This window comes from Petromyzon marinus, chromosome 17 (genome assembly GCF_048934315.1).
Source record: "Petromyzon marinus isolate PM22_M1 ecotype Great Lakes invasive population chromosome 17, UKy_Petmar_22M1.pri1.0, whole genome shotgun sequence".
Classification (NCBI taxonomy): Eukaryota; Metazoa; Chordata; class Hyperoartia; order Petromyzontiformes; family Petromyzontidae; genus Petromyzon; species Petromyzon marinus.
Window position 1 is genome coordinate 9570882 of NC_133683.1, and position 131375 is coordinate 9702256.

Sequence of the window (131375 nt, forward strand, 5' to 3'; positions counted from 1 at the left end):
AGGCGATCCGAAGTCTGAGACCAGGAAAGGCAGCGGGCATAGATGATCTCCCAAGCGAAATGCTGAGGGAGGGTGGCGTTTGTGCACAGACTGCCCTATATGACATCATAACAACAGTCTGGACCACTGGACGGGTTCCGCAGGATTGGAAGGATGCCCTGGTGGTCCCCCTCTTTAAGAAGGGGGACCGCACAGACTGTAACAACTACAGGGGCATCTCACTCCTCAGTGTGCCAGGAAAGGTCCTGGCAGGGATTATTCAACATCGCCTTGCCAGGCACGCTGAGGAGAGGCTTGTGGAACCCCATTGCGGTTTCAGGAAAGGGCGGTCCTGCACAGATGCCATATTCTTTGTCCGTCTGCTACAGCAGAGGTGTAGGGAATTCCAGCAAGACCTACATCTCTGCTTTATTGACCTTCTCAAGGCCTATGATACCATCAGTAGGCCTGGGCTCTGGGTTGTTTTTCGTGCTTTTGGAGTACCTGACCCTCTGCTCACGATCATTAAGGACCTTCATGATGGTGAGCGGGCCCGGGTGAAACTACGTGGCCGGGAGTCAGAGCCATTCCCTGTACACCTTGGGGTGCGACAGGGATGTCCTCTGGCTCCCTCATTATACATATATTTTGACCACGTAGTTCGTGATGCCTTCAATAGCTGTACCGGGGGAATCTCCATATGGTACAGATATAATGGGAGGCTGATGGATGCCCGGGTGCGGTCAAGGGATGGCTCCCTATTGCTCAACCACATTATGTATGCCGATGATTTGGTAATAGCTGCTCATTCAGAGGAGGAGTTGGAGACGCTGCTGCTGAGACTGGAGCGTGCAACTAAGAGATGGGGCCTTGCCATCAGCCCCACCAAAACTAAGCACCTGCCTGGGTATTTTGTAACATCGAACACTCCACCCCCACAACTCCCAATCGGTGATGGGGCAGTTGTGGAGAGAGTGGAGAGTTTCCCATACCTGGGCAGTGTGCTTATGACCGGCTCCAGTTTAACAGCAGAGGTATCACTCCGAATCAGTCGAGCGGCAATATCTTTTCATCGGTTGCGTAACGCTGTGTGGAAGCTACCTGGTCTGTCGCTTCGCACTAAGCTTCAGGTCTTCTCGGCCACGGTCATTCCCTCCCTTCTCTACGCTTGCGAAACGTGCACCCCCCTAATGGAACATCTTCGCCGGTTAGAAACATTTAGGCTGGCCTGCCTACGATCCATCCTGGGTTTAACCAGGCTGGATTGTGTGAGGAGCTCACGAATCCTTGAAAGATCTGGGCAAGGTCCCATCGGTGAGCTCCTCCGGCGGGCAAGGCTACGATGGCTGGGTCATGTAGCCCGCATGTCCAGCCACCGCATGCCGAAACAGCTTTTGTTCGGCCGGATTGAGGGGGCAAAGCGGGCGCGGCACGGGCTAGAGAGGAGATGGAGTGATGTGGTACAGGAGGACGTGGAGCTGAGTGGACTTGCCGATGACTGGTACCAGCGGTGTCAAGATCGGCCTCAGTGGAGGAGGCTCGTGAAGGATGCTACTGGGCAGTTGGAGGCAGTCGCCCTCCAACAACAACGGAGGGCGGAGGAGCGACGCTCACAACAACGAACGGAGCGCCGGGTGGCTAAAGCACAGCAGGTTGGCACAGTAGGGGGCACAGGTGGTGCATCAGCCAGTCATCTCAGTCAGTCGACCCGTGGCACCTGGGTCTGCCCCGTGACCTCCTGCCAGCGGGCGTTCGACACTTCACGTGGCTTCAAGGTGCACATGGCCTGGCACAAGCGTTGTGGTGACGTCACCGCCACTTAGTGGCGAATGGGCGGTTGTTGTTGATTGGATGAGTGGGTGAGTTGTTGTGACAGGTCACTCTGGCAGAGAAGACTCCGCCTTAGCCTCTCGAGGTCTCGCTGGTCGCAGCAACTCGCCTCGAACTCTCCTCGCTATCCTCCCCCTCTCGGTACTTTCAATGTCGCTGTTGAACTAAACAAGATGGCGACCCCCTCAAGGATTCTAACTAAACAAAATTGCGTCACTTAGACGCTAAACAAGATGGCGGCACGCGCCCATCGTTTGAACTAAGCAAGATGGCGATGCTCTTACACCGTTTGAACTAAGAAAGATGGCGGCGCTCGCACACCGTTTGAACTAAGCAAGATGGCGAAGCCCTCCACAGTTTTGTTTAAACTAAACAAGATGGCGACGACCTCAGGACCTCTCTTGCCCTCTACGTGCTTTGAAAAAGGGCCATTGTCCAAAACGTTGCCCAACATATTCCTTTTTTATATAGCCACAATTGTTGTTACTGACGAACGTGTTGCGTTGTTTTTGTTAATAGTGCTCATGTACCACCGCCAACTCGGTTTCGTGGTGTCAACACCAGATGCAACTCGTATCATGTCATGTCATCCGCCTGCGTGACGTCTTTAGTGTGGGGGTTGTTCATGTGACGTCACTCGCTGTTGACTGCTCGAGCCCAACGCCGTGGGGCTTGAACCCCAACAACAACAAGAACGCCGCAGCCGCCAGCCGTCACAAGCAGCATCGCGGAGGAGAGAACAGCGACTACGACGACGACAAAAACAACCACCACCGCGACGAGCAGGGCAGAGAACACGGCGGCCGCAAAGAGGCGAGGCTTGTGGGGAGAGCAGCCATGCCGTGGTACTTCCCGTGGCCGGATTCGATCAAAAAGCGCGCGTGCCGCTACCTCCTGCAGCTCTACGTGGGCCACCTCCTTGAGGAGAAGCTCACGCTGCAGCAGCTCAGCGTGGACCTCTACGGCGGCACGGGCGCCCTGCGCCACGTCGCGCTCGACGTGTGGGTACGTGACGCGCGCTGGGGACACCCGCGGTGACGGTGCGGTTGAGGGTGAGGATGGCGGTGAGGGTCAGGTGAAGGGTTACGGGGACTGTGAGGATGGGGTGAGGGTGAGGGTTGTGTGAGGATTAGGTGAGGGTTAGGTGAGGGTTAGAATGAGGATGACGTGAGGGTAGGGATGTGGTGAGTGTGGGTCGGGTGAGTATGAGGATGGGGTGAGAGTGAGGGTGGGAATGGGGTGAGGGTAGGGTGAGGGTAAATCTGTGGATGGATTGAGTGTGGGCGAGTTGAGTGTGAAAATGGATTGAGTGTGAGGTGAGAGTGGAGTATGTGGTGATGGGGAGAAGTGGCTTCCTGGTGGTCATCGTAGGTGGGGGTGAAAGTGGAGAAAGCAGAGATGAGGTGGTGAAGGAAAGACATTTAAGGCGGCTTTATTATTCAGAGTCGTAGAGGTTGGAGACGGTCGTGGTGGTAGTCTGGCCTGTGGGTGATTGAATCCTGATACACGAGATCCACGTTGTATCTTAGTGTCCATCATCAGAGGTGTCCATTACATGGACGTCACGACTCCCCCAATATCATAGGCAGGACACAGTTACATTCGAGCTGTGATGTTGTCACCCATTCTCACGACTACTGCTGACTCCATACAGCCTGATAGTCTCATGTCGCATCAAGGAATGGACCTCGGTGGAAATATAATTGAACAAATGTCAGTGTCTCTCCACGACTCCACCCCTTGTCTCTCGTAGTAACCACAAGGGGGCATTCCTTTGTGCTGGGCACTTTCGAGTATTTTTGTTGTTGTTTAAACTCGGAGCTCGCACATTAGTCGTGGTGAACAGAATGATTTGAATAATTCTTGAATTATTCATTGTACCCACTGCGACCCTATCATCCCCAAAATGCATTGCAGATGAGAGATAATTGCACTTCAGAATAGTATTTTACAGTCATTGTTGCATATATACATAGATACTTAGTGGTATCCCAAACTTTCACAGCTGCTTATATCTCTCCACTCACTCACTCCACTCACTCACTCTACTCAGTCCACTCACTCACTCCACTCACTCTACTCACTCCACTCACTCCACTCACTCACTCCACTCACTCCACTCACTCACTCCACTCACTCACTCCACTCACTGCACTCACTCACTCCACTCTACTCACTCACTCCACTCACTCACTCACTCCACTCACTCACTCTACTCCCCCCCCCCCGCTGCTGGTCCGTCATGGTCCCCACCCGCTCCTGGTCCATCATGGCCCATGCACCTCCTACGTACATCGTGCTCATTTTTATGCTAATTCCTTTGTCAAGCGTTTTGCTTCCTCCCACACAGCTTAAAGGACGCGACCTGGGCTTGGCTGTTTTCACTCCAACGCTGCCCTTCACCTGATGAAGGCCACTTGTGTTGTGGCCGAAACGTCGTGATTTTTGTTATTTTATTTTTTACCTACATGACTTTACCGAATAGAACCAAAGAGTACGTAGGGGAGTAGTTGCGGTGTTGCCTTGCAATTTCTTATTACCCAGGTTCAGCTCCTGGACATTTACATCAGTGACAAGTGGAATTGAAACCTAATCTGGCTCTCCCCTATATTGACTCGGCTTTAAGTAATAGTTTGTTTTATCGACAGCTCGTCTTTCATTGAAATATTACAAAGCGCTATGCATGTGAACATTTTGACGCCCGATTCCTGTTCGAGCTGTTTGAGTATTTGCACTGGGAGGGCAGGCTGACGGCAATCGGCGCGCTCTGCATGAGAACGTGAGACCCTGTTTTTTGTGGTTGGTTGTGCGCCTTTGATGCATCCGAGCAGGGTTCTTCACCTGGCGGGACTGCGAAGCCTGCGTGGAGTGGTCCGCCGGGCTGCGGCCATCTCGAGACCTAACGAGACGAGAGATGAATGAGATGAAAGATAAAACAAGGGACGGAGGAGATGAGAGAGCCGTAGACGAGAGTCGCATTTGTTGATGTGAAAGCGACATAGAAACAAGAGAACAAGACGAGAAACCTGGGGACGAGAGGCCCAGATTAGTGGCCGCATGTACAGGACATATCACAAACATGGGCGCTGACAAAATGCAACAAATGGTGAAAAGGGCGGCACGGAGCACGGAGACGTGTGTGCTTGTAATTACTCTTGAGAGACAGGAAGAGGCACATAGGTTGGAAACCATGTGCCTGTTAGGCGCATCACAGTGACTGTTAGGAAAGCTGAGCGGGCTTCGGCAGGACAACGTCGCTCGTGGGGATTGTGGCCGGTGGTCGAGACGAGTGGCGGAGTGACAGCTCGAGGAGGGAACTTGCCATCGTGAGGCCTTGAGGGATGTTGATGGCTTCGCGAGGCCTTTATCCAGCAGTGGACGGATAATGGCCAATGATGATGTCCAGGCGTATGATGTCATGACACTACGTGACGTCACAACAGCTGTATATGTGACATGATGCCGCGTAGCCTACTAGTTGTTTTTTGTCCCACCAGAAAATGCAGGGCAACCCATCTATTGATGCCTCAATGACCCCCCCTTCCCCACTGGTCATTGAATATTGTGAAAGCGATGGCTCCATATCATCAGGAGGAAGCTGCTAAATAGTTTCATACTTTTATTGAGAGTGGTAGGAATCATGTGGAGACTAAAATAAAATGTTGTTTTCCCATATTTATCCATAGTATTGTAAGTGGAGTGTTTATGAATAGATGTTGGCATCTGGTTAAAGAGGCTTGCCTTAGCAGTGCTGGCTTGGTGCCCTGACGGATGCCTGTCACCACACTGAGCCGCTCAGCCTCCTCTTTCGAAGATTTTCTTGTTTTAACACTGCACTCTGCTTATTGTTTAAACTACGTACAGTAATCCCTCGGTTAACCGTGACATCGGTTGACGTTTTTTCGGTTAAAGTTTTGCCTCCCATAGGACCCCCCCCAATGGTTTTTACTTACGTAAACATTCTGCCTCACGGTACCGTGTTACGTTATTGGACTCGGGGCGCCAGTTTCGGCCAATCCGAGCGCTCTTAAGTGGGGCTGAGCCATGCCCTCAGCCAATCAGCGACGTCCATTTGTGAGCGTTTAGACTTCGACTGCCTTTGTTTACATCACGATGTATTTTCTGGGCAGTGAAAACAGCCCTCTTGCCGACTCATGTTATTCCTGTATTCGATTAACAGCTATTTCGGTTCAACATGTTAATCGAGGGACCACTGCACTCTGCTTGTTTAAACTCTGTGCTCTTGCTTAATTTGGGCAGCGCTTTGCACCAGTGTCGTATTTTACTTTTCAGGGTTCGATCCCAGGAAGGATGACTCAAATGTTTTTATATCAGTGGCTTGAAACCTGACGGCCGGAGACAGACCAATATTTAGGCTGTCACAGGAATGTGGAATTTCCATCTCCAGGGATGATTACCACTCAGCACTCCATTGAATAGGGAGGTACTGACTGTAAAAATGGTGTCATTGGGCCGGATGGATGCAGTATACGGAAACAGCAATATTGGAGTTGATGTGGGAGTTGATTGGTAGCCAGTGAAGGGAGCTGAGTGTTGGAATTATCCGGGCTAGGGCTGAACGATTAATCTACAGTATTTCAAATCGAAATCGCAATTTAAAACAATGCGATTAGCAAATCGCAAAGGTTGCGATTTTTTCAGATTTGAAAAGTCCTATTGCTTATTGCAATTGGTAAAAATTTTATTGTTACAACTTCATTCATTTCTTTGTTTGATTGTTCTATTTCAATTTAGACATTTTAATAAATACATGTTTGGAAGAAATTAATCTCTTTTAAGTTCTCATCCTTGCATTAGAATAGAAAGAGCAGTTAATATTTTGATGGTATCAATCACATGTTTTAAATGTATTACACAATGAATATTGAACTAAAGCTTGACTTAAAAAAATGTAATCGTAAATCAAATCGCAATATCTGTCAGAAAAATCGCAATTAGATATTTTCCCCAAATCGTTCAGCCCTAATCCGGGCCTCCTTAAAGGCGCAGGGTCGAGAAGTCACCTCGATTACAAACAGATTCACTCGTGCACACACGCACGTTTAAGCACACAAAACATATAAACTCGTATATAACAACAACCGCCATTCGCCACTAAGTGGCGGTTACGTCACCACGGCGCTTTGTGCATAGGCATGAACCAAAAGTTATATGTAAACAATTAGTCACTCTTATGTATTCGCACGTACATACCCACACAAGGTGAACATGCCCATGCACATGCAGTCACTCGCTGGCAGGTCTCTGATTCCGTAGAGGCAGTGTGATGGTATGAATGCTCGCATCGCATGTGACGTGCGTTGCGAGTGAAGCGGCTGCTGACAGCCGCACGAATTAAACCCTGGGTGTGTATGTATGTAGAACTTCTTTTTCACCGTATGTAGCCAACCGTGCTAATCGGAGGTCCGTGGGAAGGATAACAAACGATGGGTCTCTCTCTGAGTCTATAGGTCTTTGTGTGAGTATGTATGTAGAACTTATTTTGCACCGTACGTAGCCAACTTTGCTAATCGGAGGTGCGGGGGGAAGACAACAAACTATGGGTCTGTCTGAGTCTACGGGTCTCTGTCTGAATCTATGGGTTTCTGTGTGAGTCTGGGCTTCTGTCTGAGTCTACGGGTCTCTGTCTGAATCTATGGGTTTCTGTGTGAGTCTGGGCTTCTGTGTGAGTCTGGGCTTCTGTGTGAGTCTACGGGTCTCTGTCTGAATCTACGGGTTTCTGTGTGAGTCTGGGCTTCTGTGTGAGTCTGGGCTTCTGTGTGAGTCTACGGGTCTCTGTCTGACTCTACGGGTTTCTGTGTGAGTCTGGGCTTCTGTGTGAGTCTGGGTTTCTGTGTGAGTCTACGGGTCTCTGTCTGAATCTACGGGTCTCTGTCTGAATCTATGGGTTTCTGTGTGAGTCTGGGCTTCTGTGTGAGTCTACGGGTCTCTGTCTGAATCTATGGGTTTCTGTGTGAGTCTGGGCTTCTGTGTGAGTCTGGGTTTCTGTGTGAGTCTACGGGTCTCTGTCTGAATCTACGGGTTTCTGTGTGAGTCTGGGCTTCTGTGTGAGTCTGGGCTTCTGTGTGAGTCTACGGGTCTCTGTCTGAATCTACGGGTTTCTGTGTGAGTCTGGGCTTCTGTGTGAGTCTGGGTTTCTCTGTGAGTCTACGGGTCTCTGTCTGAATCTATGGGCTTCTGTGTGAGTCTGGGCTTCTGTGTGAGTCTGGGTTTCTGTGTGAGTCTACGGGTCTCTGTCTGAATCTACGGGTTTCTGTGTGAGTCTGGGCTTCTGTGTGAGTCTGGGTTTCTGTGTGAGTCTATGGGTCACTGTGTGAGTCTATGTATGTATTTTGAACTTTTTAGCCAACCGTGCTAATCAAAGTGTGGGGTGTGGCGACATGCCTGAGGTCCGGCACGGTGGTGGCAAGGGTTGATGGATCACTCAGGCCCCCAACTTTACAACACAGCATATTCCAAAGCTCGAATACTTATTGAGCAAGAATTATACAGATTGCCTTGCTGCCTTATCTGTGCAGAAGTATTCATAGGGCTAATTACATTTCTAAATACCATATATAGATCCTCAAAGAAACTCCAAAACGAGATGCAGTTCAAGTTTGACCACCGCCCACCCATACTAAAGGGGAAGTGACTCAGTAAATATTTCCCACCGAACTTAAATAGTTGGGCTGCTTTCTTTCGAGAGCCACAATCTTGAGGTGATAAGGTGTGGTTGAGTTTACATGAAGCTTATGAAAACTCCAAAACCCTCTGGTTGTCATGACAGTGAGTGGATTCATGAACCCACGTTTGTTTGTGTCCCTATGGGTGTTATCCCCTAGCTAAAGTGCAGAAAGTTGGCACAGCAGGGGGCACAACTGGAAACCTGGGTCTGTCCCGTAACCTCCTGTCAGGGAGCCTTCAAAACATCACGCAGCTTCAAAGTGCTCCCGGCCTGGCATAGGCGCCGTTGTGACGTCATCGCCACTTAGGGGGCGAATGGCGGCTGTTGTTGATATCCCCTAATGTGTGTGAGGTTGTGTTGGGTATATTCCAGTTTCCTCCCACATGTAAAATTATCTTTAAAACGAAATTGGTCCAACCTCCCAATGCAGGACACTCCTGAAAAACAGTGTTGAAACCCTGCATATATAAACTCAAACTACAAACTCAACTATTTTAGTTACCAGGTCACGCACACTAAGCTATTAGCTATTTTTCAGAGGCAATCTGACCACACATGATAGCCAATGGAAGTGGCTTGTCATCATGCATGGGAATTTATAATAGCCATATAATCTAAACACGCGTTTCTAAACGTGGAGTGAAAAACCGGAGGCCCTGGAGAAAAATCCATGCGACCACTATGGGGATCTGGATCGAACCCAGATCGAACCCATGTTCTCCTGCATAGCAGGCAAGGGAGATAAGATCTCAACCACAGAGGTGATTGTGAAAGCGTGGTCTCGGTCTAGCATGGTAGGCACGTGCTTTTGAGTCCTTTCGATTCAAAAGTGTGTGACAGTGACACTCAGAAAAGGGAAGTGTGATTTTGCTAAGTGCTCAGAGGCCGTGGGTTAATGCTGACATCAGCACAGATGGCGGTGTGTGCCCGTGACATTGCGGTCTGCACACTGCACCAACATCTCAGCCACCCAAGTGTGATTTCTAGAAATGATAAACATCAACACTCAGTCAGTGTTTATATTAGTCCAGTGTGGATCTTTCCTAGGTTTGCTCAGCTTAAAGTGAGCACGTGGTGTTGTTGTGTATTCAACGGCAGCACTGGGAAAATGACAGTGGTCGGATGTTGTGCTATTATCCCTGCCCCTTTATATGCCTTTCCTGCCTACTGGACATCTATGAAAAAGAGCTTTATAGCTCATCTGATTCCTCCAGTATATTTAATATTTTGAATCTGATATTCTGATTCTAATAGGTGCTCACTCACTTCACTTACGCTGACAGTAAAGGGAAATCGAGGACTGTGTATTTCTGTCTTTGTGTGCTTGTGTATCAATTGTTCGTGTGTATATATGTGTGATACGAACCCGGCGACCTGAGTTCGATTTCTGCTTATGGCCAACACCTTTCACGATTATTTGAACCGGTTCTGGGCCTCCCGTAGGTCGACTTAACCGCAAATGAGTACCTGGTTGGTGTGTAAACATCTCCACTAGGGAGACAAAGGCAGCAGGTGTCTTTGTCTACCTATATGGGTGTATGTGTTAATTGTACCAGTGTGCAAATTTGTGTATGAGTGTCTTTACTTGTCCATGTGTTTGTGTGTTCCTGCATCTGCCCGTTTACATAGGTTCCCATATTAGTGTGCATCCCTGTAAGTGGGGAGCGGTATTGTAGTGGTTAGCGCACTGTGCTACGGACCCGGCCACCCGAGCTCGATTCCCGCTCACGGCCAACATGAGCGGCGATTATCTGAATCTGGGCCTGGTGTGCAGGCTGGCGTAGTGTTGGCTACCCCTTGTGTGCTGTGCCTCCCTTTATAGGTGTTCGCTAACAGCACTTGCTCCAACGGTCTGTTAAGTTTGTATAGGGGTCTTTTTCAGTGTTTGTGAGTGTATATATATACGTGTGTGTGCCTGTGTGGTGGGTGTGCTTGCGTCTTCATCTTGTGTGTGTGTGTGTTTGTATGGCGGTGACATTTTAAGTCGAGCGGAATTATCTTTTCATCAACTGTAACACTGTGAAAACTACCTGGCCTGTCGCTCCACAAAATCTTTGGGTCTTCTCAGCTACAGTCATGACCTACCTCCCTTCTCTTTGCTTGCATAAGGCAGAGAAGCGACGCTCAAAAAGAGTGAAGTGCAGGCGGCTAAAGCACAGCAGGTTGGCACAGTAGGGAGCTAGAATCTGCCAGTCATCTCAGTCAACCCGTGACACCTGGGTCTGTCCCGTGACCTTCTGTCAGTGAGCCTTTGACACTTCACATGACCTCGAAGCGCACCTAACCTGGCGCAAGCGCTGTGGTGATGTCACTGCCACTTAGTGGTCAATGCGGGCTGTTGTGTTTGTGCCCCCGTGTATTTCTCAGTCCCTTAATGAGATGCTGGACTCGGTGAATGCTCCCCTGGAGATCACCGATGGCTACATCGAATCCATCTCCGTGTCCATCCCCTGGTCGGCCCTGCTGCTTGAGAACTCCACAGTGGAGGTGCGGGGTCTGCGCCTCACACTCAGGCCCAAGGCACCCACCGGTAAGTTCTCCCACATGAGTGCATGTGTATTATGTGCGTGTGTACGTTAACGGTGGTGTCGTGGTTAACGCACGAAGCTGCAAACCCGGCAACGCGAGTTCCGTTCCCATTCACAGCCAAAAAACAACGGCGAATGTTTGAACCCTCTTGGTTGAATCGTCCTCGAATGACTGCCATGTGTAATGCGCAACCATTGCCTCTAGGGAGAAAAAGGTGGCCGGGCATAGGCCTATGTCCGGCCACCCCCTCGTGTGCCGTGATGGCTTGAATTGGTGCTCAGGAACCGCAATTCTCCCAATGTTTTATTTTAGTTTTAGGAGTGTTAGGAGTGTCAGGGAGCGGTGGTGTAGCGGTTAGCGCGCTGTGCTACGAACTTGGCATCCCTAGTATGATTCCTGCTCACGGCCAAGACCAGTGACGATTATCTGAACAAGCCCTTAGCCTCCCCTGGGTCGGATCAGCCTTAAATAAGTACCTGATACGATGTGTAAACATCCCCACTAGGGAGACAAAGGTGGCCGGGCATGGTGCTGGCCACCCATCCCCTTGTGTGCTGTGCCGGCCTTCATAGGTGCTCGCTAACAGCGCTTGCACCAACAGTCTGTTCAGGTTATATGGGGGGGCGGGGGATCATTGTTTTTGTTATGTGTGTGCTTGTAGTATCGGTGGTGGAGTCTCTCTACTGGTCCACGTGCATGACCAGCAGCATGCAGCTGGCGCAGGAGTGCCTGAAGCAGCAGCCGGGAGACGACCAGCCAGACTGCGCCACACAGCAGTTTGAGGGCCTTGAGGTCTTCGCTCAGACCATTGACACCGGTACAACAACATCCGCCATTTGCCAATTTAATTGGGATGACATCGCCAGGGTACTTATGCCAGGCTCGGTGCACATTGAGGCCACACACCTGTACACACCCACTAGCCATGACACCCTAGTTTCTGGTAGGGTTGTTAAACAGTAACTGGTAACCGATTCCCGGTGGGAATACCCACGCTTTGCCCCACCACACGTGGCCTGCCAATCAACTGACTGGTGAACCTATTTGCACTGCTGGGCGGGTGGACAGAGGCCGTGGGGGCGGATTTAAGAAACTTAACCCATTATGTCAGCTGCTGCGCTCAGAGGTGGAATGACACCGGCGACCTCTGAGTTGCAAGTCCAATGTGCTAACCGTTACACCACTGTGGCAGCTCGCTTTGATTCTCAATTTAAACGGTTAAACACACTGTGTTTTTTTCTCCACGTTTCTATTATGCGCGGCAAAGCAACGAACGGTTTTATTGCATCTACCGCCATTACACGAAAATGATTTTGGCAGCCCTGATAAATAGATTAAGTTAATTCCGCCCAAGCACGCACACTCGCACACTCACGTGGGTGAGTGCAGCTGTTGGAATACTTGCTTCTGGGATTCGTGACGCAGTCTGACAAACCACGCGTCTCCAGAAACCCGACCACGGGTAAACAGCACAGAGCCTTCACCCCCCCTCACCTCCAAAGAAGCAGCCGCCGCTGCGATAACGCGACGACCGGCATAAACACTGAGCTAGGCGGCCGCCACCACCACCTGCCTCTCAGAATTCTTTGCACGGTGCCAGTTACAAGGACCCTGCAAAAAACACTAGGAGCAACATAAATTCGTATTTTTTTTAAAGGAGCACATTAAAATGTCATGGCCAGAAAAATGTATGCAGTGCATAATACATTTAGAGAGGTAGTGAGAAAGCAAGATACTGAATATGATGTTTTGACTGGGAATATTGTGGGTACTAGAAACTGGGGAAGATGGAGAATTAAGTACTTAAGCAGTCTTGACAATTGGATGCAACTGAGAGTATCTAATGCAAAGTTGTTGAGTTATATCATGAACAGAGATAAATGCAAGACGGCCATGATCGCCGATGCATTTCAGAAGGAATGCCGGTGTACATAGCGAAAGAGATAGGGTGCCTCATTCTGGCTCTGTGATTCCCAAGTGTTTTATCGAAGCCCTAAGAATTGTAAATAAACCTTTGGCTGGCCAAGATGTTTAACCCACGATGCTTTAACCACAGCCCAGTTCTTAACCTCGTGGGAAATTCCCCCGACATGTTTAGGAGTCGGAAGAGTTGTAAATGTAGATCTTGGATGGTGGTCGACTCAGTCCATCATCCCTCTGGGGTCAATACAATGGGTTTTATTTTGTTTGTCGTCAACAGTGGTTGTACTCGGAATAGTTTACATTGGTTACCGAGGTGGGGACTGGTTTATAGATTAGTCTCTGCCAGAGAAGTGCGGAATTTCCACCAGTGGCTCAGAACTGCCAACGAAGATGAACACCACCTTTGGTGAGGTGCGAGGTGTGGTTCAGTGTGGGGACATGTGGAGCTGGTTGTGTGCTGTGTGTGTGGTGTAGCGTAGTGAGATTTGGTGTTGGTGACAAGGTGTGGTGTTGTTTGTGTGGTGTAGTGTGGTAAGATTTGGTGTTTGTAGCGAGATGTGTAGTTGGGTGTTGTAGTGTGGTGTGCAGTGTTATGTAAATGTCTACTGTGATTTTGATGGCGTGGTGTAGTGTGACGTGGAGTGAGTATGGGTGAGGTGTGGTGCTGGTGGCGTAGCGTGGTGAGATGTGGTGCGGTGAGTCGTGGTGGTTCTGATGCGGTCGCCCCGTGTCCCCGCGCCCCAGTGCTGCGACGAGTCAAGTTGGCCTTCCTCGACACGGTGGTGCGCGTGGAGCACGTGAGGGAGAACGCCAAGAGCGGCGTCGCGCTCGAACTGCGCATCAAACGGTGCGTAGGGCCGGTGTGTGAGATGTGTGTCTGTGATGTGTGCGTGATGTGCGCGAGATGTGTGTGTGAGATGTGTGTGTGTGTGAGACGTGTGTGTGTGTGTGTGAGACGTGTATGTGTGATGTATGTCCTTGTGTAAGATGTGTCCATGTATGTGAGATGTGTGTTTTTTGTGGGTTAGTGTACGGTGTGGAGCTTGGGTGCCTATGCGCTGTTTATGTTTCCGTTGCCCAACCCAAACTTTCCCTGGCGCCTCCACTCTGCCTCCGTGCTGCTCTATTTCCACGTTTTCCCCGACCTCGTTGGTTTTTGTTCACCACTGCATTACCTGGCTTAACCCCCCGTGCCATCTCACAACTCCCCGCCTGACCTCCGTGTCATCCGCACGCCTCTTCAACGCCAATGCCTCTCCCGACACCTGTCCCGCATCTTGTCTGCCACCGGGGACTCCCCCGGGACCACGTCGTTCATTGGACCCCCAGGTCCTCTGAGACTGCCGCTAACTTTTGCGGGTGCTGCCCCGGCCGTGCCTGGAACTCGTTTGTGATTGGTGGAGGTTGTTTCCTGGAGGTGACAGTGGGTGCCGGTGACCAGGCCCAGCGGTGTCGCTGTTCACAACTTATTGCTGACTTATATTCAGATTCATGGTTTTAATCCGGCAGGCCGCCCTAGTTATTACTGCGGTGTTAACCGTGAAACACTTATGCACCACCGGCTTCACTGTGTACGTTAAATATCCCCTGACGTCATTCTAATAGAGGAGGCAATTGTGTTCTGCCGTCATGGTCGAAAATTAACCAAAATAGAAAAATTACCTGCAATTTACTCAATCGGGATTACACATAGCAACATCACCTCCGGTTCTGAAACTGCTGTAGACTATGCCTGTGAAATATCATACCATTCTCTTTTTTTATGCCTTTGCCTGACAAGAATGATGGCGGTAATATCAAATGTGTGAATTGTTGATTTGTTGCTCTGAGCTTGGCCTTTCTAGGCTACAGGCTGTGCCTTGCCAAACGTCTTCTTGCACTCATCCCCTCAAACAAACCCCTGGTGTGTGCTTGTGATTTCTGCTCACGGCCAACACCAGTGACGATTGCTTGAACCAGTCCTGGTCCTCCCCTAGGTTTACTCAGCCTCAAATTAGTTCCTGGTGCGGTGTGTAAACATCGCCACTAGGGAGACAAAGGCGGCCAAGCGTGGTGTTCTCCACTCATCCCCTATTGTGCTGTCGGCCTTCGTAGGTGCTCACTAACAGCACTTGCTCCAACAGCCTTTGAAGGCTATACGGGGGATATTTTTCTTTGTATGTGTGTATATGATTAGATATTTAATTACTGCCATGTTTAGTGAATTACAATTGTGGAGATTACTCTTAAGGTGTCAGCCCAAGTTTGCGGGTGGATAACGGTGGGCAGCGTTGACTACTGTAGCGGGTCGGCTCGTGTGAAGTATATATTTGTCCATATTGTGACGTGTCTGTATGTGGGGGAGCCGTAGTGAAGTGGCTAGCGACACTACATTACGAACCCAGCAACTCGGGTTCAATACCCGCTCACTACTAACATGGGTGACGAATATCCCAAACCAGTCTTGAGCTTCCCCTAGGTCAAGTATCCCTTAAACCAGTACCTAGTGCGGTGCGTAAACATCATCACCTGGTAGACCGACGGGACCAGGCGTGGTACTAGCCACAGCAATCCCGCCTCGCACCACGCAGGCCTTCACAGAACAGCACTCGCCCCAACAGTCCGCTTGAAGGCTACTCGGCGGGCTCGTCGTGTTTGCGCGCGAGCAGCATGGATTACTGCGACGAGGCGGCATGCGAGGAGGTGGGGGACCTGGGCTCCGGCGGCGTGCTGGGCGAGCACATCGACCTGCACCACCCGGCCGCCTTCGCGCGCAAGACGCTGCGCCTCGTGGACGTCGACGTCTTCTGCCAGGAGATCCCGGCGGAAGCCCGGACGCCGCCCCGCACGCCGCCCTCGCACCAGGTGTGCAGCCACAACGCACGCTCGCCAGGCTCGTTACAAGGAGACGAAAGATCCCCCTCCCCCGTGCAGCCTGGAACAGACTGTTGTTGTGAGTGCTGTTACTGAGTAGCACCGCCTATGAAGGCTGGCACGGCTACACGAGGGGGTGGGTGGCCAGCACCAAGCCCGGCCGCCATTGTCTCCCAAGCGGCGATGTTTTACTACACACGGCACCGGGTACTCATTTGAGGCTAAGTCGATCTAGGGAGGTCCAGCACCGGTTCAGGTAATCGTCACTGGTGTTGGGCGTATGCCGGAATTGAACTCTGGTTGCCGGGTTCGTAGCGCAGCACGCAAACCGCCAATTCACCACCCATGCAACCTACCCAGCTCAATATAGATTGAAAACTAATTTCTTTGGAACTGCTTCTGGTGTTTAGTTTGTTGGCCTTCCCCCGCACCTCCGATGAGCACGGTTGGCTACGTATGGTGCGAGAGAAGTTCAACATACAGGCACAACCAGAAGCTCACTGTGGCTATTCTGATATGCCGGCTTGCCGCACGATACGTGCATCGGTATCCACGTTTGCTTGTCATGCCGACACTCGGTTCGACGTCGCCGTCGAGCGGATTTACGGTGTTAATCGCGCGACAGCGTCGCGAATAATCTCGTTCGCCGGCATGCGATCCGTCTCCCCTACCGCCAGGACACGGAGCCCAAGCTGTCGCCGTCGTGGAACCCGCGCATCGTGTCCGAGCCACACCCGCAGTTCTCGCTGTCTCCCACGGGGAGCGCGGCAGGGCTACGCAGCGAGCCCGTGGACGACGACGCCGCCGCCCCCCTCATCACGCCGCCGCCACCCCTGCAGGTGGCGAGCTGCGCCGGCGCGGTGGAGGTCAACGTTCAGCTGAAGCAGAACGAGGCTCTGCCTGGGCCGAAGGTGAGGGTCGCGAACCAACCCCTCGTCCCCCCCCCCCCCCCCCCCCGTCATACAAGCGGCCCACCCAAGTGGCGAAACTAATACTCCTCTGTTGTGGCCTCCCGATGCCGTAAAAACAATTGTGTGCATGTTACGCAAATGATTAACGGTTACGTGGAACTGGCAAGAAGGCCATGGCGGGATGGGAAAAGTGATTTGTGGTGGAAAATAATTCACCAATAATTAAGGTATGTTATCTTGTTACACTGTTTCTTACACTATTTACCTTGTTAAACTCCTTTATTTTGTTACACTATTTTATGTTGGTACACGAATCGATCTATCTAAATAGATTTACCTTGTTAACACTTTGGACCTTGTAAGTTACAACCAATCTAGCAGCAATCCATCAGCCAGTTCAAGGAGACAGTAGATAGACCCTGTCGCTGCGATCCACACAGCATTCAACTATCACACGTTTCAACACTGTTGCTTTGTCTCTGCAGCCAGACGAAAACATCTTCTGGCTCTTATTAAACCGGTTTGCCTGCATGGTTGCCTTGGTGACATCACAGCACCGAATTGAGAACCTGTATCAGGAAGAACATTCACGCAAACTCTTGTTTCCACCCGATGGTGCTGGTTGTAACCTCCATTCGTCGGCCAAAAATTGTTCTCCCTTTTCATTATAATCGATTTAGCTGAAAAACCAAATCAATTGCGATCTTTTCCCACGTGACAACTTGCTTTGTTTGGTCTTGTCAGGAGGTGGAGGGTTACAGCTCAAATTTGACCATTACAGCTACACGGTCGGACCTAAACAGAAACCAATTACGAATCTGAAACTAAAGTAATTCACCAAGGCTGGTCAGAGCGTCCTTGTCCTGCGGCATCGCGTCTTGCAGTGTGCATCCCTTCCTATTGGCGGCCGTGAGCCGGTGGTGGTGGAAATGACGCAGCGCTGAACTGTGTGGCCACTCTCCATACAGCAGTGGTTCTCAACCTTTGTTGGCTACTGCTGTACCCTCGTTAAATTTAGTTTCAACCGAGTAACCCCCCTTGCCTGACCCATCATGGTTCTGAGAAATAAATGCATGAATAATGAACATCGATTTTTTTAACCATTTGTCCTTTTGTGAGGTATCCTAACCAACTAAGCAACTGCAAACGAATAAAAAAATAGACGGACGCTCTGCACGCATGACGTAATGTTTTCGTGCTCGCTGGTTATTCTTGGAAACCAAATTGTTTATTTTCAGTGAGTTTTAAAAAGTATTTTATATCCTTCTAGGGTACCATTTGTATTTAAATTTTATAGTTATTTTCTCTTAGCATATTCATACATGATTATTCCCTAATGCCTCTCATGTACGATATAATCTCACACATTTATAAATCACCTCACGTACCCCCCAGTAGAGAACCACTGCTCCACACGGCACAACCACCAATGAGTTCCCACAAACCGGAGCTTGTTTGTGTCCCAGTCACGGGTTGATGCGGCCGCCATGCATGGCATGTTGATCAAATAAGTGTACATTGTGGTCAAGTCAACAGTGCCATATCTACATAACCTGGCCCCCACCATGCAAATGTGGAATTTCCACCACTGAGTCCAGGACTATCAATAGAGATGAGTGCCACTCTGTTGCTTGGTTTAGCCGAAAGACGCTTTGAATCCCACTTCACGAGTATAAACGTGCACACACGGACACACGGACGCACATTTTACAAACCTACATCATCCCCATGTCCCTGCGTGTCTTGCATGTGTCTGTGTCCCCGCATCCCCCGCGTCTCCACGTGTCTGGCAATACGTAGTTCTGGCCACATCGCCATCGCTACCTCATCCTGTGTTGCCGTGCCGGCCACGTTAATAGGCGGTCGTTGTCTGTGCTCGATGTTTGTCGCAGCTGGAGGTGAAGGCGAGCATGGGCTCGCTGAACGTGTTCGCGTCCCCAAGGCAAGGCCACCTGCTGCTCGACCTCTTCTACGTGCTCTGGGGCCCAGGTACCGGCAGTGTCGGGTGGCCACGTCATTTTGCAGCGGTGTTTGTCCATGCGCGCGCGGCTCGCAAACTAGAGGCCGGCCCGGCGGGAGCAGACGCTCCCTATCGGAGCTCTTGCTGCCCTGCTGCGGGAAGAGGAGGCTGAGGGGGGAGGCCGGGTCCTTCCCAGTGCCTACCCCTGGAGGTAGCTGATCGCTACCTCCAGGGGTAGGCACTGGGAAGGGAGCTGGCCTTGCACCTCGCAGCTGTGAGGGACCTGATGGACTGGAGACGGAGGGTGAATGCCACCATACGCTATATAGCCATGTATGTTGAATTTTATGCAGCTCAACACACATTTTTTTTTCCTTGGATGGCTCGGATCGGCCAGCTGATTTGATTGCCGTTATTCTCACGTCAGTGCAACCATGTTGTCGTTGTGTGCTCACCGCTGTAGCAGTGTCTCACCGGAGTACGCGGTTGTCAGTTCGTAGTAGCCTCGGACGGAGAACCCTTGCCGCTCCATCAGACAGAACAGTCATGCCAATGCCAACAGAGACTCGCTGTTCCTCTCCATTCACAGCCATTCGCCAGCATTGGAAATTCCACATTCTTGTACAGGGGACTTGCCTCCTTGTCGGACAAATTACTGCTGATGTCACACTAAGTATTGCCCTATGCATTGACCCCCCAGAAGAATAATGATAACATTGCCAAGCTGAGCCAACCCGTGACTGTGACGTTCTGATTGCTAGGCAGGCTTTCTGCCATTCGGCTCCTTGGTCGGATCACATGTGGTTCATCGGCAACACAGACCTCTTACATATGGGTTCCTCAGTTGGGGTTTGTTTAAACAAGGGAAACACTGAGCCAATTTTGCCGTTACCGATTCCCCATCACCAGGACCATGTGACCTCTGAACCCAGTGGTACTCGGTAGCTTATTGTTATAGGCGAGAACCATCCTCAAACACCGCTGTAGGTTCCCCTACATAAGGATTATGGGTAGCGCATGCATGTTTGTGCATGGGGCACTCGTGTCATGGCTAGCGCTGTGAACGCAAGTTCCAAGTTTATTTTTGTTGAACTAGTTGAGAAGGAAATGGTACCGATTGTCTAATTTTCAAGAGGGACCCTGGGACAATAGTCTGCCAGTAGGAGATTGATGATTCCCTTGTGTAATTCCAGTCGGGAAGTTTGCGAGTAAATTTGTAATTTAGCAAACTTGGACCGTGGTGCCGGCACACAGTGGCCTACTCTTGCGAATGACGTCATCAGTGTCCACTGCGAAGCAGACGGCGCGAGGTATTATATTTTTCTGGTTATTACACCCACATTATTAATCGGGCCCACCGCTGGAGTCGAACCCTGAACCTCAGCCATTGAGGCTGCTCTCTCTGGGAGCCAGGGGCTGTTGCTGCTGCTGCCGGCGCAGAGCACGGGGGTCCGTCGGCACCGCGCCTTGCCAGTCACGTGACCGGGCCGGTTCTCGCGGCTCTGGGCCCCGTGGATAACAGTTGAATTTATTTTGCGCCAACACAGATGGCGGCTGCCTGCGGGAGACGCTTGGCAGGAGCCGCCCCATGCAGTCGGTGGACATGCGCCGCATCGAGTCCCAGCTGCACCGGCAGTTGGCGGAGCGGCAAGGGGAGCACGTGGGGCGGCACGTGGGGCGCGGGGGTGCTCAGGACGACGCAGCCGGCCTCACTCACAGGATGGCGCCGGCGTGTAGGGGTGAGCCTCGACGTTGCGCACGTGCGCACGCTTACACGCGCAACAAAACGCACTCGAGTCATACGTGCGGTCGTCGCGGACGCTTCGGAGATAGTTATGTTGTAAGAGCCACCACCCGGCAAATCCAAATTATTATTTGGTTTCCATTCATCGGGAAGTTGGAGAACAGCTCTCGGCAATCAAATGTAGCAGCAGTTAGATTCGACGTGTCACTTGAAAACTGTGTCAAGCATCTTCAGGATGGAATGCGGGAAGTCAGAGTGACCGCATCACCTGACCAGACTTCTTAACCCTTTCCCATTCAGAGATGTCTGCAAGTTGCAGAGTGGGTGTCCTGTTTACTGCTGAGTCTCAGGCACCCTACCCACAGGATAACTGCTGTGAACTTTCTGCAAAATGCGAATACGAATGTGGTTGGGGATGGTGCCAGCCATACCGCCCCCTCGTGTGTCACACCATTCTTAATAGGTGCTCGCCAACGGTCCTACCCTGAGTGTTTACCATGCCCCTCGGGGGGGTGTCTGTGCGCAGAGGATGAGTTTTTCTCAATGGCGGACATGTCGGGCAGTGTGGGGTCCCTGCCTCCACTCGGGGAGCCCCCCGAGGTCGACCTGGACACGTCCTTCAGCAGCAGCACCAGCGTGAGAGTCGCGGGGACATGCACAGCGACATGTGGAGACACGCGGGGGACACGCGGGGACACGAACACCGACATGTGGATACACACGAGGACACGGGGACATGCACACCGAGAAGCGGGGACCCAGGTACACGTGGGGACATGGGCACATACGCATGGAGACATGCGGGGAGACGGGGACACGCACAGACACACATATTTGGATTACACAGAGCAGCATTCACTGCCCTCCTTCTGGCAGACTCGTGCTTTATTGCAGGCCAGGAGACGAGTCACCTTGTGCCGGACAGGGATAGTTGTCATTAGGGGGTGCACTTACAAATGTTTCGCATAGGATGAACAGCCCTTACATGGGGACAGATCTGGGTGTTGTGATGGAGGTTTAGATATGGCCTCTGTAATGTTGTTTGATTATATGTTGCACTATTGTATTGTACATCTGAATACTTTTTGCATTAAGTCCTCTGCATATGAGGCTGCCAGAGGCAGATGCCAACGGCGGACATTGACAACCGTATTGTACCAATGAGTCCTGATGAGGACAGAACCTGACTCCAGCTGTCTTTCTCTCACTGTTGCCTATTGTTAGGATGGCCACATTTTCCTCACTCTGTCATTGACAAATGACCACATTCAGTTATTTTAAGCTGGTAGCATGGATAAGACTGAGAGTGGTTGCACATACAATGCTCCACATCTGTGGGTACAATAATTCCCTGGGTTGCGGAATACCCGACTTACGTAAAATCCGACCTTTCGGAAATGCTCCCATAAATCATGTAAGAAAACAATTCAATATGCGGACATGTTTGCGTTAGTTACCTCAGCATAAGTAGTGCAGCGCGGTGAGGTTGTGGGTGAATTCTGCGGAGCGAGGCGTAAGGCGGGCAGCATATTCCCCAAGGCGGTGGTGTATAGCCGCTCTGCACTGTCAGTCACGCTGTTACATTGTTACCGTGCGTATACCCACCACATCGTCTTGTAACTTTCTAACTAGATTTAAAGCTTTCGTGACTGCAGGAATTCCTATTTGGCTATTTTGGTAAAGTCACATAGAAAGAAAATAAATGAAATACTAATAGAATACGACGTTTCGATTGCAACACAAGCAACCAACATCGGGTAAGAATGAATGAGAAAACAAACATAGTAAACTTAGAAATATAATACAATACAACACAGAGAGCCGGCTAACACAACAGTCAACACCCTACCTGGTTGATTACGTTCTTCCAAAGATTGCTAAATTTGAGAGAGAGACAAAACACAGACACGGCGGCACATAGACTGGCATACAAGCAGAGAGAGACACACACAGAGGCACAGAGAGGGACGCACACATCGACAAACAGAAAGACAACGCGTCTGTGTCGCCTTAAATGGAGAGGGAAGGGGAGGTTGGGGCAGAGAGAGAGGGGGGGGATTGGGGTAGTGAACAATGAGATAATCTTGATTTGAAGCTTTCGTGACTGCAGGAATCCATACTCATTGGTTCTTTCGGTAAAGTCACGTAGGTAAAAATAAAATAAAACAAATCACGACATTTTGATCGCAACACAAGCAAACTTTATCAGGTGGGACAATCGCAGCAAAAAAATGCTGTAGTCGGCGGGAGAGCTGCCGTGGCAAGAGGTAATATAGGTAAGAGAGGGGAGAGGAGGGAAGGGGGGAGAGAGAGAGAGAGGGGAGGGTGTGGGGTAGGGGGAGGGGCCGCGTGAGCGCTAGGGGAAGAGGACGTGAGGTTGGGGGGGCGGGAAGTGGGCAGCGCTAGAAGCGGGAAGGTGGTGGAAGAACAGAAAGAGGACGTGAGGCTGGGGGGGACATGGACGGGGCTAGAAGTGGGCGGGGCTTGCAGTAAATTGGCAGGTACGATGGAAACAACACCAAGTTAAGGCATTACCTGGTTGATAACATTCTTCCAATGATTGTTCAATTTGTATTTATCTTCTTTGTTGAAGTTTTGTCTGTCATATATCTGGATGGCTTCATGGACAAACCTTTGATAGTAGCCTGAAGGTTTGCAGAGTACCTTGGTCTCGGAAAAAAAAACATTTTAATGCGAGCCCACAGCATTATAACAATGATCAGCTACGGCAGAGGTATTGGTTCTGCCATGTTTCAGATCTGCCTTGTGTTCGCGAACACGGTCCGAGACATGTCGTTTCATTTCCCTAATGTAACTGCTACCGCAGGTACAACTCAGTTTGTAGACTCCAGGGTATTGCATGTCAGGAATGACCTCCTTCACAGATGGGATTAGATCACGGATTTTGTGTACTGTATTGAATCGGACCTGGATCTTGTGTTTGTTTAAGATTTTGGAAATCTTTTTGGTAACACCTGCTATGTATGGTAAAGTGATGGTTTTGATTGTTTCTCCATGGTTGGAGAAACAGCTTTGCGGATAATGCGGTCCAAGTACCCATTCATCTTGAAGGCTTGGTGTACGTGCTCCAGTTCACTGGCTAGGTGGTGTTGGTCGGAGATGCAGTGGCCCCTATGGTGTAGTGTATTGATGAGGGAATTCTTTTGTGCCGGATGGTGGTGGGAATTCAGGTTTTAGATAGGAATCTGTGTGGGTGGCTTTCCTGTAGACAGAGTGTCCCAACGAACCGTCAGGCCTCTTCTCAAACAGAACATCCAGGAATGGTAGCTTACCATTCTTCTCCACTTCCATTGTGAATTTGATGGATGGGTGTATGGAATTGATGTGGTTGAGAAATTAGTTCAATGCTGGCAGGCCATGTGGCCAAATGACGAAAGTGTCATCTACCTATCTCTTCCACAAGGAAGGACGTAGGGTGGATGTCTGGATGGCATCTGTTTCAAATTTCTCCATGAAAATATTCACTATCACTGGTGATAAGGGGGAACCCATGGGCGTACCTTCATTTTGTTTGTAGAAAGTACCATTCCAGGTGAAGTAAGTGTTGGTAAGGCAATGCTTAACCAAAGTTGGTACATCATGATTCAGTCCATGTTGGACTAAGTCTTCAATTATTGCTAAGGTGTCAGGTACAGGAACTTTGGTGAACAGAGAAACTACATCAAAGCTGACAAGCAAATCATCAGGAGACAGTGAGATGCCCTTGATTAGAGATACCAAGTCAACTGAGTTACGTACTGCTGAGGTAGTCTTACCCGTGAATGGAAGCAAGGTCTCGGACAGAAATCGGGCCAGTTTCTAGGTAGGTGAGTTGATAGTGGAAACGATGGGCCGAAGCAGAGTACCTTTGTAGAGTAGTAGTTAGTGACGTCATGTCACGCTCGCCCTCTGGTACGATGATGTCACGGATGGTGATGTCATGCACAGGGGGCGGGATGGTGACGTCATGTCCCCCTGGGGGATTTAAGCTGGAACTCGTCACGTGTTCAGGGTTGTCTGGAGAGTCCGGGAACGTGAAGGGTGGAAGTTGGGACCCAGGATAGGGGGAAATTGGCACCAGGCTAGGGTTGCCTGTGGGTGTGCTAGGGACCTCCCCCGTACCCTTCCCCCGGGGGAGCGATGGGACCCCGGGGTAGGGGGAAATTGGCACCAGGCTAGGGTAGCCTGCAGTTATGCTAGGGAATCCCCAGTACCTTTCCCCTGGGGTGTGGAGTGTAGGCAGTGAGTGTGCAAGTACACGGAGTCGTGTGTGAAGAAAGGTCTTGAATAAAAAAAACTGGCGCAAGCCCCTACATGAAGATCTGCCTCCAAGTCATCATTTACGCCTCAACACCTTTATGGATGTTTGGAAGACACTAGAATCTGGGTGGTCAAGCAGCAGAGGGTTTTAGGGAGAGCCGCTTGAATCGTTCGATTAGAGAAGTCGAATTGTTGATAGTGTTGGTTTTTGTAGCCAGGCAGTTGGTAGGATCCTTGTTCATTTTGGTGTAACTGCCATCATTAAGAAGGTCCTGGATTTTGTTGGTATGTGGTTTTATCCATGATGACAGTAGCATTGCCCTTGTCGGCTGAGAGGATGACTATCTCCTCTCTCTTTTTCAATTTGGCGAGTTCAGAGCGCTCGTCTTTGCTGATGTTACTAATGGGTTTCTTAGCTTTTTTAAGGATGGTGGCAATTTCAGATCTTGCTACATAGCTGGGATGTGTCCCAAGCCTTTGAGGGCTACATCTACCTGGGCAATTATATAATCTAATGGGATGTGTTTGGGGGTGACAGCAAAATTCAGCCTTCTCGCTAGTACCGATTTTAGGCTATCGGAGATTGTGCTGTTACTCTGATTGATAACAGTCTTGTTAACATCCAGCTTTCTGTGTGGCACTGGTTTCTTTTTTGACAAGTTGTTGAATTTAGCAATGAGGTTAACCTTGCATTTGGAGGACATTGTTGCGGCAGAAGAAGCAGTCATGTTATCTACAAGGTTCCAATCAGATGTGGACATTTTTCTGTTAATGTTAGGTGTGATTGCAGGAGACATTTGTCTAAATGGTCAAGTTCAAGACGGAGTAGTCTTATCCTCTCTGAGATTAGAGATAGGCTAGCTCTGAATAAGATCCGTTTAGAATTAGGAGAAGTGACAGAAGCAGATGTGAGTGTAAATGTGGTCGGTATTACCTTGTTGTCGTGGCATCGCTTGACTCGATCATGTGAGCCTTGTCCTGTAGTCTGTTAAAAGCTCTAACAGATGTGTGAAAACCCTCCCTGTAGAGGTGGTTCAATCTTGAACAATGACAGAGTTGTGTGGAATTCCTGCCCATAGCGGCCGGAGGAGAGACAATTGACTTATAAACAAACAAGCACAGAACAATAAGAGAGTTGTGTGAAATTCCTGCCCATAGCGGCTGGAGGAGAGACAATGGACTTATAAATAAACAAGCACGGCAACATTTAGTGAGAGAAATAGGACGTTTGAGAAAACAAATTTAGTCAAATTAGGAAGTGTAATGCAATGTAACACAGAGTGGGTTAACACAGAGTTAACGCATAGCCTGGCTGATTACGTTCTTCCAAAGATTGCTAAATTAGAAGTTAAGTGTGAAACAAACGAGCACGGCAAAATTGTAACTTTCTATTGCTAGTTTTCTTCGTTTTAAGTTTATTTCATGAGTGAGTTACTGTATGTACTTTATTTAACACAATTACATTTTTATTGCTTATGGTCTCAGCCAACAGCGATTGGAGAAGTCTAGACCTTGCATAATTCACAATAAACAAACAGTCGAAAGTGACTGCTTTCTGTTAACAATTCAAATGTTTCGTGGTGTTCATAAACAATTGGATACAGTATACAGTTAGGGAAAAAAGTATTTGATCCCCTGCTGATTTTGTACGTTTGCCCACTGACAACGAAATGATCAGTCTATAATTTTAATGGTAGGTTTATTTGAACAGTGAGAGACAGAATAACAATAAAAAAATCCAGAAAAACGCATGTCAAAAATGTTACAAATGGATTAGCATTTTAATGAGGGAAATAAGTATTTGACCCCTCTGCAAAACATGACTTAGTACTTTGTGGCAAAACCCTTGTTGGCAAGGGTCTTTGCAGATCTTCTCCAAGTCATTAAGGTTTCGAGGCTGACTTTTGGCAACTCGAACCTTCAGCTCCCTCCACAGATTTTCTATGGGATTAATGTCTGGAGACTGGCTAGGCCACTCCAGGACCTTAATGTGCTTCTTCTTGAGCCACTCCTTTGGTGCCTTGGCCGTGTGTTTTGGGTCATTGTCATGCTGGAATACCCATCCACGATCCATTTTCAATGCCCTGGCTGAGGGAAGGAGGTTCTCACCCAAGATTTGACGGTACATGGCCCCGTCCATCGTCCCTTTGATGCGGTGAAGTTGTCCTGTCCCCTTAGCAGAAAAACACCCCCAAAGCATAATGTTTCCACCTCCATGTTTGACGGTGGGGATGGTGTTCTTGGGGTCATAGGCAGCATTCCTCCTCCTCCAAACACGGCGAGTTGAATTGATGCCAAAGAGCTCCATTTTGGTCTCATCTGACCACAACACTTTCACCCAGTTGTCCTCTGAATCATTCAGATGTTAATTGGCAAACTTCAGACGGTCATGTATATGTGCTTTCTTGAGCAGGGGGACCTTGCGGGCACTGCAGGATTTCAGTCCTTCACGGCGTAGTGTGTTACCAATTGTTTTCTTGGTGACTATGGTCCCAGCTGCCTTGAGATCATTGACAAGATCCTCCCGTGTAGTTCTGGGCTGATTACTCACCGTTCTCATGATCATTTCAACTCCACGAGGTGAGATCTTGCATGGAGCCCCAGGCCGAGGGAGGTTGACAGTTCTTTTGTGTTTCTTCCATTTGCGAATAATCGCACCAACTGTTGTCACCTTCTCACCAAGCTGCTTGGCAATGGTCTTGTAGCCCATTCCAGCCTTGTGTAGGTCTACAATCTTGTCCCTGACATCCTTGGAGAGCTCTTTGGTCTTGGCCATGGTGGAGAGTTTGGAATCTGATTGATTGCTTCTGTGGACAGGTGTCTTTTATACAGGTAACAAGCTGAGATTAGGAGCACTTCCTTTAAGAGTGTGCTCCTAATTTCAGCTCGTTACCTGTATTAAAGACACCTGGGAGCCAGAAATCTTTCTGATTGAGAGGGGGTCAAATACTTATTTCCCTCATTAAAATGCAAATCAATTTATAACATTTTTTACATGCGTTTTTCTGGATTTTATTGTTGTTAGTCTGTCTCTCACTGTTCAAATAAACCTACCATTAAAATTATTGACTGATCATTTCTTTGTCAGTGGGCAAAACGTACAAAATTAGCAGGGGATCAAGTACTTTTTTCCCTCACTGTATGTTCCATTAGTTTAATAATGGGTAGTGTTAGGGCTGATATTCGATGAAATGAAAGAATCGGGAAGTGCAGAGCGTACGTACAGCGACACGATACAGTACAGGTAGCGATATAAAACTGAGGACAGCGCGATGCAGTACTGAGAGAAAACGAACTCGGAATTGGGTAGTAGGGAGGCACAACTATTTCTATATATGGGATTTTATTATTGATTTTGGGGGAAAATTGTTCTGTTTCCGACATACGGAAAATTCATGTTATGGATCATTCTCGGGAACCTAACCCTACCTTAACCCGAGGACTGCCTGTATTGTTAAGTCTGTAGGTCTATGAGGCTTGATGTCTCTGTGCTCTCTCTGCTCCCTGTGCTATCTGTGCTCCCTGTGTTCCGTCTTCTCTCTCTGTGCTCTCTGCACTCTGTGCTGTCTGTGTGCTTTGTGTGTCCTATCTCTCTGTGTGCTCTCTGTGTACTCTCTCTGTGCTCTCTGTGTGGTCTCTCTTTGCTCTCTCTCTGTGCTCTCTTTGCTCTCTTTCTGTGCTCTCTCCCTATGCTCTCTCTCTCTCTCTGTGCTCTATCTCTGTGCTCTGTGTGCGCAGGGAGGCCGGCAGTGGGGGGTGGCGCAGCAGCCGCTGAGGGTCCGCGACGGAGACACGAGGCACAGCACACGTACGGCACACACACAGCGCATGCACACACAGCACACACACAGCTCATGCACAGCACACACAGCGCACACACAACGCACACACAGCTCACACACGCAGCGTGCACACACACACACAGCTCACACACGTGTATGGCATCACAGGGACACAACACGAACTAGAGAGAACACCACAGAGACACAGCACGAACTAGGCAGGGTGACAATTACCACGTCTCCCACCAATATCAGAGAGCGTCCATGGAGGGACTGCAAATCAAAGCACCAACTATGGAGGCTGCCTCAGCTCCTTGCACGAGCCCCGAGTCCCCTATCAGGGGGCTGTAATACACCATGATAACCACACAAACACTGTGTCTCTGTCTGTCTGTGTCCCTGTGTATCTGTCTCTCTGCTGCATCAGTCTCGTCTACTTTTCTAAGCGTCTTTGTATTTTTTCTGTCTCTCTCTTGCCTGCCTTTCTCTGTGTCTCTCTCCTCCTGGGAGGCGACAATAAAGCATAGTACCCGCTCACACACACTTTCCGCGTCTCTGTGATTCGATCTCCGTGTATTTCTGTATCTGCTTCTGCGTAATACGTCTCTGTCCGTCTCTTTCCCAGCGTACCGCAGTCGCGCGTTGGTACACACACACACGCGCCATCTCTGTGTGTCTCTTCCTGTTGTCACCTCTGCCAGCGCACAGCAGCGTGCCCCTGACAGACGACCAGTCCCTCAAGCCTGAGCTGGTGCTGCACCTGGAGCTGAGCAGCGCCTCGGCCACGGTGCTGCACATTGACCCGCTGCCCAACACCGTGGGCGGGGACCAGGGCGCGGGGGGAGAGGGGTTGGGGGATGGTGCCCTCCAACCCCCCGAGGGCCCTCTCGCCGCCATGTCGCGCCAGTTCTTCCGGGAGATGGAGGAGTTCGGCGGGAAAGACTTTGCGCAGCTGAGAGAAAAGTTTGCAAAGGCGTGCCCGCATGACCACTTCAGGTACTGGCGGCTATGAGACCTTATGACAGGAGATGGCCGATGATGGTGCTCATTAGAAGGAACCATACCACACCTATGCTTTTGTCTCTCCGTTCGCTCCCAGTTCAAACCTGGGCATGTATGTGTGTTGAACTTCTTTAGCACCGTACGCAGCTAACCATGCTAATCGAAGGTGCGGGGGAAGAACAACAAACTAAACACAAAAAGCAGTTCTAAAGAAATGAGTTTTCAATTTAGAGTTAAAGTGCATAGCTCCAGTGGCTTCCTTAATATTGGAAGGAAGAGCGTTCTAGATGGCTGCAGAAGCGCATCTGAAAGTGCGATGCAGTGACTGTCTTTGTTCGATGGCCAGCCAAAAGCCGCTCTGAGGATGACCGATGTTCGTGTGATGATTTTCTTGGGCTTGCTTCACCCTACACCAACGAGTTGATTAAAAAAACGCAATCCTCTGAGCTCTAAAATCTACTGATTTTGCCCTACGCAATCCCCCAGGCTCCAGACTTTCATCCTGGGGTGATAGGACTTTTGTCTGCACAGCACCCAGCCTCTGGAATCCACTGCCCTTCTCTCTAGTTTTACAACTCGTCCCATTCCTTCTTTCTCTGCCCGGTTCCTTCTCACTTTTCTCTTCCACCTTTACATCCATTGAGCTCTGAGATCCATTGCCGATGTGCACCCTATAAATATAAATTGTTATTTTTACTTTTGTAACCTCAGGTGCTACCACTTCTTGCTGTGGCCCATGGGCATTGTTATTGATGACGGTGGTGGCGGTGGTGGTGGTGCTGGGGCATTGTTTATTAGGGATGGACTGATCTCACGATTGATATCAATCCTCTTTCATGTGGCATGTGAAAATTGAACAGACTGTAATTGTCATACTATATTAAAAAACAATGTTTGGCTGACTGGCTGGAGGCCATGGCCCACCTAGCATGTAGAGGGGGGGAGGGAGTGTGCAAGTGGTGGGCACACAGGTGGAGGCATGTGATGGGCGGGTGTGGGTACCTATGGGAATCACGAGTGGGCGGTGCGGAGGGGGTGGGGGTCTTGGGGGTGCCCTCATGTGGAGGGATGTACAAGGAGGGGCCCGCAGGTGGGATGGGGTGACTGGGGGGTATGCCGGTTTGGGAGTGTGAGATCCTGGGGGTTGTCACGTGAGAAGGGGGCACCCAAGGGTGGAGAGATGAGGACATTAGGGTTGGGGGAGGACCGTCGGAGGGAGGGAGGGGAGAGCTGCTCGTACTCGTATTATTTTGTAAACCATTCTAGGGTAGCTAAGTGGAGTCCAATTGTTCCACCAGAATACTGTGTTGTATTGGGCAGTCATCGGTGATATAACTCATGGTTTGCTGTTTCATGGGTTCCTTGATCTTCCATTTATGGATGAAACGTCCCCACCTTCCAAGCGTTATTGGGACACGGCTGAGAGTGGTCCCCCACTGTCGTTGGAACAAAGAGAAACCGGGCTGTTCCTGCGTCGGGTATTCGGTTAACCTTCTTTTTTGGGACGCCTGTCCCCACGCCTCGCATCACTGAGTGACGGGGTCATTTTCGGCCTACAGAGGAGTTGAGGCACGTGTCCAAAATGGATGACTTGATTTTAGATGGTAGGATGGTGTGATTTTATGTCATTGTGCAGAGGGAGATTTGGATTTTCCAAGATCTTGTAATACCTTGTACCGCACCTCCGATTGACATGTTTGGATATGTACGGTGCGAAACAAGTTCAACATACATACAAAAATACTCGCTAAGTGTTGTGGCATCGCGTCTGATGTTCGATAGCGGGATGTTCGCGAGTCACTGCAGCGTATATTTGAGAGAGCTGCTCACCACACGCGGCAGCGCAGCCAGCATTGATTTGCATCAACGAGCCCGACGTGAGAGCTGTTGTTCCAGACCTGAGTCTGCGTTTGTGTCCAAAAGGTCCCAGCGCAGCATGCCCTGGGAATTCCCTGCCACGTGAACACCGCGCGTCGTTCCAACCCCGTGCCCTGCCCCTCCCCGCTTCCAGGCTGGTGGGCACTTCGGTGCGCACGACGGTGAAGCAGCACGTGGGCGTGGCGGGGCGGCAGCAGGAGGCGAAGGTGTCGGTGGGCTCACTCGAGGTGCTGGAGTGTCTGTTTGAGACGCAGGACCCGGCCAGCCTACTGGTGAACATCAACGAGCCGCAGTACACTGAGGTACGCACACGAGCACGCACGCACGCACGCACGCGAACATGTGAGCACATGCCCGCACTCGTGTCTTTGTGTGTGTCTGCGAGCCTGGAGTACTGCACCGGGCCTGGCAGAAGCGCTGTGGTGACGTCACTGTCACTTATTGACGAATGGTGGCTGTTTTTGTTGGTGTTGGATGCATGTGCGAAAATATGTGAGTGTGTGAGTGACTGGTGGTATTGGTGAGTGTGAAATATGTGAGTGTGTGTGACTGGGTGCATGGGTAAGAGTAAGTATTTGTGAGTGAGTTACTGGGGGTATGGGTAAGTGTGAGTGAGTGTGTCTGGGGTATGTGTGACTGGAAGAATGGGTAAGAGTGAGTGACTGGGGCTATGGGTGAGTGTGAGTATTTGGAGTGTGTGTGTGAATGGGTGCAGGGGTGAGAGTGATTTTATGTATCTTCTGCCCATGTGTGTGCGTGTGCACAGGTGCTGGCGTTTGAGTATGGGGACGAGGGACTAGAGCAAGGGGGGTCTGAACCATCCCCTTGCCTGCGCGTGTTGTACAATAGCCTGCAGCAGACGTCCGTGCAGGTACACATAGCACACCTCCAGAGAGGTACACACATACCACTCCTCCACATACTCAACAATAATAAACCGCCATATGCCACGAAATTACGGTGATATCACCACGACACATGTGCAAGGATAGGTGCACTTTGAGGATACATGATTTGTAGAAGGCTCTCTGGCAGGGGGTCACGGGTCAGACCCAGGTGCCATGGGTTGACTGACTGGCAGATGCATCACCTGTACTCCCTACTGTGCCAACTTGCTGCTGCCCGACCCACTCGGGCATTAGTCATTCAAAAGGATGTCTCTCTTTCAATGGGCCACTTTTGTCAGTACTTGGGACAGGAGGTAATATAAGTCATCTGACTCATCAGCCTTACCTACATCCCTCCACTGATATTCATCTCCAGTGGGGGCTAAAGTCACCACCACCATTCCTCGCCTCCCGATGATGCGGAGGTTCAGTCTTATGGCTCTGCCAAATGGGGTTTGGCATTGAGACGTCATCGACGCCTTCCCCCCCCCCCCTCCTCCGGGGCCTCCGGCACAAGCGAAGTTTGATCTTTTGCATGTGGTTTTGTAGTAATTAGATGAAAGGTGTAGGAGTCACCAGCCCCTCGTTCCCGTCCAGAGGCCCCATAGGCCACTTTAACAGCTGTCCACGCCTTGAGGGTAACAGTTGATTAGTATCAGCCTTCACCCAGTGGCATTGCTCACAGCCACCACAGCGGGTGGTAGATGGCTTTTACAACACAAATATGGCTAAATCATTATATTGCCTTAACTCAAATCTATTTTGAAATCGCTTGTGCGTGTGCGCATATGTGCAGGGTGTGGGGAGCAGTAGCATAGCGGTTAGCACGCTGCGCTACGAGCATGATGATCCGAATTTGAGTCCCGCTCACGGCCAACACCAGTGACGATTATCTGACTTGGTTCTGGGCATCCCCTGCGTCGAATAAGCCTCAAATGAGTACCTGGTGCGGTGTGTAAACATCGCAACTGGGGAGACAAAGGGGGCCGAGCGTGGCTACACACCCCCTTGTGTGCCTTGCCGGTCTTCATGGGTGCTCACTAACAGCATTTGCCCCAACAGTCTGTTTAAGACTATACGGGAGATCTTTGTCCTTGTGTGTGTGTGTGTATATAGGGTGGGCGGGCCAGAGGCTCCACCCCAGCTCCTAAGGCGACCCTCACGGTCGACCTGGGCCGTGCGAAGTGTGAATTCGACATCAGTGTCGTCGACCGATTGAGCTCCGTGCTGCACCCGCAGCCCACACAGAGCGGGGAGACAATGAGCTCTCACATGTACATGTCCTACAACCCATTGACCAGCATGGTGAGAGCCCCCACACACACACGCGTTCTACAACTCATGTCCCACACACACATCCTACAACCCATTCACCAGCATAGTGAGGCCCCGTAGACAGCTGCACTGAGCACACCACCGTCATCTGTCCAATGCGTTCAGAGCAGGGGGGCTCCTAATAGTGGGTCCGTGGCCCTCATTATGGGCTCCGAACTTCATGAGGAGTGCCGCTCCAACTCTGAACGCTGCCTGCCTGTCCTGTCCGGTTCCCGTCTCGCCTCCCGCGCAGACGCGCGCCTTCACGCAGGTGCTGATGGACGACGAGGCCTCCGCGGCCGCCGAGCGGCGCACGACGCTGGTGGCTCGTGCCCCGTCTCTCCGTCTCGCCGTGCGCTTCCCCATCCCGGACCTACGGCCGCTGCAGGAGCGGGGGCCGTGGTTCCGCAAGTCGCTGCGGCCCGAGGTGCTGCGCATCGACCTCACCGAGCTGGACCTGCAAGCAGAGCTGGGCGGCGGCGCGGCCGTGGGGGTCGGCTCTGCCGACCGGCGGCACTATCACCTGCAGTTCCGCGAGCTGCACGGTGACGCTCGCACGAACGCGTGCGGTTCGCTCGGGTGTGGTCCCGGCCACCCACCCCCTCGTACGCCGTTCCAGGCTTCATAGGTGTTCACTAACCGTACTTGCCCCAACGGTCTGTGAAGGCTATAGGGGGATCTTTGTCTTTTGTGGGGCGTGGTGGTGGTGGCGCAGCGGTAAGTGTGCTGCGCTACAACCTGGCGACCCTGGATGGATTCCCACGATAATCGTAACACCAGGACGTGGTGCTGGCCACCCTCCGCTTCGTGTGCCGTGTTGGCCTTTGTAGGTGCTTGCTTCTTACAGCACTTACCCCACCAGTCTGTTGAGGCTATACGGGGGATCTTTGTCATTGTGCGTGTATATGGGTGTAGGTGTATTTGTTTAAGTGGAGAGCAGCACTGTAGTGTGTTTAACACGTAGGCTTTTGCGACCAATATCCGTAATAGAGGTTTTTGGGGTTCGATTGCATAAATATATAAATGTATTGTTATAACCCGCCACCACCCGACACAGCCAACTAGTAAGTAATTGATGAAGCTAGTTGTAGTTACTGGCGAAACGTCGTACTCAGTTTGTAAATGTTGTGGCTTGGCTCTCCAACACACCGGTGTGCTGTACTAGTGACGAATTGCCACGTTCTGTTTACGTGACAAACCTTACTAGTTGGCTGTGTCGGGTGGTGGCGGGTTTTAACGACACATTTATATATTTACACGATCTAACCCAAAAACCTCTATTTTGGAAGTAGTGTAGTGGTTAGCACACTGTGCAACAAACCGGGCAACCCCAGTTTGATTCCTGTTTGCGGCTAATGGATTAGCTAGGATTGGAATCTTTCCTCTCCTACCAATACCGAGGGGAAATCTGTCAAACGAGCTCCCTAGCTCATCGGATTACTCCAGTCGAAATGAAGATTCTGATAAATAGATTTTCTGATTCTGAAATGAGTGACGTTCAGTCCTGTGACTTGCAGATGCTATGGCTGCGTTGGTTTCCACTCCTGATCTTGCCAGAATCCTGTTCTCCCCAGATTGAGTGAGGAGCTCGCAGATCCTTGAAAAATCTGGACAGTCCAAATGAGCTTCTCTAGCAGGTGTGCATGCGTTAGCTGGGTCATGTTTTATTTGCAGCCACTGCATGCCCGACCAGCTACTGTTCAGCTGGGTAGAATGGACTAAACGTGCACTGCATCGGCTAGGGAGAAGACGGGCTGCTGTGGTTTAGGAGAATATGGAGCTGATTGGTTAGCCAACGACTGGTATCAGCGGTGTCAAGATGGGTATCTGTGGTGGAGGCTCGTGATAGACGCTACTGGGCAGTTGGATGCAGTTTCCATTGACTGGCAATTTCAGGGTCTTCATTTGCCTCTGCAGGAGGCTGGTGAAAGATGCTACTGAGCTATCAGCTGCAGCCACCCTCCAGCAACACCTTTGAGGAGCAGTGCTCACAACAATGAGCAGAGTATCATGTGACTACAACTTTAAATTCGCTCTGTGGAAGACAAAAAAATGCTTTCACATGGTGCCATAGAGACAATAACATTGATGCATGGAATCAACCTTGCACCGTTCAACTGCAAGGGTTTACTGATGGCGTTCATGCGGTTTGTCCGTTGTGTGCAGGCTTATTTGAGGAGGGTGGAATGCGCCCGCCGGTCCCGTTCCTACGCGTGTCCCCTCCAGAGGCCGACCTCAACTCAAGCTCGGAGCACGCGCGCTTTGACTGGCCACGGTACAGCTCGGGTTCATGGGGTCACGGGTCATGGGGTTTTGGGGTCGGGAGTGCAAAAAGAGGAAAAATTACACCATGAGATTAACACAGCAGTAAATGGACGTATTGGCGGTACACCGGTGCAGCCTAACAACACATTGGTTATCATAAAACAGTGACGATGCCGCTGTTGCCCTTGAGTGAGCTGCAGGACTCTCCATCATATGTTGTCTCAGATTCAGCAGCTGCTTTCCCATTTTAACATATGATGACACCACGAGTCGTAATCTTTTGATGCCACCGTCCACGAAGAAATGAATGCGGAAATGAACGAGGAACCGTCTGACCAAGTTCAGGGCACAAGGAGTCAAATCTGCCTTTGAACACGGAGCAGCCAATCATCATCAGGCTTGGTGCTGCTATACGGCAACAGACTCTTCGTGTTCAGCCGCTCACATAGCGTTCGTCTTCCGACTGCTTCGACATCACGAGAACTGATTTTAATTCGCACCATCACCACCCCACAACATTTTCTGACCGGGGTTGCGAATTGCGGGAAAATAAATCATTATTGCGCAAAAATTTGCTGCTTTTTTTCATACCACGCACCACCGGTGTGCCGCCAATACGTTCAAATGTCATTCTTGTCTAATTTTCTTTCTGTCCTTCCAGCAAACACTTCAGTCTGATATGGCTCAAACATATTAGTTGAACAATTTGATCCATGGTTGGTAATGGAGATATTGGCACATCTTTGCGAACAAATTGGATTAAAAAAAATATCATTAGTTGACACGTGAATCTGTCCCCAATGTCCTCTCCCTGTTCAAATGAACAATGGGGCAGCACTTATCTTTGTTATAGAGGCGTTGACCTAGTGGTGGAAAGTCTGCCTTGTATGATGAACTTCTTTCCCACGGTACGTCGCTAACCATGCTAATGATTTGAAAGTGCATAGCTCCAGTGACTTCCTAATATTGGAAGGAAGAGTGTTCCTGATAGCCGCAGAAGTGCATCTGAAAGCGTGCGATGTAGTAACCATCCTTCTCATGAGTTGACTCGGTAGATTTTTAAGGGAGTATTGTTCCAGTTGCAGGATAGGGGCAACTGCACTGCCATATAATCCATGACAATCTTGATTTGATGCTTTCGTGACTGCAGGAATCCATACTCTTTGGTTCATTCGGTAAAGTCACGTAGGTATAAAATGAAATAAATCACAACGTTATGATCGCAACACAAGCGGTCGTCCTCAGGTGGAATTTTTTTTGTATCCAGCAGTGGAACTGCTGAACCAGCAAGAGAGCTGTTACAACAAGGTTCAGCAGTTGTGTTAATGGGGGCATGATACTCTTATGCGGCGACGGAAGCTCATTCATGTTAATCTTCCTCCCTAATCCCGCTCTCCCTAATCTCCCCCATTAACACAACTGACGTGCTTGCGTCCGTGGATGGAATTCCTTTCCAGCTCAGACCCCGCTTGCTTGCCCATCGCCACATATATACAGTGAGGGAAAAAAGTATATGATCCCCTGCTGATTTTGTACGTTTGCCCACTGATAAAGAAATGATCAACCTACCATTAAATTATAGACTGATCATTTCTTTGTCAGTGGGCAAACGTACAAAATCAGCAGGGGATCATATACTTTTTTCCCCTTACTGTAACCTCCTTGTTGTAACAGCTCTCTCGCTGGTTCAGCAGTTCCACTGCTGGATTATATTTTTTCCGCCTGAGGACGACCGCTTGTGTTGCGATCGAAACGTCGTGATTTATTTTATTTATACCTACGTGACTTTCCCGAAAGAACTAAATACATGACAAGTACAACAGAAAATGTTTGCGTGTACAAAGAAGACGTGAATGTAACGATGAGAACCACTTTGTGGGCTGCCTTCCCGCACCTCAGGGGGTGTCACCCGTGATAAGCCACTTTCATCTCATCTCCAACATGTTTTAAAGTGTACCCCCAGTGGCAGCTGTTCCTGTACAGCACCAAGTGACTGGGATACGAGTCCAACAATAGGGGGAGATAATTTTTTTTTTGTGCACAGGTAAAACCCATTGGACAATAAATCCTCTTTTTCGATGGGGACCTGGTTACGGAAACCTGGTTAGCATTATAAAACAAAAACAACGGTACACGGTCAGGTTGTGAATGACAAGGTCGTGCATCAACTCGGTACAACCAGAACGAAGAATACAAGGCTGGTAGAATGCCTCACATGCACAAAATATTTGGTGCCAAACAGATTTCGGTGGGGTGATTTACAGGTCATATTTTTTCTTGGTAAATTTTGACCATGACACCGGCACACGATCATCTACTCATTTCAAATGAAGTCATGGGACCGTTGACGTCCACCATTAAGCAGAGTGAGTAGTGTATTTATGTTTAATACACACTGCATTAATAGCCTGGGCAGGCTGCCGGATTCAAACCGCGCTACAGCCGGGCCACAATTAGATGAAACTCGAGATGGGTGAGGCTGACCAGGGGGAGCAGTAGTGTAATGGTTAGCGCGCTCTACAACAAACCCAGAGACCTGAGTCCGATTCCTGCTCACGGTCAACAACAGTGACTATTATCTGAATTGGTCATAGGCCTCCCCTAGGTGAACTTAGACTCAAATTAGTACCTGGTGTGATGTATAAACATTGCCACGAGGGAGACAAAGGCGGCCGAACGTGGTGATGGCCACCCACCCCCATGCGTGTCGTTTCGGCCTTCGTAGGGTGCTACTTGCTAACAGCACTTGCCGCAACAGTCTGTCAAGGCTATGCGGGGGATCTTTGTACGTGTGTGAGTGTGTATGCAGGGATGCTACTGCGCAGTTTACAGGCAGCCGCCTTCCTCCACCACCAGCGGAGGAGGGCGGAGGAGCGGCACTCACAACGAGCAGAGCATCAGGCAGCTCGTGTCATAGATTAGGGTTAGGAATTAGGGGTGTGTGTTTATCATACGCCACAGTGCCGGCCTTCATCAGTGCTACTCACTACTAGCAGCACTTGCCTCCAACAGTCTGTGAAGTCTACTTGTGGGGATCTTTTTCTTTGGTGTGTGTCTCCCCCCCGCGCAGGGTGGTGCTGAGCGTGAACTCGCAGGCGGAGCGCTCCGTGCTGGAGCCGACTCTGGATATGGCCGACGAGCCCCCGCAGGGTTCCCTGGACGATGCCTGCACCCTCAACGGCTCCGCTGAGCCGTCACCGTTCTCCTCGCGCCGCGTCATGTTCGATAACGAGGAGGTGCGCCCTGCAGTGTGCCGTCGCCAGCACCTGCGAGACGCGCAGGGAGTGGCTGCCTCCGGTGCTGGCCAAAGACAAAGATCCCCCGTATAGCCTTAACAGACTGTAGGGGCAAATGCTGTTAACGGTACACGAGGGGGTGGGTGGCCAGCACCACGCCCGACCGCCTTTGTCTCCCCAGTGGCAATGTTTACACACTGCACCAGGTAATCATATCAGGCTGAGTCGACTTTGGGGAGGCCCAGGACCGGTTCAGATAATGGTCACTGGTGTTGGCCGTGAGTGGGAATCGAACCCGGGTCGCAGAGTTCAGAGCGCAGCGCGCTAACCGCTACACTACCGCTCCCCACACACACACACACATGAAGACAAAGATCCTCCATGTAGCCTTAACAGGCTATTGGGGCAAGTGCTGTTCGCGAGCACCTATGAAGGCCGGCACAGCACACGAGGGGGTGGGTGGCCAACAGTTTATGTTGGTGGTGCCATCTAATCAAAAAACCTTTATTATGAATTATTTGGACCCTTGTCTCAGTATGATTCCAAGTATGTATTTTTAGCTTCTTTCGCACCGTACGTAGCTAACCATGCTTTTTGGAGGTGCGGGGGGGGGACAACAAACTAAACACAAAAAAAGTAAAAAAAAAAAAATGAGTTTTCAATCTAGATGATGATTTAAAAGTGCACAGCTCCCAGTGGCTCCCTAATACTGGAAGGAAGAGCGTTCCAGACGACCGCAGAAGCGCATCCTAAAGCGCGCGATGCCGTGACCGTCTTTGTTCGATGGCCAGACAATATGTACTGCATGGCTCGAAGAGGAACATACTTGATCGGTGCATTCTGCCTGCTATGCCGTACGGTTCAGAAACGAGTGCTCATTATTAAAATAAATGGACAAAATATTGCAAAGTGCTCCAACAGTTAGGGAGCTATCCGTGCTTGAAATTGCGTGAAAGACAGAAAAAAAATTTGAACTGGGGAAATACATACGGGCTAAAATACACCATTCAATCTGTTGAGAAGTCTGTAAGTAGGCTTGAGCAGAACGCATCCGTGAGGACATCAGTCGAAGAGATGGAATGATGAAATCGTCTCTTGTGCACGTGCTTAGTGAATTATGACATCGCAGGATCATGAGAGATGGAGATGGCGGGAGCGAAGCCTTCATCCAGCAGTAGATTGATCACAGCTGATGTATTGTATGTGCGAGTTTACATGTCTTGGATCCGTGCTGATCGGTGTTCTCATGAGCCAAGAATGCTTGCTGCTGCTGCCATGTCTATCCCACAATGCACTCTTGAGATGCAGCAGTGATGTGACCTCAGCATTGCCCCCAGTAAAGGGGAGTTACAGTAGCGAGATGTTCAGTTTAACATGTAGGCTTTCGCGACTAATATTATTCATAATAAAGGTTTTTGGGTTGAATCGCGTTATTTATAAATGTGTCGTAACAATCCACCACCCGACACGGCCAATCAGCAAAAAAAGTGTCACGTTGACAAAAGACAAATAATTCATTACTTTAGCCCACAGGTGTGTTGAAGAGTCAATCCACAACATTTACAGTTTGAGTACGACGTTTTGCTGGTAAATACATCCAGCATCATCGGGCAGTTTGCCAGAATGGTAAAGCCCTCGCTTGCTCCCGGTTTTAAATAGAGCAGCAGGGTGACGTCATCATTTAACTCATATCAGGTGCAGTGATTTGAGGCGGAGGGGGGGGTATTGTAATTATATAATCGATTAGTAATCAGTCAATGGTTATGATTAGTAATGAGTTGTAGATTAGTAATTGTGTGTTAGTGATTATATGCTATGTTAGTAATCCGTTAATTAGTATGTGTTTCCCCTATAAGGAATTGTAATGTGCATTCATATTATTAGCTCCCTCGGCAAAGCCACGCTGAAGGGAAACAACAAAACAACAAATATATATTTTATTATTTTATTGCTTCCCTCCAACGCGACTCCACCGAAAGAGCCAAGAACATGAATTACTGCAGTCACGAAAGCTTTAAATCAAAATGTAATGTGTATTATTTAATAATACGCTTCCAGGCCGCACTAAGCCTGTAGCTGTCAGAGCGATTAAAGTTATTTTTATTCCTCTCAATTTCAATGGATTCTATAATTAGTCTTATTATGAGCGAGATGTTAACTACCTCGTCTGGTTTACAGGAGATTGTGGGTTCGACCCTGATGCCTGCTGTGTATTTGGAGTTTGCATGTTCTCCTCATGGTCATGTGGATTTTTTTCCAGGTCCTCCAAGTTTTTCCCTCCACATTTATAAACATGCATTTAGAGTATTTGGCTGCCTTACGTTTCCACGTGATAAGCCACTTTGTTGAGCAATCATTTGTGGCCAGGTTGCTTTGGAAAAAGACCTATATAGCTCGGTGGGCCTTACCTGGTAAAATAAAAAATAGTTTAGTTTAGTAAAGCCTTGGCCTGCGTGTCCTGCATGCGTAGATGGTGATGCCGGGGGATGCTGCGGAAATGCTGGAGTTCCAGGAGAAGGCGATGGGTGACTCTCACTTCGTGCTGGAGCTCACGCTGCCCAACCTCAACGTGATGCTGCCCAGCAAAGCATTCTACGAGCGCCTCTACAACCGGTAGAGACGACACAGCGCGTGGCTCAGCGGAGGATGCAATGCAACAAGACAGACACTCCCCCTATCGTAGATGTGCCCGTGTGCCCGCGTGTCAGTGTGTCCACATATCCATATGCACGTGTGTCCACGTGTCGGTGTGCACGTGTGTCCACGTATCGGTGTGCCCATGTGCCCACGTGTCGTGTGTCGGGGTGCCCGTGTGTCTATGTGTGGGGAGCGATAGTGTAGCGGTTAGCGCGCTGCGCTATGGACCTGCCGACCCGGGTTCGATTCCCGCTCACGGCCAACACCAGTGACGATTATCTGAACCGGTCCCGGGCCTCCCCTAGGTCAACTCAGCCTCAAATGAGTACCTGGTGCGGTGTGTAAACATTGCCACTAGGGAGACAAAGGCGGTCGGGCGTGGTGCTGGCCACCCACCCCCTCGTGTACCGTTCCGGCCTTCATAGGTGCTCGCTAACAGCACTTGCCCCTACAGTCTGTTAAGGCTATATGGGAGATCTTTGTTTTGTCTTTGTGTGTCTATGTGTCCCTGTGCCATGTGGCCACATGTCCGTGTTCCTCTTTCTCCCTGTGCACATGCACACATGTGCCCGGGTGTCGGTCATGGGCACAGGGCAGCAGGAAAGGCTTCGTTGGCTGGATCATGTAGCCTGCATGCCCAGCCACCCACCGCATGCTCTAATAGCTTTTGTTTGGTCAGATAGAGGAGGCTAAACGGGCGTGGCACGGGCTAGAGAAAAGATGGACTGATATGGAGGATATGGAGGATGTGGAGCTGAGTGGACTTGCCAATGACCGGTACCAATGGTGTCAAGATCAGCCTCTGGAGGAGGTTTGTGAAGGACGCTACTGGGCAGTTGGAGGCAGTCGCCCTCCAACAACAACTGAGGGGGCAGAGGAGCCACCCTCACAACAATGAGAGGAGCGCCAGGAGGTTAAAACACAGCATGTTGGTACAGTAAGGGGCACAGGTGGTGTATCTACTTTTAATCTCAGTCAACCCATAGCATCTTGGGTTTGTCCCGTGACCTCCGGCAAGCGAGCCTTCAACACGTCACGTGGCCTCAAAGTGCACGTAGCCCAGCACAAGCGCCGCGGTGATGTCACCGCCACTTAATGGCGAATGACAGCGGTTGTCGACGTCGTTTTTGTTGTTGTCTATCGCCAGCATCAACAACAACCTGCTGCTGTGGGAGCCGGCGGCGCCGCTGCCGTTGGAGACGGTGGAGAGCGCGGTGCTGGGCCCCGGCGGGGGTGGCCCGCCGGGCCTGTCAGTGGCGAGCCAGCTCATCAGCTCCTCCTTCAATCACGACGCGTTCCTGCTCTGCAAGTCGGGCATGCACGACGGTACCCGCCGCGGCCACGGCCCCAGCGCTGGGGTCACGTTAACACTGTGGCACTGCCCCCTAGCCCAGATCTAAACACTCGGGCGGCAGTAGCCCAACTTACGTCTCTCCCCCTTTTACGTCGTCTCGCAAATACGCGGTCGCTTTATTTGCTTATTTAAATGGTGTTATTGGCGACACAGTGCCAATAACTATACGCTGATCGCCATTGGACGGGAAACAGAAACTCCGCGAAAGGCAACTTTGAATTCGGTGCGGCGGGACCGTGCATAGGTAATTGGACTCGCTGCCCCAGCCAAGTGGGGGACCACGCGCAGGGACATGAGGATTATTTACATGGGGAGGGAGAAGGGGAACGGGGAAAGGTAACTAACATATTGAAAAAAATCCAAGGGTGCGCCGTCGTCACTTTATTTTTAACACCACTGCCTGATTTGCATCGTCCTCAACCCCACACTTCCATCGCTGACAGCATCATCATCCGTCCTTTCTCCTATCCGTCGCATCTCAGCCTTCGCCTCCAACCTACCCTATTACATGAACTAATTAGCATCGCGTATGTACTGTAGAGCTGACCTGGCAGAGTCCCCTCACGTGCCTTGCCCGCGTTCCTCACACAGGTGACTCGGAGTCGGGCTCCGAGGACGACGATGACCTGGGGGGGTTTATGGGGGGGGGCGATGCCACGTGGCGTCACCCGCGACGGAGGAGAGCGGGCGGCATGGGTGGCCTGGGCCTCGTGGATGCCGGCGGAGCAGTGGGACCAGGAGGAGGTGGAGGAGGCGGCGGCGGTGGTCGTCGCAAGCAGAGTTTATTCTCCATGCTCGTCAACATCGGCCGCGGGCGTGTCACGGCACACACCGCCACCAAGGCGAGCGTGCGTGTGTGTACGTGGATAGGTTCGTGTGTGTCTGCGTGCGAGGGTGTGCGCGTGTTTTTGTGTTCGAATGTGTGCGTGTTTGAGTCTGGATAAGCATGTGAGCCTTTGTGTGTGTGCTTATTTTTTGTGTCTTGTGTGCACCTGTTTGGCTGGCAAAAACAACCTCCCAACCTGCTCGGTGGTTGCCAGTTCACAACACTGGTGTGCTGTGAGCAATCCCTTAGGGGGGAAACCTGATACTAATTGGCTGTTACCATCATGGCATGCTTGCAGCAGCCACAGCGGCCAATGATAGCTCTGAACGGGTGTGAGAGGGGCAGGTAACTCTCTACCTTCAACTAAATCGCGATAAAAACACGAAGAGCTCAAACTCGGCTTGTTCTGCAGGTAGCATTAGGAAACCACTGCACCTGACTATGTGGAATGTTTGAAGAGGGGAGAGGCTGCCAATCCTTTGTCAGGAGCTGGACCAGTACCACCTAGACCTCTGGAATACAGGAGGTCCAGTGGGCTGGTTCTCACTCCAATCACCATGAAGGGTGGACTCTACTCCACTTGGGGTGGAAAACTGCTAAACAACAGGGAGTTGCTCTTCTTCTGAACAAAGTAATGAAGGGGGCGTGGGAGCGTGGCGGCGAGGTGTGGGAAGCTGTGAGTGCCAGGCTGCTGTGGGTTTGCCTCCCAATCAACGGGATACGAGCACCATATTGGTCACGATACCCATCAGTGGAGGGATGCAGACAAGGCTAATGAGTCTGATGCCTTCTATGTGTGTGTGTATATAGCAGTAGTGTAACTGTTATCGCGCTATGCTACAAACCCAGTGACCAGAGTTCAAGTCCCGCTCACGACCAACACCAGTGATGGTTATCTGAACTAGTCCTGGGCCTCCCCCTGGTCGACTCAGCCTCAAATGAGTACCTAGTGCGGCGTGAAACATCGCCACTCGGGAGATACAGGCGGCCGGGCGTGGCGCTGGCCACCCACCCCCTGGTGTGCCTTGCCGGTCTTCATAGGTGCTTACTTACAGCACTTGCCCCAACAGTCTGTTACAGGCTATATGGGGGATCTTTGTTTTTTTATTTGTGTTTGTGTTTATAGTGTGTATATATTGTGTTTGTATATATAGTATATATAATGTGTGTATTTAGTGTGTGTGCATATAGTATATATAGTGTTGACTTAAAGCGTTCGTGACTGCAGGAATTCATATTCTTTGGGTCTTTCGGTAAAGCCACGTAGATAGAAAAATAATAAAATTAATAATAAAATAACAATATCACGACGTTTCGATCGCAACACAAGCAATCGTCATCGGGTGAAAAATATAGCGGGAGAGCTGCTGAGGCATTCTTTCCTGCCTCAGCAGCTCTCCCACTATATTATTCACCTGATGACGATTGCTTGTGTTGCGATCGAAACGTCGTGATATTGTTATTATTTTTATTATTAATTTTATTATTTTTCTATCTACGTGGCTTTACCGAAAGACCCAAAGAATATATAGTGTTTGTGTGTATATATAGTATATATAGTGTGCGTATATAATGTGGTTGTATATTGTTTGTGTGCTGCGTCCTCCCCCAGGACGAGGAGGGCCGTGTGGCGTGTGGCCGGCACGGCGAGGTGAGCGTGGACGTGGAGGGCACCAGCGTGTTCAGCGTGGTGCAGCACGCCGGCCGGCCCGACTTGCGCTACGTGTGCATGCAGGCCAACCGCGTGGGCCTGCATCACCGTGGTACTTCCGCCCCCTCTCCTCGCCTCGCCCACCCGCCCCCTCGCTCACCCCCGGGGCTCGTGTCGGTCGTCGGAAGGAGCGCTAGACTCACGGTCGTAAGGTCACGAGGTCGGGGGGCGACTTTGTCCCGCAGACCTCTGCGGTTGTTAAAATGATGACCGTAAAATGAATCTTGACAGCTGTGAAGTGAGTGCGTGGGTTGACACGTGAACACGTGTCAATGATTCTTGTCCTACTCTCAATACCAGATGCTGAGAGAGACTGGTGCATGCTTTTATTTCATCGAGACTTGATTATTGCAATGCCCTGTTTAGTCGTGCTACTGGGAATGTTTTAAATCGGTTGCAGCTTGTCCAAAACTCTGCTGTCCGGGGTTTTGTATGGGGTGAGGAAATGTGGGCACATCACACCTACTCCTCGTTCCATGCCTTGGCTTCCAGTCAAATACAAAATTTTCTTTAAAGTTGTCCTGGCCTCCAAGGTCTTGAAAGAGTTAGGCTCCATTATATCTCGGTGATCTGCTGAAACCGTATACTCCTGTCCGGCAACTTTGATCCACCAAATCTGGGCACCTGAGTGTACCAAGGACAAATCTGCGTCCAATGGGTGATGCTCGAGCGTTCTGTAGTCAGTCACCTCGTTTGTGGAATGTCTGGCCCCAGTTCGTTAGGGATGCTCCGTCAGTCGAGGTTTTTAGGGCTCGTCTGAAAACACGTTTATTTTCTCTTGCGTACCCGTCTGTGTTAGGTGGTTTTCCTCGTCGTTTTAATGTTGAGGGTTTTTACTGGGATTGTGTAGTAAAGCGCTGTGAGTTCTTGTGTGAATGATGCTATACTGAACTGAGTTTTACCTACTATTCGAGCTTGGGGCACCTCTACAGCAAAGGGGCATTTGGAACCCTCAATTACAATTCCCTGACTTGTAGCCAACATCCAGAATTGGAGATAAATTTATATTTTATTTAAATAAGTATATGCTTCCAAATTGTACGGATAAAATATTACAGATGATTAAATATGACAGCGCCCTTTTTGGATTTGGCCACATAGTGATCTAGCCACGTGTTTTGTTGTAAGATCCTCCGCCATCCAGCATAGCCAAACACATTAAATTGTCAGTTTAACACGTAGGCTTTCGCGACCAATATTATTCATAATAAAGGTTTTTGGGTTAGATCGCGTTTATTTATAAATGTGTCGTAACCCTCCACCACCCGACACGGCCAATCAGCAAAAAAAGTGTCACGTTGACAAAAGACAAATAATTCGCTACTTCAGCCCACCGGTGTGTTGAAGAGTTAATCCACATTTACAGTTTGAGTACGACGTTTCGCTGGTAAATACATCCAGCATCATCAAGCAATTCGCCAGAATGGTAAAGCCCTCGCTTGCTCCCGGTTTTTATATAGAGCAGCAGGGTGACGTCATCACTTAACTCATATCAGGTGCATTGATTAGAGGCGGAGGGGGGGGTATTGTAATTATATAATCGATTAGTAATCAGTCTTTGGTTATGATTAGTAATGAGTTGTAGATTAGTAATTCTTTAAATGTAATGTGTATTAAAGACACACTACGACAGAATGGCTACAATAATGCTCAAATTAACAGAGCACTGAATGCCAAATCACGATCGCAAAGCAATACTACTGAAAGCGACCAGATTGTTAAAACAATAAAAATTCCATATATCTCCGGAGCAACTGACAAATTAGCCCGTGTTCTGCAAAAGCAAAACATTACAGTAAGATTTGGTACAGTACACAAAATTCAAAAACTAGTATCTTGCACTAAAGATGCATTACCTGAACTATCAACAGAAGGTGTATATCGGATTAATTGTTCATGTGGCAGCTGCTACATTGGGCAGACGGGACGTAACATCAGCTTAAGACTAAAAGAACATCAGAGAAATATTAAATTATCTCAAACACAACTGTCGGCAGTGGCAGAACATGCTTGTCAACAAGGACACTCAATTGATTTTGACAATGTTGCAGTGGTGTGTAAAACGAATTATTACTGGCAAAGACTAATTAGAGAATCCATTGAAATTGAGAGGAACAAGAATAACTTTAATTGCTCTGACAGCTACCGGCTTAGTGCGGCCTGGAAGCGTATTATTAAATAATACACATTACATTTAAAGAATTACTAATCTACAACTCATTACTAATCCTAACCAATGACTGATTACTAATCGATTATATAATTACAATACCCCCCCTCCGCCTCTAATCAATGCACCTGATATGAGTTAAGTGATGACGTCACCCTGCTGCTCTATATAAAAACCGGGAGCAAGTGAGGGCTTTACCATTCTGGCGAATTGCTTGATGATGCTGGATGTATTTACCAGCGAAACGTCGTACTCAAACTGTAAATGTGGATTAACTCTTCAACACACCGGTGGGCTGAAGTAGCTAATTATTTGTCTTTTGTCAACGTGACACTTTTTTTGCTGATTGGCCGTGTCGGGTGGTGGAGGGTTACGACACATTTATAAATAAACGCGATCTAACCCAAAAACCTTTATTATGGACATTAAATTGTCACGTCTATAAGCATGTAGCGAGCACATTATCATTGTTTCAGCTCACTGGTAAGTTGAGGAATAATTCTCACAACCAAATTGACAGATGGGGTACAAATTTTCACTTGAAACTGCGTCACGCGTCTTCAGGTAGAAAATAGGAAGTCAGTGTTGGCTGCGAATTACTTCCATATTTCCCGTACCCCCCCCCCTCCCAGCCAGCGTAGAGAATACCCAGAACCCCCCTCGCGGCAGAATGGAAGCCGCCCCACGCTCACCACCTCCAGGCATGGAGCAGACCATCTACCGCTCAGAGGAGGGGGTGTTGGGGCGTGCCACAGGACCAGTGGGCACTGGCGGTGACTCTCTGAACATGCTGGCCCTGGCCATCAAGATCAGCGCTGACCCCAATATGGAGAAGCTGAAGGTGCGAGTCGTGTGCACTTGCATGCGAGCACACACCTGTAGCACACTGATGCCGCAAACAAACACAGGTATCCATCCCCCTTAACAGACTTTTCGGGCAAGTGCTGTTAGCAGCGGCTTTTCGCTAGTCATCAAAAAAAGTTGGTCACCGTGTCACGTGCTTTCAGATGCGCTTCTGCGGCCTTCTGGAATGCTCTTCCCACCGAGAATAGGAAGCCACAGGAGCTATGCACTTTTAAATCATCTAGATTAAAAACAAATATTTTTAGAACTGCTTTTTGTGTTTTTTTTTCCCTTCCTCTGCACCTCCGATTAGCACGGTTGGCTACGTACAGTGCGAAAGAAGTTCAACATAAGTGCATATGAAGGCCGGCATTACCACGCCAGTGGCGATGTTTACACACCACACCAGGTAGTCACTTGAGGCTGAGTCGACCTAGGGAGAGGCCCAGGACTGGTTCAGTTAATTGTCACTTGTGGCCGGATGTTAAAACACCGAATAGATACCTATTGCAAGGCATCAAGTATGCATGTGTTCAACATCTTAACACCTGTTTTATTTCCAGAAAGGGTAAAGCATATACTTATTTTGTTCATCATTTTTTACACTTGCAGCACACACAGCACACACATACATTTGGCACACACATGCATACGTACATACTTACACACATGAACCATTTGGTTTGAGCACCTAATAAAAATGGCATGACACACTCATGATGATTGCTGGTTGTGATGATGACGATGATGGTTTTGATAATGATGAGATGAATCATATTAATGGTGGTCATGATGACGTTCATGATGATGGTGTTGATGATGTTAATGGTCGTGATGATGACGGTGTATGCAGGAGTTCTTGGTAGCCGTGGGGCTGCGTGGAGCCACTCTGCGCTACCGTCCGTCGCTCGCCGGGCAGAGCTGGCACGAGCAGGTGGAGTCACTCGCACGCAGAGGCCCAGACACAGAGATGGACGCAGACGGTGATAATGATTTACTGATGTTGATTTGTGTTTCTGATAGAGCGCCCTGCGACGTGCTAGGGTGGCTTAGAGTGCATTACATCTGACACCTCATCTCTAATGTTTTAAAGGGTTACCGCCAGCACCTGGCCTGCAAACGGGGCACAATCTGGCAGTAGGACGATGATCCCTGCTATGTGTAATCCCAATTGGGTAAATTCCGGACGATGTTTTAGTTAAAAAATTGGTCCCTGATGCTGGTCCAGAATACCTTGCGCTTGTGAATGCGTCAGGGGATCTTTAACGTCCACTGCGAAGCAGATGGCACATAGTATTATCATGGTTATTACACCCCTATTATTATTACACCCGTGATAACCACCTGAACTAACCATGGGCGTCCACTGGATTCGAACCGTGAACGTCTGCAGCAAGAGGGGTGGGTGGCCAGCACCACGGCCGACCGCCTTTGTCTCCCCAGTGACGATGTTTACACACCGCACCAGTCACTTATTTGTAACTGAGTCAACCTAGGGGAAGCCCAGGACCGGTTTAGATAATCGTCACTGGTGTTGGTCGTGAGCGAGAATCGAACTCGTGTCACCTGGTTTGCAGTGCAGCACGCTAACCGCTACACTACCGCTCCACTCTATACTGACACACAGACACGCATGCACAGACATGCACCCACACACCCATACACAGGCACAGGGCAGCGAGTCTCGCGCGTTGCCCAATGTCTCGACACCAACGTGGCAGTCGGTCACCGCGGCGAGGTTTTCGTGGCCGCTCGGTCCCCAACGCCCGCCGGGCCCGGGCGGAGCGAGCGGTTAGCGCCGCTGCCTCCGCGGCCCCCCGCTGCTCGCGTGCCGCTACCGACCGGGAGACTCGAGCAGGCGCTGTGCGTGCGGCGCTGTGTCACGCGCGGTGCAGGTGCTGGACTTCCTGGACGTGCGGGATGAGACGGTGCTGGGCTACTCGGCACCCGACGTCATCACGGTGCTGCACGCGCACCTGTGGAGTTGCGCCGTGGACTACAGGTGAAGATGCACCTAACCTTTGAGTGTGTGTGCATGTGTGCCTGAGCGTGTGTGCGTCTGCGTGTGTGCATGTAGAGAGCGGTAGTGTAGAGGGAAGCGCACTGCGCTATAAACCCGGCGACCCGAGTTCGATTCCCGCTCATGGCCAATACCAGCGACGATTATTTGAGCCAGTCCTGGCCCTGCTCTAAGTCGACACAAATTAGTACCTGGTGTTGTGCGTAAAATCATCGCCACTGAGGAGCAAAGATAGCCAGGAGTGGTGCTCGTCACCCACCCCCTCGTGTACAATGCCGGCCTTCATAGGTTCTCGCTAACAGCACTTGTCCCTACAGTCTGTTAAGGCTACACGGGGATCTTTGTTTTTGTATACAATTAATGCAAACAGTAGGGGGCGGATGTGGAGTGGTTGGCACATTCATCTATGAACCCGGCGACTTGGGTTTGATTTCTTATCATGGGGAAATATGAGTGGCAAGCGACATTTGAACTGAACTTGGGCCTAACCTAGGTCATCTCAGCCAAAATGAGTATCTGCTGCGGTGCTTGTCCCACTGTTTTATACAACAGTTTGAAGTCGAGTTGCATGTGGGTGCTGTCTGTAGACCCACATAGCCGTGTGGTTGCATTGTGTGTGTGTGTGTGTGTTTATTGATTTGTCTTTTCCTACACAGGCCCCAGTACCTTCCTCTCCGGGCGATGATCACGGCTGAGACGTTTAGCGTTTCCAGCAACATCATCGTCGACACATCTACCTCGTTACTACGGTAAACCTGTTGAGCTCCGTCTTCCCCTCCCCGCTCTGTCCTCCTGCTTCACGTGCCCTGTCACTACGTGTCACAATATGTCACAGCGCGTAACAACTTCCCGCTCGCTCACTTCGTTGCTCAACGCGACGTCAAGCGGCTCCCAGCGTGCACCACCGCATGTTGCAACGCATCCGGGGCCATGGCATGCCTTCCACATCAATGGAGGAGCGGTGGGGGGGACTCCAATGTGGTTAACATCTTGGAGGCGAGATGTTAGCTACCTCGCCTGGTATAGGGAGAGCATGGGTTTGATCCTGACCCTGATGCCTGTACAATTTGGAGTTTGTATGTTCTCTTCATGGTCGCTTGGATTTTTTCCAGGTCCTCTCGTTTTTTCCTTCCACGTTTAGAAACGTGCGTTTAGAGTATTTGGTCGCTATAAATTTCCACATGATAAGCCACTTCATTGAGCTTCCATTTGTGGCCAGGTCACTTCTCAAAAGAGGTATACAGCTCGGTGGGTGTTACCTTGTAAAATAAAATTGTGTTATAGTTTTAGTGTTTATCTTATCGTTAATAAAACTTGAAACTTGTGTTGGACATCTCACATACAAAAAATAATACCAGCTGTGCGATGGACAGTAGTGTCCTTTTAACCGAGTGAACGAAACCTAATGAGAGGTGTCTGGTACCGTGGGGCCCATATGGGCGTTGGTCTTGGCAGGTTCATCATCGACGACTCGGCGCTCTACCTCTCGGAAAAGATCAACGCCTCCTCTGTGGACCTCCGAAAAAGTAAGCGGAGAACCAGAGATGGCAACGGCAGCAGCACGCGGAACCAGGGGCTCGTAACGGTGGCCGTCGCAGCTCTCGTAGACTCTTAACACGGCGAGTGCTGCACACTGGCAATGTTACCGCTCTCTCTTGTGAGAAGATAGCCACAACGAAGTGGTCGGGTGGCTCCCTGAGCTCATAATGGCCCTGTTAGTGCCGCTGCTTTAACATTGCTTTTCGTGTTGGCTGCGTGCGGTGCGAAAGAAGTTCAACATACTTTTCTGAGCTCCCGGCTCTAAAATAAATTTATTGAAATTGTTCTCGCGGTGTCTGTTCGTCCGATGAAGGGTTGTTTTTGTTCGCAACTCTCAAGAGCGAGAGGCGTAACGTCACGCACCGTCAGTTCGCGGACTTTACCGTCCACTCGCTTTGGCAGTTCCGGCAGCGCTGGAGTGCGAGCGGCTTAACGAGCGGACGCCCCTTGTCTCGTGTCTCAGACTACGTGTGCGTGCTGGACATGGGCCTCCTGGAGCTCCAGATCACCACCAGGAGCCCCTCCAAGGACTCCGCCACCATGGTTTGTGCGTGCAGTCACGGGGATCCCCCGAGTTCCCCTGAGGTTTTGCAAGTTACGTCACCCAAGGACAGCTGTGGCATTTCCAAAGTGTCGTACTCTGATACCCAAATCTTTTTGCGATGGAATGTGTTTTATGTTTATTTTTGGGATGCTGCCACGGTACGATGGTTTGCACGCTGAACCTGCAATCCAGAGGTTGCCGGTTTCATCTGGATAAGTTTATTAAATTTACCTTGGCCTCTGTTCACCCGTCAGTGTAAATGGGTACACTCCAGTTAGTTGCAAGTTGCGTGTGCTGGAGTAAATTGTGTGCACTTTCGCCTTTTCCAAGAAATTTGGCCAGCATCGAAGAGTAGGCCAAAAATACCATCTCGAGGGTATTTGTATCTGTATATTATAGTATGTGCTTGCATGCATAGTGATTATCGCGCTGCGCTACGAACCCGGCGACCCGAGTTCAATTCTGCTCACGGTTAACATCACTGACAAGTAGTTCAACCGGTCCCCTAGGTTGACTCAGCCTTTAATATTAGGTACTTGGGTGCAGCGTCCAAACAATACCAATGGGAAGGCAAGGTGGCGGCCAGGCGTGGTTCTAGCCACACCTCCCCCATCGTGTGCCGTACCGGCCTCCATAGGTGCTCGTTGACGACAACACTTGCTCCTACAGTCTGTTAAGGCTACACGGGGGGGATCATTGTCATTGGCCATGGGTTTGTCCGGTCTTAATAGGTGCTCTTTAATAGCACTTCTATGACGGCTGTGTGTCTGTGTGTGCGGGGGCTGGTTTCTAAAACACCTGCGCTGGAATAAGACGTGATTGCTGGCCATCCTACAATCCGAAGTTGGGTTTAGCCAGGCTGTTGAGGCTACATGTGGTGTCATTGTCGTTGGTTCTGTACGTGCGTGTGCAGACGCAGCCCAAGTTCGAGCTGTGCTGCTCCAACGACATCATCCACGTGCGCACGTGCGCCGACTCGTGCGCCGCTCTCATGAGGCTCATCCAGTATTTCGCCGGCGACGGGGACCTCGCCCCCCCACAGCGGCTGGAAGACCCCTCCGACCGGGCCCCCTCAAGCGTGCGTGTGTGCGTGCGTGTTTGTGGGCACGGGTATACGGGGAGCGGTGGCGCAGCAGTTTAGCGCCACTGCGCCACGGGCCCGGCGGCCCGAGTTCGATTCCCGCTCACTACCAACACCAGTGACAAATTTCTGAACCGGTCCTGGGCTTCCCCGAGATTGACTCAGCCTGAAATGAGTACCTGGTGCAGTGTGTAAACATTAGCGCGGGGGGAGACGAAGGCGGTCAGGCGTGGTGTTGGCCACCCACCCCTCGTGTGCTGTGCCAGCTTTCATATGTGCTCGCTAACAGAACTTGCCCCAACAGTCTATTACAGGCTATATGGGGTGGGGGGGGGGGGTCTTTGTCATCAGGCATGGGTATTCCCGGTCTTAATAGGTGCTTGTTAATAGCACTTGTATGGCGACTATATGTCTGTGTGTGCAAGGGCTGATTTCTGGAACACCTTCGCTGGATTAAAACGCGATTGCTGGCTTGCCGACAATCCACCGTGGGTTTAGCCAGGCTGGATGCTCGAGAAACCTTAGTCAATGTACCATCTGAGGGATCCTCCAGCAGGCGAGGATGTGGTGGCTGGGTCATGTCGTTCGCATGTGTTCTTGTTTGAGGGGTTAAACACACCGAGGGTGCTCTAGAGGGAGCTACGCAAGCATGGCACGGCTCTGGTTAGACACTGCCTCACCAACACTTACTTTACCTGGAATGGAACATTCTTCAAACAAGTTGAAGGTACCCAAATGAGTTATCCCTTATCTCCAGTTGTAGCCACTGTTTTCATGGAAAAAATTGAGACAGATGCCATCCAGGCATCCACTCTACGTCCGTCCTTGTTTAAGATGTACGGAGATGACACGTTCGTCATCTGGCAATGGCCTACCAGCTCTGAACCAATTCCTTAACCACATCAATTTCATACACCCAGTCATAAAATTCACCATGGAGGTGGAAAAGGATGGCAAGTTACCATTCTTGGATGTTTTAATCGAAAAGAGACCAGATGGCTCAATGGGACACTGTCTACAGGAAAGCCACCCATACGGATACCTACCTAAAACCTGACTTCCACCACCATCCATCCCAGAAGAATTTCCTCATCAAAACTCTACACCATAGAGCTCGATGTATTTCTGACCATCACCACCTAGCCAGTGAACTGGAACACATACACCAAGCCCTCAAGATGAATGGATATTCAGACTACACAATCTGTAAAGCTATCACCCCAGCCGTTGGGAAAGAACCATCTGAGGACCCAATCAAAACTATCACCTTGCCATACATAGCAGGGGTCACCAAAAAGATTTCCAAAATCATGAGCAAACACAAGATCCAGGTTCGATTTAACACAGTACATAAAATTCGTGATCTGATCCCATCTGTGAAGGATGTGATCCCTGACATGCAATACCCCAGTGTCTACAAACTAAGCTGTTGCTGCGGCAGTAGTTATATTGGGGAAACTCGGCGACATGTCTCGGACTGTGTTCGTGAACATAAGGCAAATCTGAAACACGGTAGGACCAATACCTCAGCCGTGGCTAATCATTGTCTTAATGCGGTGAGCTCACACGAAATTGATTTCTCCAAGGCGAAGGTACTCTGCAAACCCACTGCCTATCAACAAGGAATCGTTCATGAAGCCATCCAGATATATAGACACAGACACAATTTCAACCAAGAAGATGGGTACAAATTGAGCAATCATTGGAAGGACGTTATTAACCAGTATGAGTCAACTGGCTGATATTTCCATCCTACCTTCTGATGTTAGCAGTTCACACTAACACAGCTGTCGTTGCTCGTGTCCTCGAGGTGGTGGCGGCTCTGCGATCTTACATTGACATGCTAATCTCTGATTTTACATTAACCTGTTAAATGTCTCACACTAACACAGCCGCCATTGCTCATGTCCTCGATGTGGCGGCTCTGCGATCTTACATTGACCTGCTAATCTCTGATTTTACATTAACAGGTTAAACGTCTCACACTAACACAGCCCCCATTGCTCGTGTCCTCGAGGTGGCGGCGGCTCTGCGATCTTACATTGACATGCTAATCTCTCACAATACAATGGCCACCTCCGCACCCTCGTCATGGAGGTAGCTCTCCGATCTTACATTGACATGCAAATTTTTTACTTTACCATCACTAGGCCCGCCCACTTCGTTTATGACCCTTGGGCTACACCCATTTCAAACCTTTAAAACAACCTGCCTCAACAGCTTTCCCCCTCTTTTTTCTCCTGATGACGATTGCTTGTGTTGTGATCGAAACGTGATATTTGTATTATTTTGTATTCACTTAATTTTTATTATTTTTCTATCTACGTGACTTTACCAACAGACCCAAAGAAAATGCTCACAACAGGCTGTCAGATCAGTCTGGTAGAAACCAAAGCCTGGTGTCTGCGTGTTTCCATGTCCACGTGTGCGTACCTGGCGCTTGTGTGTGCAGCTGGACAGCCAAAGCCCTGTCGCAGCTCCATGCGCCGCTGCGCCTGATTCTGATCGATCGTCTCTCAGTGACCTCATGGTCGATGCCATGGAGGAGTCAGAGCCAGCAGGGTCTCCCCCCAACGTCCACACAAACGGTGCGCAACCGTGTGTTTAACTTGTCACATTTGTCACTACCTTGTAACAGAATAATATAAAGTTGGCCAGCGCTTCTCAAACTCTGGGTCATGGGGTCATAAAACGTATTTGAAAGTCAAGGAAGGTTCGTTTCTCTCTCCATGTGATTTTCATGTCTCTTCATCTTTCCCCTCCTTGGATGTCTCGCTGCCCTAGTCTTTCCTTTGTCTCTCTTTGCTCAATTCTCCCCCCACGTCTCCTCACTTCTCTCTCTGTGTTTCACCTCTCACCCTGTGGCTTTCTCAGTGACTTCTGTCCTCTCACATCTCTTTCTTTGCGTGTCAACATGTCTTTACTCCTGTTTTTCTTTTGCCTCATGTCTCCTCCAGTGCCTTTCCTCTTGTCTCGTCAATGTCTCCTCTCGTCTCGCTGTGTCTGCTCTTGTCTCACTGCATCTCTCGCCTTCCTTGCATTTCTCCTCACTTGGTTCGCAGTTGCCTTGTTCTCCATTTATTGCTTTTCATCGCCTGCGTATGCCCTTCCCCCGCGCAGGCTTCGACGACTCGACGCAGCCGCAGTCGGGCGAGGAGCCGGTGTCCGACCTCTTCCTCTTCCCGGACGAGAATGGCTCGGCGGCATCGCGGGCCGCCGGCGGCGGTGCCGCCCCCCCCACAGCGGGGCGACCGTCGCACGCGCGGCCATCGCACAAGAAGACCCCGCTCGCTCGTCGCGCCGGCCCCGGCCTCGCCCCTCCCGCTCCCGCGCTCGGATTCGCATTTGGGTCCGGGTCGCCGACGCAGACCACTGGCGCTTCGGCGGCGGCGGCCACCCCCTCCTCCTCGTCATCCTCGTGCTGCTCCTCGTCATCCGCGTCACCCGTACCGCCCCCTCGCGTCAGGGCTCGGCCGCCCCCAGTGGTCGGCCTGACGGAAACGGGACGCGGCGGTGGCGGCGGTAGCAGCGGCGCCAGGAGGGACGAGGGCAGAGACGATGACGGAGCCGCGGCCGGTGGCGGCGATGGAGATGACGGCGGCGATGGAGACGGTGACGATGATGACGACCTCCCGGACGATGACGAGTTCTGCATCCTGGAGGCCCCAGGGATTGGGATTCCGGTACGGAGCGATGGGGGCTCATCATCTCGGTCGTGTGCAGCCATTGTGTGTGTGTGTCTGGGCACGGCGGTGCAAACCTGTCGGCCAGCGCTAGCGAGGTGGGGGTTGGTGGATCACAGAGGGAGATCGCTGAGTGCTGTGAGACGTCCAACCAGCTTGGTTGCAGCAAGTGGGCTTGTGATGCATCTGGGGAGAATCTTTAATGCAAGCCCCTTGTGTGCGTGGATTTCTCCAAGATCTCAGATTTCCTCCCACACTCAAAACACTCGAAACCCTCCTCAAGAGCCGATTGCAGAACCCTCCTGACAGGCGCTGCATGTGTGTACTTACATGCGTATGCATTGGTTTGTGTGTGTTTATGCCAGGGTATAAATTAAATTTTGCGAATATTTTATATGATGACCTTTTCCAAAAATAGAAAGTTTGCAATAGGGAAAAATAAATCAATATATTTTCTGCGATTGACTCAAGCATACTAAATATACACTGTAAAATCTAAATCAGTAGTTTGCTTAACGATGATGAATCTTTAGCGTTATTTCCACAACTTTTCCATGGCAACAGAATTGTAGCATAAATACGCAGGTGAATAAATTGGCAACATCAGGAAGGATATGTTTTACCCTTTCTTACAATAAAAAAGGTGTTAAGATGTTCAAACACCAAGTAGAAACCTTTGGCGAGGAATCATGTCTGCATTAATTAACCACGTACTTGTAGTGAACATGTAAACAAAAAACATGCTCTGATAATGTATGCATTGTCTTTGAATCTGATTGGTCTACACCAGAGACAGCCTTCTTTAGGACCTCGTCTCACCAGTGTCAGACCAGTGAATGCCAAAAGGCGAACAGTCGGCAAACATTTTCTTGGTTCTTTCGGTAAAGTCACGTAGAAGGGAAACAATAAAATAATACAAATATTTATTATTATGTATTATTATTTTATTGCTTCCCTTCTACGTGACTTTACCGAAAGAACCAAGAATATGAATCCCTGAGTCACGAAAGCTTTAAATCAAAATTTAGTCGGCAAACAGTCGGCATTCTCTGTGGTTAATGCAGACATGATTCCTTGAAAAAGGTTTATATTTGGTGTTCTTGGTTCTTTCGGTAAAGTCACATAGATAGAAAATAAAAATAAAGCAAACATAAATTGAAAATAATAAAAGCAAAAAATCCACGACGTTTTGATCGCAACACAAGCGGTCTTCATCAGGCGGAGAGAAAAGAGGGGGCAAGCCTCCAAATGCAACTGTTTATAAGGGCTTCCAAAGTAAGTGGGTGGGGGACTTTACCAAAAGAACCAAGAATATAAATTTTTTAAGTAAAAATTTGTATTTGGTGTTTAAACATCTTAACACCTCTTTATTGTGAGAATGGGTAAAACATTCTTATTTTTTCATACTTTGATACTGCCCAAAAAGGTTCCATGTTGGAAGGATATGTCTTGAGAAAATTGAAAATATTCACAGCAGTACTCTTCATGGGCCAGGAATCCAAATACATAGCTTCTCACTTTGTGCAAAAAACAGTCATTACGCTGTGATATTTGTGTTTGTACAATCCCAAATCAAAGAATAACACAATGATTTACGATGTCACCACAGGCAATGCGAGCTTGAACCATTGGCAAGTTAAAAATTGTATCCCTTACAGAGCAATGGGAACCACAGAGATTGATAACGATACCCGCAGAGACCTGCAGAGAGGAATTCTCTGTAGGTTAGTGGCCTGTGTAAAGCTACATTCGGGGATCTCTACAATGTAGAATTTGTAGTGCACAAAGTTTTCGGGTTACCCCCTTCGAGTGACAGAGCGAGAAGGATTAATGGGTGTGGATCACCGCTGACAAGCACTGGGAAGATGGCCAGACCCGGCGCCAACAACCATTACCCAGGCTTTGTGGTCAACCCCATTAACGGGTGTTTGTACATGTGGGATTGAAACTGGAGTTACCGTAGAAAACTTAAACGTGCAAGGGAGGTCACAATAAATCTAAAACAATTAAGCAAGCTCTGCGGTCCTATAATTGGGATGTGTGGCGCGCATGTGGGGCATGTGGCACGTGTGGTGCGTGTGTGTTGCACGTGTGGTGCGCGTGTGTTGCGCATGTCTTGCACGTATGGTGCATGTGGCAGGCACGCGACGGCGAGCCCGTGGTGAAGCGGCTCGTGGAGGACACCATCGAGCTGCGGGACGAACATTTCTCACGGCCGCTGGGCCGTGCGGACGTGCTGCGGCCGCCCGCGCGCTTCCCCGTCCCGCTGGCGCGCTACACGCTGCGCGAGGTCTCCGTCACGTGGCACCTCTACGGCGGGCGTGACTTCGGGCCCGCGCTCTCCTACTCCACGGCAGTGCACGCGTACGGGTGGGACGCACGCACTGTCGCCCACGCGGCCTCGTAGCGAACAATGTATCATCTTACCTATAAAAGGCATTTTTTGTCTGTGCGTTCGTCTGTCTGTTATGTCTCTGTGTGGACGCACACTTGCGAAGGATTTGGCTCGCGAACCATGGGGGGTACCACGCTGTAAGCCCCGTGGTGAGCCAGCGCTATTCCGTTTTCCCATCCGTCACCTTTAAAGTAGTTAAATTAACAATTTAGTGATATTTGTTATTATTTATTTTTTTCTTCATTCCGCTCCGAGCAACACAGCACGCATTTGCGCATGCGCGAAACGCTGCCCGGGGATTGCCCCTAGCAACGCACACACGATCGGCAAAAATTATCATTCGCCTTAAAAATGCTTAAAAAATACACAAAGCGCTGAGGTGAATTCTCCACAGTGTGATGTCCTCTTCTCCCCCCCCCCCACCCCAATGCGTGCAGTTACTACTACAAAGTCCGGAGATATTAATATTATAGCGCTTAGATAGTATTATTGTAGCGCGGGCGGGGGAGGCGGCCCAGCCTGCAAGGTGCCACCTCGGCCGGCTAGGCAATCTAGGCGACGCCGCGGGCTCTACGCGGGACTAGGCCTCACCACGGCAATTCTAAGTACTAATTTATTGCTTCGTTTGCTAAACTAAAAAATAAGTTTGCTAATCTTACAATAGTAATGTTTGTGTGTAGACAGCTAGTATTTCAATATTAAGTTGCTAAATATTAAATTATTTTCGTGTGTTTTTACGAAGCAGCGCCAGTGTACTGGCAGTCTATAATGTGGCCTGTTGCCTGCTTATTCATTTACGTCAGTTCACTGCCAGTCTATTGTCTACATTGTTACTATTGCTTTGGGCAGGATGAGTGTATGCCAGTCTATAATCTGTTGCCTGCTTCTTTACCTCGCTCACTGTGCTGCCAGTCTTTCATGTCGACTGTAGTATCCTGCTTATTAAGCTGCTAACCGTATTGCCAGCTTATTATGTCGACTGTAGCAATGCTTATGTAATTGAGTCAGCGTACTGGCAGTCTATAATCTAGACTGTAGCCTGCTTCTTAACTTACCTGTGCGTACTGCAGCTCTATAATGTAGACTTATTCTAGCTTCTTTCTTCAATGCGTTTCTATTGTTTGGTTTGCTCACGTCACGCTATTTACTGATATGTAGTACTGCGATGCTGATTACTATATTATACTGTTAAATACGTTGGACTTTCTTAGCTACAGCCGATTACATTTCGTCTATCATTTTGTTACATTGGTGCGAAAATCAACCATTTGAAATTTGTGTCCTGCACCTTTTCTTTCCACCCAAGCGGGCAGCACTCAGGGAGGTTCAATGCCCCAACTTTTGTTGAGCTTGCTGTTCTTACGGTGGGTGAGGAACATGGTAAGAGAGACATTGTGCTTCGATACCAAGACAACACCATCAAACGATTTCCTGAGACAAACAGAGCATATGATGCCCTACAATACCACATTTTACTGTCGCAAGGCTAAGATGGATACCACGTCTAGATTCCTCAAATTATCAAAGCTACAGGACAAAAACATCCTCACAAAACTCTCTCCTCTAAAGACTTTTATTCCTTCGTGATCATGGACAGAGAAGGAGGAAACCACGTATTACGGTGCGCCAACCTCTTTCACCAGTGTGTTGTCAATGAGTATGCCAAAATTGAGAGTGAGCGCCTTCTTTACATTCAACTGAATCAAAACCGCCTGCGTGTACACCAGTATGCTCATCTCAGGGACGCTATCAATGCCGACGGATATGCAAACACTCAGAATGTGGACAGATTAGTTATTTTGCCTTCATCCTTCACAGCTGGACCAATATACATGCATGAAAAGACTCAGGATGCCATGATGTACATCAGCCAAAATGGCAGGCCCGATTACTCTTTATAACCTTCACTTGCAATACGAGATGGAAGGAGATCCAGGTTGAGCTTTATCCAAACCAAAAGCCAATAGACAGACATGACATCTTAGCAAGGGTCTTTAAACTCAAAGTTGATGACCTCATTTGGTTTATTACGACTAACGAAGGCGCCGTCTTTGGAAAGACAAGCGGTAACTTGCACACCATTGAGTGCGAAAAATATCGTCTTCCTCATGCTTACATTTTGCTATGGCTGAGGGAAAAAATTCATGCAAGTGACATTGACACATTTATCAGTGCTGAGCTACCTGACCCCCATCAAGACCCTGCCCTATTTGATGTGGTCTGCATGCAAATGGTCCATGGCCCATGTGGGCAGTTCAATCCAAATTCACCATCTGTGCAAGACCGCAGGTGTACCAAGAAGTATCCACGAAACTTCTTGAGAGACTCATTCGGGCCATGATGCCTATCTATATCGTCGCAGAAATACTGAGCATGGTGGATTTTAAACAATGCTCAGACCTGGCACTAACTCTGAAATGAATGTTGACAACCAGTGGATCGTTCCCAACTGCCCTCTTCTGTGCAAGATCTTCGAGGCATACTTTATTGTGGAATTCTGCAATTATGTGAAAGCCATCAAATATGTTTGCCAATACATCAACAAAGGCTTTGAAATGGCTGTCTTTGCCTTATAAAACAGAGGGGCAAAGTGTGCATGAGCTCAAACTTTTTTTCCAAGGAATATACATCAGCAAAATTGAGGCCATTTGCTGAATTATTGGCTTCCCCATCCATGAGCATTCCTCCACAGTCGTCCATTTGGCACGTCACCTCAAAAAAGGTCAATGCATCTACTTCACCGAAGGAAATACCCAACAACAAGCCCTGGCTCCACAAGATACTACCCTGATGGCGTTCTTTGGTTTGTGCCAAAGTGACCCATTTGCTGACAATCTGCTCTACCATTCAGTTCCCTCCTACGATACATGGACTGCTAAAAAAAAATGGAAGTGACGTGCTGCTGACGGTGAATCTGATGCCTTACGAAGAGTCTACACAGTTCATCCCAATAATCAGGAGTGATACTTTCTCAGAATGCTTCTCAATGTTCTCAAAGGGCCCAAATCTTTCCGAGACCTCAAAACAGTGCAAGGAGTTGTCTGTCAAACATACAGGGAAGCTTGCAATCTTCGTGGGATTCTTGAGGATGATCAGCATCTTGATTAAGCTCTGACAGAAGCATCTGTTAGTCCCCTTCCCAACTGAGATTGCTCTTCTGCATACATCTTCAAGTTTGCAGCCGATCTAACCCCATGGGACTCTGGCAAAAATACAAAGAGGACATAAGTGAGGGCACCCTCCACAGAGTTCAACGAGAAAATCCAAATCTCGACGTCAACTTTTCTTATGTCATCTTCAACCAGGCCCTCATCCTCCTCGAGGACAAACTGCACTCCATTGGGGGGAAATACCTCACGTCTATGGGACTACCAACGCCCTACAGGGACAACCTGCATGCCCTTGCTCAAGAGATCCTATGTGAAATATCCTATGATGGTTTACGGCTTCTTGAATTTATTGAGGAAAATTAAGCAAAGCTAATGGATGCACAAAGAGAAGCCTACACAAAAATGTTAGAAGACATTGAGACTAAAAATGGAGGCATTTTTTTCCTTGATGCACCTGCCGGTATCTGGGAAGACCTTTGTTCTCAACCTGCTCCTCGCTAAGGTTCGCCAGAGGGAGAAAATTGCTCTAGCTGTGGCATCATCGGGGATTGCTGTGTAAGTCAATGTGTGTGAGTCAATGTATGTGTTTGAATTCATATGTGTGTGCGTGTAGGTCGATGTGTGTGTGGGTCGATGTGTGTGTGTCTTTTTCGCCCGAGCAACGCCGGGTACTTCCCGCCAGTAGGTAATATTCTTTGGGTCTTTCGGTAAAGTCACGTAGATGGTTCAAAGAAAATAACAAAAAACTACGATGTTTCGATCACAACACAAGCGATCGTCATCAGGATCGCTTGTGTTGTGATCGAAACGTCGTAGTTTTTGTTATTTTCTTTGAACCATCTACGTGACTTTACCAAAAGACCCAGAGAATATGAATTCCTGCAGTAACGAAACCTTTAAGTCAAGATTTATCATAGATAATGTTCGGGAAAATGGGGTGCTTCGTCATAGCGCATACTTAGACAAGCCAGAGCTTTACCCCATGGGGCCTGATAAGAATATATTTGATGACCAGTTTTCCATTCGTTTTGGAATAGTTCTAAAATATTATCTTGAGTAGCAGACCCCATGGTGTAAAATGCAGTCTCCAACTCTTATCCACTCTGTCTCTCCGCTCTTTCTGTTTATGTGCTATGTGAAAATGTCCACTGCCCTAAACGTCGCTTGCTAATATTTTTTTTTCTGTTAGGGCCGTTGTGTTGTTGATTAACGTGTTGACTTCATTGTTTAATTGTGCCTGTGCACCACTACCAACGCAGTGGTGTCACCAAGTACCGTGTTCCGGGTTCACGAGTCGATGCAGTGATATTACTCGTGCTTTAGCGGCATCCCTGACCATCAACCTTAAAGTATTTTTTTTTAACAAGGCTATGATACACAGCACAGGTCTAGGTCTGCAAGATGCAGGAGTCTTATTTGTATTGCATCTTCATTTAAATACGGGGAGGGAGCTTCTGTTTTATTGTTTTTGGTAACTCAGGTGACTCTCTTACATTCCCACCTGGTTACACAAAATGCATTTTAAAATCTTCTGGGTTCTTTCGGTAGAGTCACGTAGAATGGGAATAAAATAATAAAAATAATAATAGTAACAATAAAATTCTCACGACGTTTCGGCCACAACCAAGTAGCCTTCCTCAGGTGAAGAAACAGGACTGTCCGGAAGACGGCGCTTGAGTGAACACTGCCAAGCATGGACAGCGTCTTTTAAGCTGTGTGGGAGGAACAGAGCGCCTTGACAAAGGAGTTAACATATAAATTAGCATGTAACTGGGGGATTAGCATGATGTTGGTGTGACGGATTAGCACCACGGAGAGCGACGAGCTATGTTCAGACGGACGAGGGGAGGGGGGAGAGGAGTTTACATATAAATTAGCATGTAACTGGGGGACTAGCATAATGTTAGTGTGAGGGATTAGCAGCAGTTTACATATCAACAGTAAATTAGCATGTAACTGGGGGATTAGCATGATGTTAGTATGAGGGATTAACACCACGGAGAACGACGAGCTTGTGTTCAGACGGACGAGTCCATCTATGTTCGGAATGGAGGAGGGGGAGGGGAAGAGGAGGAAACAGCCACGGTGCGCTGCTCTGTCCTGTGTTGCGCCATAACTATGCTATAAACTGGACTACTATACAATACAATATTATACCTTCCAATCTAAACTACATTGTATAATATCATATCCATAGACAAATCCCACCCTTGAATTATACAATGCGTTACTATACACTACCCTATACTTTAGACTATAAAATATTAGACTTGTAGTATTACACTGTATTATTCTATTAACCCTACTGTATACCACACTGCTGTATATTCACTATACAATTACGGTACTATATATTGCCTTATGAATTATGTTAAGCATTACACTTATACTATTTATTATACAAATGCTATAAACTATACTATTGACCGTCGTGCGATAGGTACTAATAGGCAGTGCCAGCGAATGGACTGCGGTCTGAACGTCACCGTAAAATACAATCAATCAAGAACCGAAATGGTTGATAACCTCTTTCCAATGGTTACTAAGCCAGAATCCATCTTCTCGGTTGATATTGTCTCTGTGTATATGTGGATAGCCTCATGAACGAATCTCTCATGGTAGCCGGATGGCTTTTAGAGAACCTCCGTCTTGGAGAAGTCAATGTCATGTTGGCCCACTGAATTATCACAGTGATCTGCCACGGCTGAGGTGTTCATCCTACCGTGTTTCAAGTCTGCTTTATGTTCACGGATGCGGTCCGAGATATGTCGTTTGGTTTCTCCAATGTAGCTGCTACCACAGAGGCAACTTAGTTTGTAGATGCCCGGGTACTGTATGTCTGGAACCACATCTTTTACAGATGGAACCAGATCACGGATTTTATGTACTGTGTTGAATCGGACCTGGATCTTGTGTTTATTCAGGATTTTGGAGATCTTTTGTGTGACCCCTGCAATGTAGGGTAAGGTGATGGTTTTGAATGGCTCCTCAAGAGGATCCTTCTTCATGGTTGGAGTGATGGCTTTGCGGATTGTGTAGTCGGAGTAACCATTAGCCTTGAGAGCTTGGTGTATGTGCTTGAGTTCACTAGCAATGTGTTCCTGGTCGGAAATGCACTGGGCTCTATGGTATAGAGTCTTGATGAGGGAATTCTTCTGGGATGGATGGTGGTGGGAATCTGGTTTTAAGTAAGCATCCGTATGGGTAGCTTTTCTGTAGTCAGAGTGGGTCATTGAACCATCAGGTTTCCTTTTAATTAGGACATCCAAAAAGGGTAGCTTGCCATCTTTTTCGACTTCCATGGTAAATCTTATGGCTGGGTGTATGGAATTGATGTGGTTGAGGAATTGGTCTCGAGCAGGCCGGCCATGTGGCCAGATGACAAAAGTGTCATCCACATACCTCTTCCAAAAGGTCGGGCGTAGAGTGGCAGTCTGGATGGCGTCAGTCTCAAATTTTTCCATGAAAACGTTGGATACAACCGGCGATAGGGGGGAGCCCATTGGGGTGCCCTCGGTTTGTTTGTAGAACGTTCCATTCCAGGTGAAGTATGTGTTGGTTAAGCAGTGTCTCACCAGGGGGGGTACATCAGTATGCAGTCCTTGATGAACCAAGTCTTCAATGATTGCGATGGTGTCAGGTACAGGAACTTTGAATAGGGAAACCACATCAAAACTAACAAGCAGGTCGTCTGGGGACAGGGAAATACTCTTGATTGTCGAAACCAGGTGAGTAGAGTTTAGAACCGCAGAGGTGGTTTTTCCAGTAAAAGGTCGCAGAATTTCAGACAGAAAACGAGCCAGTTTGTAGGTGGGGGAGTTGATAGAGACGATGGGACGAAGAGATGTATCTTCTTTATGTATCTTTGGAAGGCCATATAATCTTGGTGGCCTGACCACAGAAGGTTTCAATGAGAACTGTTTGGTTTGATCAATTAATGCTGTTGAATCAGAAATGATTTTGTTGGTTTTAGTAACGAGGCTGTTGGTGGGGTCTCTTCTTATTTTAGTGTAGCTGCCATCGTTGAGTAGTTCCTGAATTTTGTTGTTATATTCTATTTTGTCCATGATGACAGTGGCATTGCCCTTGTCAGCTGAGAGAATGACAATGTCATCTCTCTTTTTTAATTGAGATAATTAAAAGCGTTCATCTTTGCTGATGTTGCTAGCTTTCAATTGAAACTTACATTTGAAAACTTAAGCGAGACAGTCTAGGAGCAGCAGCAGCAGAGAAGCGGGCGACCCCCCCATCGAGCAGAGCTCGACTTGGGGCCCCGACAGAAGCCCCGACAGAAATTGCTGGGTCAGGGGGCGTTGGTGGATGATGCCGGCCGTGCTCACTCCGCTCCTGCCCGTGCTCCCCCCACCCCCCACCCCTGTAGACACAAGACGGGGGGCGGCATTCCGAGCCCGCGGGGCTCTCCGCACCGCGCCCCCTCGGGGTCCAAGCCCCCCCGCTCATCGTGGCAGACCCACGGGGGCCCTGCACGCAACCACGACGTGCTCATGGAGGTGCAGCTCAACAAGGTAAGTAACCCCCCTCACCCCACGTGTTTCTCCCCCCTCCACTTTCCCTCCCACCCACCTCCCTACGTGCCCCCCCACTGCTTGCGTCCAATTCTCATGGACTCTGACATGGCCGTTATGAACCTCCAGAGTTGCCTCCAGGGTAGACCCACACCCTCCCCCTCGTGTCAATGCCACTGGCTCCGCCTGCTCTCGGTATCCTGCCACTCTGCCACTGGTCGTGATGTTGCATCACGTCCCTCTGCCCTCCCAGGTTCGGTTCCAGCACGAGGTGTACTCCGAGCCGCTGTCTGGCATCCAGCAGCTGGGTGGTGAAGGTGGTGGTGGCGGTGGTGGCAGAACTGCTGCTGCTGCTGCTGCTGTTGCAGGAGGCGGTAGCTGCCCCGTGTCGGCAGCGCCGGACCAGCCCGTGTCTCGCCAGGTGTTCATCGTGCAGGACCTGGAGGTCCGGGACCGCCTCGCCTCCTCGCAGATCAACAAGTTCCTTTACCTCTACACCAGCGAGAAGATGCCACGCAAGACACACGCCAACATGGTGCGCCCGTCCACTCGCCCGTCCACCCGCTAGTTCGCTCGCCCGTCCACTTAACCGTCCACTCGCCCGTCCATTCGCCCGTCCACTCGCCCGTCCACTTAACCATTCATTTGCCCATTCACTCACCCACCCACTTACCGTCCTCTCACTCAAGGCCAACAACAGTGGTGAATATATTAACCAGTCATGGGCCTCGACTAGGTCGACTCAGAAACAAATGAATACCTGGTTTTGTGTGTAAACATGAGCATTGGAGATACAAAGGCAGCTAGGCATGGTGCCGGCCACTCTCCCCATTGTGTACTGTGCCCACCTTAATAGGTGCTCACTAACTACACTTACCCCAGCATTGTGGTAAAGGCTACATGGGGGATCTTTGTTTTGTGTGCACAGCTGACTCTGAAAGCTCTTCACCTGCGCCCAGAGAGCGGCCTCGCTACGCAGGAGTGCTGCCTCAGGGTGTCCCTCATGCCCCTACGTCTCAACATCGACCAGGTGATGTGGACTTGTCCTTCCATCTCTTGGTTTGTCTGTCCGTTCATCTGACCATCCACGGTGGCAGGATGTTAACGACCTCACCAGGTATACAGGAGGTTATAGGTTCGATCCCGACTCTCACGTCTTTATACATTATTCCCTCGCTATTCACGAACATGCGATCTGCGATGTTGGCTGTCCGCGGATCGCATCTGGAACTTTACACGACTGCGTCGAGAGAGAGAGAGAGAAGGAAAGTGTTACGATAAAATGATGAGAGAGAATATGATGCGAGAAAAATGATGAGATAAAGTGATGAGGCAAAGTGATGATTTCAAGTGAGGAGACAAGGTGATGAGATCAAGTGCTACGTTCCTTCGCGGTGACGCCCAGAGCGCTGCTCCCTCCGTGTCCACGAACGAGTGCTCCCCCCCCCCCCACCCCGTGCAGGATGCTCTCTTCTTCCTCAAGGACTTCGCGTCGAGCGTTTCGGCCGCCGTGGAGCCGCCCACGCCCGACAACGCCGCCGACGGTGAGCGCATGAGTTCACCTCCTGACCCGGGGGGGTGACAACCCCGCCCCCCTCTGCATTTCCTCACACCCACCTCCACCTCCCTCACTTTCCTGCCACTTTTTTACTTGGCGAACGCTTTTACACGTAACTGTCACGCAGTTAGAGCGCCAGATACTTGAGAAAAATAAGTACATAAATTAGTTTATATATAATAATAGGCTTTTTCCCCTTTATTTCTGGCAACAAAACTGGAACCTTTTACAAGGAATCATGTGTGCATTAACCACAATACTTGTGGTCAAAATGCAAATAAAAAACACACTATGATAAAAACTTTTTTTGCATTTTGACCACCAGTATTGTGGTTAATGCACACATGATTCCTTGCAAAAGGTTCCAGTTTTGTTGCCAGAAAAAAGGAGAAAAACCCTATTATATTTTGGTACTGGCAAAGGAGGTCTAATGATATAGTTTATATATGTCAATGTTCTATGTGAGTGGATGTCAGCCCCACGTAGCCACATAGCCACATGACAGCCTCCTCCTTCAGCACGTACAGGGCAACTGGTCTGCCCGGCACGCCCTTACGCACTGCACAGCTAGAGACGATGAGGGCCACGATCTCCTGGCTCCCCGCATTTACACGGTGGCGGGGCTGTCATGGAATACGTGCCATCGACGTTCAGAAGCGGCATACACCCCCTGGTCACTTTGGAAGCGTTTCAACCGAACCGCTTCCTACCATTGCCCTCGCCTTATTTCCTGCCACTCCCTTAATCTCAGATGCATGATCAAAATATGTATTTATACTCGAGGAATCGGATGAGCTATAAAGCTGTTTTGCAGATGTCCAGTATGTCCAGGTTAGAACGTTACAACAACAAACATCTCATCGCACTGTCCCTCACCTCACCGTTTCCCTACCTCTCACCTCACCCATTGCTGCCCTCACCTCGCGCCGCCCCCCACGCTGTCCACACCTCCCCCCCCCCCCCGCCCCCCACAGGCCGCAGGTCCCCGGCGGCGGACGGAGGGACGAGCCCCGCGCGGCACCCGTCCCAGCCGGCGCCCGTCATGACGTACCCAGCGCAACCGTTCGCCCCCTCGACGCTCGGCCCCATGCCGCTCACGGACGCCCCGGCCTTCAGCGCCCCCGCTGGCGGGACTCCCTCGGAGGGCACTCCCGGTGATGGTGGGGGGGGCGCCCCTCCCGGAGAGCTTCCCATCTTCTTCAGGTTCGAGAGGGCTTGGTGCCGGCAGGGGGCGGGGCGGGGGTGAGAGGTTAAGGGTCAGGGTGGGTTGAGAACTGAGTGGCTGGAAAGGATTTTCCGTCAGCAACACTGAGTGGTTTACTTTAATGATGTCTGTGGGGAGTGGTAAGCGCGTGGCGCTACGAACCTAGCGACTCGGGTTTGATTCCCGCTCACGGCCAACACCGGTGATGATTATCTGAACTGGTAGCTGGGCCTCCACTAGGTCGACTGAGCCTCATATGAGTACTTAGTCGCATGTGTAAATATCACCACTAGGGAGACAAAGGCTGCGGCCGGGCGTGGTGTTGGCCACCCACCCCATCGTGTGCTGTGCCCGCCTACATCGGTACTCGCTTACAGCACTTGTCTCTACAGTCTCTTGAGGCTATATGTAGGATCTTTGTCTTTTGTGCTGCAGGGAGTTTCGCTTTACTTCAGAAGTGCTGATTCGCCTCGATTACCACGGCAAGCACGTGACTATGGAGCAGGTATGGGGCACGCGCCCACAAACATTGCCACCGTACGCACACTGCTGTGAGGAAGTGCCTGGTGAAGGAAATGGCTCTTTGGAGCAGAGAGAGGATAGCGCGAGTGCTCAGTGTGGTGCCATGGAACACCTGAGAAATATAGAACAAAAGTTTTCACGAATAGTTTTACACTCGTCGACATCGAGTAGCAAACAAACTCTTAAGCGCCCCACAAAATTGTCTTGATTTAAATTCACAGTGTTTCACTTTGGTACCCCCTGATGGCTGTGGTTTTCTAAAATCTTCTCATGGCCCGTTCCTGTCTCTGAAGGCAGTTTCCCCAGTCACTCTCAACCCTGCACCTCTCACCAACACGGGGCACAACGGTGACGAGATGTTAACTACCTCGCCAGGTGTACAGGCGATTGTGGGTTCAATCTTGACCCTGACACCTGCTGTATATTTGGAGCTTGCATGTTCTTCCCGTGGTTGCGTGGATTTTTCTCCGGGTTCTCTGGTTTTTCCCTCCACATTCAGAAACGTGATTTTAGAGTATTTGACTGCTATACATTTCCACATGATAAGCCACTTCGTTGAGCTATCATTTGTGGCCAGGTCGCTATCTTAAAAGAGCTGTACAGTTCAGCGGGCCTTACCTGGTAACATAAAAAAGTTGATCAGACTAGACCAGTTTTACTAGTTTAACTCTTGCATTACAGTCTCCCGTTGTTATGATGCATTGTGTGTTTCCATAATTTAGAAAGCGTTTGATCTGCTGCTGCTCCACCTGATGGCTTGTTGTTGTTGGAGATTTACATTACCTTGAACGTGTAGAGTGATTACATGCTTGCAGGTTTGAAGTCCAGGTGACGTTGTTGAAGCCCAGGTGATGTTGCTCTTGAATGCCAGGTGACTTTGTTGTTGTTGAAGGCCACGTGACTTTGTTAAAGGCCACATGATGTTGTTGTTGTTGAAGGCCAGGTGATGTTGTTGTTGAAGTCCAGGTGACGTTTTTGGCTTCAACAGCATTGGCCATCATGGTCTCTTTATGTTGAGCTGATTGCATTTGTGTGTGGACAGGCAATTCAGATTGTAGGTATGTTATTTAAAATTGCACTGTGCGTGCATGGCTGTGTGTGCTTGTGTGCGTGATTGCATGTGCGTAATTGTGTGTGCGCGCGTACCTGTGTATGCGTGCGTGACTGTGTGTGCATGACTGTGTGTGTGTGTGCGTACATCCGTGACTGTGTGTGCGTGACTGTGTGTGTGTGTGTGTGCGTACATCCGTGACTGGGTGTGCATGACTGTGTGTGTGTGTGTGTGTGCGTACATCCGTGATTGGGTGTGCATGACTGTGTGTGTGTGTGCGTACATCCGTGATTGGGTGTGCATGACTGCTTATGGGAAGTGGTTGTGTAGCGGTTAGCGTGCTGCGATACGAGCCTGGCGACCGGGTTCCATTCCCGCTCACAGCCGACACCAGTGCCGATTAGCTGAAACGGTTTTGGGCCTCCCCTAGGTCGACTCAGCCTCAAATGAGTACCTGGTGCAGTGTGTAAACATCATCACTGGGGAGACAAAGGCGGCCGGGCGTGGTGTTGGCCACGCACCCCCTTGTGTGCCGTGCCGGCCTTCATAGGTGCTCGCTAACAGCACTTGCCCCAACAGTCTGTTAAGGCTACACGAGGGATCTTTGTCTTTTTTTTATGCGTGCGTGTATGCATGCATGCGATATGCAGGGAACATTTGCGGGAATCCTCATCGGGCTCGCTCAGCTCAACAACTCGGAGCTGAAACTGAAACAGCTCTGCTACCGGCACGGGTAAAGCACTGGCCCAGCTCCACTTGCCGATGTTTTAATGGACCCTTGAGTGTGTGTACAGGAATGATATTGTTTAGCCATCTGAGGAAGCCTCGCTTAGATTTGGTACTCAGGGTTCAGGACGGTGCTACATTGAGTAATGCATTGACAATGTGTGTGTGAGGGTGATAAGTGGCATGTTGGTCAGCATGCTTCGCTAGGAACCTAGGGGGATTGAGTTCAATGCCCAGCCAACGCTAAGAGCGGTGGCGAGTGTGATTAGACTCTGTTTTGGTCGAGTTGGTCTTCGATGAGTGCTGCCCTATGTACACATCAACACTCGCAGATACAACGGTGGCTAGGCATGGTGCTGACCACACACATGCATACAAAATAACTAATTCTCCTCGTAGCTTACTTGGGCCGTTGGGGCAAGTGCTGTTAGTGAGCACCTTATAAGGCCGGCATAGCATACTAGGGGGTAGGTGGCCGACACCACGCCCGGCCGCCTTTGTCTCCCCAGTATTTATGTTTGCACACCACACCAGGTACTAATTTAAGGATGAGTCAACCTAGGGGAGGCCCAGGACCAGTCTGAATTTTACCCACTGTCATTGGTCATGAGCTGTAAAAAGACTGGTCTCCAGATGTAAGACACACCACCTCCTTGCCTCAGCAGTCCATATGTCTGTACGATTAGGTTGCTGGGTGTGGAGCGTCTTGTGGCCTACGCAGCGAGCGAATGGGTCAACGACATCCGCAAGAATCAGCTGCCCGGCATCCTCGGAGGCGTGGGGCCCATGCACTCACTCGTGCAGCTGGGTGAGACGCGCGCTTGCACATGCACACGCACGCACGCGTGCATACACACTGCAGGCTTTCATATATGGTAAGTCCTCGCTTAACGTGTGGTGTTTACACAATGCGTTTTCGCTACAACGCGGTTCTTCCGTTTGTGAGCACTTTTCGCACAACGCGGAACACGTGCCGTTATAACGCGGTTTCTAGCGGTCGACCACGAACTACTTCCTTGAGCTGCGCGGCTGAGCGGTCCAGTGATACAGTCCACGGAATGATACTGCGTTTCCGTACATCGTATCTCACCAAAATTTATCGTTACATTATTTACGGGGAAATAGTTTTCACTTAATGCTTTTTTCACTTAACATGGCGCGTTTCAGGAATGCATCTACCGCGTTAAACGAGGACTTACTGTACTGGCCAACACCACATCCAGTCGCCTTTGTCTCCCTCGTGGCGATGTTTACTGCACACAGCCCCAGGTACTAATTTGAGGCTGAGTCGATCTATGGGAGGCCCAGGACCAGTGTGTGTTGTGGCACCCTGCTGCCCTGTGCGTGTTACAGCGGTGTGTGTGTGTGGCGGTGTGTGGTGTGCGCGGCGGGGCGACGGCAGTGCAAGGCATGAAGGACCTCGTGTGGCTGCCCATCGAGCAGTACCGCAAGGACGGCCGCATCGTGCGCGGCATCCAGCGCGGAGCCGCCTCCTTCGGCACCTCCACCGCCATGGCCGCCCTGGAGCTCACCAACCGCCTCGTGCAGACCGTACAGGCATGCACGCACGTGCACTTCGAGGCACAAAAGACAAAGATCCCCCTATAGCCTAAACAGACTGTTGGGGTTGTTAGCGAGCAGCTATGAAGCGAGCATGGGACGCGAAGGGATGGGTGGCCAACACCATGCCCGGCCTCATTTATCTCCTGAGTGGCGATGTTTATGCACTGCACCAGGTACTCATTTTAAGGCTGGGTTGACCTAAGGGCGGCCCAGAACCGGTTCAGATAATCGTCACTGGTGTTGGCTGTGAGCGGGAATCGAACTCGGGTCGCCGGGTTTGTAGCACAGCGCGCTAACCGCTACACTACTGCTCCCCCCAGGACATACGCAGACACGTGTAGACACACAGTCACGCGCAAAGACATACATACACGCAATCCTGTCATTGTTTTAGTTATTTTCTCGTGTTGTTGGTGATGACGGTGTCTCCATGTACTTCTGCCCATGGCCGACGCGTGCGTTGCAGGCGGCTGCCGAGACGGCCTACGACATGCTGTCCCCGGGGCCCAGCGTAGCCCGCAGGCCCATCGCGGGGGCCCCCACATTCCCCCAGCATCGCGTCGCTCAGCCGCCCGCCGACCTGCGCGAGGGCGTCGCTAAGGCCTACGACGTCGTCAGGGAGGTACGTGCGCATGCGAGTACGTGCGTGTGAGTGCATGAGTGGTGTGACGGTTCACGCTGTCGATTCCTAGCCAGCGATGGCAGCGGTAGCAAGTTGTATCTGTGTTTGTGTGTATTGTATAGCTGTATTTGTGTGTGTTTGTGTGTATTGTATTTCTGGCCTGGCACAAGCGTCATGGTGACGTCACCGCCACTTAGTGGCGAATGGCGGTTGTTGTTGTATTGCTGTATTTGTGTGTGTTTAGCTCCATGTGTGCACATGGCTTCTTGCATGTGTATGCGTTTGACTTCTGGGTGTGGGTGGTGGTGTGTGTTTGTGTGCGGGGCTCTGTCTATGCTTGGTCGCTACTGTGTGTGGGCGCGGCTCCGTGCAAGTGTTTGTGTGTGGCTCTCGTGGCTGTGCACGTGTCTGTGTGTGCGTGGTTCCGTCTGTGTGTGGCTCTGTCTGTGCACGGGCATGACCGATTGCGCGTGTGTGTGTGTGTGTGACGAGGGCAGGGGGTGACGGACACCGCGCAGACGCTCTACATGGTATGCGCGCGGGAGCACGAGCAGAAGGGCGTAACGGGCGCCGTGGGTGGCGTCCTGCGGCAGATCCCGCCCACCGTGGTGAAGCCGCTAATCGTGGCGAGCGAGGCCACCGCCAATGTGCTTGGCGGCATGCGCAACCAGATCCAGCCCGACGCGCGGCGCGAGCACTCGCAGAAGTGGCGGCATGGGGATGACTAGCGGCGGCGGCGGGCGCGGGACGGCCTTGCGGGTGGGGGGGGTGGCGAGGGGGGGTGGCGACTCGCGGGGCAGGGACCAGCAGGCGCAACCAGTGGTGAATACGGAGGGACGAGTAGTTGGGATGCCGCCAGGCACGACCGGTGGGATGACGAGGAGAGGCGCAGGAACGACTGGGGGTGACCTGCTCAATCTCCATCGGCTCGCCGCAACCGTCTACGAGGCAACCTCTTGGCCTCTCGGCTGGGCCCTTCCCCATGGGGGCCGATCGGCGCGGAGTGTTCGCCTCCACTTTTACGGCCGCACAAGTGGGAGACCCCTCGACAGCGTCGCCGGAAGTTGGCCGTTACGTGCCCGCTGTCTTCGTCCAGGTTTTCCTGTGGCATCACCAACGGTTGAAATCTGTCGCGTGCCCGTGTTTTACTAAATGATGGGCCGGTGCCAAATTCACCGGCTCTTTTAGTGTGAATCGAACCTTGGCCCTCCGTGCTCACCGGGTTCGGTGGTAATGGCACCGATCTATAGGCTAAAACCTGACTGCCCACAACCCGAGGTTGCTGAGAATGAGGACTGCCAGTCGGCGGTCAGTAGGTGTCCCTCAGTAATTATTCACTGCTGCGGAGAATCGTGGGCAACGCAAAATAAGCGTGATCTGTGTATATTGCAACTGACTCTGAAAATAGGTGCTCGCTAACAGGCACCCATCCTGACGGCAGTATCAGGCTGAATGGGTGAAGGAATTGGCATCTGGCGCTGCCAACCCCGATGTAGCACTCACATTCAGACTGGGGCCATGTTCGCTGATTTCGAGGCTTGCTGGGGTCAATGAACGAAACATATTTCCTCTGCCCAAATACTGAATAATATTATTAGACTAATTAAAGACAGGTGGTCAGGTTGTTTGGGTTATAGCCAGAGTGAATTGACGTTTGCTTAATCAACCAATTTGCATTCCCATTCAACGTGCACATTGACCGTTCATTGATGTCAGAGTTTTTTGTTTTGATTGCCAAGCAATTGCCAAAATTATTACAATTCATGATTTTGGGCCATTGCATTAGCATGAAGTAGGCTACCATGAGAGTTGTGGTGATGATGATTACGACTGCGTTGGTGGTTTTGGTGATGTCACAGGGTCTTCGGTGTTTGTACTCGCGGCAGATAAGACACTGTTGTTGACACCGGTGGTGATGATGACTCAAGGGTTTGGGTTACCCTACAAGGCCTTGCTTTATGGTGTTTTGCGTGACTTCACAAAGATGCGTTAAACTGTCAAGTGTTAGTTACAGACACTTGAAATTATATTCAAGCACTATATAAATATAATTTAGTTTAAATCTGTTACCCGGAACAGCCTCCCTGAGTCTCGTAATGACATTTGTTTCGGGATTTGGGGGGAGGGGGGGGTGTCTGCTTCTGGGTGCTTTGCCAATTTTTTTTCTGCAAGTTTGTGTGTGGGAAGAGGCCGGAGTTCCTGGAGAAAACCCCCGCACACACACACACACGAGGAAAGAACACGCAAACATCGGCGCACTCGTGGTGAAATCAGGGACCTGCTGGGTGATGTGCCCCAATAACTCACGCTTACGGTCACAGTACTGCTCACGCTGCTCCTGTATAAGCTATATAGACGTAGCAATTAACACGCTCGTTTGTGGAGACGCTATCCGTCGCTAAGAAACGCTGCAGCGTTAACTTCTGTATGTTGCTACAACGTCTAGGCCCCTACCCCTGTTGGTGCTCGGCCCTGTGTAACGTTTATAATAAAGACTGTAACCTGGGCATGGCTCACTGTCAAGCCCCAATAGAGGCAAAGTACATACACGTCCGCCATTCTGCAGGCTTCCTTAATATAAGGTTGCGATATATTTCTTGGACGTGATACCGTGGTCATATTCCTGATCAGCTTGGCACGCGGCTTGCTATTGAATGGTTCCAGTGAGTCGACTTGGTGGATACCAGAATAAGTTAAACATTAAAACTGCAATTTTTTCTGTCGTTCAATGAAAAATAAGATGTTGCCTGTTGGTCTTCTCTCGGAAAGATAGGTTTTAGGAATGCTGACACAATAACCACGTCTTCACGAAGGTCGTTCGTTCGGACATTGATGATTCGGTCTGTCACTGAGAGCAGAAAATCACGTTTCAGTTGTGATTGGTGTTGAAGCAACATTGAGCAGGTGAAAATAATAAAGTGAAATTACTTTTTGGCATTATGATATTTATGCCATTGAAATCACAAATGTTCACATTTAAGTCTGTGTACAATACATTGTATATTTGAAAAAAGCTTAAAGGAGTTAAAGTAGCATGTGTAGAGTTCCCAAGATGTCTATGCAGTAGTAGAGGGGGTGTGCTCGCGTGGGCCCGGACACGTGGCTATCGTTGAAATAAAATGTTACACAAAACAATATACACACTTCAAAATAAATAAAAAGAGATTATAAAATACATCTTCATCCTGGTTTTAAAAACCGCAACGGCTTCCTCATCGAATGGTAGCTGCGGTGCGTTCCCCTCAGCAAGACATCTAAAAGCACGTGACAGCATAAACACCCTACACGCAGAGACACGTGACCCACAAAACTGGACTGAGTCCTCAAATTTGGACCTGGAACCCAAAACCCAGACTACGAACCCATGAACCTGGACTAGGAACCCACAACCCAGACTACGGGAGCTGATACCAAATAATGGCCTGACATTGCTAACCCTGTACTTGATATACACTCTGTCAGATGACCACGGGGTTACAATAAGGATGTGTCCACAGACACAAGTGGCCATGTTGACGAGCTGTGTGCAAAGCCCAGACTTGCAATTACCGAATTTAAGTTGACTGCTGTAGGCAATAGGTGATGGTCAACACGAATGAAGTTCATTGACTAAAACGAAGGACAACCTGGGCGTTTATAAACCGTTAGAATTAAACCCGGAGAGAGGGGAGGCTGACTTTACTCAATGAGATGTTCAAATGTAGGATAGCTCGGGTTGTGGTGAGAACTTGCCACATTTAGTTGTCCATGATAAGCGCTCCACCAACACCGCCACAAACGCGTGCTTGATAACAGAAGTCGTCGCTGTCTGGGGTTGCAAGGACGGGTTGTGGGGTGTAGGTCACCAGCATCGTGTACTACGTCTCGGGTTAAGCATAACAGACTATGCTCCTTGCCCTACAGTAGCTCCCGGATTAGCAAGAACTTAAACAAAAAATGTACCTAACATTTAAGTGAGCCAATCTTTATTGATTCTATAGATATTTCGTTTTTTGGGGGGCTTATAGGCGTAGAGAATTTCACACTGGTGTAGTTTCAGTAAACGGACCGTTTCTCTTTTTTGTGTAGGCGGTGTATAGGGGCGCCTCATAACAGTGATTGGGTTTGGGCGGCCTGGTTGTCCACAGCACGCAGCTTGACCATGTCCTGGTAGAACGGGCCCCGTTCACGAGCTCGCTAGCTTTTTCAGCTGCTGCACACTGGAGCAGATCCTTGACATGCGAGGATGGTCGGTTCTGACCACCAAAGGTGTAATCTTGACTAAATTTGAAGAAAAATTATTATTTACCGAGCACTGAAACGTAGAACGACCGGTTCGCCGACGGCGAATGACGGATTGGAAACCGTGAGGATCGGAATGGGAAGATGTCTACTCCTCTGCAATGCGCGGTGCGGGAATGCGCGAGTGAGCGAGTTCCGTGAGCTGTGAGGGACGTCGTGGTGCAGCGCGTCGGAAAGTTTGAGGATGCCCTCGCGACTCTGACTGTGGCCCTGGTCGCACCAGACGATGGCTCCCTCCGGCGCTCGGGCCGGCTTGCGTAAAGCCCTGGCTGGCTCACCACTCGTGCCGGCTCGTGTACTGCTCGGGGCGGCTCGCTTATGCGTACCACTCGGTGGCCCAAGACCTCCTCCGTGACCCTCGGGTGACAGCGACATGATGAGAGGCGTGCCGTCCGGTGTCCGAAGGCTGGCATGCAGGAGGTCGTGGGTTCGATTCCAACCCTGACGCCTGCTGTATATTCGGAGTTTGCGTGTCTCCCCTTCGTCGCGTGGATTTTTCTCCGTGGTCCTCCGGTTTTTCCCTCCACATTTAGAATCGTGCGCTTAGAGTATTTGGCGGCTCTAAATGTCCACATGAGAAGCCGCTTTGGTCAGCTGTCGTTTGTGGCCAGGTCGCTTCTGAAACAGAGCTACATGGCTCAGTGGGCCTTACCTGGTACAATTCAAAAAAGCTGTTTAGTTGAAGCTGTGGCTACCAGTGCTGCATCTGGGAACTGCTGCTGTTGTTGCTGCTGCTGCATATCCTGGTGCTGTCATTGCTGCTGCATCAGTTGCTGCTGACTGCAATCCACCTCAGCCCTGGGAGATGCCACCGCTTGCGATCTTGAGACCTACATGCTGGCCTACACGCTTCTGACCAAGCTTCGCCCGCTCGCTCGTAGTGCGCTCGTCCTTCCTTCGTGCGTGATTTTTTTTGTTTTTCTCTCCGACTCTCAGTTTGCGTTTGACACGGAACAGTTCATCCATAATAGAGGTTTTTGGGTGAGATCGCGTACATATAAATGCGTCGTATAAACCCGCCACCACTCGACGCAGCCAATTAGTAAGGTTTGTCACGTAAATAAAACATGCCAATTCGTTACTAGTTCAGCACACCGGCGTGTTGGAGAGTAAATGTTGTGGATGGTGGTGGGTGTAAAGACATTTATATTTACGCGATCTAACCTAACAACCTCTATAATAGATATTGATCGTGAAAGCTTACGTGTGGAACGGTTTATGTTTGCCCAACAAGCTTTTTGAATTGGGGCGTTTTTCTTCCTGTACAAATCTGCCACCACCACCACCCAATCGTCCACCAGACGAAGTGGGTCGGAGCACGCTTCACCATTGTCGCACAGCCACAACGCGCACCCCGAGAATACCCAGGGCGTGCGTGCGTGGGTTCGGTCGTCGGCTGCTGCTGAGATGTATTCTGCCTTTAAGGTGCATCCGAACGAGGACGCACCTTTTCTGCACTGTTACCTACCGAAATGTTGGTTGACAAAGAGTTTTGTAAGTTAACCCGCGTGGAACTGCAGTCCTAGCACTTTGCTTCCACTCAACAATAATAGCTTGAATAAATAAATAATCGCCTCTTTAAAACGAAGCATCAAACCGACTCCGGAATTCTTTCGGTGACATGAAGAGTGCAGTGAGGCTCATTGTATCCCGTTGGGGTGCGACTCTTTTTGCGACATTAAGAGCGGTTGTGAACCGTCGCTCGTTTGTTTGTTTGCCGGTGAGAGCATCCTCACCGAGTCTCGGTCGAGTCTCACGTTCAGAAGGGTCCCTGACAACTTTTCGAAGCAGCAGTCGACCCCACCAATCCTCCAAGCAGGATCTGGCCTGCCGAGGAAGATCCTGGGTCCTCCTTGAACCGGGATCCGGACACTCCATGGAAGATGTGGGGACAGTTTCTCCATAAATGGAACATTTACGAGAGTCCAGTGTGTGACTGTGGTGGTGGTGCGACATTTCAGACCGTGAACGACCGCCCAATCGGATCATTCAGCGGCGATCTGAAACAAATCCACGCGCGGCTACTCCTGAAGCAGTCGGATGGATATCAAATCTCGACATCAATTTGTAACCTGTTCCAATCCCCGACAATGCCACACGAAAGAAGGGAAGATTGGGGAGTTGTTTTTCTTCTACCAATACCCGTCGCATCGTGCGTGTTACACAAGCGATAAAACTACGTTACGACTGGCTCCAGTGGGGTCACGCGATAAGCCTGCCGTCAGCAAGGGCAATCTTTAAATGCAGTGAAAATTGGCAGCCGGTTGCAATGTGGTAAAGGCTTTATTGTGATTAACTCCCCCCCCCCGTAAACAACAAAAACAACCGTGCCTGAGTGGGCTCCATTTCGTCACCTCGAGGCCGTCGTGAATGATCTTGAGTGAACTGTCTGTGGGCTGGAGCTTCTCTCTCGGCAGTGGAGTGGGCAGAGCACACGGCCCGTAGGCTGAGTGGACCAGCCTTAGGATGTTTGCACCACATCCTTTAATAGGAACATTCGAGTGATAACCTCGGGTTATGTTGGGGGTAGTCGCCTGGCGTGTGTGTTGCGTCATTGAGTTGTGGCATGACGTCATTGTCTCTGAACATGGCTGCTGATCTCAGAGACGAGTCTGCTGTCCTTATTCCTTGAATCTAGAACAGATTACACCACAACACGGCGATACGACGATATATGTCGGTGTGAAGTGACATCCCTGAGAAATTGTAGCGACCATTACCCAAAAATCTCACCGTGTTTATTGCGGCTTTCTTTGGTTTGTTGACAAATATTTTCGTGGCAAAACACGAAATTAAAGAAGCACAATTTATTGACGGCATGAAAATGTACGTAATTTGTTGCGGTTTATTTTCATAATTTGGTATGGGTAACTCACGGCACGACACGTTGGAGGTGTTGGAGGTTTAAAATTATGAAGACTACGTCAGGCCTGTGTCGAGAACCGCGGCTGAATAACGTTCAAAGTGATATTTATTTATGCCGGAAAGACAGCAAAGCACAAAAATCGGAAATTAAAACTCGAGCACAAGGCGATAGTCGTGGGGAAACTAATGTTGCGATGATTATCAAATACATATGTTCACATCGTATCGTGAGAAATTAAATCACAGCAACCTCAGTGATGTGCAGACGACAGGCGCATCAACGTTCTGACAGAATTGCAACAATTAATCATAAAGATTTATTTAGCTTATATCGCGTAAGTATAAATGTGTCGTTAACCCGCCACCACCCGACACAGCCCACTAGCATCATCATGGTAGGGTTTGTCACGTAAACAAAATGTGACAATTAGTTACTACTACGGCTCACCGGTTGTGTGTTGGAGAGTAAATCCACGACATTTACAATTTGAGTACTGTGACGTTTCGCTGGTAATTACAGCCAGCATCTTTATATTTACGCGATCTAACCCCCAAAAAATGCCCCTTTATTATGAATAATATTGGTCGCGAAAGGCTACGTATAAAACTGCAATAATTAACATGAGGCGTAAAATACGAGGGAATGCATTGTCGATGTTTTAAAGTAATGTGAAAAAATACATGTACAGTGTGTGAAAAGAAAGATTCACACCCGCCACGTATTTGTCTGCCACTTGAGGCACTGGCGTTTTCCCCATTGTCAAGACGCGTGCGTTGCCTTTGCCAATGCAGCTGTGAAGCGCCATCGTGTTGATCACATTGCAACCATCACTTGGTGATGCTGCGAGGATAGCGTCGAGAGCAGTGGTTCTTAACCTGGGGTGCACGCACCCCCTGGGGCTAACGAGACATGGCCAGATTTATTTAGAAGGTAAATAATCGACATGCAAATTAATCACGGGCACGCAAGTACAACTACTTTCTTTCATCAATCCCTATGTTGTTAGTAACATACATTACATTACGATTGGGAACCAAAGGGGTGCAAGGCTACAGTAAAGGTTAAGAAGCACTGGTCCAGAGAGAATGGATTCTTGCCATCATTGTTGCGTGGATTTATTGACTTGGGGTATTCCAGCGTCGGCAGGCCCGTGGTTTAATCAGCAACGAGTGCGTTGGTCCTGGCAAAATATTTCAGAAAAGTTGCTCCATATAACCCCGTAATCCCGAGGCTACGCGTGCGGAGACCCGACACAGGTGCATGGAAAATGCTGCAACATGATTTGGCTTTAAAGTTTGCAGCTACTTGGAACCAATCGCACCTCTGAAGCACTGCGTGCAATTGGGCGCCGCGGTGGCTAGGAGATGTTGACTACCTCGCTTGGCATGCAGAAGGTCGTGGGTTCGACCCCGACCCTGAGAATGCCTGTATATTTGGAGTTTGCGTGTTCTCCCCGTGGTCGCGTGGATTTTTCTCCACGTCCTCCGTGTTTTCCCTCGACATTTTGAATCAACATCACGCGTTTAGATTATTTGTCTGCTAGACGTGATAAGCCACTTCGTTGAGCTATCAATTGTGGCCAAGTCGCTTTTGAAAAAGAGCAACGGAGGTCAGTGGGGCCTTACCTGGTAAAATTAAAACAAAACAGCTTAGTTGATGCACCCAGAAGCATGTGGCTCTTGGGCCGTGTGGGCACAGCCTCGCCCCAAACTCGAGATGAGACACAGACGTGCTCACCCCTCCTCGTGCCGCAAATATAATATTATTTTCTGTTATTATGGTCGCTTCTCTTTCTATACGCTGTGTATTCTGTAATTTAATGAAAAGATCACGTGCGGCTGTATAAACCTTCATCCCAACCACTGTGGCTGCAAGGGTTTTGTGTCGGCTTGTGTGAGCACTCGCACACGCACCTCCAATTAACACGGTTGGCTAGGTACGGTGGGAAAGTAGATCAACATACAACTCCACCTGTAATGATAGCTTGGTGCACTGTGTAAACATCAGCACTGGGGAGACAAAGGTGGCCGGGCATCGTGCTGCCCACCCACCCCCTCGTGTGCCGTGTCAGCCTTCATAGGTGCCCGGGCACAGCACTTGGACCAAAAGTTTGTTAAAAGGCTACACGGGGCATCTGTCTTTTGTTCGCGAGTGGTAGCGTTGGGGCAGTAAGTCTCGGGTTATGGAGCGGGGGATCGATAACCTTGTTCAGAATCGATAACTGGTTTTCCGAAAACCAGGAACAGGTAACCATTCCCAGTGGCATATATATAAATATTGAATTGTGACGGTGCTCGTGCCGAGCCTTGAGGGGAGGTCATTGTTCATAATTCTCTTGGCGGCTGTGCTCACCAGCGAGGTGTAACCACGAGAGTTGGGTTGCATTCTGGTAGCTTTGGGCATCTTCAGCAGCCAGCCATGACCCCAAACGGTACCACCACAGGCAGCAGCAGCAGAGCGCTCGGCCATTGCCACGCCGGTTTTCTGTTGACGATGGAAAGCAACTTCGATGAGGGTGGTGAACAATTTGTTCGTGGCAGCTACGGCCATTTCGAAATCCGGATTATTCGCGAGGCAGTTGGGCGCCATTAATTTCGTCGTTCATTTCAGGTGCACTTCTGCGGCCGTCTGGAACGCTCTTCCTTCCGATATTAGGAAGCCAATTGAGATTCTGGACGTTTAAATCTTCATCCTCTATATTGAAAACTCGTGTTTTTATAGAGCTGCTTGTTGTGTTTAGTTTGTTGTCCTTCCCTCGCACCTCCCGATTAGCGCACGGTTGGCTACGTACGGTGCGAAAGAGGTTCAACGTACTTACGAACGTGTGGTAAGCGTGGACCCGTCGTGGACACGACGGGTTGTTAGCTGGTTGAGGCGAACGTGGGTGAGCTCCGGTTTGATAGCAGAGGTCTCACTCCGAATCAGTCGGGCGGCATTATCTTTTCACGGGCTGCGTAACGCTGTGTGGAAGCTTCCTGGTCTGTCGCTCCGCACGAAGCTTTGGGCCTTCTCGGCCACAGTGCAACGTGGACCCCTCTAATGGAACATCTGCGCCGGTTAGAAACATTCAGAACATCCTCCTGGTTTTAACTAGACTGGATTGTGCGAGGAGTTCACAAATCCTCGAAAGGTCTGGACACAATCTCCTCTGGCAGGCAAGGCTGCGTTGGCGGGGGCATGTAGCCACCGTATAGGCGTGGGCTGGAGAAGAGACAGATTGATGCGGTACGGGAGGGTGTGGAGCTGAGTGGACTTGCCGAAGACTGATACCAGCAGTGTCAAGATGGGCATCTGTGGAGGAGGAGCCTCGTGAAGGATGCTGCTGCTGGGCAGTTGAAGGCAGTCGCCCTCCAGCAACAACGGAGGGCAGAAGAGCGACGCTCACAACAACGAGCGGAGCGCCAGGTGGCTAACATACAGCAAGTTGGCAAAGTAGGGGATATAGCTGGTTCATCTACTGGTCATCTCAGTCGGCCAACCCATGGCACCTGGGGTCCCGAGACCTGTCAGCGAGCCTTCAACACTTCACGTGGCCTCAAAGTGCACCTGGCCTGGCACAGGCGCTGTGGTGACGTCACCGTCACTTAGTGGCGAATGGCGGGGATTGGTATTGAGTTTGTAGGTGAGCTGTGTAGGTGAGCTGCGTGGGTGAGCTGTGTGGGTGAGTTGTGTGGGTGAGTTGTGTGGGTGAGATGCGTGGGTGAGATGCGTGGGTGAGTTGCGTAGGTGAGTTGCGTGGGTGAGATGCGTGGGTGAGTTGCGTGGGTGAGTTGCGTGGGTGAGATGCGTGGGTGAGATGCGTGGGTGAGATGCGTGGGTGAGTTGCGTGGGTGAGTTGCGTGGGTGAGCTGCGTGGGTGAGTTGTGTGGGTGAGCTGTGTAGGTGAGCTGTGTGGGTGAGTTGCGTGGGTGAGTTGCGTGGGTGAGTTGCGTGGGTGAGATGCGTGGGTGAGTTGCGTGGGTGAGTTGCGTGGGTGAGTTGCGTGGGTGAGATGCGTGGGTGAGTTGCGTGGGTGAGTTGCGTGGGTGAATTGCGTGGGTGAATTGCGTGGGTGAGTTGCGTGGGTGAGTTGCGTGGGTGAGATGCGTGGGTGAGTTGCGTGGGTGAGTTGCGTGGGTGAGATGCGTGGGTGAGTTGCGTGGGTGAGTTGCGTGGGTGAGCTGCGTGGGTGAGTTGTGTGGGTGAGATGCGTGGGTGAGCTGTGTGGGTGAGCTGTGTGGGTGAGTTGTGTGGGTGAGTTGTGTGGGTGAGATGCGTGGGTGAGCTGTGTGGGTGAGTTGTGTGGGTAAGTTGTGTGGGTTAGTTGCGTGGGTGAGATGCGTGGGTGAGCTGTGTGGGTGAGCTGTGTGGGTGAGCTGTGTGGGTAAGTTGTGTGGGTGAGTTGCGTGGGTGAGATGCGTGGGTAAGTTGTGTGGGTGAGCTGTGTGGGTAAGTTGTGTGGGTGAGCTGTGTGGGTGAGATGTTGAGGCTGATGCGCGCATGCTGACACGGAGCGTTGCGGGGCACGTGGAGACTTGTTTGCAGCACGCGGACAGCTTGCCAAGACACAGCGCGAAACATTCAGAGACTCTTCTCGACATTCGCATTCACTTGCATAGCCCCTCTGCTACAGACTAACAAAGACCCCTTAGCCACCTACACACACGTTGACAGCTAATCTCACACACAAAGACTATCCAAAGATAAAGATCCCCCGTATAGCCTTAACAGACTATTAGGACAAGTGCAGTACACGAGAGGGTGGGTGGCCAGCACCACGCCCGACCGCCTTTGTCTCCCTAGTGGCGATGTTTACGCACCGCACCAGGTACTCATTTGAGGCTGAGTCGACCTAGGGGAGGCCCAGGACCGGCTCAAATAATCGTCACTGGTGTTGGCCGTGAACGGGAATCGACCTCGGGCCGCCGGGTTTAACGCAGCGCAGCGCTAACCACGACACTACCGACTCTGCCACACACAGACTAACATACAGAGATACTTAGCCACTTACACACACACAGTTAGCTTGTCTAACACACAAACTTTACATAAAATGCTACGTTGTTGCTACGATACATAGTTTATGTCATGTACACACACTCCCATACACAGACATGCACATTGCTCATCGTACACAGACACACACACCTTGCATGTGCACATTCTTACTCTCGCAATACCATGTTCACACACACAGCCTTTCTCCCACAGACACACAGACACATGATCTCACTTTCACACACTGACACACACGCGGACTGACTCACACGCACAACTCTCTCGCTGCCACGCACAAATTAGACTCGCTAATCGACACGCGCGCCAACACACTCGCACTCCCGTCCAACACACGTGCACACTCTCCTCACGCTGACACCCTACATACATCGACTTAACTCACACTTACACATACACACGCACGCACATTCTGTCACGAATTATAACAGACTCTGCCACGCAATATCACTCTTACTCACCAAACTCACATCACCCACATCACTGTGCTCTCTGTTAGCTTCTTCTCTCTTTTCACGCACACGTTCACTCACATCACTCAGAGCTATCCGGACTCTCACTGACACTCTCTGCTGTCTCTCACTGACACTCTCTGCTGTCTCTCACTGCCACTCTCTGCTGTCTCTCACTGACACTCTCTGCTGTCTCTCACTGCCACTCTCTGCTGTCTCTCACTGCCACTCTCTGCTGTCTCTCACTGCCACTCTCTGCTGCCTCTCACTGCCACTCTCTGCTGTCTCTCCCTGCCACTCTCTGCTGCCTCTCACTGCCACTCTCTGCTGTCTCTCACTGCCACTCTCTGCTGTCTCTCACTGCCACTCTCTGCTGCCTCTCACTGCCACTCTGCTGTCTCTCACTGCCACTCTCTGCTGTCTCTCATTGCCACTCTCTGCTGTCTCTCACTGCCACTCTCTGCTGTCTCTCACTGCCACTCTCTGCTGTCTCTCACTGCCACTCTCTGCTGTCTTTCACAGTGTCGCATCACTCACGCTCACAATCCGCTCACCACCCTGTCTCCCACACACACACAAACACACAATCTCCACCGAGCTCCAGAAGCCCGATGGATCGCTCCCTCGGCCCCAAACCGAGCCCCCCCGCCCCGCGCCACCGTCCCACTCGCGCGGTCTCCCCGGGGCCGCTCCGGGGCCGGGAGGCCGGCGCCTGGGACCGCGCTCCCCAGCGGGGCCGCTCGCGCTCCCCGTCCCACAGCGGCGACTCCGCGCCCCTCAGCCCCGCCAACCGCCTGCGCAGGAGGAGCGTCAGCCTCGGCGAGCTGAGCCGCTCGCCCGCCCTGGGCCGCCGCGTCGACTCCCTCGCCAGGGAGGTGGTGGGGTCCAGGCCAGGCCGGTCCCAGGTCAGTGCTGCGTCACGAGGGACGCCGCAGTGGCGCGGTCGACGGCCCAGGGGTGGCTCGCGCCCTGTCGGCCGCGTCGCCCTGGTCGGCTGCGGATCTGCTAGCCTCGTGTCTCCTCCGCCAGTGCCGCGGTGGCGAGATGTTCACTACCTCGCCCGGTATACAGAAGGTCGTGGGTTCAATCCCGACCCTGTATATTTGGAGTTTGCGTGTCTCTCTCCCTCCCCGTGGTCGCGTGGATTTTTCTCTAGGTCCTCTGGGTTTTCCCTCCACATATCGGCTGCGGATCTGCTAGCCTCGTGTCTCCTCCGCCAGTGCCGTGGTGGCGAGATGTTCACTACCTCGCCCGGTATACAGAAGGTCGTGGGTTCAATCCCGACCCTGTATATTTGGAGTTTGCGTGTCTCTCTCCCTCCCCGTGGTCGCGTGGATTTTTCTCTAGGTCCTCTGGGTTTTCCCTCCACATATCGGATCACGCGTTTAGAGTATTTGGCTGCGATACATTTCCACGTGATGAGCCCACTTCGTTGGGCTGTCATTTGTTCTGAAAAAGAGATACACAGCTCAGTGGGCCTTTACCTGGTAAAATAATTAAAAACTGTTTAGTGTAACCAGGCTGTGACATGCTTGGCTTGCGAAATCTGAACTGGGACAGATGGCTCGTAGGCAGTAAGTAGCAGGGCGTTGTGCAGAGGACGTGAGCAGCGACATCATTTGTGGACTCTTGCAGTTGTACAGTGAGGAAAAACAGTATTTGATCCCCTGCTGATTTTGTACGTTTGCCCACTGACAAAGAAATTACGTCTATAATTTTAATGGTAGGTTTATTTGAACAGTGAGAGACAGAATAACAACAAAAAAATCCTGAAAAACGCATGTCAAAAATGATATAAATTGATTTGCATTTTAATGAGGGAAATAAGTATTTGACCCCTCTGCAAAACATGACTTAGTACTTGGTGACAAAACCCTTGTTGGCAATCACAGAGGTCAGATGTTTCTTGTAGTTAGCCACCAGGTTTGCACACATCTCAGGAGAGATTTTGTCCCACTCCTCTTTGCAGATCATCTCCAAGTCATTAAGGTTTCGAGGCTGACGTTTGGCAACTCAAACCTTCAGCTCCCTCCACAGATTTTCTATGGGATTAAGGTCTGGAGACTGACTAGGCCACTCCAGGACCTTAATGGGCTTCTTCTTGAGCCACTCCTTTGTTGCCTTGGCCGTGTGTTTTGGGTCATTGTCATGCTGGAATACCCATCCACGACCCATTTTCAATGCCCTGGCTGAGGGAAGGAGGTTCTCACCCAAGATTTGACGGTACATGGCCCCGTCCATCGTCCCTTTGATGCGGTGAAGTTGTCCTGTCCCTTTAGCAGAAAAACACCCCCAAAGCATAATGTTTCCACCTCCATGTTTGACGGTGGGGATGGTGTTCTTGGGGTCATAGGCAGCATTCCTCCTCCAAACACGGCGAGTTGAGTTGATGCCAAAGAGCTCCATTTTGGTCTCATCTGACCACAACACTTTCACCAAGTTATCCTCTGAATCATTCAGATGTTCATTGGCAAACTTCAGACGGGCATGAATATGTGCTTTCTTGAGCAGGGGGACATTGCGGGCGCTGCAGGATTTCAGCCCTTCACGGCGTAGTGTGTTACCAATTGTTTTCTTGGTGACTATGGTCCCAGCTGCCTTGAGATCATTGACAAGATCCTCCCCTGTAGTTCTGGGCTGATTCCTCACCGTTGTCATGATCATTGCAACTCCACGAGGTGAGATCTTGCATGGAGTCCCAGGCGGAGTGAGATTGACAGTTCTTTTGTGTTTCTTCCATTTGCGAATAATCGCACCAACTGTTGTCACCTTAAATTAAGATTTAAAGCTTTCGTGACTGCAGGGATTCATATTCTTGGTTCTTTCGGTAAAGTCACGTAGAAGGGAAACAATAAAATAATAATGTTTTTTATTATTTCATTGTTTCCCTTCTACGTGACATTACCGAAAGAACCCAGAATTTGCTGTCACCTTCTCATCAAGCTGCTTGGCAATGGTCTTGTAGCCCATTCCAGCCTTGTGTAGCTCTACAATCTTGTCCCTGACATCCTTGGAGAGCTCTTTGGTCTTGGCCATGGTGGAGAGTTTGGAATCTGATTGATTGATTGCTTCTGTGGACAGGTGTCTTTTATACAGGTAACAAACTGAGATTAGGAGCACTCCCTTTAAGAGTGTGCTCCTAATCTCAGCTCGTTACCTGTATAAAAGACACCTGGGTGCCAGAATTTTATTGTTGTTATTCTGTCTCTCACTGGGGATCAAATACTTTTTTCCCTCTGTACGCCCTCATAGATGTGTCCGTCTCTCTCTCTCTGTCACAGCAAGGAGTGTAGAAATGTGGGGTGGATATTGTTTTTTGAGTGGCAGATGTGGCGAGGATATCGTGTCGCGTGTTGAAATGACCTCGATGTTTTCTGGCGATGCTTCCACGCGGTGTGTGTGATGGGGGGGTCCTCAATGTGTGCACCGTTCAGCGGGCTTCGACGTTGATTCGATGTTTTGTACTGTTTGTTGTAACGTTCCTCATATATGTCCCCTGGCGCTTGGCCGCCGGGTCAGAGCAAGGGACAGGCCAAGGGCCCTGCCACCGGCGTCAAGGGCGACCCGGCGATGCTGATCAGCGAAAAGGACCGCAAGATTGCCACCCTCATGCTGGCCAAGCATGCCGAGCGGGAGATCGAGGGAGACATCCGAGCCAGAGCCCAGCTGCAGTGGGACTCGGAGCGCACGGAGCGTGAGAAGAGGCGGAGAGCGCAGCGTGCCGAGGAGCGGGCCCGTGGCAGCGCGTCCTGGCTGCCGCCCGCGTCGCCGCCGTCGCTGCTCGGCGGCTCCTTCCCGCCGAGCTCCTCGGCCTCCCCCGGGATCCCGCGGCGAGCACGGAGGGAGCCGAGGAGCCCCGTCTCGTCCCTGGGCAGGGAGCTCGGCGAACGCCTCAAGCTGCTGCAGATCGCCGAGACGGCGGCGGCGGCGGCATCGCGCGGAGGCTCCGTCTCGTCGTCGCGCTCGCACTCGTCCCCGCCGGAGGTTCTGGAGATCGTCAGGGAGGAGGACGAGGAGGAGGCCGTGGGGGAGTCCGAGAGCGAGCCGGAGCTGGAGGCCGTGGGGCGGCAGGCGAGCTTCTGGCTCAGCAACGGCAACGGCAGCTGGGAGTGCCCCGCGTGGGGGACGGGGAGCCCCGGGCTCTACCCGCGGGCGATGTCGCCCACGGAGCGCGCCTTTGAGCAGGCGTGGCGCATTCAGAGGGCGCGCATCGCGGCCCGGCAGCAGGCGGCACAGACCATGGAGCGCCACAGGTACAGGTATTTCCTGGGCTCTCGCGGAATTTATTAAAACATTTTATTGAACCAATATCAGCGGTCACATCAGAAGGCACACACGTACTATATCTTTGTTTACACGGGTAACTAAACTAATCTATAACTTTTTATTTTACCAGGTAAGCCCCACCGAGCGATGTAGCTCTTTTTCAGAATTGACCTGGCCATCACAAATGATAGCTCAACCAAGTGGCTTATCATGTGGAAATGTATAACAGCCAAATACTCTAAACGTGTGACGTTGATTCTAAACTTGGTATGGAAAAAACATGGGAGCCGGAGGAAAATCTACGTGACCACGGGGAGAGAGAGAGACACGCAAACTCCAAATATACAGCAGGCATCAGGGTTGGGATCGAACCCACGACCTCATGCATACCAGGCGAGGCAGATAACATCTCGTCACAGTGGCGCCCCGAACGTAACATGCACACACGGGTAACATCAGCATGTCAGGTAGGGGTTGTGCCCTCTGGGTAGGCTTTCTTCCTTGAGCAGGAGCTGCATAAAGTGGCCAGCTTCATCTTCTAACCCAGGGATGTGATTTTGGGGACCGGGGCAGAAAGGGGGGATGGGGAGGGAGACATTATGAAAAACTGTCATGGATTCTTAAAACTTTCCAACGAAGGTTTAAAGCGTTAAAAATATCGCTATCTTCTTGATAAAGCGCCGTTCAGTTTCTCAAAGCGCTGGACGTAAAAATTAAACTTATGCTCACAAACATTTTATACCTACGTGACTTTACCGAAAGAACCAAAGAGTATAAATATAGATACAATCTAAGCGAAATAGAAAGCTGATAGTAACAATACAATATCATTGACGACTCTCGATATTCCAGTAAAATTGAGAACTATGATAACAGCGAATAATAATAGGTTCGTCAGTTTAACACGTAGACTTTCGCGACCAATAATATTCATAAGTTGTTTTTGGGTTAGATCGCGTAAATATAACCTGCTAGCAAAACGTCACAGTACTCGAATGGTAAATGTTGTGGGTTCACTCTCCATCACACCGGTGTGCTGAACTAGTAACTATTTATCATGTTTTGTTTACGTGACAAACCTTACCAATTGGCTGTGTCGGGTGGTGGCGGGTTTAACGACACATTTATATTTATGCGATCTAACCCAAAAACCTTGATTATGGGTCACGAAGGTCGTTGACTCTCTACACCTCGAGTTGTCTTCATTTCGTTCAAATCGTCGCTCTCCACCGATTTGAATGACGATTTGAATATATTTATGCGATCTAAGCCAAAAAAAATCCTGTTATGGACAATAATAATAGCAGAGCAATCCAATCAGGCAACAGAATTGGTTTTAACATCTTAAGTTACAGGGAACGCCAGCAGTATAAATTTGTGAGTTTTAAGACAGTGATTTAAAAAAGTGATGGACTCCGAATCCCTCGTGGGCCGAGGAAGGGAATTCCACAATGAATGGGACAAACTCCGTCTGCCAGTCGACAAAGGCAGGTCAGGATCATTCTCACGAAGGTAACCTCACGTGAATTCTATTTGATCGTAACGTTGTGTTGCCGTCAGGGGGCCTTGCTCTCGAAAGATTGACCACACTTGGGAGAGTTACAATTTGAAGACTTTCGCCCTCACCCCCATCCCATTGCGATGGCATCAAGCGTCGTGCGACACGCACCCGATGATATCGTCACACGATGCCACCTACAAGCTGATGCCATCTCATCCCCCTTGAATGCTGTTGATCGTGTTGATCGTCGTCAGCCATGATCCATCCACTGTTGGATGAACGCCTCCCCCACACCGCCGCCGTCTCTCATGCTGCAATACACGCCGAGCTGCATTGGCTTCCGGTTGCCGAACAAATTAACGTTTTAACGTTGCGCTCATTACACACACGAAGTGCTCGCCACAAATCAACCACAATCCCTCGCTGATCTCGTCAAGGAGCATAAACCACCACGCGAACTGCGGTCACCCTCACAGTGGCTTCTGGCTGCTGGCCATCGATAAAAGACGTTCACCGCATCGCGCGCTTTCAGGTGCCCTTCTGCGGCCGTCTGGAACGCTCTTCCCTCCGATATTAGGAAGCCACTGGAGCTATGCACTTTAAATCATCTAGATTGAAAAACATTTCTTTAGAACTGTTTTTTATGTATAGTTTGTTGTTCTTCCCGCAGCACCTCCGACTAACAGGGTTGGCTACGCACGGTGCGGAAGAAGTTCAACATACATAGAAATCCATCCAGACACCTGCACGCGAGCCAATACCATCACTTCGTCGCCTTCTTAGACGTCCTCTGGGATGCATTCTTAACCTTGGTTGCCACTCCATCATTATTCGAGACCGTTTGATTTGCCGTCAACCCTGCCCGAGCTCACTCTTCTCAATTGTTAGAAATGTAGATTTAACATGCGTACATTCTTTTAAAACATAAACGGATAGGTCAATACATCCAAGGATATTTTCTTTAAGGAAGCGTTACAGACGACATACATACGCATTACTTTTTGGCCCCGTTTAAATCAATCATAAAGCTTCAAGCTCCTGTAGGATAATCCTGTAAAATGTCTATCACGCGTCTGCAAAAGACTACAGACACATCAGAAACGCGGGTTTTGCACAGAAACAGAACGGCGAGTGATGGAAACGGTGGCAGGAGACGTCCAGAAGTGGCTAGACAAAGGATGATGACGACGATTATGACGACGATGATGATGACGACGATGCTGACGATTATGATGACGATAATGACGACGATGACGATGATGACGACGATGACAGTTCCCACCAATGTGTACGCTCGTCTACTCCAGAGGCCACCACACAATGCGCCCGGCTGTGTTTGTTGAACTTCCGCTTGGAGGTCCCGAGATTGTCGCGTTCGTGACCACGGGTTGCATGAGATGTCCACCACAAACGCTCACTGATTTTGTCGTTGTTTAGTGATGTGTTTGTTGTGTGATTTTCGCGACTCATCACTGTGATGATGTTGTTGTTGGAGGAGCATCGCCCATTTTCCACGGTGGATAGGGGATGTTAACTACCTCGCCTGGTATACAGGAGGACGTGCGTTCGGTCCCTACCCTGATACCTGCTGTATAGTTGGAGTTTGCGGTGTCTCTCTCTCCCCGTGGTCGCGTGGATTTTTCTCCAGGTCCTCCGTTTTTCCCCTCCACATTTAGAAACAACATCACGCGTTTAGAGTATTCGGCTGCTATACATTTCCACGCAATAAATCACTTAGTTACGCTAACATTTGTGATAATCAGGTCGCTTCTGAAACAGAGCTACATACTAGCTCAGTGGGCCTTACTTACCGGGTAAAATAAAACATCTTTCTAGTTTTCCAGGCTGCTCACTCTGGAGGTTGCTCACTGGTCAAGGGGTCTCACTGCAGGCACGGAAGAGGTCTCTACGCCATTCAGAGACACTAACTCAAGACTCAAATTATTCACGTCGATTTAGAGAATGTATATAAAACTAAATAAACAAGACGCCTTTGTCTCCCTCGTGGCGATGTCTACACACCGCACCGGGTACTCATTTGAGGCTGAGTCAACCTAGGGGAGGAGGCACAGCACCGGTTCATGTAATCGTCACCGGCGTTCGCCGTGAGCGGGAATCGAACTCGGTTCGCCGGGTTCGTCAGCGCAGCGTAGCGCTGAATCGCTGCGCCACACACACAGCGACATCTGCGGGTGTGCGGTGTCTCAGGTTCCTGTTGCAGGACACAGAGGAGCGGACCCAGAGAGCGGCGCGCATCGCCCAAGAGCAGCTGCAGCTCCGCGCGGAGCTCGCAGAGCAACGGCGCAGGGAGCGCGAGGCGCAGCACAGGTGAGAATCTGCTCACCCTGGGGTCTGGGTATAGAGAATCGGCACACTCCCTGTTCACCTTGGAGTCTGGGTATAGAGAATCGGCACATTCCCTACTCACCCTGGAGTCTAAGTATAGAGAATCAGCACATTCCCTACTCACCCTGGGGTCTGGGTATAGAGAATCGGCACACTCCCTGTTCACCCTGGGGTCTGGGTATAGAGAATCGGCACGCTCCCTGTTCACCCTGGGGTCTGGGTATAGAGAATCGGCACACTCCCTGTTCACCCTGGGGTCTGGGTATAGAGAATCAGCACATTCCCTACTCACCCTGGGGTCTGGGTATAGAGAATCGGCACACTCCCTGTTCACCCTGGGGTCTGGGTATAGAGAATCGGCACGCTCCCTACTCACCCTGGGGTCTGGGTATAAAGAATCGGCACACTCCCTGCTCACCCTGGGGTCTGAGTATAGAGAATAAGCACATTCCCTACTCACCCTGGGGTCTGGGTATAGAGAATCGGCACACTCCCTGCTCACTTTGGGGTCTGGGTATAAAGAATCGGCACGCTCCCTACTCACCCTGGGGTCTGAGTATAGAGAATCAGCACATTCCCTACTCACCCTGGGGTCTGGGTATAGAGAATCAGCACATTCCCTGCTCACCCTGGGGTCTGGGTATAAAGAATCGGCACGCTCCCTACTCACCCTGGGGTCTGGGTATAAAGAATCGGCATGCTCCCTACTCACCCTGGGGTCTGAGTATAGAGAATCAGCACATTCCCTACTCACCCTGGGGTCTGGGTATAGAGAATCGGCACACTCCCTGCTCACTTTGGGGTCTGGGTATAAAGAATCGGCACGCTCCCTACTCACCCTGGGGTCTGGGTATAGAGAATCGGCACATTCCCTGCTCACCCTGGGGTCTGGGTATAAAGAATCGGCACGCTCCCTGCTCACCCAGAGACCAGAGCACCTAGATTGCCGATGGCTGCCAAGGCTTCACCAGCACCAGGCGAGGCGCAGTGTAGTGGAACTTTTTCCTTGCATCCATTTGGTTTTCTCTTCATAACCGCGCGCAAGTTCTTTTTTTATTTGTTTGATTCGATTGTACCACTCTCGTTCACTCCATCGGCCCCCAAACAATAGCAGGATGCAGGAAGTAAATATTAGTCTCTCTCACGTTGTTCGGTGCATCATCACGACAGGTGCGGTTGATGTCGGTTAATGCGTATTAAGCGGTAACCGAATGGGGAAAAAATTCAAACCCAACAAAACCATTTAACAGTTTTCCGCACGTATATAAATGTCTCGAGCAACAAACGCAACATCTTCATCGTTTTAATAGAGCAAGGGAGGTACGGTGGTGTAGGGGTCAGCACGATGGACTTCGATGGGCATCAGTAAGACCTCCCCGTGCGGTACTTATGTAGTGGGGCCGAGTTGCAGACATTGTTCCTTTTAGAGGCAACACATTTATTGTAACACGTAACACAAAGGGTAACTGCCCCTTCACCAGATACAGCCTAGGGTACTGACCACCTACTAACTACACTATACATGGGAGTTACTGCTACGAAGGGTCGGACCGTCACTCGGGTCCGCGACCACGTGTTTGCCTCGTAAGACAAAGAGCTTCCAGCTTGAGACGTAGAGCTACCAGCTTGTAGAATGCAGCGACCCCGGTCCCTCCCAGGGACCCGCCTTATATCCCCCCACGGGTCGGGGCTGCTCCACCCTTGGCCCCGCCCCCTTCTGGAGCCTTCCAGCTCCCTCTCGATCCCTCTCGAGAGCTCTCCCCGGACACGTGATCACCCCCTAGTCCCCCCCCCCCACCTGGGGGCCTCTCTGTGGACACTCCAGATCACGTGTCTGCGGAGTCAACCAGAGTGCCATGGCCCAGGGCAACCCTGCCCCTGGGCTGACACTCTCTCACTCCCCCCTGTGGGGGCTCGCAGCACACGCTGTGCGTGGTGCTCGCGCTATCCCAGCGCACACCAAGCCCCGCTAGGGCTGGTACAACACCCGCCCAAGGGGTGTGTGCGATGACAGTGCATCGCGTGCTGTGGCCCTCTCAGGCCGGCACCATACAGTGACATCCCCGATGTCACTACACTTACAGCTCTGCCCATTCAGCGGTATAAATGTGAAGTGTCAACAATTCGGAGCCAAGGGTTTCCAGGAGGCACCTCATGTTCTCCCTAGTCGTCTAGCCTCGCCTAAACACAACGCTGACCATGTAACACTGAAGGCGCTGACCGAGACAGCCAACAACTATCCGGCCGCGCAATATCGAGCGAAGACGGCAGTGACGAAGGCGGCGAAGACAATAGCATCGAAGAGACGAGTCCACTCCCAAAACCGGTAGCCCTGAGCTCCTGCTCTCAGCTGCTTTTATGCTACCCAGGATGGCCTGGCTCCGCCCTGGCCACGCCTCCCTTCTCAAACCCACTTTCAGGTTCCAGGGGCTTCCCGATGAGGTCTTCCATGACCCTTGCCCCAGTTCCTCTGCCCTGCCGGCACACCCGTGAATATATTCACCGGCGTGTGTACTGTTTGTGTGTACTGTTTGTGTGTACTGTTTGTCCACCGCAGTTGCCGCCGCTGGACAGCAGCGATTACACTACAAATGTTTACACCACAGTTAAGTTGCATGTGGTGGGCTAAAATGTGGGGACGTCCACCTCTTCCAAGACATTGGCAAGGACAAATACCCCTTGAAAGCAAGTGCTTTGGAACCGGTGTGCGTGCGGCAAGGTCCCAGTTGCGCCGCGGTCTTTTCTGAAATCACGGGAAAGTACAGCTCCTTAAACAGCCCCCCCCACTCCCCACACCTCCCACTCTTCCATTGGTCAACGGTGCAATGCGGCAGACAGCCGTCGGCCCCCTCCCCCGGCCCTCTAAACAACTCTTCTCAGCCGTGTGCTCAGGTAAAAAAAACCAGCCACTACGAGATGGGGGACGTAGTGTAAAAAAAATTTTATAAATTGATTTGCATTTTAATGAGGGAAATAAGTATTTGACCCCCTCTCAATCAGAAAGATTTCTGGCTCCCAGGTGTCTTTTATACAGGTAACGAGCTGAGTTTAGGAGCACACTCTAAAAGGGAGTGCTCCTAATCTCACCTTGTTATCTGTATAAAATACACCTGTCCACAGAAGCAATCAATCAATCAGATTCAAAACTCTCCTTCATGGCCAAGACCAAAGAGCTCTCCAAGGATGTCTGGGACAAGATTGTAGATCTACACAAGGCTGGAATGGGCTACAAGACCATTGCCAAGCAGCTTGGTGAGAAGGTGACAACAGTTGGTGCGATTATTCGCAAATGGAAGAAACACAAAAGATCTGTCAATCTCGCTCGGCCTGGGGCTCCATACAAGATCTCACCTCGTGGAGTTGCAATGATTATGAGAACGGTGAGGAATCAGCCCAGAACGACACGGGAGGATCTTGTCAATGATCTCAAGGCCAGCTGGGACCATAGTCACCAAGAAAGCAATTGGTAACACACTACGCCGTGAAGGACTGAAATCCTGCAGCGCCCGCAAGGTCCCCCTGCTCAAGAAAGCACATATACATGCCCGTCTGAAGTTTGCCAATGAACATCTGAATGATTCAGAGGAAACTGGGTGAAAGTGTTGTGGTTAGATGAGACCAAAATGGAGCTTTTTGGCATCAACTCCACTCACCGTGTTTGGAGGAGGAATGCTGCCTATGACCCCAAGAACACCATCCCCACCGTCAAACATGCAGGTGGAAACATTATGCTTTGGGGGTGTTTTTTTGCTAAGGGGACAGGACAACTTCACCGCATCAAAGGGACGATGGACGGGGCCATATACCGTCAAATCTTGGGTGAGAACCTCCTTGCCTCAGCCAGGGCATTGAAAATGGGTCGTGGATGGGTATTCCAGCATGACAATGACCCAAAACACACGGCCAAGGCAACAAAGGAGTGGCTCAAGAAGAAGCGCATTAAGGTCCTGGAGTGGCCTAGTCAGTCTCCAGACCTTAATCCCATAGAAAATCTGTGGAGGGAGCTGAAGTTTCGAGTTGCCAAAAGTCAGCCTCGAAACCTTAATGACTTGGAGAAGATCTGCAAAGAGGAGTGGGACAAAATCCCTCCTGAGATGTGTGCAAACCTGGTGGCCAACTATAAGAAACGTCTGACTTCTGTGATTGCCAACAAGGGTTTTGCCACAAAGTACTAAGTCATGTTTTGCATAGGGGTCAAATACTTATTTCCCTCATTAAAATGAAAATCAATTTATAACATTTTTGACATGCGTTTTTCTGGATTTTTTTGTTGTTATTCTCTCTCACTGTTCAAATAAACCTACCATTAAAATTATAGACTGATCATTTCTTCGTCAGTGGGCAAACGTACAAAATCAGCAGGGGATCAAATACTTTTTTCCCTCACTGTACTTCTGCATGGTGGACCCTTCCAAACGTCAGACTGGCAATAATGCACCTGCTATCACGTATCTGGACCTTCCTTCATCCATCGCCCCGGTGCCACACTGCCATGAGCTCCCCATACCCACTCCTCCGGAGAGCAGCAAGCCAGAGAACAAGGAAGACGTAGATCCAGATGAAAATTTCAGAGGTGTAGCTGAGAAGAGAAACCCATACTACCCCAACCAAAAAGGCCTCAACGACTTGATCAGAGATCTTGGACTCACCAAGTCCAATGCCGAGCTTTTGACGTTTAGGCTCATGCAGCTGAACTTATAGGATGAAAGTGTGCAAGTCCCAGATCAGAGGAGGCATCACAAACCTTTTTGCAGCTTCACCTATCAAGATGGTCTCTGCTTCTGCCACAATGTGACCAGTCTGTTCGAGGCAATCGGAATCGCCTGTAACCAGAATGAGTGGCGCCTTTTCATTGACAGCTCATCCAGGAGCCCCAAAGCCATGCTGCTCCATAATGGTAACAAGTACCCGTCTCTTCCCCTGGCTCACTTTGTGCACTTCAAAGAGGATTCCAACAGCATCAAGACCTTGCTGGACACCTTGAAGTATGATGAGTATGGCTGGGAGGTCATCGGAGACTTCAAAATGGTGGCATTCTTGATGGGTCTCCAAGGCGGTTTTACCAAGTTTCCCTGCTATCTTTGCCTTTGGGACAGCAGGAACACCAAGGCACACTGCCACAGGCGGAACTGGCCACAGCGGACCGAGTTCTCTGTGGGGAGGAACAACGTCAAGTGGGAGCCACTGGTGGACCCCCGGAAGGTGCTGATGCCACCACTGCACATCAAATTGAGCCTTATGAAACAATTTGTCAGAGCTGTAGATAAGGAGTCAGCAGCCTTCAAGTACCTTCAAGACTTCTTCCCTAAGCTGTCTGAGGCAAAGGTCAAAGCCGGTGTCTTCGTTGGACCACAGATAAAGAAGATCCTGAAGTGCAATGAATTCCCCAAGAAGCTCACTAGTGATTGCCCAGGAAGCCACGAACCACTGCTTTGTCGCAGTGGTTCGTGGCTTCCTGGGCAATTACAAGGTCGAAAACTATGTGGAGCTGGTTGAGACTCTGGTGAAGAACTACGACACAATGGGCTGTAGTATGTCCCTCAAAGTCCATATCCTTGATGCTCATCTTGATAAATTCAAGGAGAACATGGGAGCATACTCGGAGGAGCAAGGTGAGCGCTTCCACCAGGATATACTGGGACTTTGAACGCCGCTACCAAGGACAATATAATGAGAACATGTTGGGAGGCTACATTCGGTGGCTGATTCGTGGAAGTGATTTACAGTCTAATTGTACATATCGAAAAACTACTCACTTCTAAATCTTTTGTCGTCATTTTTGCATTACTTTAGTATAGATACACGTTAATTTTGATTCATGTTGTTTTGTTCTGACTTTATGTGAACGAAAAGACAGAAATTCGCTCGTTTCCTCATTGAAAATATGGAAATTTAAAAATATCACTGTCCTGGTCACAAAAGCAAGAGAAGCTGTATCCATTGCCATAACAGAAACCGTAATATCAAAAAATCTAGTCGAGGTTTAAATACTCACGAATGGACGTCGCTGATTGGCTGAGGTGTGGGTCAGCCCCACTTACGAGTACTCGGATTGGCCGAAATTGGCGCTCCGCGTGCATAACGTGAACATGGTACCGTTAGTCAGAATGTTAGCGTCAGTTGAAACCATGGGATCCCTATGGGAAGTGAAACGTTCACCGAAAAAGCGTCAACCGATGTCACCGTCAACCGAGGCACTAAAGTAGTGCGTTATAGGAGAACTGAGTATACTTACAATGGAGCTGTCGCATGCGTCCCCGTCTCCCCACCTACCCCTCCCCCCAGGTCGACGCTGCTGCGCCTGGCCGAGCTGGAGGAGCAGCGGCGGCGCGGGCACGAGGAGGCGGCGGCGCGATCCCGCGACGCGGGGCTGCGCGCAGCGCGCGAGCGCGACGTGGCGCGTGACGCCGCGCGGGCCCTGGCGCGCGCGGCGTGCCGCGTGCGGGAGCGCGTGCGCGATGCCGTCAACTCGCGCTCCTTCCACCACGTGGCGCGCGAGGCCGAGGTGAGCGCGCGCACGCTGCGCCATGCGCCGCCCTGGTAGTTGCACGGAGGGGTGTGGGGAATATTGGCGGGAGGTATTGTGTGGCTTTTCGGTGATACGGGCACGACGTTTGGGGTTTGGTGATATGGGTACGGAGTTTGGCACGTGGCGAGGGAACAACGTCCGATTAAAGATATTCGGCTCTTAAGGCTGTCGCGGAAATGGCAGCCATTTTAAAAAAAATTGCCATCGTCTATTATTTAAACGTTACCCTCCAGGTTCTGGTTAAACAAGTCATAACACCGGGCCAGCAGATTGCCAGCGCTGAAAACAACAGAGACTGTGATCCCAGTTCAACAAGTGGACGTGACTCCTTTTACAGAATTGGAATATCAATTGTTTCAGCATCCAAGCAAGGAGTGCAATGGGCTGTGAGCGCCGTTGGTGACCACACAACTAAGTTGCTGCCTAGAAGACTGTGGCTCACATACCACAGGCACACAGCCATGTGCCATCACTTTCCTGATGTGTAGAAAAGATCCACTTGTGCCAAAGCTATTAGGTCTGAACAAAGCGGACTGTCAACTCATCTTTCAGGCCATGCAGAAGGAATACTACTGTTACTATTTTTATTTCTCCAGGTAAGGCCCCCACTGAGCTACGCAGCTCTTTTTCAGAAGCAACCTGGCCACAAATGATAGCTCAACGAAGTGGCTTGTCACGTGGAAATCCATCACAGACAAATACTCTTAAATGCATGTTGATTCTAAATGTGGAGGGAGAAAAAATCCACGCGACGACGGGGAGAGAGACACCAAATCTCAAATAGACAACAGACATCAGGGTCGTGATCGAACTCACGACCTCCTGTATACCAGGTGAGGTAGTTAACATCTCGCCATCGCGGCGCAGACGGCTGGACCACGTGACGGCAGGTGGTGGCTGCTGAAGTAAATACTCCAGGAGGATGAGACAGCCTCCCGGGCTGCAAATTGTGGCAGTGGGTGACCAGTGAATGCAGCAACGGACAAATGTTGGCGCTCACTTCTCTGCTTCCTCTCTTATACGACCAGGTCAAGTCTGTGCCCACGATTCGTCTCCAGCTGAATGTAGGGAAGAATGCAGTGGAGAGACATGAACCCTGGACACGTTCCCTCCACCGTGGATCAGCCCCTTGTGACACATTTCCGCAAGCAATTCAAAGCGGAGCTGACCAGCAAGCCACGGCCAAGAACACGTGTTTTCTTTGTCATGTTCGACAGGCTTCAAACTGAGATGGCAGCTCTCAAGACATTTGGAAACCTTTCGGAGGGCAGTGTGCGTGAACCAGTGCTAGCATTGCCACATCCGGAACAGCACACTCCTCAGAGAGCTTCCCGTGTGACACTCGATGCACTCTGTGGGGGCTACCGTCCCCCGCCATCACCGAATTGTCGGGGCCGTTGGCCCCCGACTCCCCCGTTAAATTCATACCACTACCACAACTGCAACACCCGGTGTATGATTATGCCCGTGGGTACCCGTGTACCTCACGGCGCAGCTCTACTCACGCGGTAACCACCGCCAGCAGCATTGCTTGCTTGAATTGTGTAATCTTATTTCATTTACCGTCGCAGCCGGTCGGAAGCAACTAATTAGGCTGCGCTGCGGAATACCCGCTCACCAATTTATCTCTACGCGCTACACGCGCGGCGCGTGCCGTGAGCGCCGCTGCTCCTGCACGCCCCCGTACTGGCGCGGGCGAAGTGCAACCAGTACCACACGATGCAGAGGCTAACCACACCACACACTAGTGGATTTAATGATCGAAGGACCCGTACTTTAATTCCCAGGGTGATAGCACATTACTGCTGCCCCGGCATGCGCGTCAAGCCCCGAGTGGACCCACCCGTGTGAACGTAAACACGTAGGTAAAATTACTCACTCACGCGCAAACAAAAGAATCACTACGGGCAGGCTCGCCACACCACGCACCGCCCCTCCGTACTCACAGAGACAACACGACGCGGTTTATACCCTACGGACGGTTTATTCCCCACGAATAAACGAACTAGACTGTGCGTGTCAGTACGGACCAGTAGGACAGGTCTAAACTATCTCGCTACTGCCTGATACTTAATCGACCTGTCTGCCCTCTATTTTCTCTCCGAATTTCGTCCATTTGTCTTACCTCTCTCCCTCTTACTTACGGTCTGACCTCGCAGCGATGGAGGTCGCGGATAGATGATGCTGTAAACAGAATCTGGCTGTTCTCTGCCCCATCTCACGGACGTGCGAGTAACAGTCAGGTGACAGCTCCTCGATCCCTCCCTCCTGCTGATCTCCAGTCAAATAATAAAAATGGCCCCGTGCTTCCCCAAAGCGTCCCTTTTTATGCTCCTTTCAAAGCCCTCGCACCGCCCATCCGCGGTGTATCACGGGTCAGGCCGTTAATCCGCGGTGCATCATGGGTAGGGCCGTTAATCCGCGGTGCATCATGGGTAGAGACGCTAACCCGCGGTGCACCATGGGCAGAGACGCTTAACCCGCGCTGCCCCGCTCCCCACCTGTCTGCTGGTCCGCGTGTGTCTCCTCAATGCGGTTCTCAGTGAGTTCTCCGTGGTCATTTAAGTTAAGCCACGGCGCCGCAGTGCCATTTGGCCTGGGGGTGGGGGGGTGCCTGCCAATTCCCTGACCCTGAGAAACCGTGGAGTACCCCCACGAGGGGGCCTCTCGGGTAAAAACTCAGGGCAGGTGCCCCCCCCCCTCCCCATGAGGCCCTACTTGAGTGTATGTGTGTTTAGGTGGGGGGGGGGGGGGGGGTGGCGGGGGAAGTGCTGTGATTGGAGCCGGGTGGCTTCTAGGTCGCAGCTGCACAGTGACGGCCCCGGTTTCGACGGAGCGGCTTCACTGTTGTGGCACCACACAGCCCCCCGAGGTGCCAGTCCCCGTCCTGGGTTGACTGGAGCACCTCGCCTGGGTTGCTCCCACGAGGTAGCGCCGCGGGGTCCGTGGGACTCGTCCAGTCCTCGTGGCCGGCCTCGGGGGTGGTGGCTCCTTCTCCCGGAGTTCGGGCGGAGGTCTCCTCCTCCACTCCAGCGGTTTTCCTTGGTCCTTGGCACCTGCAGGCTAGGAGACAAACTCGGGGGCGGTAGGGTTCAGGGACCGTCGTCCCCGTCCTCCCTGGCCCGGGTCAGGACCCCCCGGGGCCCGGGGCTCCGTGGGGCCCATATACCGTGCGAGGCCCCCGGGTATGGGGGGTGTGGGGACCCCGGGGTTTCGGGGTACTCGAGCGGCGGGGTTCTCCTTCGCTAGGGCCGCCCTCCATGGTTTTAGTCGCCGGACGTTGACCACCATCTCCCGGCCTCTCTCCCCCCCCTGAATCAGTACAGTCCAGGGGGAGATCTGTCGTCCCACGGTCCAGGGTCCCCGCCAGTAGGTGGTTGGCTTCCCCGCCTGCCCGGCCCTGACGCGAGGGGTGTGTAGCCATACCTTAGAGCCCGCCGAGTAGAAAGGGGGCTCCATTCTGGGTCGGGCCCCCTGCTCCTGCCGCTGGTGTGCGGCCTCGCGTTGCGGGTAGGCCCGGCCCCTAGCTCCTCGTAGGGTCTCCATCAGGTGCTCCACGGGGCGGCTCCCTTCCTCCCATTGCGGCGGAGGGACACCGAACAGCAGATCTGTGGGCAGGCGAGACTCACGGCCAAACATCATTAGGAACGGGGTCTGTCCCATAGATGTGTGTACCGTGGTGGCGTAGGCGAACAGAGCATAGGGGAGGTGTTCGTCCCAGTCCCGTTGATTCACGGCCGCCATGCGTTTAAGCTTCCCAGCTAGAGTCTGGTTCATCCTCTCTACCATCCCATTTGCCTGGGGGTGGTACGCCGTAGTTCGGTCCTTCTGGATCCCGAACTCCCGGCACAGCGCCTGGAATAGCTCTGCCTCGAACTCACTACCCTGGTCGGTAATGACTCGTTCGGGGATCCCGTGCTTCAGTACGTAGTGTTCCACGAACGCTCAGGCCACTACGAGGGCTGTCTTATCGGGGATGGCCACCGCTACGGGATAGCGTGTGAAGTACTCCACCGCTACGAGAATATATCGGTTGCCCCGGTGGGATCGCGGGAATGGCCGTTGCAGGTCGATCCCAACCAGCTGATTCGTTCGACTGACGCGGAACGGTCTCAGGGGTACCTGGTATCGTGCTGGTTTCGGCCCGCACTGCTGGCACGCGCGGCAGCCCTGTACCCAGGCGGCCACGTCTTGTGCTAACTTGGGCCAGAGATACTGGCGACGCAGGGTTTCCCGAGTGCGCCGTTCCCCGTCATGGCCCCCGAGCGGGTGGTCGTGCACGAGTCTTAGCAGCTGGGGTCGCACCTGGGCGGGAACACAGATGCACCCAGGCTGGCCGGCTTCGGTCAGCTCTCGTACTACCCCGTTCTGCACGCACAACTGGGCGTACAAAGCACTCCAGGGTCCTGGTAGGGCATCCTTCTCCCGTAGGGCCGCTTCCACCGCCGCCAGATCCGGATCCCGCAGCTGGGTCCGTCTCAGCTGCTCGTCGTCCAGGCCCGGAAAGGCGCAGCCGACGTCCTCCTGGATCCGATCGGATGGGGTTGCGCGACCCGTCGGGCCCCGGGGTGTGGGCCCCGTGCCCGCCGAGTAGTCCCCCGGGTCCCTGGTTTCTCCTACCGGGGTCTCTGTGGCACATACTGCACTGCCTCTCACCGGGGGAGGGTTAGTCTCGGTGCGCTCCTGGGGGCCTGCCATCTGCCGGCAACGGCCCCCTGTGAAGCACGGGCAGACTTCCTCCACCCTTGTCTCGGCGCACACTGCGGGCTGCCTCGACAAGGCGTCCGCGTTTGCGTGCGTACGCCCAGCTCGGTACTCTATTTGCAGGTTGTACTCCTGCAGCTGCGCCAGCCATCGGGCCATCTGCCCCCGCGGTTCCTTGAATGTAAGGAGAAACTGCAGGGCATAATGGTCGGTGTGCACCCGACATTTCCTGCCGTACAAATACGGTCGGAACTGTTTACACGCGAAGATCACGGCATACAGTTCTTGACGGGTCACGCAATAATTCAGCTCGGCCCCACTCAGGGTCCGACTGGCGTATGCGATGACCCGCTCCGTCCCACCCTGTACCTGTGACAGCACCGCGCCCAGCCCACTGCTGCAGGCGTCGGTGTCCAAGATAAAATCCGTGGTGAAATCGGGGAAAGCTAGGGTGGGGGTGTGGGTGAGGTGGTCTTTGAGGGTGGTGAAGGCCGTTTGGCAGGCCTCCGTCCATCGATAGGGGTTCTTAGGGGAGGTGAGTTGGGTGAGGGGGCATGCAATCTCGATGAATCCCTTTACAAATCGACGATAATAGGTGGCGAGTCCCAAGAATGACCTGAGCTCCGTCAGGTTCCTTGGCCGTGGCCATTCCACCACGGCGCGCACCTTTTCCGGATCAGTGCATACCCCCGCCTCGCTGACTCGGTGTCCGAGGTACCCTACCTCGCGCTGCGCAATGTAACACTTATGCGGCTTGAGCTTGAGATGGGCTGCTCGCAGTCGTTGGAACACCTCTCGCAACCTGGGCCAGTGCTCGGACAGAGATCTGCTGAACACTATCACGTCGTCCAGGTAAATCAGGTACTGTTCCCACTGTAAGCCCCGCATTACCAACTCCATCAACCGCTGGAACGTCGCGGGCGCGTTAGTGAGTCCGAACGGAAGCACTCGAAACTCGAACAGCCCCATCGGGGTGGTAAATGCGGTTTTCGGCCGATCCTCCTCCGCCATCTCCACCTGCCAGTACCCGGAAGCCAGATCGAGGGTGGAAAAATACCGTGCTCCTGCGAGGCTGTCAAAGGTGTCGTCGATGCGTGGTATGGGGAAGGCGTCGCCGAGGGTGACTGTGTTCAACTTTCGGTAATCAACGCAGAACCGGGTCGACCCGTCCTTTTTCGTCACTAGCACCACCGGGGCAGACCAGGGGCTCGCCGAGGGCTGAATTACGTTATCACGTAGCATATGCGTGACTGCCTCCTTGATCTGGGTGCGTTCGGGCGCGCCCACCCAATATGCGGGGAGTTTAATCGGTCGGGCTGCACCTGTGTCAATTTGGTGCTTAACAAGGTCTGTTCAGCCTACATTTGAATCGTGCTCACTGAACACGTCGGCGTACTCCCGTAACAACCCGCACAGCCGATCGACCTCCCCCTTAGGTAAATCTGCCCAAGGCACATGTAACGCATCATGCACGGGGATGATCTCGGCCCGGGGGGTCGGGCCGACCCGCCAGGTCAGATCCTGGTTGTCCTCGGGGCGGCCAGGGTCTTCCACCCAGAGTACAAACACCGAATCGTTAGAGTGGTGCACGTGCAGGGGGTGTATGGTAGCTACTGTGGTGCGTCGTCGTAGCATTGCCGGGGTACTGTGTGGGTTAAACATCCGCATGAATAGTCAGCCCCCATCTGCGTTTACCAGCGTGGCTGACCCTACAACTCCGTACCGTGCTGCCAACTCCGGGTGAGGAGTTAGCATTACCTCGCTCGATGGTCGGTGTGGGGGGTCGGTGGAGGGGGTTGCCACTGGCACCAGCATCTCGGCGAGCGGCCCGATGGTGACGGCCGATACCAGGGTAGCGGCCACGGGTGTGAAGCGAGGGCGATTCGGTCCGGGTCCCAGGAACGGAATCCGCTCCCCGCTGCCCTCCACGGTGGTGCACCGCTGGCGGGGCTGCACGTTGAGCCCCAGCTTTTCCAGGAGGTCCGTACCTGCAATACACTCGTGGCACAACACACTCGAGACGTAAAATTCCTGTGTGCATACCTGGTTTCCGAGACGGACCTCAAGGGAGATCCTTCCTAGCAACCCCATCCCGGCTCCGCTCGCTGTGTGCAGTGCGCGATCCGGGGCCTGCAGGCGGCTCACGTCAACCCCGAGCACGCTGCAGTGCGCGGCGGTCACGAGTGAGGCTACGGCCCCCGTGTCCAGAAGGATCCGGGTGCGCTGCCCGTTCACCTGTCCTTCCACCAGCGACGTGGCCCCCGTGATTCCTGCCACAAGCTCCCGTAGCCAGTCGCCCGTCCTCACCGCATCCTTGGGTGTTGTGGTCGGAACCTGTGTGGGGGTCACTTGCTCACCATTATTATTATCGCCGTTTTGTTTCGGGACCTCATTGATTGCACCCCTAGGTGGTCCACTCTCTAGGGGGCGTTGGCGTTTTAACCCTGGCGCCTTTCTAGCGCGGGCGATCTGGGGACAGTCCCTCACGAGATGCCCTCACTGGTCGCACAGGTAGCATGCCCGGGGGGTGGTCCCATAGGAGGTCCCCTGCCCATCCCTTCTCCCCCTTCCTGTACGCAGTTGCCCAAGGTCGGATTTTAACTGGGACACCCGCCCGGCCAGCTCCCCTACTATGGAGCATAGCTCCCCCATCTCGGACTGGATGGTTTTCATATTTTTATTCGCTTCCTCGCGTACATGGGTCACCCTGTCACCTACTTGGGTCACCTGGCCGGCTACATCCTTTATGCCCATCTGTATCCCCGCTACCCAGCTCGGGGTTGTCTCGCGGGGCCCCGGAGACTCTCTTGCTCGACCCCTTACCGTGCGGGCGAGTCCCTCCTCCTCCTCTTCCTCCTCCCCTGGGCCCAGGCTCGCGATGGCGTGCTCTCGTCCTAGTCCTCGAAGCTGTGTGCGCTCGCTGGCCAGCTCCTCGCACTCGAGTGCGCGCTCGACGAGGGCATTAAAGGGGAGGCTCGCACCACCTACTTTAGGCTGCCACCACGCGGTGCGGGCTAAATATCGGAGGATTTTGTCGGCGGCCAGCTCGTCAATCACCTCTGTTGTGAACTCTGGGCGGGCGATCCGTGTTAGCGATCGCACGTCTTCAGCGTAATCGCGAAAATCCTCGCCGGGTTGGCGGCGGCGCTCCTCTAAGGCCGTCTTTGCCTGTCTCACATTACGCGTGCCGAAGCGTAGGTCGAGTTGGTGCATCAACTCTTCCAACTGGGTTTGGGTGCTTGCGGGTAGTGCCTCCACAAAATCCGCCGCCCGCCCGTCTAGATTAATAGTGAGTTGTCGTAACGCCTGTGCGTCCATCCAACCATTAAGCTCTTTAGCCCCCGTGATGTTGCCCCTGTGCCTGTAAACACATATCTTATTTTCGTGTGGAGTACCGCGGGGGTTCGTACCGCTCCTGACACCATACTGTGGGGGCTACCGTCACTGAATTGTCGGGGCCGTTGGCCCTCGACTCCCCCGTTAAATTCATACCACTACCACAACTGCAACACCCTGTGTATCATTATGCCCGTGGGTACCCGTGTACCTCACGGCGAAGCTCTACTCATGCGGTAACCACCGCCAGCAGCATCGCGTGCTTGAATTGTGTAATCTTGTTTCATTTACCGTCGCAGCCGGTCGGAAGCAACTAATTAGGCTGCGCTGCGGAATACCCGCTCACCAATTTATCTCTACGCGCTACACGCGCGGCGCGTGCCGTGAGCACCTCTGCTCCTGCACGCCCCCGTACTGGCGCGGGCGAAGTGCAACCAGTACCACACGATGCAGAGGCTCACCACACCACGCACTAGTGCATTTAATGATCGAAGGACCCGTACTTTAATTCCCAGGGTGATAGCACGTTACTGCTGCCCCGGCATGCGCGTCAAGCCCTGAGTGGACCCACCCGTGCGAACGTAAACACGTAGGTAAAATTACTCACTCACGCGCAAACAAAAAATCACCGCGGGCAGGCTCGCCACACCACGCACCGCCCCTCCGTACTCACAGAGACAACACGACACGGTTTATACCCTACGGACGGTTTATTTCCCACGAATAAACGAACTAGACTGTGCGTGTCAGTACGGACCAGCAGGACAGGTCTAACCTATCTCGCTACTGCCTGATACTTTATCGACCAGTCTGCCCTCTATTTTCTCTCCGAATTTCGTCCCTTTGTCTTACCTCTCTCCCTCGTACTTACGGTCCGACCTCGCAGCGATAGAGGTCGCAGATAGATGATGCTGTAAACAGAATCTGGCTGTTCTCTGCCCCGTCTCATGGACGTGCGAGTAACAGTCAGGTGACAGCTCCTCGATCCCTCCCTCCTGCTGATCTCCAGTCAAATAAAAAAATGGCCCCCTGCTTCCCCAAAGCGTCCCTTTTTATGCTCCTTTCAAAGCCCTCGCACCGCCCATCTGCGGTGCATCACGGGTCAGGCCGTTAATCCGCGGTGCATCATGGGTAGGGCCGTTAATCCGCGGTGCATCATGGGTAGAGATGCTAACCTGCGGTGCACCATGGGTAGAGACGCTTAACCCGCGCTGCCCCGCTCCCCACATGTCTGCTGCTCCGCGTGTGTCCTGGGCATCTCCTCAATGCGGTTCAACGAAGTGGCTTATCATGTGGAAATGTATAGCGGCCAAATACTCTGAACGCGTGATGTTGATTCTAAATGCAGAGAGCAAAACCGGAGAACCCGGAGAAAAATCCATGCGACCACAGGGCGAACATAGAAACTCAAAATATATAGGCATCAGAGACTGGATTGACCCCACGACCTCCTGCATACCAGACGATGTAGTTAACTTCTCGCCACCGCGAGTGTATGACATCGCCGTCATCCCTTTGGAGGAAGAGGAACAAAGACGAAAGGAGTGCTATACTAGAGTCAACTGAAACCGGTGGAGTGCTTTTTTGTCGTCTTGCTATAATGACCGTACCAGCAGCCTCGAGTGTTGTCAACCATTTTCGTTAATAGCTCTTTACTTGGAAGGGGAGAGCACTTATATTTCGTATGGCTAATGTAGATGCAGAGCAACAATTACAATTTCACATCTAGGTGGTCTAGCCAGGAAATCGCGTTGGGAGCAGCAGAGTAGTGTATCACCGTGATGTCTCCTTCGTATCTGTAGATCAGCCCATAGCCTCACTGCCGATTGCCAGATGATGCTGACCGCAGCCCCTGAGCTTCCACCTCCCAAGTGAGTGGGGGTGGAACGAGAAAGACAAATGTGGTTGGGAAATATTTCTGGACGACCCTTCCAGGGGCTACGAAAGCCAGGCGGCAACTCGTGCGCCAGATGGAGTGAGAAGGGCTGCAGAGGAAGGCATTCCTGCCGTAAGGCCGATCTTCAGTAGCAACGCCCTTTGTCATTGCAGTGGAAAACGTGCTGTCTACCCAACATGCCTGTTGTCGCAGAAACACTGTGCACTTAATCGCACGCTCTACAGCTGTATTGCGGGGGGCGGCCCCCATGGGTTTCCCCCATTATCCGTGGATCAAACAAATCACCGGAGACACTGCTATGGCAGCAAGAGCAGTTTATGCGAATGCTGTCGCAAGAGGTCACACGTTTGGCACAACTTTCCTTCGCTGACTATGTGTGATGAATGAATATATACAACTGTAATCATTGGATACGCCACTTAATTTCACTTAATTTCGTCTGCATATTGTACTTTTGTTTAACAATTTATATTAATTAGGTTTAAACCTTACGATATGAACCGTATCAATTATATTATCTTGTATACTCCTTGTCCAATAATTTTAAATACAAATACGACGGAAACAATCCAACCTGTGGGAAGTTTGATACTCCGCTGCAAGTGGATCCAGTCCACTAGGCAACGTTCAAATGGACGGTGGCCATCTTGTAAAATGGCTGCCATTTCTGTCCAACGGTGTAAAACAAAAAATCTACGAGGCCCTTTGGACTCAGTGGCCTCCTTTCGTACAATTGCGGACCAAATGCGATGCTCGTATCACCGAACCCAACAGGTCACTCGTATATATCTGCCCTTCAGCGCTCGTCTATTGGGCGTTGGGCTAAGGCGGAGGAGCTATATAAACATCCATAATAGAGGTTTGTTGAGTTAGTTCACGTGAATATAAATGTGTCGTTAAACCCGCCACCACCCACCTGGCTGTGTCGGGTGGTGGCGGGTTTAATGACATTTTTATTTACGCAATCTAACCCAAAGAAAAAAAACCTCTGTTATGGATAATATTGGTCGTGAAAGCCTACTATGTTTGAAACAGCTCTATAATAGTTGTTGAGCACAGGGACCAAAAACGTCAAGCGGACAGCGACAAAAAGCAATGTCATAGCTGTAATATATCTTCTACTGATTTATATAGCGCCTTATTCCAAGTGGCTTAACGACAATGATAAGATTGTACATAAAATGATAGTGGTTGAGATAAAGAGTGGGGTTGCTATTAAAAGTGGTGTAGTTATGGTGACAGGGGAACAGGCGGGAGTGGTTCAGGAGGAGTTGGGGTGGAGTTAGTGATATGGGTTGGGGTAGTGGAGAGGGGTAGGAGTAGTGATAGGGGTATGAGTGGTGATAGGGGTTGGGGTAGTCATAGTTGGGGTAGTCATAGGGGTTGGGGTAGTGATATGGGTCGGGGTAGTGATTGGGGTTATGGGTGGTGATAGGCGTTTGGGTAGGGGTCTATGGGTGCTGATAGGGGTAGTGATAGGGGTACATGTATGGGCGGTGATAGGGGTTGGGGTCGTGATAGGGCTTATGGGTAATCATAGGGGTTATGGTAGGCCTTGTCCTAGCTGGGGGGTGGTCGGAAGGAGTAGCAGCGGTAGGATGGGCTAGGGGAGAAGTTCCCTACTTCTCTGATTCAAGGATGTGCATGGGTGTGTGTGTATGTGTTCAAGCACGATCTCAAAAACGTTGATGTCGACATGACCGAGCGGGCAGCTGGCGTGACAGACCCTGGGTGGGTGTGCACGGGAGAACTCGGATACGAGACAGCCCCCAGCCCTGCTGTGCGAGTAGCAAGGCTGGGGGCACGAGCCGCGGCGTGGCCACGGTCAATTTACCGAAGCCACAACTCGCGGCAGGCTCTGCCGTTCTTGCATTAAGATTACCCAGTCATTCCGGGAAATGTTTAAATAATTGAAATCCTCTGCAAAAGTGAAAGGCGGACACCCACCGTGTTCCGGATGACAAAAGGGGTGCCACGGGGCCACGTTTATTGTTTTGAGCGAGGTTTTTTTTTAGAACAGACGGATGGGAGAGAGGGCTCCAGAGAGGAGTGGTGCCCGGGAAGTGTACACGTGTAGAGGGAGCTTGGGCTCGGGTGTTTTATTAGAATACAGGTTAAAGTACTATTAGCATACAGGTTAATGTACTATTAGCATACAAGTTAAATGTTCTATTAGCATATAAGTTAATGTACTCATAATAAAGGTTTTTGGGTTAGATTGTTAGAAGTATAAATGTGTCGAAACCCTTCACCACCCGACAAGGCCAATCAGTAAGGGATTTGTCACGTAAACAAAAAGACAAATAGTTACTACTTCAGCCCACCGATGTGTTGAAGAGTCAATCCACAACATTTGCAATTTGAGTACGACGTTTCGCTGGTAATTACATCCAGCATCATCGGGCGATTTGCCAGAATAGTGAAGCCCTCCACCTGCTTCCGGTCTTAAATAGAGCACCAGGGTGACGTAATCATTTAACCCAATCAGGTGCAGAGATCAGAGGCGGAGGGGGGAGGTATTCTTAATATATAATACATTAGTAATCAGTTATTTGTTATGATTCCTCTTTAAGGAGTTGTAATGTGTATTATTTAATAACTGAACCCAATCACTATACCCAATCAGGTGCAGAAATTAGAGGTGGAGGAGGGGGCCAAGACTAATTAGAGAATCAATTGAAATTGAGAGAAATACAAATAATGTTAATCGCTCTGACAGCTACAGGCTTTGTGCGGCCTGGAAGCGTATTATTAAATAATACATATTACAATTCCTTATAGGGGGAAACACATACTAATTAACTGATTACTAACCTAGTATATAATTACCACAACCCCCTCCCCCCCTCTTACGTGTTAAACTGAAGTTAATGTACTATTAGCATACCGGTTAATGCCCTATTAGCATACAAGTTAATGTGCTATTAGCATACAAGTTAATGTACTATTAGCTTACAAGCTAAATGTGCTATTAACATACAATTGTACGTATTATTACCATACAAGTAAAATGTGTTATTAGCATACAGGTTAATGTATACTTTTTGCGTTTTTTTTTCGGTAAAGTCACGTAGGTAAAAAATAAAATTAAATCACGACGTTTCCGAGGCAACACAAGCTTCCGTCTTCAGGTGACTTGATTTATAACATCTTTCCAGTGGTTGCTCAATTTGAAACCATCCTCTCGGTTGAAGTTGTGTCTATGTTTGTATATCTGAATGGCCTCATGGACAAATCTCTGGTAATAACAACCACTGGAAACATGTTATAAATCAAGTTTAACGTTAGCTGCCTTTTAATTGTACAGCCATTTCCCTTTCTCAGTGGTTGTATGTCAAACTTTAGCTGCCTTATAATTGTACAGCCGTTTGTCGTTGCTTTCAAAAAATGGAGCTGTACTCGTGCAGCATGTCATCGCCTCCCACCGAACCCCCCTGCAGCATAACAAAAGGTGGGTTTAACTCGTTCTCGTGCAGTGCAAGGTGGGTTTAACCCGTTCTCGTGCAGTGCAAGGTAGGTTTAACCCGCTCTCGTTCAGTGCAAGGTGGGTTTAACCCGCTCTCGTTCAGTGCAAGGTGGGTTTAACCCGTTCTCGTGCAGTGCAAGGTGGGTTTAACCCGCTCTCGTTCAGTGCAAGGTGGGTTTAACCCGCTCTCGTGCAGTGCAAGGTGGGTTTAACCCGTTCTCGTTCAGTGCAAGGTGGGTTTAACCCGTTCTCGTTCAGTGCAAGGTGGGTTTAACCCGTTCTCGTGCAGTGCAAGGTGGGTTTAACCCGTTCTCGTTCAGTTCAAGGTGGGTTTAACTCGCTCTCGTTCAGTGCAAGGTGGGTTTAACCCGCTCTCGTTCAGTTCAAGGTGGGTTTTACCCGCTCTCGTGCAGTGCACCACCCCTCCCCCCGAACCCCCTGCCCACCCACCCACATCGCTTACTGGCTCCTCCCCCCCCCCCCCCTTAATCTGTATATAATCCCGGTCGTCTCTGAACTGTGCACTTGACACAGATATTCTGCTGTGACTATTCCACCTGAAAACGGAAGCTTGTGTTGCCTCGGAAACGTCGTGATTTTATTTTATTTTTTACCTACGTGACTTTACCGAAAAAAAACCCCAACAAGTATGAATCCTTGCAGTCACGAAAGCTTCAAATCTAGGTTAATGTATTATTAGCATACAAGTTAAATGCGCTATTAGAATACAAGTTAAATGTACAATTAGCATACAAGAAAAATGTTCTATTAGCGTACAAGTCGCATAAATCGTAAACGCTCGGTTATTGCGCACGCTATTTGAAGCATGTATCGTGAGTTTTAAGATTAATCATTCGGTGACGAATCGATGCCTTGCTACTTGATGCAACGATGCTTTAAGAATTCAAAAATGCATGGAAAGTAGGTGAACTAGTGCATGGATGCATTGTCACAACATGATGCTGTTCTTCAGAATCGATAGGAAAGGGGTCGACCTTTGATTCCTCTGTGCCTAAAGGAATGATTTCTAAGTCCAAGTTACAGGTCTCTTGTCTTATCCAGAATAGAGTTTTTGGGGGGATTAGATCGCGTCAATATAAATGTGTCGTTAAACCAGCCACCACCCGACACAGCCAATTAGTAAGGTTTGTCACTTAAACAAAACGTGCCAATTAGTTACGAGTTCAGCACACACCGGTTGTGTGTTGGAGAGTACCGTGACGTTTTGCTAATTACAACATCAACAACCAGCAGCATGATCAGGCGACAGACAGAATTGTGAGAATTCCTCCTGTTTCCGTCTTACAGGGGGGTTCATGTAGTAATATAAAGTACAATGGATCTCTATTATTAGTTGGGTTATTCACATGTAATCGTAACTGTGAATATATTTCTATTCATTTACATTTACGCGATCTAACCCAAAAAAACTATTTTATGGATGACATCGGTCGCGAAAGCCCTACTACGAGGTGTTAACCTGTCTCTCTTGTCATTGCTTTTGTCATTTTAGCTGCCCCGCGTCACTAATGGGAATTACACTGTCCTTGATCAATGTTGTGTTTTTGGGGTTGGACCGCGTGATAGTTTTATGCCAAAATTATTGTCACGTCCTCTCCACCACCCGACAAGATTATCACGTTTACAGAGATAATGTTTTATATGTGCCAATGTATTTAGCTAATTTTGACCAATAAACTGGTGGCTTTAAAACTTTTCTTGACTAAATTTAACATCAATCATGCGACTCTCTCTTTGCGTGTCTTGCATTCTCACCTTGGTAAAAAAAAATCAAGTCGAAAATTTGAAACTTATCTCCCTAATCCACAAACCTTGCGTGGCGGTGGATACCTCCGTACTCACGATGGAACTCGCACTCTGGAGCACGTGCTCACGACTGGCTGGCGTTGCACCTTGCACCTTGTTAAGGGCACTACCCCAATGCGAAGAATTCACGAGGGCCAATCTGGGTTCATTAATTCAGGTAACACACGAACCGGTATCAACTGAATTTTTACCATACAACGCAAGAGCGTTGAATCATATTCATTTAATATATATGTTGAACTTCTTTCACACTGTACTATGAAGAGACTTTTGATGGAGTGTGGTGGAAATGTATTTTTTTCTGCCACGTGGTAGATGGGTTTGGAGACGACTTTTCGCACAGTTGTCAACCGATGTATTTACCAGTTGGCGGCTTGAAGCACATACTTCTGGCGTGGCTGCCAAGAGTCGCTGCCTGGAATTCAGGATTTCACTCAGAACTCCTCACCCCTGTCGATAGCCACAAGTGACACGGCGTCTCCTGATCACTGACTGGACAAACAGCTGTCATTCATTCAGCGCCCATCTATAATGGCTTGCCATGTTACAGCTCTACAGAAGTTACTCTGATTACTAAAACTAAACTATTTTTTTATTTTATACTCTTTGGTTCTTTCGGTAAAGTCACGTAGGTATAAAATAAAATATTTATATTTTACCAGGTAAGGCCCACTGAGCTATATTGCTCTTTTCAGAAGCGACCTGGTCACAAATTATAGCTCAACGAAGTGGCTTATGTGGACATTTATAGCAGCCAAATACTCTAAACGCATATTTCTAAATGTGGAGGGAAAAACTGGAGGACACGGAGAAAAATCCACGTGACTATGGGGAGGACATGCAAACTCCAGGTGTCAGGGTCGGGATCAAACTCACGACCTCCTGTATACCAGGCGAAGCAGTTAATATCACTCCACCGTTTTTATTAACATGAACGATTAATTACCACTGATTAACTAGACAATTACCTTAACGAAATAACAAACTTTAGCTATCTGCACACGTTCTCAAACTGTTTCTGTTGTATGCCTCACCCGCTCAGTTTCATTGTCCCTTCCCAAAACCTCTTCGATGAACATTCGTCCAGATCGTCTCACTTGTGTTAGCACAGGAAGCTCACACGCACAGACACGGTCTACATTCCTACAGCGAACAACAGACACGGTCTACATTCCTACAGCGAACACACTGAGCTTGGCGTATCGCACAACTCGGAGGTAGGCACATCATCATCGTCATCACCATCATCTTTATTTTTCGATATAATTTCAATATTACAAAATCATTTACAGCATATAGTTTATATATATTAAAAATATAAAGCACAGTGCAAATTTTAAAGATCCAAAGGGAAGTCGGGGGTAGACCATGAGCCCGGAGTAGATAGATATTTCACTTGTTGGAACTTTGATGGTTCCAAATTATGTACGTGACCAATAACACGGTGAGCTACGTGATAAGTGTGCTCATCAAAGTAATTCACTCGTATTGGCCATGTAAATGAATCGGTACTACGAGGGTTGTGCCATTCTTAGGTGATACCGATGTCGGCTGTGGCCCATGGACAAGGGGGAAGGTGAGGGCTCGGGTGGGTTGGGGTACAGCGAGTTACGCAGATTGTGAACGGACGATGTGCAAGCAGTGTTCTACACCTCGGCACGGCGAGTGACGAAACGGTTTGACGTGAACACCTCCGTGAATGTTTGCGTTGTACACGCGCTGTCCGTAAATAGTAAAATAGCGTTGACGTCTTCTCCCCCTCCCCAGTTAAAGCCTCGTCTCAAGTCTCCTCGAGGCTGATTCTCCGGAGGGTCCCGCTCGGTAGATGTTTCATGTTGCCGTGGGTGGAAGCCGTGGTTGCCCAGAGAAAACCACGCACGCAGTTTAGAGACCACTCAACATGCTGCTGATGCTGCAGATGCTAATGGGGAGACCTACTCGCTGTGCTGCCTCCCACTTGGGACGTCCTTTGTGCGTACACCACAAGCGTATAAGTGCAATCAATGACTGATTTCGCATTCACATACAGCTCAATTATAATGAATAATTAATCGAACATTCACTTTGTATCACATGAAATAACAACAATAACACGTCGCCCTTTGTCAATCCACTACTGGATGAATGTCTTTCCATAACAGAGGTTTTTGGGTTAGAAGGCGTAAATATAAATGTCGTTAAATCCGCCACCACCCGACACAGCCAATTAGTAAGGTTTGTCACTTAAAAAAACGTGCCAATTCGTTAATAGTTCAACACACCGACGTGTTGGAGAGTAAACCCACAACATTTACAATTCGAGTACGACGTTTTGCCAGTAATGACAACCAGCCTCACCAGGCTGTCGGTCCTGGCAGGGTGTTTGACCATCCTAACAACTAGGGGACACAGAGGGGTTTTGAAACGTAGCACCCTGGAGCCTTAGTACAGAATTATGCGTGTAAATTTCCCTTAAGTCTGGTTCGTCTACGATTGTAGTATGATCCGATACGCCCGCAAGAGAAAACAGAACTACTTTCGAAGGAAATCCGGGCGCGTGCGCGTGAGATCACAATGCTGTGGGTGTGGCAACGGTTACTAGGCACGACGGCACCCACTGCCACTGCACAAGCCAATCAGCTGCGAGGAAGAAAATCCGCACGTAACATGGCTGGTGTGATGTCATCGCTCCACGCACCTCATTCCAGTCGGTTTGCTGAGGTGAGTATATTTATGCGATTAATGTTGATTGCATATGTTATGAATGTTATTGATAGTATTATTCATGTTATTCATAGCAATGCTTTCATGTTATGTTATTAATTATCGGTTGACTGTTTTCACTTTGATCACTCCCAAGTTCCCTCCTCACTTTGCGATCCATAATTCTCGCAACGCTCTCATGGAATCGGAGTTATATCTTAAGTTCTTATTGTAGAAATGTCCGAGGTCACTCGACGTTGGACATTTCCACAATCGTGCAAGTACGAAGGCCCTTGATTGGTCATTCTGGTGCTGAGAAGACCAACTGAGTGAACGTTCACTCCTTACAATATGAATCAAAGCTTGCGCATAGACGCAGACTTGAGCATTCCACAAGCATGAAACGGAATTGTCCAACGCTTTATGAGCCAAACTAAGGCAACACCTAATAAGGCCAAGGGTTCAGTATCAGATTGGGTAACTGAATTTACAGGTTATAAAAGCACTTGCTAGTCATGGGCACAGCTCCCTATTTCAACTGGGGGGGGGGGTGCTATGCAAGATCCGACTGTGGGCCCCCCTCCTTTCTCCTGACTCACTTTTACTCAAATAGCTACGGATGTTTTAACCCGAATACAATATGTAGGCTATAACTATGTATATATTCATATATTATTTTAGTTGCACCGTGTATTGGGTTTAGATGAAGACAGTGTCACAGTGACAATATTAATAACAATATTTAAAGGCGCAACACTACTCACAATTAAGTTATCGTGCGTCTTGCCGGTCCATCGATCTAGGATGTCCTGAAAGGAGGTGGATTGTGAAACTTGATGCTGCTTTATTAATACAATAGCCAGACGCATTAATGGGGCTTGCTACATGGTAGACCGCAGCTAATTTGTTTTATTGATAAAAATAGTCCTTCTTAACATTGTTTGTATTTATATTCTTGGTTCTTTCGGTAAAGTCACGTAGAAGGGAAACAATAAAATAATAAAAATATAAAACAAAATTTTCACGACATTTCGACTGCAACACATGCAATCATCATCAGGTGTGAAAACCACAGCAATTTGGTTTTCACACCTGATGATGATTGCTTGTGTTGCAGTCGAAACGTCGTGAGAATTTTATTGTTCTATATTTTTATTATTTTATTGTTTCCCTTCTACGTGACTTTACCGAAAGAACCAAGAATATGAATCCCTGCAGTCACGAAAGCTTTAAATCATAATTGTTTGTATTTGTTTACCTGTTGATTCGGGACCCCCTTGTGGCCGACTGGGCTCCTTTGCATCGTGTGACACTGCCACCTCCCCCCCCCACCCCCCCATAGTTGCACCCCTGTTACTAGTCCCATCTGTTTGGATTGGGTGTCATATAAACTATCGGTGACAATTTGGAATAAATACAAATTCGTGCCTGTGCTTCAGATGTTAGTAGATTCATGTTGTTCACGTCGAGCACGTTTCATTGCCTAGGACCGGTTACCGGACAACAACACACACACACCTTCGCATGAGCCTAGTGCTGTACCTCCTGTGATCGGGCCATCCTCACGGTCACGCGAGCAACAGAGAGACAGAGAGCTGTCCGTGTGACTGAAAGAAGTCTCGAGGTGGGACTTTGATGTCGGCCTATGTCTATCACAATTGAACACACTAAGATATTTTGTGCCTTTTTTAAAAGCTCAACTCCAAACAACAACAACAACATCAGTTTTACTTTTAAACGATAATATAAAAATGTCATTTAAAAAGATATCTCAGCAATCACTTCGCTCCACAACAAACTTGCCTAGATCCTTACCCACGAAGGGGGAGCTTTACTCGGGTGAGATAGGAGGCCTGAGAGGGTGGCGAAAAGGGAAGGGGTCATAAGGTGCTGTGCAGTTCGTGGAAGACGACACAAACGGCCGCCTCGGCATCATAATGGTTCAACAGAGTCACACGGGAGTGTCGCAACCCCCAGTTTGGGCCCAGCAAAGAGTGGAGGCTCGCGACGGACAGGGGCTCAACCCTGGAGAGACTTTGCACAGGCGAGGCTCTGCCGGAGGTTGATGTCCTTGTGGGCCTTGTTAAGCTGGCCAGGCTCAAGCAGGGTCGTGATGTTGTCCACCGCCTTCACAGAGGGAGGCTTCAGCCGGCCGGGTCCAATGAGGTTAGAGTGCGACCCGGCCGTGGCCTCGACATCGTCCGAGCCACCACTCTCCTCGACACCACTCCGAGGGCCATGCCGTGCCACTGCACTCCACAGGCCCTCGCGGTGGAGCAGCGCCGCCAGGGCGCACGCCAGCACCAGGCCGACGAAGGCCAGCACGGCGAGCAAGGCGCTCAGCCAGCCACTGTCGCTCAGCAGGAGGCCGTCGCCACCCTCCCGCCTCTGCTCCGTCTCCACGACGGTTATCTTGAGCTGAAGGTTTGGCTGCGGCCTTGCCTGAGCCGCTTCGGAGCTCCCCTCTCCGGCTTTGCTCAGATCTTCTCCGGCATCTGTTGGCTCCGCGATTGAACGTTCAGGAGGCATTGCCGGGCCCGGCACGGTGGAACCGATCGGACTGGCTGCGGCTCCGGCAGCAAAAGCGGAGGGGTTTACGGCGGTGGAGGATGACGATAACGATGATGAGGAGGCGGCGGCAAGCTCGCAGCGCGTGCCCGCCCGGCCCGGGGGACAGACGCAGAGGAAGCGCGAGGGCCCGCGCGGCACGCACGTGGAGCCCTCGGCGCACGGAGAGGGCGGCCCGCGCTGCTGACGGCTCGCGCACGGGTCGGGCGGAGCCTCGCACAGCGGCCCCGAGAAGCCACGCGGGCACAGGCACACGAGGACGTGAGCCGAGCCCGCCTCGTCCATGCATGCGCCGCCGTTCTTGCACGGGTACCTGGACATGACAAGAGACACGGGGACCCAAGGTTAAAGGCAGAGTTAATTGGCGGTCGACGCTGTGAACATACACAATTAACTCATTCGGTCTGTCTGCAGATTTAATCTGTGCGGAGCGTTGAGTGCTATAATGGTATACCCCCGTATACATGGGTTTATGCTCAATCTGTTGCAGTGTTGGGGTATATATGAACACCGATAACATTTACGCATGTTTTTTTTACTTGGTACGAGAGTTCAAGTCTCAAGTTCATTTTGTTTGATGAGCCTCATTTGCAAAATTTTACCTGGGCCACCAAAATGACAAATTTCAACAATGAAGCCAAAAGTATATATATAATCGAGACAAAACAACAAAAGGGAAATAAGGGTAAGAGGCTAGAACAGAGGTCGGAAACGTTTCCAAGAAGAAGAAGAAGGAGAAGAGCCAATTTCTTTGTTTTTGTCTTTGACCAAAATAGTCAGAGAGCCGCATCACACGCACAGCCACTTGTACACAGACACAGCAGCAGGTACACACCAGATGACAAACGCACATTCTGGCTCAAATAAACGAAGTAGGTGATGGAATTTAGTTGTTTCCTCCCTTAGTTATTCTTTAAAAATAGTCACCAAGACAGTCCGTAAGTGATCCCATTATTTTCTAAGCCACTTGTTATCTTTGTGTTCAGCTAAGTTTTTTGCACACAGCATTGATATTCGGTGCTTTTTCTGGAAGACTTTGCTGTTTTTTTCTGGGATTTTTTCTGTTGCGCATAGTCACTTTAAAATGTTTCTTGTTCATGTTTTTGTTTGTTGCGGTTGCACCCGATTCAAGAGCCGAATGGCTCAAGGGCTATACCAAATAAATGAAACTGAAAACTGAAACTGAAAGGTTTAAGATTCAAGTGATTTTACGTTAAAAAAAATCTGCCCGTGAAGGGGGGCAGCCAAAGAGCCGTACACGGCACCGGAGCCGCAGGTTGCCGACCCCTCGGGCTAGAATGTGGGGGAAGGGGGGAGGGGGCCACTCACCCCTGCTGGTGACAGGGCCCAGCGCGCTCCTCGCACCGGCTGCCCGTGAAGCCGTCGGCGCACGTGCACGTGAAGCCGCCGCTGCCGTCGTCGGAGCACGAGCCGTTGTTGTGGCACGGCCGATTGTGCCCGCAGAAGTTCAGATCTGTGGCAAGTGAACGCAAAGAGGCCCGCAGGATGGGGTCAAAACACGAAAAGTCAAAGGTCAGTGTTGTTGTCTCCCTCGCTCAAATGGGCGTGGCGGTCGCCTCCATTGGTGGCATGAGCGGCAGGAGTGACCGAAATTCCACGTTCCCATGGCCAATGGACGATTTCCCCCAGAGGAAGACCAGAGGGACAGGTGGGCCGAGTCGATCGCAAAGAGGATTTGAAACTTTCAGCCCCCGTGAGTTGAACGTCCTCACCACGGTGACACCCGGCCTCATTTTTACATGAACATCCTCACGAATGTCAGCGGAATGTTTAGAAATGTATTATAATGCAGGTTGCGCGTGTGTAGGTGCATGTATTTGTATGTGTGCACGTGTGTGCATACACGTATGGACAGTATATGTGTGGGGAGCAGGAGTGCAGCGGTTAGTGCAGCGGTTAGCGCCCTCCTGTTCACGGCCTTGGGCCTCCCCAAGGTCGACTCAGCCTCAAATGAGTACATGGTGTGGCGTGTAAACATCACCACTCGGGAGACAAAGGTGGCCGGGCGTGGTGTTAGCCACCTGCCCCTAGTGTGCCTTTATGGAATTTCATACGTGTTAATTTGCAAAAATTGCCCTAAAAGTATGCTAAGGCTATGCGGGGGTGTTTTTGTCTTGTTTGTGTTTATGTATGTACATAATGAGCTCATCTGGCAGGCAAGGCTGTGCTGGCTGAGTCATGTAGCCCGCATGCCTAGCCATCGCATTCCCCAAGCGGCTTCTATTTGGCCGGATAGAGGGGGCTAAATGGGCGCGGCACGGGCTGGGAAAGAGATGAAGCTGATTCGGTTCATGAAGATCTGGAGCTGATTGGGCTTGCAAACAACTAATACCAGCAGAGTTAAGCTCTGCCTCTGTGGGGGAGGCTCGTGAAGGACGCTACTGGGAATTTGGAAGCACTTGCCCTCCAGCAACAGTGGCTGGCAGGGGAGCGACGCTCACAACAACAAGCGGAGCGCCAGTGGGATAAAAGGCAGTGAGGTTGCACAGTGGGGAGCACAGGTGGCGCATCTGCCAGTCATCTCGGTCAACCCATGGCGCTTGGGTCTCTCCCGTGACCTCCCACCAGCGGGCCTTTGACACTTCACGCAACTGCCTCAAAGTGCACCTAGCCTGGCACAAGGGCTGCGGTGACGTCGCCGCCTTTCAGCGGCGGCAAATGGCGGCTGTTGGTGTTGACGTGTGTGTGTGTGTGCGTAGTGAGCGCGTGTACGCGTTCATTCGTGGGCCACTCACCGCGGTCGCACAGCCGCCCCGTCCACCCGTCCTCGCAGTCGCACTGCCAGGGCATGTGGCAGGAGCCGCGCTGGCACCCGGGGAATCGCGTGCAGTTCCCACACAGCTCGCCCTGCCACCCGGGCTGGCACCTACAGCCCGCCGCACGGGAGGGCGGGGGCGGGGGGGGGGGCACGGCGTGAGCACAAGTTGAAACCACTTTAGGAAAATCTGGAATATCTGATGCCGGGCATGTCCTGCTTCGTGGCGCTCGCGATCATCACGTGACTGGGTCAACGTCTTTTTGTTCACGATTGCTCGTCCGCATTGCCAGCGTAGTGAATGTCTTGCTCACAGCGAGAGACCAGTGGGAGCCCACGGCAATGGTTGCTGGAGCTATGGAGGAACCGGCCCATTGCAGGACCCTCCCGGATTCGAGAATTCGGAGACTCGGTGAGGCTTTTCCAGATGTTATATTGAATTAAGTTTAAATATAAAATCATTCCAGCCAATTCATCCTCATCACCACCATCATCGGCATCATAATCACAACCATCATCATGCCACCATGGTCAGTAAAATGAGGACCACTATGATGAGGCTGCATTACTTGAGACGTCAATAGCTGCCCCACGAACTAACTCATCCCCACCATACAAATATGGAATCTCCGTCTCTGCCTTAGCGAACGGCAGAGAAACCAGCACCTCCCAACGCTCGTTTGAATAGAGGCAAGCCAACAAGAGATTCTCTTCTCAGAGCTCTGGACTGCTGGGGCAAAGAGGTGTTAGCGAGCGCCTATTAAGGCTGGCACCGCACACCCATTTGCACAGCACCACCCGTACACCTGCCAGCACCCAGCACTCAGCAGACACGCCACATCCACCAGGGGCTTTGCACGAGAAGTGTGATCGCTAAACATAGCGCACACGACGTATACCCGTGTGTGTGTGCGTGCGTGCGTTTACTTGGGTGTAGCGGTTAGCACGCTGCACCACAAAGCCTGCCACCCGAGTTCGATTCCCGCTCACAGCCAACACCAGTGACAATTATCTGAACCGGTAATGGGCCTCCCCTAGGTCGACTCAGGATCAAATGAGTACCTGGTGCGATGCGTAAACATCGCCACTAGGGGAGACAAAGACGTCCGGGCGTGGTGCTGGCCACCCACCCCTTCGTGTGTCATGCCGACCTTCAAAGGTGCTCGCTAACAGCACTTGCTCCAACAGTCTGCTGAAGCTTTACAGGGGGGGATCTTTGTCTTGTTTACACGGAGCGTGTGCTCGGGAGTGGAGCTGTCCATTATTTGCACACCGCACTAGGATCCTATAAAGCACGGGTTCGACATCTGGCCATGTGCACATCCATCACCGGTGCTCACATGCTATCTGAATTTGGCACCTGTTTCTACTCCGGTCGTCACGGCCAAAAATCGGCAGCAGGTGCCACTGTAACTATCGGGGATACAAAGGTGGAAGGGCGACTATGGTACTGGCATCACCATCCACTCGACCGCAGTGCTGCATGGCCTCGGTCTACAGGTAATGTCCGTGCGCAGCCCGCTTGTCGGACGAGGGCACCCCCCTTGCTGTGATAATGATCTGACCGCGGGTCAGCGTGGCCATCGGCGCAGAGCTCAACCACGGCGGGCCAGGCCGCTTACCGGACGTGGGACGCAAGGGGAAAGGCGAGCGAGGGACAGCGAGCGAGGGACAGCGAGCGAGGGACAGCGAGCGAGGGACAGCGAGCGAGGGACCAGCGACCTCACCTGCATTCTCCGTCCACCTCGCAGTAGCCCTGGCGCAGATCGCAGCCCTCCTTGCACTCGGCTCCTGCAGCGACAACAACGACGACAGTCAGCTCAGTTTGCGAGCAGCTATTGGCGACAAGAAAACTCAACTAAACTATCTTTATTTGACCAGGTAAGGCCCACTGAGCTGTACATGTCCTTTTCAGAAGCGATCTGACCACAAATGATAGCTCAACGAAGTGGAAAATCACGTGGAAATGTATAGCAGCTAAATACTGGAGGGGAAAAAAACGCACGACCCGGAGGAAAATCCACACGACGACACGCCAACGCCATGTATACAGCAGGCGTCAGGGTCGGGATCGAACCCATGACCTCCTGCATACCAGGTGAGGTAGCTAACATCTCCTAGCCACCGTGGCGCCCGTCAAAACTGCCGAGGCGATGCCGGCACGACGCACCCGTCTCTCCCCACGGGCGTCTCGCCCATCGCGCCACGGTCAAAGCTGCTACCAGACTCTTCCCAAACGGCGCTCGAGCCATCGGACGCAACTTGCAACGTGGAGTTTCCCTGTTGCGGTGCTGTGACAGGCCCCTCCACTGTGCGGCGAGAGTTTTATATCTCCATCGGGAGAGAGCGAGTGGTGAACAACCTTCAGTCAACGTTCAAATTCCTCGGCGGGCAAAAACGGTGCGAATGAGATGACCGTAGAATCTCGTTCCTACTCTCACTCGGTATCGAGGGGTTAATTCTGCTCGCCGCTCTCCCAGTGGAATCGTGAAGATCTCTCGCTCCACAGTGTGGGGGAGGCTGTCAGAGCACGTGGCAGGGGAACGCCTCCACGCCGCGACCACGTCCCGGCGCGGTGCCGTCTCCGAGAGGCACCGCCCCGTCGTGCTGCGCTCCTCCCGGCCCGTGTGCGGTCTGTGCTAATCTCGACCCCGGCCAGCAAAGCGTCGGTGAGGAGGCCAGCCCGTCGCGCGGAGTGGCCTTCACCACGAGTCGCCGACTGAGACCGTTACTTGAGTGGAGGGGGGTCTCAGTGGCGCTGTCTCCTGGGCTGGACATGGTCGTTGTGAGCGTTCAGTGAGACAGACGCCTAAACCTGAGGCTTTAAAGCCATGATCTCAGAGGTCACACGTGACTCTGACGCAGCCAGTAGGATATCAGCGCTCGAACCTGCTATCTGGGTGCTGTAAGATGAGCAGCTCTACCATGGCCATTAAAAACCGAATGGGAGACCCACCAGGCCCCAGGGCTTGAACCCATGTTCTCTCAGTTGTGCAGACTCGGGAGTGCAAAGTGGAAATACATCAGCAACGCCACCACCGCTGGCTGCTGCCACCACTGCCACCATCGCCACCGCCGCGGGTTATATTTAGCCACGGCAACATGGCCCAGTGGTGTCTTGACATTAAATACACTTTGTTTAATCTTAGCAGCGGGGTCAGGGGTGCACGATGGCTACAATGCTGCACGACACACGCAGCCCACACGCCCGCCTGCCCCCCCCTCCAAAGCCCGGGCCACGTGCTCAAGAGGATTTTGCTCAACAATGTCGGTTAAAAATAAACCGGGGGGGCCCGCCGCCCGCTGACGGATCGACTGACAGAGCTCCCCTCCGCGTCGCGCCAGTTATTTCCTTTGTTTCGCCGGCGCACAACAATTCTAACAATTCGCACGGACTACACGACGTGAGATGGGTGTGGGAGGGGGGGGGGATCACAAAATAAATTCGCAGAACGGCGTTCCCGACTGTTCCCGACTCCTCTGGCTGTAATCTTAAGCAATGGGGATAAACCCTACAGAGGAGCGACTGCCGCACGCCGGCCAGCACACGCTTGCCGTGAGTTCAATCCCGACCCTGACGCCTGCCGCTGTATATTTGGAGGATGTGTGTCTCTCTCCCCGTGGTTACGGGGATTTTTCTCCAGGTCCTCTGGGTTTCCACATTTATAAACATGCGTTTAGAGTATTTGTCTACGATAAATTTGATGATGCTGGTGTGATGATGATGTTGGTGTGATGATGATGTTGGTGTGGTGATGATGATGTTGCACGATGGTCACAGGCTGCAGAAATGTCATCATTTCACAGCCCAGGGTTTCACCTCTAAAACAACGACTGACTATAGATGTATCCATTTTTAATTAAGTTTCTCAGTGTTTACGCAGCTAGGAGCCCGGCTCCGTGTTTACAAGGGGCACGCGATGCCTCTTTGCCCGATCACACGGAGCCGGGCGGGGGGGTTAAATGAACTGGGTTACATATTCTTGGTTCTATCGGTAAAGTCACGTAGAAGGGAAACAATAAAATAATAAAAATATAAAACAATAAAATTCTCACGACGTTTCGACTGCAACACAAGCAATCATCATCAGGTGTGAAAACCACAGCAAGAAATTGTATTTTATTGTTTCCCTTCTACGTGACTTTACCGAAAGAACCAAGAATATGAATCACTGCAGTCACGAAAGCTTTAAATCAAAATTGAACTGGGTTACAGTTTGTGACTCATGCCGCCGCCTAAAGTAAAAGACAAACGAATGGAATTACATTGTCAGAGAATGGTAATCTAATTCCCATGCACGCACAGCCACCCACGCAGCCAGCCAGCAGCCAGACACCCCACTCCTACCAACACCAAAGACATATCCCACTTATAGCCTCAACAAACCTTTGGCACCTATGAAGGTGCCGGCACTGTCGCACACGAGGCGGTGGGTGACCACCACCACGCCCGGCCGCCTTTGTCTCCCCAGTTTACTACACACCGCGCCAGGTACTCATTTGAGGCTGAGTCCACCTAGGTGCGGCCCAGGACTGGTTCAGATAATGGTCACTGGTTGTGGCCGTGAGCGGGAATCGAACTCGCGTCGCCGGGTTTGTAGCGCAGCGTGCTAACCACTGTGCCACCGCTCCCCACATGCACACATCCACACATCCACACATAGACAAACATCCTCCATACAGCCTTACAAGACTGTAGGGGCAAGTGCTGTTAGTGAGCACCTATAAAGGCTGCACGGCACACGAGAGGGTGAGTGGCCAACACCAAGCCCAGCCGCCTTTGTCTCCCTCGTGGCGATGTTTACACATAGCACCAGGTACTAATTTGAGGCTGAGTCGACCTAGGGGAGTCCCAGGACTGGTTCAAATAATCGTCACTGGTGTTGGCCGTGAGCAAGAATCGAACCCGGGTCGCCAGGTTCTTAGCGCAGCGTAGCGCTAACCGCTACACTACCGCTCCACACACACACAGACATCCACACACACACGCGCCTGTATATATAGACGCACGCGTGCGCCCATACGGAGCGCGTGGCGGTGGCACGTGGCTGCGGCTATAGCGATCCCCTATATGATCCCCTATGGACTACAGCGATCCCCTCCAGGAATCTCAGGCGCGCACCATCCCTGCCCGGGGCGCGTGCGTGATGCCTGCTTCTGACCCTGCCGCCTGCCGCCTGCGTGACCTCTCTCTGGAGGGGAGGGGGGCGTGCAGGGGTGGAGCGGGGGAGGGAGGGGGGGTGTTGTGATGGAAGGTTATGATGGAGAAGGTTGATGATGGTAGTCATGGAGAGGGATAGTGATGGAGAGGGGATGATGGTGGTGATGGAGAGGGATGATGATGTAGAGGGATGGTGATGGTAATGTACAGTGAGGGACAAAAGTATTTGATCCCCCGCTGATTTTGTACGTTTGCCCACTGACAAATAAATGATCAGTCTATCATTTTAATGGTAGGTTTATTTGAACAGTGAGAGACAGAATAACAAAAAAATCCAGAAAAACGCATGTCAAAAATGTTATAAATTGATTGGCATTTTAATGAGGGAAATAAGTATTTGACCCCCTCTCAATCAGAAAGATTTCTGGCTCCCAGGTGTCTTTTATACAGGTAACGAGCTGAGAATAGAAGCACACTCTTAAAGGGAGTGTTACTAATCTCAGCTTGTTACCTGTATAAAATACACCTGTCTACAGAAGCAATCAATCAATCAATCAGATTCCAAACTCTCCACCATGGCCAAGACCAAAGAGCTCTCCAAGAATGTCAGGGACACGATTGTAGACCTACACAAGGCTGGAATGGGCTACAAGACCATTGACAAGCAGCTTGGTGAGAAGGTGACAACAGTTGGTGCGATTATTCGCAAATTGAACAAACACAAAAGAACTGTCAATCTCCCTCCGCCTGGGGCTCCATGCAAGATCTCACCTCGTGGAGTTGCAATGATTATGAGAACGGTGAGGAATCAGCCCAGAACTACACGGGAGGATCTTGTCAATGATCTCTAGATAGCTGGGACCATAATCACCAAGAAAACAATTGGTAACACACTACGCCGTGAAGGACTGAAATCCTGCAGCGCCCGCAAGGTCCCCCTGCTCAAGAAAGCACATATACATGCCCGTCTGAAGTTTGCCAATGAACATCTGAATG

At 50.6% G+C, this 131375-nt stretch overlaps 3 protein-coding genes across 3 annotated transcripts in view; 2 read left to right on the forward strand and 1 right to left on the reverse strand.

The window, feature by feature from the left end:
- The first annotated feature begins 2410 nt into the window (after window positions 1-2410).
- Window positions 2411-80595, forward strand: ATG2B (autophagy related 2B). Its single transcript, XM_032956214.2, has 42 exons — window positions 2411-2814; window positions 10865-11027; window positions 11688-11843; window positions 13694-13796; window positions 15598-15793; window positions 16480-16713; window positions 18606-18702; window positions 20221-20412; window positions 20944-21053; window positions 28416-28485; window positions 29161-29455; window positions 31473-31641; window positions 32106-32210; window positions 33343-33531; window positions 33794-34085; window positions 35707-35815; window positions 38876-39041; window positions 41512-41654; window positions 42826-43004; window positions 43624-43874; window positions 45471-45621; window positions 48372-48580; window positions 49436-49516; window positions 50478-50584; window positions 51259-51351; window positions 52058-52128; window positions 52605-52684; window positions 53599-53763; window positions 56219-56354; window positions 56887-57449; window positions 59590-59819; window positions 67336-67480; window positions 67734-68015; window positions 68409-68510; window positions 68943-69024; window positions 70013-70241; window positions 70678-70747; window positions 72466-72548; window positions 73228-73349; window positions 73944-74098; window positions 74571-74726; window positions 75224-80595. The coding sequence occupies exons 1-42, from the start codon at window positions 2647-2649 to the stop codon at window positions 75452-75454; spliced, it is 6930 nt and encodes a 2309-aa protein (XP_032812105.2). The 5' UTR covers window positions 2411-2646; the 3' UTR covers window positions 75455-80595.
- A 6288-nt stretch (window positions 80596-86883) lies between these two features.
- On the forward strand, window positions 86884-105300 carry LOC116943136 (uncharacterized). The gene is made up of 4 exons (XM_032955715.2): window positions 86884-88225; window positions 90840-91573; window positions 95296-95415; window positions 101719-105300. The coding sequence occupies exons 1-4, from the start codon at window positions 87932-87934 to the stop codon at window positions 101975-101977; spliced, it is 1407 nt and encodes a 468-aa protein (XP_032811606.2). The 5' UTR covers window positions 86884-87931; the 3' UTR covers window positions 101978-105300.
- Window positions 105301-118420: 13120 nt separating this feature from the next.
- Window positions 118421-131375, reverse strand: part of LOC116943374 (uncharacterized) — a 16552-nt gene continuing 3597 nt past the window's right edge. The window contains exons 2-5 of the mRNA XM_032956213.2: window positions 126946-127009; window positions 125199-125329; window positions 123772-123916; window positions 118421-122755 (exon numbers count right to left, since the gene is read on the reverse strand). Coding sequence (XP_032812104.2) covers window positions 121894-122755; window positions 123772-123916; window positions 125199-125329; window positions 126946-127009 — 1202 coding nt within the window. The 3' untranslated portion in view covers window positions 118421-121893. The remainder of the gene's footprint in view (window positions 122756-123771; window positions 123917-125198; window positions 125330-126945; window positions 127010-131375) is intronic.

Coding starts and splice junctions, on each gene's coding strand:
- ATG2B (XM_032956214.2), top strand. CDS start 2,647: ATGCCGTGGTACTTCCCGTGGCCGGATTCGATCAAAAAGCGCGCGTGC. Junction 31,642..32,105: donor ACGAGCCGCAGTACACTGAG/GTACGCACACGA, acceptor GCGTGTGCACAG/GTGCTGGCGTTTGAGTATGG. Junction 43,875..45,470: donor CGGCACACACCGCCACCAAG/GCGAGCGTGCGT, acceptor GTCCTCCCCCAG/GACGAGGAGGGCCGTGTGGC.
- LOC116943136 (XM_032955715.2), top strand. CDS start 87,932: ATGGATCGCTCCCTCGGCCCCAAACCGAGCCCCCCCGCCCCGCGCCAC. Junction 88,226..90,839: donor CCAGGCCAGGCCGGTCCCAG/GTCAGTGCTGCG, acceptor CCGCCGGGTCAG/AGCAAGGGACAGGCCAAGGG. Junction 95,416..101,718: donor GAGCGCGAGGCGCAGCACAG/GTGAGAATCTGC, acceptor CCCTCCCCCCAG/GTCGACGCTGCTGCGCCTGG.